Consider the following 144,179-nt stretch of genomic DNA (forward strand, 5'->3'; position numbering starts at 1 on the left):
GGTGAAGCTAACTTAACTCAAGCCCAGCCTTCTCCTGTTTGCCTTATTGAATTCCAGGAGGCAGGCGGGCACAAGCCTGTCCACCTCTAAAGGCCCCTCCCCAAACCATAGGGGAGGATCCACTAGACCCAGGACTCAACTGAATACTAGGGACAACTAAGGAACAACAGGTCAGGAGTGGAGGATCAGAAGTTCAAAAGCAGGGCTTCAGAGAGGGACACTGAGCAGAGCACCCCAGACAGCACCCACTTCTCAAAGCTATGTAGGGAGTCAGCGGACACCGCCCAGAGGAACTCCGCCCGGATGCATGAGACAAGGAAGGAATGGAATAGGCCCCACAATCACAGAGCACCTCCCCTCCAGGATCCTCCTCCCAGTATTGTAGATGGCAACTTTGGCCAGCGCCAGGAGGAGGTTGACGAAGAAGTCTCACAACTTCATGGAGCCACAGACAGGGTGTGTATATATGAAGAGGTGTGGGGAAAAGTGCAACTAGAACCTCAACAAGAGGTTCTGGAGGAGCTGAAAAATGGGCTTCAACCTGGTGCATTCCAGATAGACATGCGCTACAGTCTCCCTCACGCCACAAAATGGACAGGTATCAGTGACGGGTGAACCACGCTGGGTACACACCTGTGCTCATGACTCTGGGAATTTCTGACCAAGCAGTTTCTTCTTAATCAGGACCCAGGCTGAGAGGGTCACGCTAAGGGAAAAATATCATGGGATTTGAATAAAGAGTAATGATTAAAAATTAATTGCCTGAACTTGCTAATTCTCTGAGGTTTCCATTTTACTGGTTGTTAATGGTTGGACCTTTGCATTTAATTTCATAATTTTCCTCCCCTTCACCATTCATGCAAAGGTTAATGGATTATTCTGGTGCCTGTTGAAGCAGAGGTTTCAGATTTCTGTGCATCAGGGGATATTGTGTGTGTGTGAGAGATGGATTGGACCCCCCTTCTGGGATGCCACCTCATGTACTGGGATTTCACTGAGCTCCACCAGCCTGGGTTCCTGCTCTGTTTTGCTGAATTAGGCACTCCGGCCTCTTGCAGCACACACATACAGGTAGGGCCCTACCCAGCTGCAGCCACAGACTGAAGTCAGCTCTGTGTGAGAGGACTCCCCTAGCACTTACGTGCACACCCCTTGGGAGACAAACCCAAAATAATACTGTCTTGCACTACAGAAAAATCTGCACAGTGCAAACTCATAAAAATCTGCCCTCTTCCTCAATGTGAAGAGAGATGTGCATGGTTTCTTCCTCCTCCCCATTAGAAATTAAATAAACTGGGTTTAATAATAAACAAAATAAGTTTATTAACTACAAAAGGTAGATTTTGAATAGTTAAAGGGATAGAAAATAGAACAAAGCAGATTACCTTAGTAAATAAACAAAAGCTGCAAACTGAGTTTAACACACTAGATACGTAGGATACAAATTAACAAACTCTCACCTGGAGTGATAAAAAGCTGGTAGATTCTTAAGGCACAAGTTGCCTTGGCTTTTCAGGTTTTATACACAGGCTTAAGATCTTAGCTTGGGACCATCACTTCCCACAGTTCAGTCTTTGTTCCTTGGGTGTTTTTAGGTGTGTTGTTGTAGGGAGAGTGAGGACCCCTCATGTTCTCATTGTCCCTCTTGTATATCTCCCCAAAACTTGCTGGAAAGCTTTGTTGCTGTGATCTGGGTCAAACAGTTCCCATTGTGCAGAGCTATCTGTGAGAGGTTTCTACTGAACACGGTTCCAGGGATGATCATTATGCTAGTGTACATTTCTTCAATAAGTCCCCAACATTGTTTGGCCTCATCCAACATAGCACATTTGAAATACAGAGACATGGTCAATATTCCACGCTTCAGATACAAAAATGATAAATGCATACAAATTGGATAAAACACATTCAGTAAATCATAACATTTCCAATGATACCTTACATGTGCCATCTTGCACAAAGTACATTTCAGTTATGTCATATCCATATCATAACCATATTTCCATGCAGAATATGGGGTGTAACACAGGGTGATCAGACAGCAAGTGTGATAAATCGGAATGAGGGGGAGGGGCTAGTAGGAGCCTATATAAGAAAAAGCCCCAATATCAAATTGGGACATCTGGTCACCCTAGTGTAACATCACAGTGTGTTCTGTTAATAATTAGCACTGCTGTAGCGCTTTTCGTCTGCAACTTGATTATAAACAATGATTATTTATTGGACATTTACGCCAAAGAAACTCGTGAGCATATTGGAATAAACTGAGAAACAAGAGAGACTTTCTGCAGTCAGATGTAGGCAGGGACCTTTTGACAGCCATACTGTGTTTTATAACATACTGTGAAGAGCAGTCCGACCTAACATCCTTTTACCTTCCATTTCGTATCTTGTCTGGATGGCAAAACTGACCACATCTAGAATCAGTCCCATCTAATCACACATCAGGCTTTTCCTGAAGTCAATTCTGAGTTTTTTTAAGACAGTCACAATTTGTCCCCTCTCTGCAGGAAGTATCTCATGCTTTTTAAAAAAAAAAAAAATAAATAAAGAGTATTCTGTTAAAGTCAGGCCCCTCACTCAGCCAATGCTAGTGAGATGACTGACACTTTAGTTGACATCAGGAATAAATGAGGGAACCTCAAAAGCTAAAAGCATGAGCTCCTACAGCTTAGGCTAGGTCCGGAGATTAGGCCCTGTATTTGGGAACTATAAGAGACAGCCGCTGAGTGGATGCACGTAACATACTGAAGAGTTGCATACATTAACATATGGCTGAGAGTCATTAGACAGCCTTCACCAGTTTAGGATTAAATTAATTAATTTTGTGAAATTGATCCTTTTTCCGCCTTTTAAAAGAAAAACTATTGCCTATTACATAGCAATAAGTCTGGTTAACTAAGATTTGTGGGACTATACTTAAATAAAATGTCTCCTTCTTCAATTGAAAAACTGGTGGTAAATTTCTCTCTCCTAAGCTGCCTCTCTCTCTCTCTCTGTTATTTTAATTTATGATGTGATACTTTTCATCTGCTTGGACTAAATATGCATTCTTTTTTCCCCCCTTTTGGTTGATAGATAAAAGAGTCATACTTTAGGAAAAATTGACAGTGATAGTGTGTTTGATAGTTTCGGGCTTTATATTTTTTAGAATGAAAAAGAAGTTCGTAAGAGTGAAACACTTGCTGGACCCCAATATATAGGCTAGGAAACACTGTTGTGATGGGTTTCCCCCACGGTGCCACTTGGAACTGGGGTATCACTGAGCCCACCTGAAGCACCAGCCTGGGTTCCCTTTACACTGTACTGCTATGCAACCTGTCAAGCCCTTCATCAGGCTTCAGACTGCACTTAACCAGCAGACATACAGGTAGAGACACACCCAACTGCAACCATACACACATGCTGAGATCAGCTCTGCATGGGAAGGCTCAGCTAAGGCACCTCTCAGTTAAGAAGGCATGCACCCCAGTCTGGAGTGTAAACCCAAAATTATACCATCTTGCACTGCACAGGGAACTGTACAATGTACACTCATGAAATTTGCCCCCTCCCTTAATGCGGAGGAAGATATGCAACAGCTTTCTGCCCCTAGTTATAATTCCCACACATCCTGGTTTTAGACAAAACAAAACAAGTTTATTAACTACAAAATATAGATCTTAAGGGTTATAAGTGACAGCAAAAATATCAAAACAGATTACCTTAGTAAATAAACAAAACCACAAGCTGAGTTTAACATACTAAGTAGGTATGCTATGAATTAGCAAATTCCCACCCTGAGTAATAAACAGACTGGCAGATTCTTAAGGCACAAGCTGCCTTGGCTTTCCCAGGTTTTCATAGACAGGTTAAAAATCCCTTGAGCCTGTGACCATCACTTCCCACAGTTCAGTCCTTGCCCCTCCAGTGTTTCCAGGTGTGTTGTTGTAGAGAGAGTGTGGTACCATCATTTTCTCCCTTCTATATCTTCTTCCCACTTGCTGGAAAGCTCCTTTGCCGTGACCTGGGTCAAACAGTTCCCATTGTGTAGTGCTGTCTCTGAGAGGTTTCTATTGTACACAGTTCCTGTGGTAACCCTTGTGCTTGTGTGCATTTCCTCAATGAGCCATTAACATTGTTTGGCTTTTTATTGTTGTTCCTGAAAGGCTCCTTGTGGGTGTTTTCAATCTCACAACGTTTCAGTAACACATACATAGCCTAACTTCACATACGATGACAGCACATACAATCCAACAAGATATTAATATCTAGCAGATCAAGACTTCTAGAATGATCCCTCCCTTTGTACCCCATTGTACAAAACATATCCTAATTATATAATAGTGGTGAATATTGGGGTGACAGGGTGTCACAACTGTGATGCTGAATATGCTTCTATTTATTGCAATGAAAATAAAAAATCTTCCATGAGGAGAGAGAACTCTGTGAAAAATGATCAAATATTCATGGTACATTCTGTTTTATTCATATACATTTGAATACTAAGAGCAGCAAAAAGAAAAGGCTCATCATAAACCTGAAGAGAAATATGATATTCCATTTCACACACTCCTTGTCTCTGCTGCCATAAGACCTTTCCCCAATCATTTTCTAATTATTTTTATGGTACACAGAGTATGTATGCATGTGGGCCTGGGACTCCCAATGAATATCACTAACATGCAACTATCCAGTGATCTGGAAAACAACAGCACCTTGAGTCCCTATCCGAGATCAACACCCCATTTTTCTAAGTGCTGTACAGACAAATGCAGAAGGGAACATTCTGATCATCTAGTCTGACCTCCTGAATAAATATGTGGATAATGGAGTGGAGAGTATTCTTATTAAATTTACAGAAGACACCAAGCTGAGAGTGGTTACTAACAGTTTGGAGGACAGGATTACAGTTGAAAACATCCTTGACATATTGGAGAATTGGTCTGAAATTAATATGATGAAATTCAATAAAGGTAAGTGTAAAGTACTACATTTAGGAAGGGAAAATCAGATGCACAACTACAAAATGGGGAATAACTGGATTGGTGATAGTACTGCCTGAAAGGAGCTGGTGGATGTAGTGGATCACAAATTGAATGAGTCAACAATAAGGTACAGTTACAAAAACTCATTCTGGAGTGTACTAACAGGAATGTCATATGTGAGACATGAGATACAGGGCACTGGTGAGGCCTATGGTGGAGTACTGTGTCCAGTTCTGGATGCCACACTTTGGAGAGTGCAGAAGAGAGCAACAAAAAAGATTAAAAGGTTTAGAAAACCAGATTTGAGGAAAGGCTACAGTAACAGACTAAACATGCAGGAGAAAAGAAGAGGTGGGGACCTGATAAGACTTCCAATATGTTAAGGGCTGTTATGGAGTGTACTGTGATCAACTGATCTCTGGGTCCACTGAAGGTAGGACAAGAAGTAGTGGGCTTAATTTGCAGTAAGGGAGATTTAGGTTACATGTTAGAAGAAACATTCTAATTGTAAGAGTAAATAAGCTCCGGAATAGGCTTCCAGGGGAGGTTGTGGAATCCCCACCACTGAATGTTTTTAACAACAGGTTGGACAAATACCTGTTGGGATGGCCTAGGTTTACTTGGTCTTGCCTCAACTCAGGGAGCTGGACTTGATATCTCAAGGTCCCTTGCAGCCCTATATTTTTATGATAATACAAGCCATAGACCCTCACAAGCCTGTATTGTCTGCTTGAGCTATATTATATCTTTTAGAAAGATATCCCTAAAGACTTCCAGTAATGGAGAATATATCATGTCCCTAGGTAATCTGATCCAAAGTTTAATTACCCTCACAGTGTAAAATCTGTGATTTATTGCTAGACTGAATTTGTCTAGCTTCCTTCCAACCATTAGATCTTGTAATATATATATATTTTTTTGCTAGATCAAAGAGCTCTCTGCCATTAAATTCTCATCCTCATATAGGTACTTGTAGACTGTGATCAAGTCACCTCTTAATCTTCTCTTGAATAAGCTACATTGATTGAGCTTCTTAAGTCTTTCACTATGAGGTATTTTTTTCCAGACTTCTAATCATGCACGTAATTCTGCTCTGAACCCTTCCAATTTTTCAGCATCCTCTTTGAAATGTGGACACCAGATAAGAAAACTTTATTCCCATAGTAGTGGCTCTGATTCTGTGTAATAAGGTACTTGATATTCCCTTGCTTATACATCCCAGCATCATGCTCACCCTCTTAGCTATATCATCACACTGGAAGCTCATGTTCAGTCGACTCTCTACCCTTATCCTTTAAGTCCTTTCTAGTGTCACTGTACTCCAGGACACAGTCCCCCGTCTTGTACATTCATTGTTCTTATATGTATGATCCTGGCCTTTCCAAGCAATCCATATTAGTGCATGCACTTGGCTGTATTCAGTACTAGGTTACTGCTTCAAGCTAAACTAAAAACAACAACATTCAATGAATCATTGACAAAAAATTGAAATATTTTTGAAATGTCATTTTTCACCGTTTTTGCATATCACTCCAATAGCAGCAGACTGGATGATTTCTAGTCTGATTCACTTTCAGGTTCTCTTGCACTAGAACTATGGCAAATGCCACAGGGAAATATTTAAAAAGTAAGTTATGATATTTTGCTCACAATTTATTTTAAACTAAATTCTAGGTTTGGGGCCTGGAGAGTGTCTAACAATATAAAAACCCTCTTTCCTCTAAAACCAGCCAATTATTGTACTGAAGTTATTGTTCCACCACTTGCAGCCAATAAATTGTTTAATGTATTCCTACATTGCTACATAACTAGCTGGTACATATTGACAATGCAAATTGTAGTAAGTTTATTGGGCCAAATTCACCACGGACAGAATCAGGGACAACATAATCAAAGTCAACGGATTTAAATCATATTCCATAAGCTGGGAATTTAACTCGTTCTTATTAGTTGAGCCAGCACAAGCCAATATAATAATTACATATGTTTTGTCTAAGATTGGTTTAAATTCCTCAATTCTTCAATATAGCTCGGATATAAATGATGAAAAACACTGGAGGAAAAAAATGGACCAAAGAAAAATTGGACAGTCATTTTAAATTTAAAATCTCTATTACAACGAAACTAAACAGATTGAACAGAGGTTATAGATTGAATATATATGTTTGTTACTACTTCTTTTAAGACTATTTATATTTTATTAATGAGGGGGTTTTATGCCACCTAAAGATTGCCTTTCCTCCAAAAAAAGATGGTTGGTTTTTTTTAAAGATTACACCACATCTGAATTCCAAAGACTAATACAATGATAAGAAGGAAATCTAGGTAAAGCGCTACCATTTTTTAATAAGAAAAATATACATATGGCGTGCAGTCGTGTGACAATGAGCTGCTTGCAGACATGGAAACCATATGTAATTAACATCACCACTAGGTGGCCCACCATTCAAATTGCTCCTCCAGCAGTGACACACTATCTTCTGCATTACCAAGAGATGATGTCGTTGTACACACACTGATCCATCACAAGTTATCGCCTACAGTTGGCCTTCTTTTACCTTTGACTGGCTTCTGGATATGGTGGCCTAAGTTGACATGGCAGGCAAAAAGTAAAAAAGGCACATGCAAAGTTGCATCAGATCAGAAGTTAATACAAGTCATTCCTGTACAGGAGGATCACCTGATCAACACCATGATGAATCACTATATCTCTGAGATCCTTTGTTATTATTAGGTATCTAGTCATTTATAAAGCTCCAGATTATATTGTACTATATTGGGGTTTTTTTGTGTGGTGCCAGAATATACAAACATGTTCTTCTGTATTGTAATGTTCTTGCATATGAGATACACTGAGGTTTACAAAAGAAGAAAAATAATTAAACCAGAACACCTTGTGCATTTCTCTAGGAACACTGTCAATTAGAGTGAGTAAATGCTCAAAAGAAAGCGAGAAACCTGTATATTCATAGGACTCCATTAAATGCTAAGAGAGATTCTGGGTTACTTACAATCATATCCAATAATATGGTGTATCATCTGAACTTCCTTGGAGCGCAATGCAATAGCAGAAGCACTCTAATTGGTACCTAGAGGAATAACTTCTAATGTCACATTCTGTGCATACACCAAAATATTAAAGGTCATCATTCTACCCCTATTTTTTGTGCAAAGGTCCCGTTGTTAACAATGGGCGTTCCCAGTATAGTATGAAGGCAACATATGCCTCTAAGGAAAGGTGAGAAACAAGAAAGGAAAAGTGGTTTTACATCAATGTGAAGATCACGGGTGACAGTTATCCTGGCTGACAAAAATGCTATTCCATTTAGCCTGCTAAACAACCAGTGGGGCCTCTTGACGATCAAAATACAAAAGGAGCGCTTAAAGATGATAAAGTCATTGCAGAGAAACAAAATGGATTCTTTGCTTCAGTCTTCACAGTTGAGGATGTTAGGGAGATTCCCAAACCTGAGCTGGCTTTTGTAGGTGACAAATCTGAGGAACTGTCACAGATTGAAGTGTCACTAGGAGGAGGTTTTGGAACTAATTGACAAACTCAACAATAACAAATCACCGGGACCAGATGGCATTCACCCAAGAGTTCTGAAAGAACTTAAATGTGAAGTTGCAGAACTATTAACTAAGGTTTGTTACCTGTCCTTTAAATCGGCTTCGGTACCCAGTGACTGGGAGTTAGCTAATGTAAAGCCAATATTTAAAAAGGGCTCTAGAGGTGATCCCGACAATTACAGACCAGTAAGTCTAACGTCGGTACTGGGCAAATTAGTCGAAACAATAGTTAAGAATAAAATTGTCAGACACATAGGAAAACAAACTGTTGAGCAATAGTCAACATAGTTTCTGTAAAGAGAAATCGTGTCTTACTAATCTATTAGAGTTCTTTGAAGGGGTCAAAAACACGTGGACAAGGGGGATCCAGTGAACATAGTGTACTTAGATTTCCAGAAAACCTTTGACAAGGTCCCTCACCAAAGGCTCTTACGTAAATTAAGATGTCATGGGATAAAAGGGAAGGTCCTTTTATGGATTGAGAACTGGTTAAAGGACAGGGAACAAAGGGTAGGAATTAATGGTAAATTCTCAGAATGGAGAGGGGTAACTAGTGGTGTTCCCCAGGGGTCAGTCCTAGGACCAATCCTATTCAATTAATTCATAAATGATCTGGAGAAAGGGGTAAACAGTGAAGTGGCAAAGTTTGCAGATGATACTAAACTACTCAAGATAGTTAAGACCAAAGCAGCTTGTGAAGAACTTCAAAAAGATCTCACAAAACTAAGTGATTGGGCAACAAAATGGCAAGTGAAATTTAATGTGGATAAATGTAAAGTAATGCACATTGGAAAAAATAACCCCAACTATGCATGGGGGCAATATGATGGGGGCTAATTTACCTACAATGAGTCAAGAAAAAGATCTGGGAGTCATCACGGATAGTTCTCTGAAGATGTCCACGTAGTGCGCAGAGGCAGTCAAAAAAGCAAACAGAATGTTAGAAATCATTAAAAAGGAGATAGAGAATAAGACAGAGAATATCTTATTGCCCTTATTTAAATCTATGGTATGCCCACATCTCGAATACTGTGTACGGATGTGGTCTCCTCACCTCAAAAAAGATATTCTAGCACTAGAAAAGGTTCAGAAAAGGGCAACTAAAATGATTAGGGGTTTGGAGAGGGTCCCATACGAGGAAAGATTAAAGAGGCTATGACTCTTCAGCTTGGAAAAGAGGAGACTAAGGGGGGATATGATAGAGGTATATAAAATCACGAGTGATGTGGAGAAAGTGGATAAAGAAAAGTTATTTGCTTATTCCCCTAATACAAGAACTAGGGGTCACCAAATGAAATTAATAGGTAACAGGTTTAAAACAAATAAAAGGAAGTTATTCACACAGCGCACAGTCAACTTGTGGAACTCCTTACCTGAGGAGGTTGTGAAGGTTGGGATTATAACAATGTTTAAAAGGGAACTGGATAAATTCATGGTGGTTAAGTCCATAAATGGCTATTAGCCAGGAAGGGTAAAGAATGGTGTCCCTAGCCTCTGTTCATCAGAGGATGGAGATGGATGGCAGGAGAGAGATCACTTGATCATTGCCTGTTAGGTTCACTCCCTCTGGGGCACCTGGCATTGGCCACTGTTGGTAGACAGATACTGGGCTAGATGGACCTTTGGTCTGACCCGGTATGGCCGTTCTTATGTTCTTACCAATCAGCTACTATATGGGGATATCAACAAATACATGTAATTTTAAAAGCAGTTAGCACAGTTCAATCCTTCATTGCTACTTCAGAAAGGTGAGACTATAAAACACAGGCACACAACAAATGATGTGACAAATCATTGAAAACTATGACTTGCAGGGACTAGATAGTTCCCAGACCTTCAGGGCTGTCTGCTTGGAACCAAGTGCAGCTTGGAGTTTGGGGAAGAGGAGAGCTACGAAGGTAACTGTAAGGTTTCATGATGCTTTGTCCACTGGAAAAAATTGCAAATATATTGTTCTTGTGGATAATTCAAAAAACTGCTCAGAATTTTAGTCTGGGCAGGGGACTAAGCTAAAAATATAAATACGTGCTTGGATTAGCATTCAGTCAAAACAGTATAAATAGTTTCTTATTCACTCCATTCTTCTGATGCAAATGGTTGACATTTAATAACTGGAAATAGAATTGGGGAGGGGGCAGGAAAATGTTTCAATTGAGGGGCAGGTTAGAAACTTTTGGGGAAAAACAAGAAGATTAAAGAGCTGATCTGGCTGTCTGATTTAGAGGTTACTATAATATCTGTCATTGTACTAGCTATTTCCAACCAATTATCAGTTCCCACCAGGAAGACAGTTGATCCAGTTCTAGAAGTCATAGGTAAGTATTGTTACATAAGCTAGTGACTCAAGTAAGTCAGTAGTGCACTCTTTTATAACGTCTGTAGTACCAGGGAATCTTCTGGAACACTACAAAACACTCTGAGAGAATAGTGAAAACTATTAATCTAGGTCTGAGTCATTGCTGGAGAAATGAGTGAGGTTTCTTTTGAAAGTAATTTCTAATATTTTTATATGAATTCCCCAAACAGACTGATGTGGGATTTAAACTGATATTAGTGCAACAGAAGAGCCAAAAGCTCAATATTTATCAGAAGAAATTAGATTTTTGAAGACTAACTCCAGTTATTGTCAGATTCTTTTCAGAGAAAGATACCAGGGGCCAGATTCTGATCTCACATGTGTGACAAGAACATGTCATTCAGTTGAACTCAGTGGAGTGAAAGTGATAAGGTCAGCATCAGGCTCAAGAACCTCACATTTTGCAGCTGTGGCGTGGATATAAATAGAGACAGTGGATAAAGTTACACCCAGAAAGCCCAGGATTGGGGCTCAGCTGGCTCCCCAACAAATCCTCTTTGTCCTGTACAACAATGCACAAGAGGGAGTCTAAACAGGAAATCTCCTTGACATGTTCTCTCACTCTATTCTACCACAACACGCCCTCTGGTAGGCACAGCATGTGGTAGACTAATCAGGCAGAGGGAGTGACCCACAAAAGGAGCTGCTTACGTGCCCGTCCCCAAGATCTGACAAATGTACGTTGCTACCCCTCTCTGCCCCGTCTGTCTAGTGAGCTTCAAAGAACATAAGAGTGGCCATACTGGGTCAGACCAAAGGTCCATCTAGCCCAGTATCCTGTCTTCTGACACTGGACAGTGCCAGGTGCCCCAGAGGGAATGAACAGAGCAGGTAATCAAGTGACCCATCCCCTGTCACTCATTCCCAGCTTCTGGCAAACAGAGGCTAGGAACACCATCCTTGCCCATCCTGGCTAATAGCCATTGATGGACCTATACTCCATGAATTTATCTAGCTCTTTTTTGAACCCTGTTATGGTCTTAGCCTTCATAACATCCTCTGGCAAGGAGTTCCACAGGCTAACTGTGCGTTGTGTGAAGAAATACTTCCTTTTATTTGTTTTAAATCTGATGCTGATAAATTTCATTTGGTGACCCCTAGTTCTTATGTTATGAGACGTAGTAAACAACACTTCCTTATCTACTTTCTGTACACCAGTCATGATTTTACAGAGATCAATCATATCTCCCCTTAGCCATCTCTTTTTCAAGCTGAAAAGTCCAAATCTTATTAATCTCTCCACATATGGAAGCTATTCCATACCCCTAATCATTTTTTTTGCCCTTTTCTGAAGCTTCTCCAATTCCAATATATCTTTTTTAAGATGGGGCAACCACATCTGCACACAATATTCAAGATGTGGGTGTACCATGGATTTATATAGAGGCATTCTCTCTCTCTCAATGATTCCCAACATTCTGTTCACTTATTTTTTGACTGTTGCTGAAGATTGAGCAATGTTTTCAGAGAATTATCCATGATGATTCCAAGATCTCTCTCTCTCTCTCTCTTTCTTGAGTGGTAACAGCTAATTTAGACCCATCATTTTATATGTATAGTTGGGATTATGTTTTCCAGTGTGCATTACTTTACATTTATCAACACTGAATTTCATCTGCCATTTTGTTGCCCAGTCACTCAGTTTTGAGAGATCCCTTGGTAGCTATTCACAATCTGCCTCGCTCTTAACTATTTTTAGTAATTTTGTATCATCTGCAAAGTTTGCCACCTCACTGTTTACCTCTTTTTCAAGATCATTTATGAATATGTTGAATAAGACTGGTTTAGGTGCTTATAGAATCATCATCACTGTAGCATTTGAATGCCCCACAATTACTAATGGATTTTTATCTTCACTGCAACCCTGTGAGACAGGCAAGTAGCTCCATTTTACAGTTGGAGAATTGAGACACTGGATAGATTGCAAGACTTGACCAAGGTCACACAAGTAGTTTGTGACTGAGCTGGAGATGTAACCCAGGTCTCCTGAATCCCAGTTCAGTATCCTAGCCATTAAGCCAGCCTTACCATCACATGCAGATCTCTTTCACAGTATGTGTGTAAAGAAATGGAATGGCGGTGGGGGAAGTTAGGTACAGGACTTGGATTGTACCATGAGCTTGATTGCTCTGGGATAAGATCAATATGCTTTGTTGTGCAGCTGCTCCAAACTCTTCTCCCAACCTGCTGCCATGCAGTGGCTCCTCAACTGCTACCAAATTTCTGCCCCAGTCTATACTACAGAATAACTTCAGTATAACTACATGGCTCAGGGGTGTGAGTGTGTCATAGCATTCCCTCTCAGATCTGAACCTTAGAGTTCAGAAAATGAGATACTAGCACCTGAATCCTCTAAGCTTAATTACCAGCTTAGATCTGATAGCACTGCCACCACCCAAAATATAGTGTTTTGGGGCACTCTGACCTCCCCAACCTTCCCTGGGGACCCCAAGAACCCAGATCCCTTGGTTTCTTAAAACAAGGAGAAATAAACCATTTTCCCACCTTTCCCCCTCCCAGAATTTCCCTCCTTGGGCTATCCTGAGAGATACTGATCCAACCTCTTAAATCACCATACAGAGAAGCATCTCCCTTCCCTTCCACAAAGAGGCAAACAGATTCAAGGAAAACAGAGAGAGATTCTATCTCTCCCCTTCCCGTCTCCCCCCCACCTGTCCTGGTGAGTTATTCCAATCCCCTGGAATAAAACAAGGGAAACAAGAAAAAAAATCAATCAGGTTCTCTAAAAAGAAATCTTTTAATAAAAGAAAGGAAAAAGTAAAGAATTATCTCTGTAACTTCAAGATGTAAATATTACAGGGTCCTATAGCTAACAGACACCAGAAAGAGACTTCCCTCCAGTACCAATACAAATCAAAATATTCCCAGCAACTACACATATAAAAGTTAACCAGCCAGATCCACAATTGCAAATAGAGTAAAACAATCAAAAAGCCTAAACCGCCTGTTTTTACTTACTATTTGAAAATAAACTTAGAAAGCCTGTAGTAATGTCTGGTCTCTCTCAGACCCTCCGAGAGAAGAACACACAATGGACAAAAAACACACACAAAAGCTTCCCTCCACCCAAATTTAAAAGTATCTTGTCTTCTGATTGGTCTTCTGGTCAGGTGTCCAGTTCCCTGCTTGTAACCCTTTACAGGTAGAAGAGACATTAACCCTTAACAATCTGTTTATGACAGAGTGATGTAGTTATACCAAACTAAATGCTGGTGTAGACAATACTCTGTTGGGAGGAGAACTTCTCCTGCTGACTTAGCTACTGCCTCTCTCAGAGGTGGATCAATAAATCCAACAGGAGATGCTCTCTCCTGTCGGCTTAGAGCATCTTCATTAAAGCATTACAATAGCACAGCTAGCATTGGTGCAGCTGCACCAATGCTGCATTTTAAATGTAGACAAGCCCTCTGCAACAGTTAGATTATAAGGCAGCAGGATGTTAATGTAGATGGAGCCCCAGGTCCCTGCTCTGGTAGGTTTTCAGTGATTTTGCTCCTATCGGCATCATACAGCAGAAGGGAGCACACGTCCCGCAGTTGGGGAGTTCAGCCAAACACTCAAGCGGCCATGGATATAGAAAGTGACTGAACTGATCCTATCCATAGCTCCAAATCGCAGAAACATTCCCATCTGGAAAATCTACCAGCCTCAAACTGTGTTCCTGCCTGATAAACTTTACCTAGAATAAATATCACTGATTCGAGACCAGCCTCACAAACACCAATTTGCAATATAAACACACAAAGAGAGCAAAAATCACAGATTATCTACACTGCAATCTGCCCCTCACCCTGCACTCAGAAAGCTTTCAAGAGCCCTGTGTTTGACAGGAGTCAGCTGGGAGAACATTATGAAATAATGAAGCAAATCCAAGTCATCCTCCTTCAAGGCCATTCAGGGCTCTTTTTTTTTTTTTAAACTTAACCAGGTGTCCACACTCATTTGCTCAGTCCCACACCTTCATGTTCTTAAAAGCCATTCTATTACCCTTTCTTCCCCACAGCCAAACTCATTGACAGAGACTCTAAAGCCTCGCGCTCCATCTGTTTCTACTCTCACAAAGCGTCCCATAAACTTTTATCCCAGTCCTGTCTCCATCAGCAGCACAGCTGGTCGAGTGCACAAAGCTGCCCGTTAAGTTAAAAATAACATTTTAAGGATAGTTCTATCATCTGTGCAGCATCTATCCAACAAAGATGCATGTTACTGTCCTGCCTCTCTTGTGCTAGTGGGGTGGGAGGGGAGAGAACTATCTGTACACTCCACAGAGCAGGGCTGCCCTGAGGATTCAGGGGGCTTGGGGCAAAGCAATTTTGGGGGCCCCTTCCATAAAAAAAGTTGCAATACTATAGAATACTATATTCTCGTGGGGGCCCCTGCAGGGCCCAGGGCCTAGGGCAAATTGCCTCACTTGCCCTCCCCTCTGGGCAGCCCTGCAACAGAGTCCCAGGGTGGGCACAGACAGGTCAGGTTTCAAAAAAGAGACACATCTGAGACGGGGGAAACCAAGTGCCAGTTCTTGCTAGGGCTTTAGGCCTCAGCCCAGCACTGACAAATTCATTGCTGGAAACTCTGCATGTTAATATGGTTAAGATGGATATTGCACTTATAACAATGGGTTTAGACTTCATGAAATGTTTGGAAGTTGCTGCATGTATTAATCTCACATAATATTTTTATCACATGCTATTAAGTAATATTTATGTTTTTGCTTTATGACTGTAAAAAATGTTTTCGCTAGAACTGTGAATCAATCAGGATGGATCTTCTCCCAACCATCAAGAAGGCCTAACAAAACTGGGCCACTGAGGGATATTACAATACAAAGACTTTAATTGCCCCTTCACACCCATGAAGAGGCTGTGGAAAAGGGCTTGTCCCATCCAGTTGAATTATGGAAGAAAAAATAAAAATAGCTGTCAAGAAAATTTTTCATCTCTTTCTTTTGCTGTTTAGACTCCAATGGCCAGAGCTCTGAAACAGAAGCAGAGATCCCCAGGGTCAACCTGGGTTAGCCCTAAAAAACATTCAGTGCTGACAGACTACCACAGCTGTGTCACCTTTTGGAACTGTAGACTGTAACTTATTTGTGTATATATGTTTGCCTGCTTTAACCTGTAAATAACTCTCATTTATTTTTTCCTAGTTAATAAATCTGTAGTTAGTTTATTGTAGGACTGGCTACAAGCATGGTCTTTGGTGAAAGATCCCAGGTACAAATTGACTTGAGGTAAGCAACTGGTCTCTTGGGACTGGGAACAATCAGAATATTTTGTGATCTTTGGTGCATAGCAGTCAACTCTCACTAGGTTCGACTTGCTTAGGTGGCAAGAATACACTGGAATGCCCAAAGGGACTGTCTGTGATTCTATGGTAAGACTGTGATAGTGCTTTAGGAGTTCACATTTGTCACTGAGTTCGTGAAATCTAATAATAAAACACACCGCCACTTCGGGGTGTCTGCCCTGCTTCTTAATAGTCTGCCCTGAAGTCAGCATTCTCAATTGTGAACCACTCCAGACAGCGTGACAACTCCCACAGACTGTACACGTAGACAAGCACTGTAATAATCCCCACCTTCATTATCATTATGGTTAAAAACCCAAAGTAGAACAGGTTAAAGGCAAAAAGCTAACTTGGTATTAGCAATGATCAAGAAAAGTATTTTATTTTCTATACCAACAACTTTTAAAAATGAAACATTTTCAGTTTGGTCAGCAACAGCTGTGTTTTCCAAAACAACCCAAAACTGGTAAATTTTTGGTTTTCAACAAAACCTTGAAACCATTCAAACTGCTATATTCAGCCCTGGCAATACATCCTGCTGGCAGTACAGCCAGTGGCACCACTAGACACTCCCTCTGCAGGTATAAATCAGCCTTCTGTCCGGTGTCCTCTCAGGGGATTCCTAGAGATAACCACAGCTGTCTGCAGTGGTGGATGTGGAAGGCTAGTTTCACGCCTGGTGCAATTTTGCATAGCTCAGTTGAAGTCAATAGATCTACACCAGCCAGGAGTCTGACCTTCAGTCTGTAATGGACATCCCCTTCAGCAGCATTGGTGGGCCTGCACTCTCTAGGGAATGGTAACTGACTGTGGCTATGCACATTATTTTTATTCTATTACATAAAATCTTCTTTAAAAATACAAAACAGTTATAGTGAAGCAATTCCCCATCCTATGTGTGGTGGGCTGGATCACTGAACCCCCCTTGGGAGCTGCCAACTGATGTGCCAAGACTACTTCTGCCCCTGCTTTCCTACCCCTTCAGCTTAGGACTTCAGTGCCCTGCCTGGTTTGAGCCAGACTCACTAGCCTGCACCAAACCCAGACCCAGGTCTGAATCGCGTCCCCTAACAGCTGTAGGCTTATCCGAAAGCAGCTCACAGAAGTGTTCCTGCCTTTAACACTCAGATACCAAACTCCTAGTGGGGTCTAAACCCAAATAAATCCATTTTACCCTGTATAAAGCTTATGCAGGGTAAACTCAAATTGTTCATCCTCTATAACACTGATAGAGAGATATGCACAGTTGTTTGCTCCCCCAGTAGTAATACATACTCTGAGTTAATAAGTAAAAAGTGCTTTTATTAAATACAGAAAGTAGGATTTAAGTGGTTCCAAGTAGTAACAGACAGAACAAAGTAATTCACCAAGCAAAATAAAACAAAACATGCAAAGCTATGTCTAATCAAACAGAACACAGATAATCTCACCCTCAGAGATGCTTCAGTAAGTTGTTTCTGCAGACTGGACACCTTCCAGGCCTGGGCACAATTCTTTCCCCTGGTACAGCTCTTGTTCCAGCTCAGGTGGTAGCTAGGGGATTCTTCGTGATGGCTCTCCTCTCTGCTTTGTTCTGTTCCACCCCTTTATATATCTTTTGCATAAGGCAGGAATCTTTTCTCCCCCTCTGGGTTCCCACCCCCTCCTTCTCAATGGAAAGACACCAGGTTAAAGATGGATTCCAGTTCAGGAGACATGATCACATGTCACTGTAAGACTTCAAGCTTTCATTCCTCCCATCCTGACTCACAGGAAGGCTTGCCTGCAAACAGAGCCATCCACAGCCAATTGTCCTGGCTGACGGGAGCCATCAAGATTCCAGACCACCATTAATGGCCCACACTTTGCATAGTTACAATAGGCCCTCAGAGTTATATTTCATATTTTCTAGTTTCAGATACAAGAGTGGTACATTTATACAAATAGGATGACCACACTCAGTAGATTATAAAATTTGTAATGATATCTTACAAGAGACCTTTTGCATGAAGCATATTCCAGTTACATTTATAAAATCATATATTGTGCAATGTCACACCATGCACAAGACTCCTACATCCCAGGCCAACTTCAAAAATTAGAGGTTTTCATGAAATCCTGGCCCCACTGAAATCAATGGCAAAACTCCTATTGACTTCAGTGGGAGAGGGGGACGGGGTGGCGCTCAGGATTTAACCCCTTATCTCTATATTCTGATCACTGCTAACCTTCTTGGCCAGCTTGTTACCAGATTTGCCCCTTACTTTGGGGCATGCTCATTTATTAACATTACTCTTCTGGGAGAGGGGTGTCTGTAATTCTTTCAAAGTACTGCTTGTGTCACTTGTGTTCTCATACGGTCTTTCATGAGTCAGGCTGGGTACTGTGCCCTGGTTCCCCAAGAACACAGAGCTGATAGGTAACAAGCTCACAAGAAAGGAAACATTAAGGTGATATAACATGAAGCTCAGCTTGATCCTTCATGCTGACTGCTAGAGTTTCAAATAACATACTTCCAGCCAAATGTTTGTGATCAATCCACCCAGCAGCACAGAAAATAAATATATGTCTTTGGTTAAACTGCAACAACAAATTCAAGGAAATCACACACAGCTCACTGATGTTTCTTGAGCAAGGAGAGAGTCTAAATTAACTGTGTGTGCCAGTCAGTCAGTTCTACTTCGTACCCTTGTTCTTACATGGACAGTGTTGTTTTACAAGCCATTCCTTCCTATATCCTCAATGCCCATCTAATTTCCTGAAGACTGAGGAAACCATGTTTCCTTGGTAAGCAAGCTATGTGGGTCTCTCAGTCACAGCAAGCCATCATTTGTGTCACTCTTGGAGGCTCTGAGTTGTGTCTGCAGAGATGGGATGTGAGCATTCTAGAGTTACTGCTCCCAGCCAAAAGTATTAGCAATGTAATTCAGCATTTTACAGTGTAAGAAAATGTGGTTCAAATCACAGGATGATTGAATCTGAATTTCCTTTGCTTGAGAATTTCTAAGCTGAATAATAATACAGAGACAATATCAACTGACAATTGGCCTCAAGGTGAAATAGCAAACAAAGGCCATACAGGCGGACAATGAAAGTAATGCACATTTTTTCTAGTTATGTGCAACATTGTATATGGTTTCTGTTGGCACAATCCCCCCACTGCAGGGTTGAACGCTGCTCTCCTTCAGTAGAACCCCCCAAGAGTGGATAGCAGTGGCAACATTGTCTTCACCACTCATGCAGTTTGTGTCATCATGTGCTAGCAGAAGCGAATGTAATTCACTGTCTTTAAGAAGACAGACTAAAAAAATGCAGCAGTGGATCTGCAAAGAGAACAGTGTTTGAAGTGCCATAAGGAAAGATGGTTTTGTGGTAACAACACTGGATTATGATTCAGGACAGCTGAATTCTATTCCTAACTCTGCCATAGACTTCCTGTGTGACCTTGGGCAAGTCACTTCTATTTTTTAAGCATAAGTTTCCCAGTATGTAAAAGGGGAAATTTCCCTACCTCAGAGTGAGATTTGCAAGGATAAGTTCATTGATGTTTGTGAGGTGCTCCGCTACTACCTTGATGAACGCCATAGAAAAGTCTATAAACACAATATCTGAAGGGCGCATTGCATGCTCAGCAGACCTCTTTCACAAGTTCATAACTTTGATAATTTCTAACCAATTTTTCTAAGTGCAGTAAGGTGGATACATCGTCTGTTCTAAATTTCATATTTCAAATCACAGCCGTGGTTTAAGCTATTTGTAGGAATTAAAAATGCAGCATATTTTTAGAAAGGGAAGAGTATATTTTTATCCATGCTCTCAGTAAATTAAAAGCAGTTGGATCCAGCTTGCTTAAACTTTCACCAGAAAAAATCATTATTGAGACTGAGACAAAGCATGGGCATCTCAAAATAGAAAGCAAATGTTTTGAGAAGTTCTGATGTATTGTGAGAAAACCATGTATTCTAACTGAAAGAACACAGCAACCCTCACGATAGCATTTGCTATGTATGAGCAAAATAGGTAAGGGAGAGAAAATAATTTTGTGTAAGAATGTAAGTGAGGGACCATATATTTCCATACCAGTTAATACCTTAACTAGACTTGAAGTATGTTAGATAATATAACGGTGTGTTTTGTGGAGCTTCTGATGTCATTTCTACAGTTAGTTAGGATTGACTAATACTTAAAAATATTTTTTTCTAGCCATTTAAAAATTATTAGTAAATTCTAAAATACAAAATTGCTTAGATATTTGTTAGCATCCTTGCATTTACATTTGCTTGTACCAACTTAATTTATATAAGGAAGCAATAACAACAACAAAAACCCAAGGAGAGCTAAATAGGGCATCTAAAAAAATCAAGCTTCTGTCATGGAGATAGATACTGTTATACCATTTAATTATTAGGCACCAACTTCATGTAAAAGCCACTGATGTACCTGAATCAGGGTTGTAGAATGACAAGGGCCTGATCCCAAAAAGAGCTCCACCTAGATTGCTCCAATACAGAGGTCTAAGGGGGTTCCATGTGGGCAAAGAATCTGCCTGCCTGGACTCCTCGCAGGATCAGGGCCTAACTTAGCCATTTATGTGGCACGTAGCAGAAGCATAACTGACATACAGCCTGCATAACACATTTTGAGGTTGTTGTTTTGCCAGGGAAAGTGAGTTGGCCAACTGACGTACACAGTTACTATAATTAGGTTTCAGTGCTCAAGTTCAAGTACCTACAGATGTGACAGTGGTTTTTGTGTATAATGCCAAGACTGAGTGATGACGTAAAAATACAGATGGGAAAATATAAAGATATAAAAAGGAAAACAAACCATTAAGTCCTATGAATGAGCTCATTGCATTATTAGTTCACTTGCAATATCACTAAAAGCCAGCAGGCTGTGCATGTGTACTAGTTTTCTTAATTTAAAAAAACCCACTATTCCATAAAGCTATCATAAAGCTGCCTTTTCCCAAAGGCAATAAAAAGGAAGTTTTAGCCCAAAACATGGTCAACTGCTTTTCCTTTGTTTTACTCAGATGTAAGAAGGGAACATAGGCTGAGGATCTTGCCCAATAACCATAAATTATTGTGATATATACAGAATGATATACACATACACACATGCTTTATGTATATGTAACACACAGTCTCCCATATATTTAAATCTTTTACTTACAGATAAGGTACATGCACAGATCAAAGAGTTCCCTTCATTTACATTCTTACCAAAAGAAGTTGATGAGCAGTTACCCTTCATGCCACCAAAGGACAGCGGAACCTAAAAACTTGATGAGAAAGGAGGAAATGGAAAAGACTTAAGTTTGCTTCATAACAGTGTCTGATAACAGGCATCTGGAGGAAGCCTATTTCCTATGCTGCTGCATGTGTTGCCTTTCTAAAATGAAGTGAAATTTCCCTTGTGCAACTCCCATCCCCTTTATTATTTTATTTTAGTAAAAAGAGCTGCCTGGCTGTGCTACATATATGAAAATATAAACACATCACATGTCTTTCAAGGGCGTTCATTTGGCATGAAGGAACAGGTACAGCAGCCAGTTAAAGGGACTGTTTCAGCCAGGCCGTCCAAAAGGTACGTTCTCTACCAGAGTGCAAGGCATTTTTCAAAATAGCCATTCACAGAAGCTTCCTGATTCTAAAATAAACAGGCTTTGAAATAATAATCCCCAGGTAAATTTGCCTGTCTTAAGAACAGGCTGTTTTTTATGTTACTACAAAGCAGCCATGTTAGGTTTATTTGTTTGTTTTTTGAAAACCAATTTGGAAAAAAAAAAGTCTGAGTTAAGAATTCTGTTTTGCGTGTTTAACGCAGAAGTACCAGTGTAGGAGGCTAGTTCCTCTGGGCTACATGTATGTCATGTCCCCTAAAGTTAGGAGTTACATGCATGCACCAAGATGCAAAAAAAATAGTACTGAGCACACTTATAGCACTTTAAATTTTAAAACATTGAATATTAGCCTAACTAACTGGACTGGGGCTCAGAAGATCTGGGCTCTGTTCCTGACTCTGCCACTGGTCTACTGGGTTACCTTGGACAAGTCACTTCATTACTCTGTGCCTCAGTTTCCCTGTATGTAAAAAGAGGATAATGATACTGCCCTTCTTGGTAAAGTGCTCTCAGGTCTATTATTATTATGCATGTGTGTAACTTTATTCATCTGAATCATTCTGTTGACTTCTCATGGGTAAAGTTACTCACCTGTGTAAGTGTCTGCAAGACTGGGTATTAATCAATCTTCACATAACCATATGAAGTAGATAAATGTTTATATCTTCATTTTAGAGAAGGGGGAAAGTTAGCCAGGAAGGATAACTTGTGAGAGCAGCTACAGTAACCTGTTCAAGGCCACACAATATCTGGGACAGAGTGAGCATAAGCACTCAGATGGTTCCTAAGTTCTTGACCAATAGACTAATGCAAAGCTCCTGTCTTAGAGAAAATTTACCCCTGTGCAGATGGCCCACAAAGAGGAGTTGACTTAACTCCTCAAAATAGGTTCTAAGTGGGATATTAGTGGCACGTCAACTTGGTAGCATCCCTCAGCAGAAGGGGAATTTCACTCTAATAGTAGCCCTTTCTGTTTAAAGGTTGGGCCAATGTAAAAAAGAAAGCAAGAAGAGTAAACTGCGGAACTTGCTGAGAGTTGAAGGAAATCATGACTGACATTTTAAAGTGTATGTTCTTTCTACATGTCCCACATAAAACAGGAAATACCACTTTGGCCCTACCACTAGAAGAAAACCACTCCATTTCCTGTTATTAGAGTTTAGTTTTTCTCATAAATGACACAGGCAGCCATTGCAATCCATCACAGTTGAGCCACACAAAAAAACTTCCCATACAGTGCAGGGAGACTCCTCCTTTGGAAGTGCCTTACATTTAGAGATGGATTTTATCAAAAAAAAGAAGTTGGTATATCAAATACACAGTATTATACACACACCCATGCCCATATATGTAGACATGATACCCATGCGATAAACTGCATTTATCTTCCACATTGATTTACCTGCACTCTGCCCATTAACTTCTCCAGCATTAATTGCAAAACTCTGAGTAGATTTAAATTAGCTCCATTACCCCACACACAAACACTTCAATATACTGCCAGAAAAATGTTTCCTCCCCTCCCCCCCAAATGGTAGAATTTCTCCCCAAAAAATGACATTTGTCTGAGGCACATGGCTGTTGCCATTCAGTCCTGGACCAGTGACAGCTCTTCAGTCTACTCTCTGATGAAATAATTACAGCTAGAAATGGAGCTGTGGGATTTTCTCCCATCTTAGTGGATTACAGCATTCACATCTAGTCCTAGTAGCTCATGAGCTCTGGAACATTGAAAGAGACAAATCCTTGATTTACAGAAAAGCCATTCAAAATGGATTTTAGAAATGGCTAAAATGGTTAAGTTCTACTTTGCCAATCACTCTAAGACCTGGACAGCTGGACTTCCTGTACTGATGTAAAGATGGACCTTACAGACAAAGGAATAATAATTAAGCTTTTTATTTTCTCTCCCTCACACATACACACACTTAATTCTAAAACATCTCTAACTAAGTTCCCCTGAACAATATGTGCACAACACACATGGTCAAGGTAATATAATGGCACCTTTTTAGGACCCGACGCATAATTCCCTGTATACTTCACACTTTAGAGTAATGCTACCATTCCCAATTCATGCCCCAAACCTTTTATACAAACACAACTGACTGCAAACACCACTGCGCAGAGAACATGGTGCTCAGTGCTCTCTTGTTTGACGCGATTAACAGTTACATACACGACTTGTGTACGTCTGTTCACATAGGATTCATCCCCTCCAGTATTTCCTCTCATTCTGACTGAGAGATTTGAGCTTTTTGAGCCGTTTTTGCTGCAATTATTTCAGCATCAGACCGTAGAGTTATTTATCAGCTAAGAAGATTGGAATGTTATCCCTTAATGAAAAAGGTGTCCTTTTATTCTGATTCTATCTTCACTTCATATTCTCCATGCTTTCCATTTCCTTCATATCTGGGAGACCTCAAAACCTTTTGAAGAGGCAGGAGATGAGTTCTGATTGCTGCACTTATAGGTACAGTAAATTTACTATCTCAGGCACAGGAGTTTTTTGCCTGTGATATTAGCTACATTAAAGTTACCCTGTGCTGAGAATTCTCTGTTCTATTTTAAGGAAGAGTGATGTGACCCACCCTCTGCTAGTTGTGGAAAAGTCAATAGTTCAAAAATCTATTCGCCAGTTAACAGGGCAGTATTCCAAAACAATTTCAGGTTACATGACCCTGTTAACACCAATTGTACTGCATTTGTCAATCCAAGGACATTGTTGCATTGCTATATATTATACAGACACACACATACACACTTGTGCATGCATGCATTCACTCAGAGTAAGAATATGAATCACTGGTCCAAACTGTGCTCTCATTTGCATAGTGTAAATGTATTTCAACCAATACAGTTACTCCACATTTGCCAGGGTCTGAGGGCTCATTACTCTGCTGCTGCTGATCACTCTGGCCCTGATTCAGAAAAGCACTTGAGCATGTGGGAAGTGGAGGTGTTTAAAGTTAAGCAAATGGGAAATCAGCAGCTTGCAAGACCAAGCCCTAAATGACTGAAATTTGGCCTTCATTTATTGATTGATTGTTTAGCACCAACAACAGGTTTAAATTTGACATGGACCCCAGAGATTAATCCCCAAGTTGGTACCTCTGAACATGAGGATACCACAAATGGGCTAAGTAATTATTTGATCTAATGCCAAACACATGGGCAGAGATCCCTCTTTATTTCCACATCTTTTCATTTTCACATCTAATCATGCAGTTTTCATTTGAGGAATTACATCCAGGCATCAGACACTTGGATTTTTCCACCTTCTAGAGGTTTTGCTGGAAATGATGCAAGATAACGAAAACCATTCCATTTGCGGTTATTAGGGTTATTTTTCTCATAAATGACACATGCTGCCATTGCAATCAGTCACTCTTGAGCCACACAAAATCTTCCCATACAGTGCAGGGAGACTCCTCCTGTGGAAATCCCTTACATTTCAAGAGATGGATTTTATCAAAAAATAAGTTGGTATATCAAATATACAGTATTATATACATACCCATGCCCATATATGTAGACATGATACCCATGCAATAAACTATATTTATCTTCCACATCTGAATGATTTACCTGCACTCTGCTCATACCTTCTCTAATCAGGATTAATTGCAAAACTCTGAGTAGATTTAAATCAGCTCCATTACCACACACAAACACACTTCAATAATCTGCCACAAAAAATGTTTCCTTTCCCCCAAAATGGTCAGATTCCCTCCCCCTACAAAATGACATTTGTCTGCGGCAAAGACTGTTGTCATTCAGTCCTGGAGCAAAGACAACATTTCAGTCCACTCTGGTAAAATCATGGCAGCTAGTTTAAAAAAAAACAAAACATGTTACTGGTAAAAAAATATATATATATACACAGATAAGTCATCAGTGAGATGCTAATTGGTAGATAAAATAACTGTCTCTTTCTTCATTGGAGTCTATACTGCTAAAAAGCCAACAAATTTAATTCTCACTCTCAGATGTATGCTAATCATTTATATTTACATTGTTTGTTTTACTCCTGAAAACACGTACACATGGGTTCTCCATAGGTAAAATCCACTCCTATGCAGAGGGCCAATACAAGGCCTAGCCTCGACTTATGTCCCACTTAACATTATTTTAAGGGCTTGCATGGAACTGATGTGGTGGATGGGCCTTGTATCTAACCCTATGTTGATATTATCCAGCTGATTTAATTTCAAGTTCATCTCATGCACTTTGGGAGGTAATTTTGGCTGTCAAGCTAAACAAAATGTACTGACAATAAAATGTTATGTCCTCAGTAGAGTTTAAGGCTAGGCGGGATCACTATGAATAATTATATGACCAAAGCATGTATCAGAGGGTTGGGGTGGAATGAATTTATTCCACTACTGAGCAAACACTGTGACAAAACCGAATTGAAAAATTTAGGCAAATACACTCTCTCTCTCTATATATATATATATAGATATGTACACATATATAAAATGTGCAACAAATTTCTGCATTATCTTTATATTTTTCCAAGGCTTTGGCCAAGCTCCTAGAGTGAAGTCCAGCAGTTTGGTATCACTTTCCCAGTGGAAAGCAGCCCTAAACTCAGCCCCTAAAGACACTCGCTTGGATAGATATATCCTTGAGTAGTGCAGAGCTACTGTATGGCTCCCACACCCCCTACTCTGACTGTCAGCGTAGAGGGTGTGGCTAGGGGCAAGTTGTATTATTTGGAGCTTCCATAAACCTGGCTGCCATATGGACTCTTGGGGTCACTGGCAGCTGATGAAGGTGAAAGGCTCTTGAGACTGTGGCCTGGTACAGACCAGCCCCAGAATCAGGAAGTCCGAAGGGCACTGCACCAAGCACTCTATGCCTACAGGTGAAGATCTGTCCCTTCAAAGTTTAGTTATATGGTTTACTTCAAGGCTTCTTTAAAAAAATGTTCTTATTGTCTAAAATCTTGACAACTGACTTTTTTTAAGAAACAAAAGGAAATATTCCAAGTGTGAGTGAAAATATTGGTTTAGCCTAATTTTTTGTTTACAAAATAACATATGATTAGCTTTAAGGCAAGAAGTCTTATGAGGATAATAAATAGCACTAAAAAATCTGAATTTTGTTGTTCACTAGGAACAACTGAAAAAAATATGCTTGAAGTCTAAAAACATAATGAGGATTTCCTTAATTTCGTAAGTCAATATTTTCTTGATTTATCCTAAACAGAATGTTCTTTAAGTTCCTAAAGTATTTTACAGCTTTGGCTGCATAATGTCAGTGTGCAACTGGCAAAAAAAATAATAAACCTTCAGTATTGTTGCTTAAAACAAGAGAATCTACACACACACACACACACACACACACACACACACACACACACACACCCCAAGCCTTCAACATGTTACAGTTAAGGTTGCTAAGTGCAATTCAAGAGAATGATCTGGATGGGAAAAGCTGGTGTCAGATCTATTTATGTCACTTAGCCTGTTGTTTTCATTGTTTAGGACGTTTAGTTAAAAGATTTTGTGGTTTTGTTTTTAACAGCTGTGCCCAGGGATGGTTTCAGTTTCTTTCTCTGATTCCTATACTAGTTCTTACCATCCAGTTCCAGTTCCCAGCCAGTCCTTGTTCTCTAGCTCTCCATAGTCCAATACTAATGCTGATTCAACAACCAGTCCCACTCCCTAGTTCCAGTCTGGCGGCAGTGCTGGTACCCCAAATCCAACCCTGCGTCTGAGACACAGCACCCAACCACCTCCTGCTTTTGCCTTCTGTGTCTCTCTATCCCTCAGTTCACTCTTCTCCTCCCGCTAATATCTGCAGAAGGGAAAACCTGCTTCACGGGAACTTATACAGTCCACCTAGGCAGGGGTCCCTTCAACCAAACTTTAGTAGACTTATCAGCTGCCAAAAGTGCCCGTACATCAGAGCTCAGATCCTCACTTCTTCCTGGCTTCCTCCTGCATTCAATCCCCACATCCAACCCATCTCTAATGATCCAACATCTCTGGGATGTTCTCGGATATAGCTAAGTGTTTAGATCTTAAACAGTAATTGCTTAATAATGAAATATTTCCAAGCAATTAAAACTAATTGCTAGGCAAGTGGAGGAGAGCCAGTCTGTTCCAGTGAAGATGGTTAATATTTGTTTTCATAATCAAAATTCTAGTAACCCACACTGCACATTCAGGTAGGTCAATATCTGCATATATCTGATTTTTGGTATTTATAGTGTATTCTGTTTAAGGCTAGATGAGTCCAAAAACTTCTGAGAACAGTTTTACACACTGGCTAACTGGAGTGCATGTCCTTCACACCAGAGTATTTGGGTGTATATCTTAAAATGCTAGTTCCTGTGATGGGGATCCATTTAATAAGGAGGATTATTTCTTAAAATTCAGTGGCTTTACAAAGTCATATATACTGAAATGTGCAAATCAAACTATATTGCACATGGCCCAATGGGGAGTTCAAATGCATATCTTGTGCTGAGAAACCTAAGGCTGAAAATTATGCCACTTTGCAGGAAAACAATGTAAGTGTTATTTTTTTATTAACTAGTATGTTAATCAAAACTATGCCACCTGCGGTTATGAAGTTTTATAGTAAAATATTTTCCTACCTTAGAATATACAGTGAAATTTTCAAACAAATCTCACATCGAGATCAAAAAGTAGAAGCAAGATAGTTAAAATAAAGCTTACAAATGCATCCAAAACTTTTATCAATAGATAAACAATCTCATTTATAACATGTGGTCCTTTTACAGTAGGAAATGTACAGTACATAAATATATAAATAAAAATATATACAGTACATGGTCACACATTCACATAAGCCATAAAGTGACACATATTAAAAATATATAAGCAACTATGTTTTATATGTTTGCCTCTGCCCAGCTCCACCACTGCCTGCTGAGTGTCATCAGGCAGGTCACTGCCATCTCGTGCCTCAGTTTCCCCATCTGTAAAATGGGGATAATATACTGACCTCATTTGTAAAGCATTTTGTGTTCTACTGATTAAAAGTGCTATATAAGGTCTATTATTATGACTATGAATTCAAGATAAACTTGTACTTTAGATATTCACCACTGTCAAAAATATGTAAGCAGAAAATTGTCCTTTACTGAGTCCTACATTCCATAAAAAAAGTTGAAACTTGATGAGATAGAGGCCGGGTCTACACTATGCATTTAAACCAAATTTAGCAGTGTTAAACTGATTTAACCCTGCACCCGTCCACACAACGAAGCCCTTTATAGCGATATAAAGGGCTCTTTAAACCGATTTCTGTACTCTTCCCTGACGAGGGGAGTAGCGCTGAAATGGGTATTGCCATGTCGGATTAGGGTTAGTATGGCAGCAAATCGACGGTATTGGCCTCCGGGCGGTATCCCACAGTGCACCATTGTGACTGCTCTGGAAAGCAATCTGAACTCAGATGCACTGGCCAGGTAGAGAGAAAAAGCCCCGTGAACTTTTGAATTTAATTTCCTGTTTGCCCAGCATGGAGCTCTGATCAGCATGGGTGGCGATTCAGTCCCAAATCCAAAAAAAAGCTCCAGCATGGACCATACGGGAGATACTGTATCTGATCACTGTATGGGGAGACAAATCTGTTCTATCAGAGCTCCATTTGAAAAAATCTCCAGGCTATGATACAGAGTCCACAGCACAGTGCTGTGTGACAAGCATAATGGAAAGCCAAAGAATCAAATGGATGCTCATGGAGGGAGTGAGGGAGGGGGTACAGAGGACTCCCACTATCCCACAGTCCCCTCAGTCTCTGAAAAGCATTTGCATTCTTGGCTGAGCTCCCAATGCCTGAAGAGTCAAAAACATTTTCCTGGGTGTTTCAGGGTATATGTTGTCAATTTACACCCTTCCCCCCACCGTGAAAGAAAAGGGAAAAAACATTTCTTGCCTTTTATCAATGTCACCTTATGTCTACTGCATGCTGCTGGTAGACAGGGTGCTGCAGCGCTGAACATTAGCATTCCCTTCCCAGTGGCAGATGGTACAATATGACCGCTATCCATCATAATCATCATCCTGTGAGTGCTCCTGGCTGGTCTCGGTGAGGTCAGCCAGTGGCACCTGGGTAAAAATAGGAATGACTCCTGGTCATTCCCGGCATATGGTACAGAACGGCTGGTAACCGTCCTCATCATAGCAACTGGAGGCTGAGCTCTATGAGTGCCCCCCCTTTCATGTCTAAAGAAAAGATTCTGTACTGCCTGGACTATCATAGCAGCTGGAGGCTGCCTCCTCCTCATTTTATCTCACTAAAAAGTCAGTGTTTCTTATTCCTGCATTCTTTATTACTTCATCACACAAATGGGGGGGACACTGCCACGGTAGCAAATGGGGGAGGAGGGAAGCAACAGGTGGGGTTGTTGCAGGGGCACCCCCTAGAATGTCATGCAGCTCATCATTTCTGCGGGATCTCTGGGACTCTGACACAGAGCGGCTGTGCTCTCTGGTTCTCTAGTACACTTGCCCCATATTCTAGGCAGGACTGACTCTATTTTTAGACAAAACAAAGGAAATGACCCAGGAAGTCATTCTCATTTTTGTCCATGCGCCCCCGGCCGCCTCAGCGAGGCCAGTCAGGAGCACCCATTACAGCAGCAAACGGTACAAAACAACTGATAACCATCATCTCATCGCCAATTTACAATGGCAGATGGTGCAATAGGGATGGTAACCGTCTCTGCTACCTTGCAAAGGCAAATGAATGCTGCTGTGTAGCACTGCAATACCGTCTCTGTCAGCAGTATCCAGTAAACATACGGTGACGGTGACAAGGCAAAACGGGCTCCATGGCTGCCATGCTATGGCATCTGCCAGGGCAATCCAGGGAGAGAGGGCGCGAAATGATTGTCTGCCGTTGCTTTCATGGAGGAAGGAATGACTGACAACATTTACCCAGAATCACCCGCGACACTGTTTTTGCATTGGGATCTCAACCCAGAATTCCAATGGGCGGGGGAGACTGCGGGAACTATGGGATAGCTACAGGATAGCTACCCACAGTGCAACGCTCCAGAACTCGAAGCTAGCCTTGGTATATGGACACACACTGCCAAATTAATGTGCTTACTGTGGTCGTGTGCACTCGACTTTATACAATCTGTTTTACAAAACTCGTTTATGTAAAATCGGAATAATCCCGTAGTGTAGACATACCCAGAGTTTCCGCATTGCAGAACAAATTTATTTGTCATCAACACACATTAAGGGACCCTCTCCAGATGATGTAGGAAAACAGCACCTTGATCTTGTCCATACACAATTAGGAAATGTTTATGGTGTCCATTGACTGGGTGCCTTGAAAATTATTTAAAATTCAGACTTATGCATAATAATTATCTGAGTTGCCACCGTTTAAATGGTAATGCAGTCAAAACAAGTTAAGTACAGATAAAAGTTCTTATTTGTAGTTACCTTGAAGAGACAAGTGGTAGGAGAAAGGATTGTATCTTGTTAGCATTTTCATAGCTTTTAAGAAGTTCCTTTCATCAATAGGTTACATGAATAAAATGACCCTGAAGGTCTAGTATCTACAATATGTACATTCCTCTGTGACTTTCAGGTCTGTGTGTGCTTGGTTTACTTCTGATGAAATATCAGCCATTCTTGGATGTCAATCCATTTCCTCTCTGCTTCAGAAAATGTTTGCCTCAGACATGTACCCAGAGAAGGCATATTTTTTTAATTTTTGAGTTCCATTTTATTGGCATGAAATGAGTTTGGAGAGAGGAAATAATGCTTTGGTGAATGGGTTGTTTTCCTTTTAAAAGGGAAGAGATAAGCACTTGGAAAAAACAAAACCTGAAACTGTAGTAGCTTAAAGCATCTGTAGGTAAAGAGGGACAGGGAGGAATCCTGTCATGTACTGCAGGTTCCACTGTCCTCAGATAGCGTTTTCAATTGAAGAAAGGTGGTGGATTCATCTATGGCTCCTTGCTATTCCCTTCTGGCACAGCCAGGGCATCCTGCTGCTGATAGATCTCCTGGATCAACATTGTATTTATATTCTTCCATTCTCTATACTTCCTTGCTGTCAGCTCAGGATCCTCCAGCAATTGGTTAATCATGGCCAGGTCATGCTCTTTACACTAGTAGGAAATCAAGAAGGTTACTAAATATATATATTTTCATACAAATTGTATACCGTATTTCCCTTAATAAAAACTGTATAAACATAAAGATGGCAAATTGCTCATCTTGGCAATGTGATTCCCTTTTTGAGTATGGGAATTTTAAAACATAGCCTATGGCAAAAGATTCTTCCAATTGAAGTTATGGTTCTGTTTATACCTGGGTATTTAAAATATCCCAGATTTTTCACAAAAGCTCAAGAGAAGAGTTACATGAAGAACTGATCACTTTTCACATCATTTTACAAAAATGCTAAAATTTAAAAAAAGTGGTAGCAGCAGCAGCAGCAGCATCAATTACTGCAATTCAAACACAGTTTTTGAACTTCCAGAAAAACACTCTCTTCCCACATTGTAAATACCCTACTTTAAGTCCTAGACATATTCAATTTAGATGTAATCCATACTCAGAGGGTAGCTAGCCATCCCACTCTAGTGGGTAGACCATACAGGGAGGTTTACAAGGCTGCTACCACTTTTAAGTTAATGCACCCAGTTCCTTTAGCTCAGTATGTAGAGGCTCACACTTTTAGGCCCAGAGATCTCAGCTTCAGCCCTCACAGAGGATGTGAGCAGAGACATCAGTATATGGAGAACAAACACCTCAAGGTATAGGGATGGTGCCCCAGCCTCTGTTTGCCAGAAGCTGGGAATGAGTGACAGGAGATGGATCACTTGATGATTACTTGCTCTGTTCATTCCCTCTGGGGCACCTGGCATTCGCCACTGTCAGAAGACAGGATACTGGGCTAGATGGACCTTTGGTCTGACCCAGTATGGCCGCTCTTATGTTTTCTATTGCAGAGCTCCATTTTCCTTTTCCAGGTCTACAGTATCTTACTATCCTTTTGTGTGTCCCAGGCATACAGGGCTCCTCCAAGTGGTGATACTGAATTTCAACTATGGACACGTAGACTTCAACAAAATGTTCTTAGCAATTCTAGAGCTAGGACAAAGGGATCTGAACTGAAATGGTTCTCCACCAATTATCATTTAACTATGCCAGCTCCGGGAAGAAGCCTCAGTTGAGACAAATTAACTGCATAAGTGGCCAATTCTCTCTGGCATATGCTCGAAGCAGGCCTCTGCACGAGATGGAATTTTAGCATTATAATAAGAAGGGATAAGCAAACACCCATTCTGGATAGAAAAAAATAATAAAAACAATGTATGTGAGGCAGCAGATCCCTCCATTGGCCTATGTGAAGCACCTCTCATCAGCCTCAGGCAAGGGTCATTACAGAAGAGAGGCAAAAGTAAAACAGAGAAGGTTTCCAGGTCAGAGCTAGGAGGATGAGACAGAGTAGGGGGAAATAAAAGCAGGTAAGTGGGCCCCAGGGGCGGCTCTAGGTATTTTGCTGCCCCAAGCATGGCAGGCAGGCTGCCCTCGGCCGCTTGCCTGTGGGAGGTCCCTGGTTCCACGGATTTGGTGGCACACCTGCGGGAGGTCCGCTGAAGCTGCGGGACCAGCGAACTCTCCACAGGCATGCCGCCAAAGGCAACCTGCCTGCCGCCCCAAGCACGCGCTTGGCATGCTGGTGCCTGGAGCCGCCCCTGGTGGGTCCAGAGCTTTCTTGACCCCAAGAATTATGCACAGAAGTGGTCCTGACTCATAGCCTCAACAGCTTTCCCGGAAGGCCTGACCTCTGTGATCTGTGCTTCTTGAACCAACTGGAGCGGGACAGCTTACTAAAAAGGGCAGATTACTCAGGTTCAACCCTATGTCTAGCTGGCAACCTTTATAAGAGGACAGCAAAAGGCACAGGGGATAGAGAAATAAAGACAGGTGCTGGTAACGTAGAAGAGGGGATATTTTTTCCCAATGGGGAAATTTTCTTATTTTGTGGATCTTTCTTCCATATCTCTGGAGAAAAGACTAACTTCCCCCATTCATTTAGCATGTGAAACACACTGCACACAGCTTCCCTCTCTTCCTAGCCATCTGAAATATGTTTTGCTAATGATATACTGTGGCAGCAGCAATGATTCACTGTTAGAGATGTGGAGTAGCAAGTCCAAACTAAGAATCCCAGTCAGCTTCGGTATGTTCATAAATCACTCTGCTTTAAGCACATAAAGGTTTAGTCAAAGCACAGCAAATATGGATCAGATGTAAGACTCCCCTGAGTTCTGTAATTCCAATAGATCATGCAGGGTTAATTATGTCCTGCTTCATAGAATATTAAAAAGAAATTACTTTAAAAGCATACTTTTCTACTGATGCACAGTTTGGCATTTTCCTTACTATGAGAATGTGCCTTTCACACTAGCTAATGTAAACACCATTGCTTAAAGAATTCTATTTGTCTCCGTGTGAAATTCTCTAATGCTATATTTATTTTGTCGACACTCCAACCTCCTGGTTTGAATATAGCAGAACTCATATTTTCTGCATTAAGAAAAGTAACCAAGAAAATGACCTTTCCATACTCAACTAGTGTTAGATCAAAACAAAAAAAAGTCTGAAGTTATAAAGAGTGCTATCCACTCTCAGGTCCATAATTTATTCATTTCTTTTCCCAGAGGGATGTGAATCCCTTTAGGAAATAACTCTAAAAACTCTAATAGCACTAAAGCTTTTATCCCCAACTCACCATTATCCCAATCTGAAGATTTAACACTAACATGTGAGCTACCAATCCACCTAGCACTAAGCGGTTCTGTTCTTTCCTTTACTGGTGATACACATTACACTGGAAAAGCCGTGTAACGTTTTTCTGTCTCTTGGTTTCCTCATCTGTAAAATGTGGATACTATTTATCTATCTTACAAGTGTGTGGGAGGGGCTTACTTCATTAATTATGAGATCCTCAGACAGCAGATGCTATAGAAGAATGGATTATTATCCGTCTCAGAACAGCAAATTTGGCATTAGTACCAGTGAGAAATCTCTTTATAAATTTCTCCAGAGTAGACATGACTTAAAGCTAAGTAAAAACATTTGAGATAAAATACTTGGTTCTAACTTCTAGTGACAAGCAAGAGGTTGAGGAAGGCAATTTTTTTAATGTTCCTTCAAATCTCTCTATTTACAATTTAATTTTATATTAATAAGTTTTTTTTCTCTCTCTCTCTTCCAGTAGCACCCAGAAACAGGACTAGAAATTCCATGAGACATAAATGAGGCTCCAAGTGTTTCCTATCCATCAGAGCATCGCAGAGTCTATTTCTCAGACCCTCCAGGGAATGGTCTGAGAAACCCTCTCATCCACTGCCCATGGCAAGATTCTAACATGAAAGCAGGATGCCTGTGTTATTAAAACTATTTTAGTTCCAGGAGGCCCTTAAAATAGCTTTAGCACATCCTGTGCATTCTGCAGTAATCCCTTAAGGAAAACTTTCTTGGCTAAGGATCATTTGTTTGTCCATTACCATCAGTGTACTTTTTCTGCTCTCCCTCCTTTGAGGCTGCCTCATTCAGTGCACTCACCAAACACCCACTGAGAGTGTGAATTTTACAACTGACTACAGTATGATCTCTTATAAATTCCTAACACCTTCTCCAATCAGACTGGAACTACAGCAAGAACTGAACTATTGTTTCCACTTTCAAATACAGCCACAAAACATAGAGGTAGGAGAAAATGAAACATTATTTCAAAGACTAAACTGAACAACATTCACTTTGAGATTTGAGTGAAGTTTAGGATTGTTTCTTTTTCAATTCAAACTGTTTTTCCTCTTTTTAGGCTGGAACTTTACCCCTCGTAACACCTCACCTTTAATGTGCTATTCAGCATTCGGATTTGGTGGAGTTTCTCATTCATGGAGGGGTTTTTGCTCCGTTTGGCGAAGGACTTTCTGAGCTCTTTTTTGGTTGAAGGTCGACGGTCCCCGATGGGAGACAAACTTGCTTGTTCTAATGACTTGTAAAGTCGCTCCATTTCATCTTCGGAGCATTTGGCCTGTTCTATAAAGAAAAGAATAATAATAAATAAGAATGTGACTGTGACAGCAAGTTACAGTGATTCTGGATTCAATTTAAAGGATTTTAACAAAGTTAAAGTAACTATATTTTCAAAATAAAAACAGATGACAATTTTTCAGTAACATACATATGACAAAAAAAAAAGTAAGTGCTGATATTGATACTTCCAGCTTCTATCTCAACAGTGACAAGTCTATTTCTTGAAGTGACGGGTTATTTTGTGTTCTGAATGTCTTTAGTATGTAACTCTGAACAAGTGCTAGCAACATTCACTTTGAGCAAAAAGAAACTTTGATAGAGTCTCATTCAGCTTTTCCCTTCACTCCAAACACTGTTCATCACCTTGAACACATGTTCCACTGGTCGGTCTCTGTTTCTAGAAAAAACAGAGCAAATTCTGTTTGGTACAGCAGCATATCTTGAACTAACGTTCTGTAGTTTTTAAACACTCAAGCAAAAATATTTTGATTGAGGGAATAAAAAACCAGGACATTTCAGGAGTCACAAAAGAAGTTTCTGAGATGCTGGGACTATGTATGAACAACTAGGACATATGGTTACATTACATATAGTTGCCAAATGTCATACACTGACTGTGGCACAGAATTCCTCATGGAACTTTCACAATGAATCCTTGTTTAAGACTGTTTCAATTATTCTTTTCAGTCTGACAGCTTCCTAGTTGCAGCACCATCTCCTCTAGATGGGGACCTTTGGGAGAAGGAGAGAACAGCTGGGAATTAAGCAGAAAGATAGGACAAAAGCAGCCCTGGATAAAAGGCAAATTTTTAAAGACACTATTTAATATGAAGGCTCAGCAATTAATATGTGCCAGGTTTAGATGACTGAAGGTTAGTAAAAAGCAAGACTGTCACTTAATCACAGTTAACTCATGCAATTAACTCAAAAAAATTAATCGCAATTAAAAAATTAATCATGACTAATCACAGTTTTAATCGCACAGTTAAACAATAGAATACCAATTGAAATTTACTAAATATTTTGGATGTTTTTCTACATTTTCAGATATATTCATTTCAGTTACAACAGAGAATACAAAGTGTACAGTGCTCACTTCATATTATTTTTATTACAAATATTTGCACTGTAAAAATGATGAAAGAAACAGTATTTTTCAATTCACCTCATACAAGTATTGTAGTGCAATCTTTTTACCGTGAAAGCACAATTTACAAATTTTGTTACATAACTGCACTCAAAGCAATGTAAAACTTTAATGCCTACAAGTCCACTCAGTCCTACTTCTTGTGCAGCCAATCGCTAAGAGAAACAAGTTTGTTTACATTTACGTGATATAATGCTGCCTGATTCTTATTTTCAATATCACCTGAAAATGAGAACATAGTTGGCATTGCAAGGTATTTACATGCCAGATATGCTAAACATTTGTATGCCCCTTCATGCTTTGGCCACCATTCCAGAGGACATGCTTCCATGTTGATGACGCTTGTTAAAAAAAGAATGCATTAATTAAATTTGTGTCTGAACTCCTCGGGGGAGAATGGTATGTCTCCTGCTCTATGTTTTACCCACATTCCGCAATATATTTCATGTTATAGCAGTCTTGGATGATGAACCAGCATGTTGTTCATTTTAAGAACACTTTCACTGCAATTTGACAAAACGCAAAGAAGGTACCAATGTGAGATTTCTAAAGATAGCTATAGAACTTGATCCAAATTAAAGAATCTGAAGTGCCTTCCAAAATCTGAGAGGGACGGGGTGTGGAGCATGTTTTCAGAAGTCTTAAAATAGCAACACTCTAATACAGAAACTACAGAACCCGAACCACCAAAAAAGAAAATCAGCCTTCTGTTGGTGACATCTGACTCAGATGATGAAAATGAACATGTGTTGGTCTGCACTGCTTTGGATATTTCTAGAGAAGAACCCATCATCAACATGGACTCATGTCCTCTGGAATGATGGTTGAAGCATGAAGGGACATATGAATCTTTAGCGCATTTGGCACGTAAATATCTTGCAGTGCCGGCTACATCAGTGTCAAGCGAATGCCTGTTCTCACTTTCAGGTGACATTGTAAACAAGACGTGGGCAGCTTTATCTCCTGCAAATGTAAACAAACTTGTTTGTCTGAGCGACTGGCTGAACAAGAAGTAGGACTAAGTGGACTTATAGGCTGTAAAGTTTTACATTGTTTTATTTTTGAATGCAGTTATTTTTTGTACATAACTCTACATTTGTAAGTTCAGCTTTCATTATAAAGAGATTACCATTAGTAATTACCATTACTTGTATTAAGTGAATTGAAAGATACTATTTCTTTTATTTTTATACTGCAAATATTTATAATAAAAAATAAATATTAAGTGAGCAAGGTACACTTTGTATTCTGTGTTATAATTGAAATCAATACATTTGAAATGTGGAAAACATTCAAAAATATTTATATAAATGGTATTCTATTATTGTTTAACAGTGTGATTAATCACAAAAAAAATTTAATCACGTGATTAATTTTTTTAATCGTGGGATTAATCTCGATTAATTTTTGCACTTGACAGCCCTAGTAAAAAGGCATTTTCCATATGGGAATCTTGACTGTAGAACTCATTTTGCTGCTGGTTTGACAAGGCCAGAGATTTTTGGTCATCGGCTCATACTACAAGCTATGCAGTTTAGGTTCATCTAGCCCACATAATCTCTCAGGAAAAAGGCCTGAGTTTATTGTTTCTTTCGATGATATTGGGTCCTTTAGCTGGCAATGGTATAACATTCAACTTTATTTCACTGCTTTTTTTTAAAAAAAAATGGCCACCTATGTGCCAACTGAATTTTGTTGATCAGAATATTTTATAAACTGAAGTAAATTAAAAAGTGAAATTAATCCTTTCCTTTCATCCTACCAAACTGTCTTTTCTTGTCTGAAGGAACAGGTCCCACCCATCTTCCCCCCACTCCCCACAACACACACACACACACACACACTCTCCTTTATACAAAAAAGCCTTCACATTATGACTGCCCTAACCTCTCCAAGGAAAGGATAATTAATACTGCCCAGAGCCATCTTCTTGGCTCTCCACAGTAAATATTTTAAGGAAAAGGTAAATGGAAGCCACCACTGTGTCACAAGCTTCTTTTATATGCCTATGTCGTACAGGTTCTCAAGTGACACTTGCCATTAGAGAGCAGCACTAAGGGAGATCAAAGAATCATAGAGTAGGCTAAGAGCCAAGATTTGATCCTAAGAATATCTTTGTAAGGTTTTCCTATAGCACCCATGACCATAATGTCTAAAGGCCTCATCCTGTATCCACTGAAAAGAATGGGAATCTTTCCATTGACTTCAGCGGGAAGTGGCTCGGGCACAAAATGTTGAAGTAGTATAAAAGATCTTTCCCATGGTCTAGAAAATGTTGCTCTCTTTCCCCCTCCCCACAATGCTTTTTAAAACCCTTTAACTATAGTGAGAAAACTTTAGTTTTATGATACTTTACACATATTTGTGTTTCCAGTGCTGAAGGTGTGTGTGGGTTATCAGGCATTTTGATATTACTCTGCAAATATAAACAGACTGACTGTACCTTGACTGAAACTAAATATAGCTTATGGCTTTGATACAATATTTGGGGGGGGGCAGGGAAGCAACTGCTGTATACTTAACAAGCTACAGGAAACAGAAAAAAAATGCACGTGCTAGGTATAATACATGGCAGTAATATTTCCTGAAAATTGCTGGTTCACACTGTTTACTTTGGAAGAAGCAGCTGCATTTGTTTCAAAAGTTGATTTCTGCTCATGACAGGATTGGCTTTGGGATTGTAAATGTGCTATTCAATTTCAGAGTGAAGGTAACAATTTCAGAGTGAAGGTGTATAAGCAACTCAGGAGACAAAAAAGAAATGGAGTTTTATTTTATTAGCTTCATGCCACAGCCCAAAACACACCAATTAGGGAGTAAGTTTCAAAAAAGAACTAGATAATTTCATGGAGGATACGTCCATCAATGGCTATTAGCCAGGACTGGTTGGGAAGCAACACCCTGCTCTGAGTGTCCCTAAACCTCTGACTGCTAGGAGCTGGGAATGGGCAACAGAGGATGGATCTGACCCAGTATGGCCTTTCTTATGTTCTTACACAAGACTTTCTTTTGGAGCTACTCAATAATGACCACAAATGCACTACAGGGGCCACTGAGGAGCATGAGAGATGCCATCCATGAACACACCTCTTCTGATTTCTGCATGCTGACATCTCATAGATCAAAATGACCATTCTTAACCAAATATAATAATAATAACAACAAAATAATAATAATAATTAATAATCATCCAGGTATTCTATGTGGCAACACAGAGCACTAATTCCTAGGTCGACCAGACAATTTTCAAACTCTTTTTAATCAATTCCCCTTTCCATCACCTCCACAAAACAATCCAATTGGAAAGATTCTCAACTTGCTACTAAAACACTCACATGGTCGAAGGCCAAAACCAGCTATTTATCTCAGAACCTATATGACAATGAGCTGATGAAAATTCACATTTATTAAATCACTGCATCAATTCGGAGTGGTTAAGGCCAGAAAGGACCATTAGATCATCTAGTCTAACCTCCTAAATCTCACAGGCTATTAAATGTCATTCATTTACCATTCCACGGAGCCCAATAAATTGTGTTCTCATCCTACCTGTCTATTTTCTCAATTTAAACCTTATTATACAAGAAGAGAGGATTTCCTTATGGCCAAAAACTCCACATAGCAGCTCCCAAGTAACTCCATACAGTAGCTCCCAAGTGACTAGGACTTCAAAGGACAGGCAGAATAGCGTGACCAGATTTCTCAATTTTATAGGGACAGTCCTGATATTCAGGGCTTTGTCTTATATAGGTGCCTTATATAGGTGCCCATCCCAATTTTTCATACTTGCTATCTGGTTACCCTAGACCCGAATTTTGAATTCCACTTCCAAAGCCTTTCAAAACTGCAGAATTAAAGATTTTTTCAAAAAAAGGTGGGTCAGAGTCAGTAGATTTTACATAGAATATTAAAATTGAAGCAGTTTCGTTCAGGTGAATAAAAGTAGCAACAGTGTAGAATCTAAATGGAATTTTAGAAAATGGTTTAAAACAGAGCTCTGTTGACCATGGTATGTGGAGCACTGGTGGATTGGTCACATGATGTTCTTTGTTTCCAGTTGCTCATCAACCAGGAGCTGTAACCAAGGAGAGGAGTTGCCACCGGAACAGTTAAAAATAACTAAGTAAATACTTCCCTAATATTTCTCTTTTGTAAACAAATCCTGTAGTTATCAATAGATAGTATGCCTGTCTATAGATCAGAAGATTTCAGATTTGACTCCTGCCTGGCTTGTGGTTCTGACCTCAGCAGCCTGCCTTTTAAGGTCCCCTTCCCCAGAAGAAAGCCCAATGCTTTGTGGTGATTAAGGTTTTACTCAATGCTTCATATTCAGTGCTATGCAATTGCAAATGTGAGAAGTGATCCAGGTGGCTATAAATAGCAAAGGAGTTGTCCACAAGACATTCACTTTTCGGATGTGGTCCATGCCTTTGAAATGCCTCATTTTAATGTGTCAATTAGGTGTTTCAACAAGTCCAATAAACAATTTGTGATAATAAAAAATACTTAGCACTTGGACAGTGCTTATCAACTTTGAAGTGTTTCACATGCATTTTATCACATCAGAAAACATGACACTAATTGTAGTTTTGTTTCCATAAAAATATTAGGGAAAAAATTAAGGTTGGACGGTTGTGATAAAGTAAGCACTTGACCTGGAACTGAACTTTTTCTGAGGTTCAGATCATAGGCACTAACTCCATGGATGCTCTGGGGCTGGAGCACCCACGAAAAAAAAATAGTGGGTGCTCAGCACCTACAAGCGGGCCCTGCTGATCAGCTGTTCAGTAGCGGGCAGGAGATGTTGGGGTGGGAGGCGGAGGAGCAGGGACAGGAAGAGGCGGAGTGAGGGTGGGGCATTGGGGGAAGGGATGGAGTGAGAGTCAAGCACCTCAGGGGAAATCTGAAAGTTGGTGACTCTGGTTCAAATAATGTGATGTAGTCACAACTTATTTTCTATCTTTCAGCTTAGTGCTTCTGGTCCATCCATGACTGGAAACAGAGTACTGATACAGAATATAACAAGAGCAACTCAGTATTTCTATTCTAAACAGAAGCAGGAAGCATAAGAAATCTCACAAGGAAGCCAATTCTCATGAACTTTGTGAACAGATGTTTTAAGACCCAGTGAATTCAATAGTTCATATAAAACTTGAGCAACCTTAGGATGTATTATTGTACCATTGCAATATGTTTACTTTGTGTCAGATAGCGAAAGGATATACAGAGAGTACACATCACTCAGTCTCCTATGTCTGAATGAAAAACCAATAGGTCGTCTATATTGGGACACCCAAAGGAGGTTTGTTCTGAAGGTGTACAGTAGAACCTCAGAATTATGAACACCTCAGGAATGGAGGTTGTTTGTAACGCTGAAATATTCATAGCTCTGAACAAATTATTATGGTTGTCCTTTCAAAAGTTTACAACTGAACATTGACTTAGTACAGCTTTGAAACTTTACTATGCAGAAGAAAAATACTGCTTTTAACCATCTTAATTTGAAAGAAACAAGCACAGAAACAGTTTCCTTACCTTGGCAAATCTTTTTTTTTTAAACTTTCCCTTTATTTTTTAAGTAGTTTACATTTAAGACAGTATTGTATTTGCCTTTTTTTTCCTTGTCTTTGCTGTTGCCTGATTGTGTACTTCTGATTCCAAATGAGGTGTGTGGTTGACCCATCAGTTTGTAACTCTGGTGTTCGTAACCTAGAGGTTCTACTGTAGCAGCAAGGTGCTGAAGAGTTTGGGTAGGTGAGCTTTCTCTAGAACCTCTCTGATCTTCATCCTTCCAACTGGCTCATCTAGCCAAATTCAGGTCAAGTTGTTATGCATCTCTAGCAACTTATTTCATAACTCATCACAAATTAGTATTTTCTCTACCCCTGCCCTTCAGAATATGTATATTCTGTCTAAACCATGCAAGTTAAGCCATATAAATGCAATTGCAGCACTTCTTTATCTCATCCAAATTTTTCAGTTCAGAAGTGAATGATACAAACATGCTCATTTTTCTCCCAGGAGCTGCAGAGGGACTGGGAATAAAGTGAAATAGTGAAGATTAATAGAGAAGAAATACAGCTGTTATGTACTTTTCCATTTGTCTGGCATCATTAGCTACAGGCTTCTAAATTGTAGGTTACTGATAATCATACCACACTGATTAGTTTTACAGCATCTTTCAAGCAAGGATCCCTCAGCAGTTTACAAACACTGGTATGTTAAGCCTCACAACACTTCTGAAGGCATTATGTCTGCTACATAGGTGAGTAAATTGAAGCTGAAAGAGATTGTGACTTGCCCATTGCTACAGAGGCAGGAAGTGGCAGAAAAGGGAACAGAACCGTGACACTCAACTACTTGTTCTCCATTCCCCTAAATACCAGATCACACATCTTGACAATAATGTCAGATAGACAAACCAAGTAATCTATCTGCTGCATCCTCATTCTCCTCTGCTGCGCACAGCTATTGCTTTTGGCCAGGGCCGGATTAACGCAAGGGCTTTAGGGGCTGCAGCCCAGGGCCTCAGGCTAAGGCAACAGGCCCGCCGACAGGGGAGGGGGACAATTGCCCCAAGGCCTGGGTGATTTAAAAGAGCCTGGGGCCCCAGCTGCCACCAGTTCCTGCCTGCCCTCGCTCCACGCCGCTCCTGGAAGGGGCTGGCATGTTCCTGCAGCCCCGGGACACGGGTGTCTGTCACAACCTAGTCCCAGATTTGGACCTTAGCGTCCAAAATATGGGGGTTAGCATGAAAACCTCCAAGCTTAGTTACCAGCTTGGACCTGGTACTGCTGCCACCACCCAAAAAATTAGAGTGTTTTGGGGCACTCTGGTCCCCCCAAAAACCTTCCCTGGGGACCCCAAGACCCAAATCCCTTGAGTCTCACAACAAAGGGAAATAATCCTTTTTCCCTTCCCCCCTCCAGGTGCTCCTGGAGAGCTACACAGAAGCAACCTCCGTGAATCTAAGCAGAGGGACTCCATCCTCCCCGTTCCCAGTCCTGGAAAACAGAATTACTTCCCTCTTCACCCAGAGGGAATGCAAAGGCAGGCTAGTAAATCTAACACACACAGATCTCCCTCTGACTTCTTCCTCCCACCAATTCCCTGGTGAGCTGCAGACCCAATTCCCTGGAGTTCCTCACTAAAGAAAAACTCCAACAGGTCTTAAAAGAAAGCTTTATATAAAAAAGAAAGAAAAGTACATACAAATGGTCTCTCTGTATTAAGGTGACAAATACAGGGTGAATTGCTTAACAGAAATATAAATAAACAGCCTTATTCAAAAAGAATACAAATCAAAGCACTCCAGCAACTATAAACATGTAAATACAAAAGAAAAACAATAACCCTTATTGTTTTTATGATCTCTGTACTCACAACTTGGAAACAGAAGATTAAAAAGCAGGAAACAGAAATCACTTCTCAAAGCTGAGAGAGAGGCAGGCAGACAGACAAAGAACTCAGACACAAACTTTCCTCCACCCAGAGTTGAAAAAATCCGGTTTCCTGATTGGTCCTCTGGTCAGGTGCTTCAGGTTACTTTTTTTTTTCAGGTGAAAGAGACATTAACCCTTAGCTATCTGTTTATGACAGTGTCTCTGCACACTGTCCCCACCCCAAGCACCAACTCCGCAGCTCCCATTGCCCAGGAACTGTGTCCAATGGGAGCTGTGGGGGTGGTGCCTGAGGGCAATGACATGCCGCAGAGACCTGCTGTACCCCCCCCCACAGGAGCCACTGCCTGAGGGGTGTGCTGGCTGCCTTTGGGAGCCATCCGAGGTAAGGGGTGACCCCTGGTGCCCTCCTGAACCCCCACCTCCTGCCCCAGCCTAGAACCCCCCCATCCCCAGAGCCTACACCCTCTCCTACACCCAAACTCCCTCCCAGCTCCTGCATCCCCTCGAACAGGGCCCCACAAAATCTAATAGCCTCAGGCCCACAGGAGAGTTAATCCAGCCCTGCTTGTGTCTATCACAATGCCCCAACTTGTGACTGTACCAAATATTTTGGTGTCAAGGTTCACAGAAGAGAAAAGAAATCGGAGGGAGATATGCCAAAAAAAAAAAAAAAAGAACTCTGCACCTCCATCTTATGGCTCCCTTTCTGTCTCTCATATCTCATCCCCTTTCCCAGGTATGTCTGTGGGATTCTACTGTCTGTTTTTTATGGTAATAGAAGACATGGAACCTGTGGTTAAGAGGGAACCAGAGAACTCAAAATCTTATTGCTCATTTTTTTAAAAAAGTCCTGTTTAAAGATGTTGATGATGTCCCTGGGAAGTTAATTACAGCTCCCTCAAAACCACAGACAAAAGAAACTGGGAAATAATTGACTTAGAAGCACAGGGTAAACATACTAGTCCCAGCAAAGAATCCTGTGGCACCTTATAGACTAACAGACGTTTTGGAGCATGAGCTCCAAACTAACGTCTGTTAGTCTATAAGGTGCCACAGGATTCTTTGCTGCTTTTACAGATCCAGACTAACACGGCTACCCCTCTGATACTAGTCCCAGTGAATGCAGAGCTGCAAAACTCAACTCTGTGAAAGGGAGAGACAGAAGAAACAGGAAAGACATGTCATTACAAACATTAAATACCAGGCCATTTACCCCACTTGTACTTTGGTTTCAGAACTGAATCAATTTCTAAAGAACTGAGACCTGACAAGGAGCTGCACAGTTAAAAGCTCATTTGCAAGGTTCTGAAAAATGTATAGGTAAATCTTCACTTTAAAATGTTGATCCTTTTCTACATCTATCAGAATTATCATAAAAATAAAGCTAAGGTTAGCCACGTCCACCTACAGGGCTACCTTCCACATGCAGCACCAGATTCTCTCCTGAAGCAGAAGTCCACCAAGAGAACTCTGTTGGTTAGCTACAGTCAGAATCTTACCCCTTTATACAGTCAGAGCAGGAAAACGGGGTCAAGGCATACTAGAGAATCTGGCCCATGGCATTATTAGCAGAGATAGGTTAAACCAAGGGAAGAGAATGTCAACTCTGAAAACCAGGAACTGTTCAACAGATCTCATTAACAAATTCCTTCCAACAGACCCACCCCTGCCAAAGTTCAAGGAGTTTGAAGAACAGGCACCAGTTTTGCACCATCTCTAATTATGAGCATGTGACAGATCATCAAATGTTACCGGCTAAAATGAAACAACAGAATAACCAGCATGAGAACCATTCGCCGGAAGAATTTCTTGCCTTAAGCTTTAGGCCATTAACCTTAGCTGGCCGTAAATCCTCAGGAAGAAGGATGTTATTGCTGTTGTAGAAGAAACCTATATAAATATAAATAAATGTTCCCATTCTCTTGTAGCAATGTTTCAATATCTTCTGCTTCCTTTCTTTCTTTGTTGTTGTTGTTATTTGTGGTGATGGTCATAATCAGGCAATTTGTTCCAACAGTTGCCAAAAGAAATAAAAATTATAGGGATTGGTTATTGAGTGTATCTTGCTGCCAGGGAGAAGGTAAGAGAAATCCCTGGATACAGAGCACGTAGTCAGATACTTGTTTATATTCTTAACTGACTGGTGTTTACTTCTCTGTTGCTTTATGCCAGACAGAGTTTTGATTCGTTTGTCTTACGTGCAGCAGGCAACAATCCTGCAATACTAATGTCTATAAAAAGCAGATGATGGAATCAACTTCCTATTTCAGGGTAAGAAACCTGTTACATCTCTCTATGGAAAATAGTCCCCTCCTTCTTCCCTCTTATCTAGGGTTTTGTACCACACTCATCTTTACAATATCTGAACCTTCCTCAAAATACAGAGCAGTGGATTTAATACTACTACTAATATTTAAAAGTGCTGTGCAAGTCTCAAAATGTTCAGCATTTCCATTTGAATAATAACTCAAGTGTGAACATTTAACTGAATCCTTTGCTTCTCTTAAGGACATAGCCATTTTAAAAAGTGAGAATGATTTGTTTCATTTCCGTTTTCCTGTGTCCATGTAACGTTACTTCTTAATCATGATATTTACTATGACCCAGTGTATGTTTTTGGGTCTACTGAATTCTATCTCCAAAGGTGTATCACATAGTAGGGACTCTGCTGGTGTAGCTGGGATTGTATTTCATAATTTACTGTTGCTTGTTCCTATTCTTATCAGCTCATTATTATGCAGTTGGTTTTCTTTGCAGCAGAACATTTTTTTTTAAACTGGTGTTGCTGTGTTTCTTTGTCTCTTGCCAGTATATCAGCAAAATTCCTTGTTTAGTTTTGAACATTCCCCCAGGTTTAAAGTAACTAACTGTTTAAATCTGTTTTTATCCCAGTTTTTTTCTTCACATATATAGTCATCCCTGGCGCACACAAGCCTAATAGCAAATAGCAAAACATCAGGCTAAACTCAGCTGAAGACAAAGAAACAGTGTTTATACAACTAACCTGATGTTAGGATTTGCAATTGGAAGGTCTCATTTTGGGTTATGGAACCCTTTACCGACCAGGCCCCTTCTTTCCTGCATTGCCTGTCCTACAAAGTCAGAGATACTCCCCATAGGTCAGGATTTTCCCTATGTAGATCCTTTTTCCTAGCTGTTGATAACCAAAAAAATCATCAGTTCTGGCAACCTTTCACCTAGATCCTACATGCCACCATGATAGAAATTCCACTCTGGTACTGCCCTTTGCCAAAGGGCCTCAAAGTAGATTGTGTGGCAGGTTATTTCTCTCCACTCAAGAGTGAAAAGGAAGGTGTGTGCATGGAGCTGGATGTTTCAAAGCCAGAATATTCATCAACTCTATAATTGTTCTGGTTACAATGGTTCAGGCCATTAGGCAATAGGAGTATTGAGCCTTCAAGGAGCAGCAATATAAGCTGGGACCTTGCCCCTTACATCCTATCTCAGAGGCAGAGGGGTATGTAAGAGCAGGCGTGCAGTACATGTACAGGGAAGAACCAATATTCGCTGCATTAACAAATCTTCAAGCCATGATATATTTGTTTTACTGATTAAAATCCTTTCATTCTGTTGTTGCTTGCTCTGAAGAGAGTATTTTTACACCTGGCTTGCCTGTACTCACAGGGTTCAGACACATCCTTATTAGCTATCTGGAGGTCCTGCTTGATAAACCTCAGAACCAGCATTATATTCTTTCCAATATGCTCATCTCAAGCTGAATCCCTGATTTTCTCAAATCTCATAGCTGAAACACCATGAAATTTATTTGCCACTGAGACTTCACTCTCCCCCCACCACAAATCTGCTACAATAAAAAGCTTTCACTCACCACCACTACCCTCCCCTGCACCACCACTCCCACTCCCAACCAAATAAAGGAGAGAAAGACGTTTACAGTATGTAACTGGATTACTCGGTAGTGGGTTATGATGCACACAAGCAAACACAGAGGTTATTCAGTTTCCATAGTGACTACTCTGTTGAAGTTATCTATTTCTGGAGTTCCATCACAGAACATCAATAGCTGGGGATCAGTTTACAAGCACTTTGCCTTTTTTGACAGCTGCCAGCTAGACAATGCAGGAGGAGGAAACATTACTTTTCTCCAAAATACATTCAGCCATTTTAAACCAGTGTACCAATGGGACCTTTATAACTTCACAAGACAATTATACCAAAAGGTTCACAGATTTTCTTCATTGTTTTTAGTGGTTGGTATTGTGCTATCTTAGTAAGATCTGCTTCTGAAAAATTGTATTCCTAGTTTATTACATATTTTTGTGCTTATCCATTATCATGCTAAATCTTAGAGACAAGGTGGTTGAGGTAATTTCTTTTATTGGACTAACTTTTGTGGGTAAAAAAGAGACAAGCTGATCCAATAAAAGATATTACCTCACTCACTTTGTCTCTTTAATATCCTGAGACCAACATGGCTACAATGTTACTGTATACACTAAACCTTAGTAATACAAGTAATTGTCAAAACAACTGATTATATCACAGTAGTTGTCAAACAGATGGTTAAGGGTTAACGTCTCTTTTACCTGTAAAGAGTTAAGAAGCTCAGTGAACCTGGCTGACACCTGACCAGAGGACCAATGGGGGGACAAGATACTTTCAAATCTTGGTGGAGGGAAGCCTTTATTTGTGTTGTTTGTTTTGTTCGTTGTTTGCTCTTGGGGCTAAGAGGGACCAGACGTACCGCCAGATGTTCCCAATCTTTCTAAATCAGTCTTTCATGTTTCAAAATTGTAAGTATAGCCAGGCAAGGCGGATTAGTCTTATGTTTGTTTTCTTAACTTGTAAATGTGTCTTTTGCTGGAAGGATTTTTACCTCTCTTTGAATCTCAGGCTGGGGGATGATGGGAGTCCCTCTAGGCCATATGAATCTGAGTACCCTGTAAGCATTTTCCATTCTGATTTTACAGAGAGAATTTTTACCTTTTCTTTCTTTAATTAAAAGCTTTCTTTTTAAGAACCTGATTGATTTTTCCTTGTTTTGGAATCCAAGAGATTGAGTCTAAACTCACCAGGGATTGGTGGGGGGGAAAGGAAGGGAATGGTTAGTTCCTCTTTGTTTTAAGATCTAAGGAGTTTGGATCTGTGTAGCTTCCCAAGACAACCCAGGGAGGGGAAAGTCTGGGGGGGGAAGACAGAGGGATGGTTTATTTCTCCTTGTTTTAAGACCCAAGGGGTTTGGGTCTTGGGTTCCCCAGGGAAGGTTTTGGGGGAACAGGAATTGTGCCAAACACTATATTTTTGGCTGGTGGCAGTGTACCAAATTTAAGCTAGTAATTAAGTTTAAAAGTGATCATGCAGGTCCCCACTTTTTGGACGCTAAAGTTCAAAGTGGGGAAAAAAACTTTTACTGTAGTGTATACTAAGCAAAAAAGGTACATCTACAAAAATTTGAATAGCAACCTCTGAGCAATTGCAGCGGTCCTCTCCCAGAGTCATGGAACCAAGCAATTACTGTACCCCATCACCTACTATTTAAGGAAGTTTACCTTGCCTGAGCAAAACTCAGATCTTGAACAAAGAGCTCTTGGCAGTTAACACTGCCTTTGAACAGTGGTGTCACTACTTGGAAGGGGTCCATGTATTTACTGAGCTCGAGAACCTCAAGTACACTGCAGGGCCAAGGCCATAAACCAATGACAACTCCAGTGGGCCCTGTTCTTTTCCCAGTTCAACTTTACCTTGGCCTAACTCCCTGGAACTAGAAACAGAAAGGCTGACACTTTGTCCCAAAAGGTATGGCTCTAACTCACAAGGCCGTAGTCCAGAACCAGCCCACATTCTCAAGTTCAATAATTTACTTCATGTGGCCCACTGTCAGGACCTGCTGATGCTCATCCACTCTGCCTCTGTCTCTGGAGGTCCACCAGACGAGTTGGCCATTACTGACCAAGAAACACATGACACCTAGGAGGGGATCATGTTTGTCAGGGACTACATCTATGTTCCCCCTCGACCTGCAAGAGTGGTGGTTCTTCAACTGTGCCAAGACTCCACCCAGGAAGGACACTTGTGGTGACATAAAACACAACAACAATTAACATCCAGTACTTCTAGTGGCCCCGTATGTGGATCTTTGTTGCTTACTGCCACAATAGGGATCTTTGTTGCATGGTCTGCATTATTACACAAGAACTCTGCAAGTTATTATATATAGAACTCTTGTTCTAGGATCTGGTTGATTCTTTCCATTTGGCCATTTGGCTGAGGATGGTAGACAGAGGACAGGTGCACACTGACCCCTAATAGACATAGGGCCCAGTGCTTCCCACTCCCACTCCCCTAGCTTGACTCCTCTGACCTCTGGACACTCCATCTCAACCCTGAGAGGCCATTTCCTTGGACTGTGTGGTAAAACTATCAGAAGTCAGTGGTCTCATGACCACTCTGACAATGGTGGATTGCTTTTCCAAAATAGCCCAAAGCAGGAAATGAAGTGGTTTACCCTTTGCAGGGGAAACCAGCCACCAGCCACAATGCAGTCTATCTTAATGGACTCCCAGATCACGTCACCTCTGACCAGTGGCTCCAGTTCACTTCCTGCTTCTTGCACTAGGCTCTATGTCTATTAGGGGTCAATGTGCACCTGTCCTCTGTCTACCATCCTCAGTCAAATGGCCAAATGGAAAGAATCAACCAGATCCTAGAACAATAACTATGATGCAACACCAACAATCACCAGGATGATTGGTCTACCCTATCACCATATGCAGAGTTCTTGTATAATAATGCAGACCATGCAACCATAGGCCACAGCCCCTTCTTTGTCAACTATGGGTACCACCCCTGACTTCACCCACAACTATCAACATCCTCACCCCCCTTCATTGGCGTTGGACATAGTACAACACATGTATCACATCCAAGAAGAGATGAAGGAGGACTACAAAAGGCACATGGACCAGCATAAGCAATAAGGCTCTACCTACTCTGTAGGACAAAAGCTATGAATTTCTATAAACAGACAAAAAGACTATCGGAAACTAGACCACTGGTTCCTTGGCCCATACCAGATTTGGTGACAAATCAATCTGGTCATCCTTTGAGCTCTAATTCCCTCAATCCCTTGAGTCCACCTTGTATTCAATGTCTCACTCATAAAACCCTACACTGAGAACACATTTCCTCATAGACTCCAGTCACTCCTACCAGTACAAGTACAAGATCAGGAGGAATATATTGTCCACAAAGTCCTTGATTCCAAAGTCAAGCAGTGTAAGATGTGGTACCTGATTGACTAGGAAGGTTACGGCCCAGAGGAACACACTTGAGAGCCAGCTGAGACAATTCATGCTCCTGCCCTGGTTTAGGTCTTCCATATGAGCCACTCTGAGAAACCTAGACCCATGTCTCCCAGAGAGCACCCCTGGGAGAGGGAATGATGTCATAATCCACTTGGCCCACAGGGTTCACAGGAGCAACCACACTCCAACCCTCCCCTTGGCAGCCTGCTGACAACTGCTTACCCAGGATTCATGAAGCCCAGCCCCTGCCTGAACAACTGAGAACCACCCTGCTCTGGGCTGTGTGCTTCCCACTCCCACTCCCCCAGCTTGACTTCCTGGCATTCCAACTCAGCTTGACTCCTGGCATCTGACTTGTGGTTCTGATCTCAGGTTTGTCTCCTTCATCTGATCTCCTGGTATCCTGACCTGGCCTGACTCTTGTCTCGTGACTGTGGACACTAGCTCTGACCACTAGCTCTGGCTGCCCACAACCCAGCCATGATAGAAGTTTATATACTCAATGCACTGTACAGACATTCTCTCATCAGTCACAGTCCACTGGCAAGTTATTCAGAGAAAAATTAAAAAGAAAAGAGGAAAATGCAGAATTCATGTTGTATAGTCCTGCAGAGAGATGCCTCTCCAATATGCTCACCTTTGGACACGGTCTTTGTTCCTATCAAATCTTCTGGCACAGTTAGGTGATCCCTGCTGCTGTCTGATGAAGTTGTGTTTTCACGTAATAAAGAGTTTTGAGATCTATTATTAGATTTGAGAAGCCAACTTTCTGCCATTTCACTACAGTCTGCCATTGCATGATCATCAGCATGAATCTGGACACAGAAGGATAAAGGCTGATCAACTTCTTCCGTGTTAACTATGTCAAGCCAAGATTGTCTCTCTGGAAGAGCCATTTTGGCTAGCAAGGAAGATGAGGAATCTTGTGACTTCATGGTGCTTTCCAGGGAGGAGAGAGAACAGGATGCTTCACTTGATAGCGGTGAGATCAATAAGGACTGCTGTTGGGCCTGTTTTCCGGAACAAATTGAGAGAGAAAAATCATTATCCAACCGCTCCTTTTCTTATTATAATGACCCATGAAACAAGATAGCTATTATATATTTATATAATTTTGCACAGTTTCCCACATTTTCAAAGTATGCAAAGAAGTGCATAGTCACAAATCAACAACTTCTCCCCATACACACTTTCACACACCCCAGAGTGCACGTTTTCTTTTGAAAATGTGGGCATATGGGTTTCAAATATCAGCTAAGGCCTTGTCTATACCAGATACCTGTTTCGCTTAAAGCCACCGGTTGCCAGTCATTAGGAGTGCAGCAATGTTGCAAACTCCAGTGTAGACATGCACATCCATTATTTGCACTAGTGAGACTTACCCCAGTTTCAAACAGGGGAAAACTCCACCAATGGAATGCTTATGCTTTGGATTTGGTCTTCTTGGTACCTCAAACTTCAATAGATTTTAGTTTGCCCAGCTTTAATGATCTGTGTTCTGGTGACTACAGGTGTCTGTCCTACATGTGTCTCAGGCCTTGTCTACACTAGGCAGTTGCATAAGTGCAGCTATACTCATAGGTGGCCATCAATGGTAAAAATAAAGTCAAAACCCCATTGTGTACAAGGTCTGATGTACTCCAGGCAAGGTCCTTCACAAGAAGCTATTTAAGAAAGTAAGAAGTCATGGGTGAAAGGCAAAATATTGTTATGACTCAAAAACTGCCTAAGACAGAAAACAAAGAGTATGAATAAATGGTCAATTTCCATCCTGGCAAAAGGTCAACAGTGGGATGCCTTCAGGTTCTGTATTAGGTATGGTGGTGTTTAATACATTTATTAATGAACTAAAAAAGGCAAGGGGGGGAAGAAACAGCAAGGTAGCAAAATATGCAGAGGACAAAGTTTTTTAGGTTAGCCATACCCAGAGAAGACAGAGGAATTTCAAAGGGACTTCACCACGATAGGTGAATAGGCAACATGATAGAGAATGAAAGGGAATGCTGATAAATGCAATGTAAATTAAGAGACCTTTATGGAAGCATATTATTCCACATCTGCCAACTGTGGGGTTCTTGCACCTTTCTCTGAAGCTTTTGGTACTGACCACTGTCAGAGACTCGATGGGTCACGGCACTGAGTCAGTATGGCAATTCCCATGTGGGATGGGGTGTTCACCCCACACCAGAAAGGATTGGGTTAAAAGCAGCTAATCAGGGCCCCGTAGGCTTACATAAAGGGAGATGCAGGGCCTGAGACATTCTGTTGCCGCAGGGAGCCCAAGGAGAGAGGACTGTATTCCTAGTGGGCTGCAGAAAGGTAGCACTTTGAGCAGAACAGTTGCTGTCAGCGACCAGGGGAGCAAGTGGGAGCTCCTGGCTGGCTGCTGGGACACGCTAGCTGTAGGCCCTGAAAAGAAGGTGAAGAAGGTGCTTGGACTGAGGGGGCAGTGGCTCAGGGAATTGAAGCAGTATTCCCAGAGCAGTTAAGCAGGAGGCTTCTATCTACAGGGTCCCTGGGCCAGGACCCAGAATAGTGGATGGGCCTGAATCCTCCCCACTCACCACTGGGGAAGTGGCTGAACTATAAAACTGGGAGATGCTTCCCCTCCCAGAAGGGGAAAAACAAGGATAGTGACATGGCTGAAGGGCTAAGTCATAAAAAGGATGCTGCGGTTCCTGAACTGGGGTGGGTCTACAAGTGGAGACAAAGACAGGAGAGGCACTACCACGAGAGGGTACACCGGATGAGGGAGCTAATCTATGCAATGGCAAGCAGAAGGAGCTGCTCTGGGGCGCAAACTATGTCACACTGTGTTCCTAAAATAGGAGAGAGATCTGTAATGATCAGAAGAGAGAACATCAAAACGGAGAGCACTGAAAAATGTTGAAATTGGGTTGCTAGGGAAACCTGGCTAGGCATGACAAACATAACACACAATCATACACTTAGGGCCAGTCTAATATACCTATTAACAATACACTAATGATCCATAGATTAACAACATACCTAAAAACCAAATACAACATTTTATAATGCACTGTACAAGCTTTTGCAATTCAATGGTGCTGTAACATGCACTATTTTCTTTTAAAGTTGGGGGGAGGAGAGGGGAATGAAGCACAGTTTCTTCCTGGGGGTGTAATTATTCATCTTTTACAGAAGACAAAGAGTTTTGATAAAAAAAAAAAAGTCCTGAGTAGAGCTATGTGAGTAACTGATTTTTCAGTCACTGGCTGGTCTGAAAAAATTGAAGGAAATATCAGTTTGTGTTTAAACCAAAACTGAAAATTTTCAGAATTCTCAGTGAATCAAAAAAGGTGAAAAAAAATTATTTCATGTCAAATAAAATGTTTTGTTTGGGTATTTTTAATAAAAGGAAATGAAGGGCTAGATTCACAAAACTGGAGCTGAGGGGGCAGAGGCGATGCATGGGTGGTTACGTGCCCCCTCATTTGCGCTTTGGCTTGTACTGAGCATGCTCAGTAACCCTGCTGAAACTGGCTGCCCTTCTTCTGTCTCCCCACTATTGGCAGGCACAGGTCGTCTCTGGGGGTGCCTTTATACCCAGTATCCTGGTAGCTAGGGAACTTCCCAGGCATGGGGGAGATCCAGGTTGAAATCTCCTCTCTGGAGCAGATGTTTGAAACTCAGACCTTCCCTCTCCCAGGTGAGTGACTTAACCACTAGGCTATTCTGGAGTGGGTCTCTCTCCAGCTCTACTGTTCCACTTTGTATAAAATATTCATTGGGCCAGAGAAAGAGAATGAGTCTATAACCTAGTGGTTCAGGTGCTCACATGGGAAGATTGATGCCCAGGCTCCAGTGCTGGCTGCAGAGTAGGGGCTTGAACCCGATTCTCCCATATCTCACATGAGGGCATAACTACAGAGCATGGAGAGGGAACTTACCACCACCACTAGTGCCAATTTTGTAAATGGTGAATAAATCTAGCCCCAACACCAAAATGTTCCATTCTGATAATGACAAGAGTTTATTTTGACATTTCCAAAATATTTTCATTTTTTGTTTTGACTGAAACTATTAATTGACTTTAACAAGAATTTGTGAATTTTTTGGCCAACCCATACCTGTGTATTTTAATAAAAAATGTCAATCCAAAAAATTTCATCCAGCTCTAATCCTGGGACTCTGCTTATAGCACAGACTCTTTGCACTCTGGTAACTATATTAAAAACGTTTTTTCAGAGCTCTTGAGCCTAACCCAGCTGCTTACAGAATTTAAATTATTTATGTTGTCATAAATTTCATCTGCTAGAGTCAGAAGTTCCTCATGGTATCCCAGGAAATATACCTGACAATAAGTGAATCAGGAGGGTTCCTCTTCCCTATAATTTAAATCAAGGAGAGACACTGGCCAAGTATCTGTTCCCCAAAGCAGTACAACTAAAACATAAAAATGAATGCCAATGTGATGTCAACGTTCTGATTTTAAATGCTCAAAAATTACAAAAGGAAAATGTTGGAATTTACATATGTAAAAGAAAGCCTTAACGATATGTGAGCTTGGCATCTTTGTGAAGGAATCTTTCTTTTCATTTTGTATTAAAGAGAAAAAGGATGACGGAGGTGGTAGAGGAAAAAACTCTTCTCTTTCTCTCTCTCTCCTTTTTTTAGAAGATATCCAGTATTTACCTAAGTTACCATAGTGGTTGTTTTGGAGCTACTGCAATCTTCCATATACAAGCAAATCTCCATTTTAGGGACATTTTTAAAGTGGATGTTTGACCAAGGAAATCCTAAGGATCCCACTGGAGATCACTGAGTCTTTAGGGCCTCTTTGAGAGAGAAATTACTGACATGAAACACCCTAACTGTCCTCCTGGGACCTCTGCAGTCTATTACCTCAAGGTAGCTGCTGTTTGGGAGCAATAAATCCACTCACCTGCCCAAGAAGCCATGGTTTTCAGCAGAGCCTAGGTAAACCTTGAAGTGTATAGTCTGGCTTGAGGAGACACACCTGCACTAGCTCTGACCAAGTATGTACCTATGGCCTTGGATGGACTCATACTCAGAGTAGCTAGCTCCTCCTGCTGTTAGCACTGCAAGGGCTACACTAATTTCTAGCATGCTGGCTCAATTGAATATGCACCTTCCAGCTCTTGTGTAGACTTACCCTCAGAAGCATAATTCTCATTTTCAAAAGTAACAGACACTTAGGGGCCTAAGTGTCATTGAAAGTCAGAAAGATTAAGGCCTGGTCTGCACTGGGGTGCCGGGGGGAGGTCAATCTAAGTTACAAAATTTCAGCTATGTGAATAACGATGTCTTCACTGCAGTAAGTCGACGGCTGACTCTGTCCTGTCTACTCTGTCTGCGTATCTCACCCTGGTGGAGTACAGGATTCGACGAGAGAGCACTTGGTGGTTGATTTATTGCATTTAGCCTAGACATGATAAATCGACCCCCGCTGGACCGATCGCTGCCTGTCGATCCAGTGGGGATAATGTAGACAAGCCATTAGGCTCCCAAGTGTAACACTTTTGATATTGGTTTGTGTTACTAAGATAAATGTTACTTCTAATAAAAATTAGAAAGTATGTAACTAGAGTATGGATTCCAACCTTGGGTGTGTCCCAAAGAGCAGACTTTCATACAATAGCATCCAAAGTCTGACAAACTTAAGGGATTTATAGCACAAAAATTCTATATTGAAGGCACACGTCAAAAGCATTACTTCACATACCTTCTCAAAACCAGCTGCTCCATTCCAAGCATTACCCCAGCATGAGGCATGCGGTTCATTTGTCCAGTGGCTCTGCTGCTCAACAGCTACCTTTGGTAATTTATGAAATTTTGGCCAAGGAGGACTTCGATATGACATTAAATCAGGTTTGCTGGTGTCTGAGTGTGCTCTATTAGCTGTGATTAGTAGTAGTCAGAAAGCTGTGGGTAGGACTGACTAGTTAGGGTGACCAGACAGCAAGTGTGAAAAATCGGGACAGAGAGTGAAGGGTAATAGGAGCCTATAGAAGAAAAAGACCCAAAAATTGGGACTGTCCCTATAAAACCAGGACATCTGGTCACCCTACAACCAGTGCCAATCAGTGCACTGCCTACTGACTAGCTAAAAAAAGACTGGGTTGCTTAGTGGATAATAGGCTTGTTTCCATCAGGAAGGTGATGTGAGTGTGGGGAGATGAAAGCTGAAGAGGGAAGAAAGTGGAAGAAAGGAAAGAAGAACTTGATGAGGGGAGAGATCAAGGAAACATGAGTCCCCACAACATCCATCTTGCCTGCACCCCTCCCACTCCCCCACCTTGCTAAAATCCTAAAGCCAGCCTGACTCCTGATGCAGTGGGTTTCACATCCAACAGAAGAACATATGGGAAGGAGACACCCAGTGATGGCCTTTGCAGTAACGGAGTGGCAAGCTGCTGGCATGCCAGAAAGAGACTATTAAAAAACAGTATGATTAAACCCACCTATGGAGAAATGCAGAGATATTCAACTAAAATCTCAAGATAACATGAGGGAAGGGCAGCTACAAAGTATTGTAACAATCCATTTGCTTTCATGCTGGCATGATTAAGACAATAATTCACTGCAGTATAAAATTCAAGATACTTTATTCATTACTAGCCTTTGACCCAGATTAAATCTTTGAGCAGAGTCTTTAAAGTTCTCATTGTCTGCTCTATTTATAGCCACCAGACCACATTTAACTTGCAGTTAGTGCAGGGAATAAAGAATCTTGAATTTTACATGCCAGTGAACAATACATGTTCCAGGAGTGCCAGGTGGGTTGTTTTACAGTGTTTAACATTTGACAACTGTTTTAGGAGAGGAAGTGCAGACTAATTTATCTGACTGAAACAAAAGGGGAAATAAGTGAGCGTGTGACACATAATCCTAACTTTATAAAAGCAAATTTAGCTCTGGTGCAGGGTGCCAAACAGACATCACTGCAGGCAGATTCTCTTTTTATCCACAGAACAGTACTCCCAACAGCAGTGTAAGCGTCATTGACTAACCTATGTGCCTCAACATATTCAGGAAATACCACCTCCGTAGGTGAGGAGGTATTTAGTATTTGACTTTTTGCTTAGGGGAAGGGAACATAAAAACAAAAATCAGTCAAATCAACACCTGCCATTAGTTGCAGTGTCAACATTTGGGCTCAGGCTCTAGCCTGAGCCCAAACATTGACACTGCAATTGAACAGCCCCTTAGCCTGAGACCTGCAAGCCGAAGTCAGCTGGCCTGGGCAAGACACAAATTTTTAATTGCAGTGTAGAGATACCCTTAAATAGTCTACAAAGATAGAGAGAAATGAGAGGGTGGGGCAATGTGCTGTATGGCAGGAGTTGATTTGACTGATTTTTGTTTTTATGTTCCCTTCCCCTCACTCAGAAGCTGTTCACTTTAACCTAGAACAGAAGCCAGGCAGGAGGGAACTGGAGAATACTCTAAACTGAAGCTCTACAGGAAACAGAAAGAAAGAGACAGCCAGCCTACTGATCCTAGCTTTAGTAATAGCACTTTTTTCCTTCTTCTAATCATTTACCTGGTCAATGTTAGAAGAAAGTGATTTTTATCATTGTCATCTCTCTCTCTCTCTCACACACACACACACACACACACACACACACACTTCCAACGGTTTTAGGACACTCCCTTCACACCATTCCCCCTCCTTCCATGCTAATGAGAAGCTTACACATGAGATAAGTAGATAATAATTGATATGTTGGGTAACTATCAGCTAGATTCTTTTAGTATCACAGAAGAAGAGACTCTTTGGGAGAGATTTAGATGAAGGCAGGATAGTATCTTTATAGACCAGCCCTGGAAGGATGTTTGATACACAGTGTGAAATCCACCACTTCCCTCAAAGATACATTCTGCCCTCCGACTTTCGTTCTAAAATGATAACTTTTGGTTTAGCTCATCACGCAGATTAATCATTTCATATATGTGTTCAATTTTCAGTGCACGTCATGGAGATGGCTGGCATATCAATGTGCACTGTCATTGAGAAGGGAGGGAGGAAAGCAGGGAGGGGAAGGGTGCAGCAAAATAAGCGCATCCATATTTCACAGGCAGATTAAATAAATGCTTACAGCCCATATTGTAAATTATTAGTCAGACATGCACCTACTGAAGAGGGTGTGATGACATTTGTGCCAGTGGTTTAGAAAGTGGAAACAAACTAATTACTGTAATACATACCAAATGAGGAGGAGGTGGCTGTTCTGTGTAGGGAGGGAGTGGAGTCTCTCCTGCTATTTCTGGATCTTCATGTTCACTCTCACTATAGCATTCTAGGAAAAAAGAGTAATATGAAAAAAAAATAAACACCTATTTATTCCTTCTAGCTGCTCAGCAGTTGAAGATCATTATATGATTATATTCAATTATATGATGGAGCTGCCTCCGACTGAAGGGAACTGCATTCAGTTACCCAAGAGGTCCCTTCTAGTCCTATGTATTTTGATCTGAAGGCCAAAACCTATTGTCTTAATGTCTCCTACAGCAGTGTCTCCTCATTGCTACTTTATGGCAACTTGCTTTGAAGCGTATTTTTATTCCAATTTTATCGTTATGGCAGGAGTGATCAGATGGCGCTGCCAGAGACAGTTTTACAGTTTGCATGTGAGCAGTTTTCAGTCTGAAGAAATGCTGTGTTAGTTTTGCAAGTTTGGGGAAGTTGTGGCAAGCAGTAGAAGTTTGTTCCCTTCCTTAGTCTCTCTATCTAGTGTCAATTCCTGGGGCAGAGTTTGTTATACCCTTGGGGGCAGCCGGTTTAGGAAGAAATCACTTGAGAGCAGACAGCAGACAGCTAACAAAACTACCATTTATTTACGGACACAGAGCTCGCCTAACCGGCCGAAGCTGGCTGGGCTATCCCCTAATAATCTAACTCAGTTGCCATAAGAACAAAAACCATGACAACCAAATACATAACATATTCCTCCCCCCCTAATAAGAACATCCCCTAAATAAAACACACACTAGACTAGAGAAGGAGGGTAGACTGCCTCCATTCCCGGCTAAACCCTGGGGATTATTTTGCCCCACAACCATGGGTTCGCCCTAGCTAAAGATCCAACCGATGAGGAGGCCTTCTGTCTTTAGGTGGATTATGGCGAACCTCTGGTGTTATTGCACCCGAAAGCATCATGGGCTCAGGGTCCACAGCACGAACAGGTGAGGAGGTGGTATCAGCTCGTGCTGGGCAAAGGGGTATCTCAGCCACCGACAGTAATGGAGGAGAACAGTCATGAACAGGTGATTCGGTGTCTCACCAGAAGAGGTGAAGTCAGACCACTCAACTGCAGATGTGTCCTGAGGACTGGCATGACCTGGCAACAGCTGATCTACATGTCACCGCCAGGTAAGATTCTCTGCAGTCCGGACTGTGTAGGAAACAGGTCCTGTTTGAGTGATGATCGTGGCAGGGACCCATTTAGCTCTGGGAGTATAATTCTGAACCAAAACTGGCTGTCCTGGGCTAAAGGTTCAGTCTTTTGCTCTGGGTGCCCGTCTGATGACTTGATATTGCTGCAGATGTTGCGCAATTTGTCAGGGTTCAGAAGGTTTCAGCAGATCAAAGCAAGTGCGCAGCTGTCGTCCCATCATTAGAAAGGCCGGGGATGCCTGGGTCGTAGCACAAGATGTGTTTCTGTAGGAAAGTAAGAAGGTATCCAGACGCTTTTGAATGGAGTGTTGTCCCCTTGTTGATTTCAAAGCGTGTTTCATTGCCTGCACAAATCTTTCAGCTAATCCATTGGTGGATGGATGGATATGGTGCTGACGTGATGCGGTGTATCCCATTTGCCTTCATAAAAATTTTGAAACTCCTGAGAGACGAACTGCGGTCCGTTGTCACTCACTAGTTGTTCTGTCAGACCCAAACAACTAGAGAGTCCCCGCAGTTTTTGGATAGTACTCTCTGCAGTAATGGACTGCATTAGAGAGACTTCTGGCTATTTAGAATGGGCATCTACTGCCACCAAGAACATGCTTCCTTCAAGGAGCCAGCCAAGTCAATGTGAATACGTTGCCATGGGTTTTCAGGCCAGTCCCATGGATGTAGGGGTGCCCACTGGGGTGCATTCCTCACACCCTGACATGACATACAAGTTTTTGCCTTCTCTTCAATAGCACTGTCCAATCCAGGCCACCAAAAATAGCTTCGTGCAATTTCCTTCAAGCGCACTATTCCACAGTGACCAGAATGTAGCTGTTCTAACATCTGTGATCTCAGTGGTGGTGGAATAATGACACATTTCCCCCACAACAAACAACCAGATTGGACCGATAACTCCATCCTCCTGGACGTGTAGGTAACAAGGTCGGGTGAGACCAGAGAGGTTTGTCGAGATTTTCCATGCATCACCAGGTCCATAACTTGGGACAATACTGGTCAACGTGAGTTGCCCTCTTTATCCGAGTAGCAGTGATGGGTGTATTCTCTACTGGTTCAAAGTAGATTTCCTTTTGGGCACTATCTTGATCTTTGACCGGCAAAGGCGACCTTGAGAGGCCATCTGGATTGCCGTGCAGAGTGGATTTCCAATATTTGATTTCATATGTGTGTGCTGAAAGTAACAATGCCCAACATTGCATATGACTAGCAGCTAATGGGGGAATGCCTGTGTAGGGTCCAAAAATTGACGTCAGAGGTCGATGGTCTGTGAGAAGAGTAAACTTTTGCCCAAACAGGTACTGATGAAACTTCTGAATTCCAAAAACAATTCTTAATGCCTCACGTTCGATTTGGGCGTAGTTAGTTTCTGCTTTGCTTAGAGTGCGTGAAGCAAAAGCAATAGGTCTCTCTTCTCCCGAAGGCATGTGTGACACAACTGCTCCCACTCCATAAGGGGAGGCATCGCAGGCCAATAGTAGGGGTAAGGATGGATCAAAGTGCGTTAGAACTTCAGAATTTAGCAATGCATCTTTAGCTTTGTTAAATGCAACATCACAGGCTTCCGTCCATTTCCAGGCCTTGTTCTGCCCAAGGAGCTCATGAAGTGGTTTTAGCAGTGTGGCTAACTGTGACATGAACTTTCCATAATAGTTCAGTAGTCCTAGAAACGAGCGCAGCTGGCTTACATTTCGAGGTGGGGGAGCCTCCACAATAGCTTTAACTTTTGCAGGGGCCTTATGAAGACCTGCAGAATCCATGATGTGTCCCAAATATTCAACAGAGGGCTTGAAGAATTCACACTTGTCTTTGCGAACTCGTAGGCCATACTCTTCCAGTCTTTGTAGGGTAGCCTCTAAATTCTTTAAGTGATCCTCTTCATTCCTTCCAGTGACCAGGATATCATCCAGATAGCACTGAACTCCTGACAAGCCACACAAGATCTGGTCCATAGCCCTCTGGAACAGGGTGGGAGCAGACAATATTCCAAAGGGTAGGCGACAGTATCGATAAAGCCCCTTATGAGTCGCAATAGTCAACAGCTCTTGGGACTTTTCATCGACGTGCATCTGTAAATATGCTTGACTCAGATCAGTCTTACTGAACTTCTGTCCTCCAGCCAGGCCTGCAAACAGGTCATCGATGCGGGGAAGCGGGTATTGCTCTGCACACAACACTGGGTTGACAGTGACTTTAAAATCACCGCAAATCCGGAGAGAGCCATCTTTCTTCACTATTGGAACGATAGGAGTGGCCCATGAGCTATGGGTAACCGGTATTAGGACTCCATTGGTGACCAGGCACTCCAGATCTGCTTCAACTTTTGGCCTGATGGCATATGGCACAGTTCGGGCTTTCAGATATTTTGGTGGACTGTCAGGTTTAATGTTCAATGTCACAGTGATTCCCTTCATACTTCCCAAATCATCTCCAAAAACAGCAGCATGTTTCCTTAGTATAGGGGGTTAGACTGGTTTCTTCTTTAGTCATCCGGTGCACTTCTGCCCAGTTCAGCTGAATCTTCCCAAGCCAAGACCTACCCATTAAGGCTGGGTAGTTACCTCTCACTACAAACAGTGGCAATTTAGCAGCCTGTCCATTGAGCTCCACCTTAACATCAATAGTGCCCAACATGGGCACAGCTTCTCCCGTATACGTCTTCAGAACAGTTTTTGTTGCCTTAAGCGGAAGATGAAGTAGCTTTTCTTTATACACAGTCTTGGAGACCAATGAGACGGCTGCACCGGTGTCCAGTTCCATGCATATAGGTTTGCCATCCAACAAAGGGGTTACCCAGTATTCATGTGAGCCCACCGCCAAAGACAAAACATGCAGTGGCACTTCCTCTTGCGAAGAAGTGTCTCCTTGATTATCCTGGGTCTGCTCTAGGGTATGCAGCATTCCTCTTTTTGTCAGCCAGACCACAGGCCTCTTTTTCTTTTGTTTACAGGCACACTCAATGTGCCCCTTTTTGCCTTAGTGTCGACACACCAGGTCCTTACACCAGCATTCTGATGCCTGGTGACCTGGCTTACCACAGCGGTAACATTCTTGACTCTGCACAGTTTTGTGGGTAGGTTCTTGTGACACTTTTTGCACCCTAGGGGATGCACTGATGTATTGCGCCTCCCTTGTAGCCAGTTCCATGGAGACAGTAATATCAACAGCCTTCTGTAATGTAAGCTGAGCCTCTGTCAGTAGGCGCTTCCGTATAGCTTCACTGTAGAGGCCACACACTAACCTGTCACGCAGGGCATCATTTAACGTCTCTTTAAATTCACAGTGTTCGGCTAGCTTTTAAAATTGCTACAAATTGTACAATTGTTTCATCTTCTTTTTGGTCTGTTCTGTGGAACCGATATCTTTCAGCAATTACCAGTGGTTTTGGGGAAAAATGGGACCCCAGGATTTCCACGATGTCACTGTAAGATTTAGTCTCAGGCTTAACAGGGTGTAGTAAGCTGCGTAGCACGGAGTAGGTTTTAGCCCCTACAACACTTAAGAATATTGGCACCTTCTTAGCTTCTGTAATGTCATTTGCAATAACAAAAAGCTCAAAACGCTCAGTATATACATGCCACTGCACTATATTCTCATCAAAGGTTCCAGTGGCCCGGTCAGAGTAGCCATCATTTTTAGTTTCACTTTCACAGTCGGTGCAAACAAGCAGGTTTTTTGTTTGTTTGTTCTTTACCTTGACTTCTACTTCCTTCTGTTACTGGAGCAGCACCGGAATCCCACCCTTGTTGCCACTTGTTATATCCTTGGGGGCAGCCGGTTTAGGAAGAAATCACTTGACAGCAGACAGCTAACAAAACTACCATTTATTTACAGACACAGAGCTCGCCTAACCGGCCGAAGCTGTCTGGGCTATCCCCTAGTTGTGAGTTCAATCCTTGAGGGGGGCCATTTGGGGATTGGTCCTGCTTTGAGCAGGGGATTGGACTAGATGATCTCCTGAGGTCCCTTCCAGTCCTAATTATCTATGCTTCTATTAAATAATCTAACTCAGTTGCCATAGGAACAAAAACCATGACAACCAAATACACAACAGAATTGCTCCCAGGGAAGGAGACACTGGTGTTTTGACCAAGATTCCTGGAAGAGGGTGATGGCCTGAATACTGTTTGTGACCATCTTCCTTCTAGGATTGATATACATAGGGTCAAATAAACAAGTTGCACTAAGAATACACTCAGACTCCACCTCACTATTTTTAACTCCAGCCTGAAAGGCCCCAACATCTGCTACTGCTCAGCAGAGGGACAACAGTATGAATCAAAAGGAAAATAGCAGGGGAGTTAGTGGAAGTATATACTGCTGCCGCTTGGGAGGGTTGTTTTTTTTCAACTAGATTAAACAAACAAAGCATTCACAAATATGGTATAGGTTCAAATCCAGTTATACTCCTTTACAGACCGAGAAATTGAGACACAGAGCTTAAAATGACAAAGAAGGTGACAAAGGAAATCAGTATGCTGTTGGTCCTAACTCCCAGGGCCCTGCTGTAGCCACTGGAAAACACTGCTTCCACTGGATTAAATCCCTCGGCAGCAGCCACCAGCACTGCAGATTCAAACTTGGAGCAAGTGTTTATATGAGAGACTTCATTCTGTTTAAATGCTTTCCTGTATCACATACCATGTGCGACAAAGTACGCACATACCCTGTGCCTGTACATCTGATCTGAACTGACCCATTGTGTGGTTAGCAAGAATCAGTTAAGCAAAGTGTAATGACGACAGCATCAGTGGGTGTTGGGAGACTGAGGTACTCACTGCCCCTGTGGTTTCAATTGGAACCATTATTTTTCACTTCCTCTTAGAATTTGTTGCACAATATTACTATGTGCTGTTAAACAGTAGTAGCAATACCACCTTACTATCTTTGACACAGCTTACAGGAAGTTTGTGAGGTTTCTGTGTTCATGAAGCAATTTGTGGTTCTTGGATTTCATGGCATCATACAAGTGTGAAGTGTTATTTATTAACATCACCATTTGGTAACAATCAATTACCATATCTTTCAGATATATTATTGGTTGTACTCTTTTTCCCCCTTCTTTTATATATGGAAAACTGTGTGCGTCACTTTTTTTTGTTTTAATAATTTATCTGTCAGCAAAAAGCATTGACGTGAAGATTTTAAGCAAAAGAAGGCTGTCACAAAGATGTTGACGAAATGACATTCAGGGGGATTTGCCAGGTTTTGTATAGTTTTGCACATGTTCTCATTTTATTATTGGCAGAACTAGAAGATTATTTTAGTTATTTTTTAACACAGCTACGGTTTTGTTTACTGCAAACTTTGCCCAGCTACATATTTTAAAATCATGTTTAGAATAACAGATTGAAATTTTATGCAAGTGGAAACATTTAAGAAATCAAAGGAACTATTGATTAATAAATAAAATATTCTTTCTGAGGCTTTTTTTTTTATTACACATATGACACCAGAAAAGTAAAATCTATATCTGGTTTCTGATATTGGAAACAGACTGAAGGAAGGACTAAATGCACAGAAACCATTCCCCTCACTCTCCTCTCAAAAAAGCAGGAATTCAAGAGTGGGAATCTAAGAGCTCCTTGAATAGTTGTGATGTGTGACACTCAGGAAAGAGTTATGGTGCTAGAAACCATAGCATGTTCGTAGGCTATGTCAGCATTTTCCCAAAATGTGGGGTGCCCACCTAGCTAATGGGAGGAAGATGGATAGGCCTTTAACAAAACACACATCAGGAGTATAGGGCAGGAGATGGGGACGGGTGCATTTTCCTGAAAATAGTGGTGCAGGGTGTTAGCTTTAAAACATTTGGACAATACTTGACAATGTTATGTTTGTTCTGATGATGAAGTGCTGGTAACTTGATCACCTGCTGCAGAGGTTAGCTGGGTAGAGTTTCTCAGGACAGGAGCTCTCTCGTCTGCTTACATAGTTCCCATTAAGTTCAGTTGACTTTCCTAATTTTAATTGCTTCTTATTTTCCTAACTCTTCTGTTGCTTCAGCTGTTTCTCCAAACACAACCAGCATACTGTACTTCCTGGAACTTATTTTTAAGCTCCTATTTGTATCCATAATACTGATAGGTTGCCAGTCAAATTATTGTCATCATCTTTCAATCAGCCCTTCTGCTGCTTGTTTAAACAGCTCAAGAAAAACTGGACCCCTTCCCTCATCTGGTAAGATGTTCAGACTGGGTTTCCTGCTAAGAGACCTAAGATTCAGTGTAGCAACATGCCCTCCACTTGCCCCAGACCACTCTGCTCTAACACCTGGGTGAGGGGCAGAAGAGGCACTAGGGAATGTATCCACAAATGGCAAGTTTCTGGAGAAAGTAAGTGGACCAGTGAATAGAAGTTTCTATTAAAGAGAAAGAAGGGGAAATACACTGTATCCCGGTCAAAACAAAGGAGACAGTGAAGCATCCTGATTCTCCAGGCACCTCAAGTTATCATCACCTGTGATTTCTATCAGCACAAACAGCTTGTAATACCACTCCATATGGCACTGAGCAAGCTCAGCAAAGTTAACACTAGCACTATATGAATGAGTTCTATGTATGAGCTATGTCCCCATTCACAGAGGTAGCAGAGGGCCTAAGGCAGGGGTGGTTAACCTTTTTTCTATCATGAGCTCATAGGCACCGACTCCGTGGGTGCTCCGGGGCTGGAGCACCCACGGGAAAAAATGGTGGGTGCAGAGCACCTACTGGCAGCCTCCCTACCAGAACCTCCCCCTCCCCCAGTGCCTACTGCCTGCTGCTGATCAGCTGTTTCACAGCATCAGGAGGCTCTGGGGCGAGAGGAGCAAGGGCAGAGTGCTCAGGGGAGGGGGCGGAACTGCGCAGGGAAGAGGCGGGTAAGAGGCAGGGCAGGGGCAGAGCGAGGGTGGGAAGAAGCAGGGCAGGGGTGGGGCCTTGGGGGAAGAAGTGAAGTGGGGACTGGGAGGAACCAGGGAGAGCACCCCCAACAAATGAGAAACTCGGCACCTATGCACGGGCCATTGACTCATGTAAAAAAATCAATCATGGGCCACACACAGCCCCCCAGGGAGGCGTGGAGCCTCAGGGTTTCCTGCCCGCAGCAGGGCAAGCTCACAGTTTCAGCCCCACAATGGGGTGCTGAGGCTCAGGGCTTCAGGCCCGAAGCACTGAGACTTGCCATGAGCAGGATGAAATTAAGCAGTGGGCCAGATCCAGCCCACAGGCCATAGGTTGCCCACCCCTGGCCTAAAGAGATGATTGTATCAGAGTTCTTTGGTGCTCATAAATACAAATAGTGTGAATCATTTAGGCTGTAAACTTCTTGGGTGCAGGGACCTGCCATTTTATCTCTCTAAAATAGCATCTACACATATAGTACTGTATTAATGAATAAATAATGGAAACTCTTTTATATCATAAATTCCACAGTTGTCAGACAATTAATTGTTGTGCCTTGGTTGATATGGAAATCAGATATTCAAGGGCACAACTGGGTTTTTGGTGTTAGTGAAACATGCAACAGCTGATGAGCCACAAACTGAAAGTTTAAAAAGAACAACATTGATACGAAATTCATTGTAGCAAAAATCTCACTGTGTAAAAAAAATGAAATTGTTCCATGCAAAAATTGAGATGTGAACATACCTTCTTCATTCTTTCCATTGGATGCCTGAGGAATTACAGCTAGCCCCAGTTTATTTAGCCACCTATGTTATAAACAGAAAGCAAGCACATTTTTAGGGATATTTGTATTCTACTCTGCAACACCTCTGACAGTCTTCAGATACAGTGATCTTCTTATCTTTTATTATTACCACCAGTTCTTCTCTTTCATCCTCAGTTTAAAGTTCCTGTGGGAATCAGAGCAGGTCTACCCTACAAAGTTAGGTTGGCTAACCTACATCACTCAGGGTTGTGAAAAATGTCATGCCCTCTGCAATGTAGTTAAGATGACATAAGAGCCAATGTAGACACTACTATGTTGATAGAAGAATTCTTCTACCATCCTACCCACTACCTTTTGGAGAGATGGGTTTACTACAGCAATGAAATAACCCCTTCTGTCACTGTAACAAGTATCTATACACCACTGCGCCACAGCAGTGCAGCTCAAGGTGAGCCCTCCTGTAATGCAGACTCTCCTTAAAAGGTGCTGAATACCCCTACTCCCATTGATTTCAAAGGGAGTTGAGGAGCATTCAAGCACCCCTCAACGAGACATGTACTCTTCACTTCACAGGCTAAGGAACAGTTTATAAGGCTATTTAGAAATCCCTCTATTTTTAAACTGCTTCCATACATGGGTATCTGAACCAGTGACTTAATTATTTAAGATACTGTAACAAATTATTTATTCCTCATAGTTATACAGTCTTGTGCTCTGATCAGATCATGGCATAATTTGTAAGAGTAGGTCCTTTAACTCAGGCATCCTGACCAAATTTAAAATTGTGTAAGTTATGTTCTGCCTTCCTAAATGTCCCCTTCAGTTCTATATAGCATTCTTCACTTCCTGTTCTAAACTGTTGCTGTATGCTATTAACAGCTGCTGCGTTTCCCTCCTTCCCTAGAGGGCTGTGTTTTTTTAGTGCATGAAGTGACACCTGGTTATAGTTTGTGTATCTTTTCAATTTATAAATCGTTTGGATCCTTTGAGCTGTAAGGTGCTATAGCATGCAAGATACTATGTGCTCATTTAACCTCTCTTCAGATTAGTCTGTAGGTCTAGTGAACCTCTGGAAACTAGTTACACAACAGTTAGATGACATAGTGTCTCATCTTGTTCACCATTGAGGCCACTGGGAAATTTGCCAATAACTTCAGTAGGAGTAGGATTGGGTCCTTAGTCCCACTTCCTCCTGATCACTATATGAAGTATAGATGTGCATAACAACTAAAGGTTACGGGTTGTCATTCCTGTAAAAGTGAAGAATGAATTTTAGCTGCAGTTTATTAAGGACCTTGACCTTACTCAATGAAGATTAATAGAAATGAAAGTAAAAAAGAAATCTTAGTATTTCAAACAGAACGGATAGGTCAAAAAAAAAATCCAGATTTAAAAGGTTGCCATCATGTAGGAGTGTAAAGTGCATGCTGGTAAATGCATGCAGTTATCTGCTATCCAACATTCGTTTGCTTTCTATGTTTGCATACTACTGCGAAGAGTTCATCTTCTAGCACATGTACTAAATAAATGAAGCAAACTTCTCCTTGAATAAACCCATTAGTGGTTTAATGGATGGATGCCTAAAAGAGTTACAAACAAAGGTCCTGCTCCTATAAACTATTATGTACATGAGTAGCTTTACACGCGTGAATAGTCCCAACGAGTTCAGTGGGACTACTCACAAGTGTAAACAGTTTCAGGACTGGGACCAAGAAGGGCAGATACCGCTCACTTTAGTGTTATGCATGTGTGACTTTTATATATAATACATTTCCATGGAAAACATTAGTATTAATAAAACACTGAGAAATAAAGTTCTCATAAATCAGCAAATCCACAAAGATTAATTATGATTTTATGCAGGGGGGTCTCAATTCTCAAGAAAGATTTTCTGCAAACTGCAGTTGTTGAGTAAATTTCATTATGGCTTAAAAAATCAAGGCCAATATTAAATTACTGTATGCCCTATTGTACTGTACCTTACTCTATAAGGTTGTATAAGAAATTTCAGTTTTTATTATATAATGTACATTAAAATTTGTCAGACAATTCATAATTGACAATACACGTCATATTTTAAAGGTCTTAATTCAAGGGTCGGAGTTAATCTTTGTGGATTTGCTGATTAATGAGAACTTTAGGAACATTGATTTATTTTTATGAAACATTGGCAGACTTATTGAAAATTGGCCTTATAATGGGATCCTAACTTAACCTTAACTATGGAGCAAGTATTGCCACTCCATAATATCTTAATTAAATTGGCATGTTTTAAACAGCCACCACTAGAGCAGGGTGTTTTATCTTACATTTACTTGGAAGATAACCACTGCATCAGCAAGAAAAAACAAAAACAGCACTCTTGAATCACAGCTACTACTTGATACCTGAAGAACCAACATGCAAACAAAGCAATGGTTCTAAGATGCTGGGCAAGGACAGAGATATTCAGTTGCTGTTACTTACCTATTCATTTCCTCCACATTCTCTGCTGCAAAATAAAATGTCTTGATCTGTGGGTGGTTGACCTTAATAGCACTTCAAGAAAAAAACAACAAAAACAACAAAAACACACACACACACACACACACACACACACACACACAGGAAAAGTTAATTTAGGCAGGAAAAAACAACGAAATTGTGTGAGCAAATTATCCAAAGCATAACACCTTTGTACACTCCATTCTATTAATGCAGACCAAGTTATCCATCGAGAAATGTATTTCTTTCCTCAAAATTCTGTGCCATTTTTGGAATTTTATAGGTCTGTCATTTTAGCAAAGATACAAAGAACATTGGGTTGAGATAGATAAGAGGCTTTCCAGTACTGAAAGGACATTTTCAGAAGAAAAAAAACTGCTAACATATTTCTAGTCTATTAGCGACATTTTATGGTCTCCTGATTTGTACACCCTTTTGGTAAAGAGAAGGGAGTAAAAAAGATATTTGTGAAAATAAATGTTGTAATGATATTAGCTGCCTTCTAACAAACGGACAATGATATATGCCTGGGAACAAGCGCTAAAGTATCACAAGAAAGATGTGCTTGCTAAAGAAAAGTTTCCAATTCTGGATACTCACATACCAAGAATCCATCTCAATTCACCTCTGTTCTGTTGCCCCAAAAAAGAAAATCAGCCTGTTTCAGAAAAGCAATAAAGTTGTCTTCTAGTGAAGGACTGGAGGGCCAATGGGACTGGAATCTGCCCACAGGACTGCACTGAAAGTTGATTACATTTGATCATTGTTTGGTGGCTTATATAAAATGAATTGAACGCAGCCCAAATACTGCAGGCAAGTATCCACATAAACACCCATCATCAACTGTGTCAATAAGTGGCAGCTACAATAAAGAACTATACAGCAATGGAGACTGAACTAGCTAGTTGAAATACTCTGGTAAGTTAAAACAGAAGAAATTTACACTTCGACAGCCAATTTTATCTCTGTTCTGTGGATAACTAGAGGATTTCATGAAGCCTAAGCAGATCATGGGGCACCTTTTCTCAAAATACCTATGATTTTTTCATTTAAGACATCTCACCATTTTTAAAAGGGCACAACTTTATATGTCCTTCTTTCTACATGTTGTTAGGTAGCTTTCTAATTATATGAACCAAACTCTAGAAAGGAGATTATTATTATCACATAAATTAAATTATAAAGCAAATTATGTTAATTTCTGCATTTTGAAAATAAGATCATAGCAGGTTCCCCCATATGTGATAATTAGTACAGGGAGAATACTTCGAAAGTTTCTGGTAACATTCATTCCAATTTTTAGATGAATTCATTAACTGTTTGCAGCCTTTTTGTGTTTTACTGCAAATATTCTACCAAACCAATTTCTGTCAGAAATTATCACTGAAACAACCAGTTGGAAATTAATTGGAGAATATCCACAGAAAGCAAACACTGAATTTGAAAATAAGAATTTTTGCAGAGGAATCCTCATTCTAAGAGTTTCACTAATCCAGTCAGGGAATGTAACCACGCCCTGTGACTTACAATTGAACATTTCATATGTGAGCCTCTAACCAGTCACCTAGGGCCCCCCATTTGCAAACACTATCTATCACACTTAGCATTGCAAATGGTCCATTGAAGCCAAAGACAACAGTCGACACTTGCTATGTGTTATGTGGCTCAGCAAACAAGGGGTCTGAGAAACCAACAGGGAATTCTGGAGCCACAGACTCTCTGGCCATGTCTACATCTAAAATTTTACAGCGCTGGTTGTTACAGCTGTATTAGTACAGCTGTATAGGGCCAGCGCTGCAGAGTGGCCACACTTACAGCAACCAGCGCTGCAAGTGGTGTTAGATGTGGCCACACTGCAGCGCTGTTGGGCGGCTTCAAGGGGGGTTCGGGGAGACCAGCTTCGCCGCGGTTTGCTCTCGCGTTCCCCGAACCCCCCTGCAAACCGCAGGGAAGGAGACCTGCTTGCTCGGGGTTCCGGGAACGCGAGAGCAAGCCGGGGAAGGAGACCAGCTTGATTACCAGAGGCTTCCTCCTTCTACGGAGGTCAAGAAAAGCGCTGGTAAGTGTCTACATTGGATTACCAGCGCTGGATCCTCTACACCCGAGACAAAACAGGAGTATGGCCAGCGCTGCAAACAGGGAGTTGCAGCGCTGGTGATGCCCTGCAGATGTGTACACCTTCAAAGTTGCAGCGCTATAACTCCCTCACCAGCGCTGCAACTTTCTGATGTAGACAAGCCCTCATACTCATTTTGCCTCTTTCCCTCAAGAATTCAAGTGACAGGCCTGCCTGCAAGCGTGCCTCAAGAAAAATGTGGGGACAGAGCATAGGGGAAGGCATTCTCTTAAAAGCCAGGATAAAACCATGTAGTGTTTTATAGATTAAAATCAAATCCTTGCATTGCATTTAAAAGCATCTGGAAGCCAGTGCAGTGTATGGAGCACGATGGTCAGGGCCGGCCCTAGATAAAATGATGCCCCAGGCAAGGAGCATCTTCGGCACCCCTACCCCCCTCCATTTGTTAAAATTTTGAATACCTTATTTTTTATTGCATTTGCAGTCCTTTTCATGACTTTGATGCATGGTTTATAGATTCATAGACTCTAGGACTGGAAAGGACCTCGAGAGGTCATCAAGTCCAGTCCCCTGCCCTCATGGCAGGACCAAATACTGTCTAGACTATCCCTGATAGACACTTATCTAACCTACTCTTAAATATCTTCAGAGATGGAGATTCCACTACCTCCCTAGGCAATTTATTCCAGTGTTTAACTACCCTGACAGTTAGGAACTTTTTCCTAATGTCCAACCTAAATCTCCCTTGCTGCAGTTTAAGCCCATTGCTTCTTGCTCTATCATTAGAGGCTAAGGTGAACAAGTTTTCTCCCTCCTCCTGATGACACCCTTTTAGATACCTGAAAACTGCTATCATGTCCCCTCTCAGTCTTCTCTTTTCCAAACTAAATAAACCCAGTACTTTCAGCCTTCCTTTGTAGGTCATGTTCTCAAGACCTTTAATCATTCTTGTTATTTTTCTCTGGACCCTCTCCAATTTCTCCACATCTTTCTTGAAATGCAGTGCCCAGAACTGGACACAATACTCCAGCTGAGGCCTAACCAGCGCAGAGTAGAGCGGAAGAATGACTTCTCGTGTCTTGTTTACAACACACCTGTTAATGCATCCCAGAATCACGTTTGCTTTTTTTGCAACAGTATCACACTGTTGACTCATACTTAGTTTGTGGTCCACTATGACCCCTAGATCTCTTTCTGCCACACTCCTTCCTAGACAGTCTCTTCCCATTCTGTATGTGTGAAACTGATTGTTCCTTCCTAAGTGGAGCACTTTGCATTTGTCTTTATTGAACTTCATCCGGTTTACCTCAGACCATTTCTCCAATTTGTTCAGATCATTTTGATGCATGACTTATCCCTGTCATATAAGGTGATAAATTTGCACTCTAGAATCTGTAAATCTGTATTTATTCATGCCATATGTAAGAAAATAAGAAAAAATTGTTTCCTTGAATCTTACAGAATCATTTTAAGAATAACTGAAACATACTAATATCAAAAAATTGAACTGTGCACCAACACTGGGTAGACCCGTATTAAATAGTGTTACAGTAGGTGACAGTCTTAGAATATTAACCCTAGTCCTGGGCTCTCATTTCACTTCACTTTGTTCTTATATCTCACTGACTGACTGTTGGTGCCCCTCCCCTTATATAGCATGGCTGACAACATTCTAGGAGGTTCAAGGAAAATGTAGTTCTCAGAAAATCTGGAAGGTTCCACGAGGTTCTGCAAGGAACATTCCAGCAAGTTAGTGAAAAGTGAACCCACATACAGAAAACCTGAAACATTTGACTTCAAACGTTCTATTGTTCCTTTTGTCGCTAACAACAAAAACAGCATCTTGAGCCTGGTGCCCCTCGAGCCTGGCACTCCAGGCAGTCACCTGGGTCACCTGCCCCTAACTCCAGCCCTGACTGTAGTAATATATCAGACAGTTTATGCTGCTAAGTAAGCAAGCTGTCAGGTCCTGAACAAGCAGAGACTTCTATGTGATCCTCAAGCATATCCCAAATAATTCACTGCAGTAATCTAATCTAAAGAATAATCCCTGTTAATACACATAATAATACAATATTCTTTATATCATTATTTACCCACCCAGTTAAGAAAAGGTAGCTAATCAAGAGTGTTCTCATTTGGATACCAGTAGGAAGAAAGCCCTTGGTATAAAGACATATTTGTTGTTCAATAGAGTATTATGACTCTGCATACCATAGATTTTATCTTTACAAGGGTGCACGAAATTCACTTTCCACAACTCCTAAAACTGCAGAAATCCCATGCCAGGGTTCTCCGGGGAAGGCTAACTGCTCAGTCCAGATAGGGCATCGATGCACAGGAGGTGTAGTGAGCAAAAGGCATATCAGGAAAATAAAATAAAACAAAATAAAGTAAAAATAATAAGAAAAATAATTTTCCAGGCAATGTCAAACGCACAAAACTAGATACTCTTTGCACAAAAGTTAAGTCCAGTCATGGTGAAAGTAAGAAACTGAGAAGCTCTTTAGATAGTCTATTCATGACATTTCTGATCTCCATCCCTTTTCATTGACCTCTGCCAAATTCAAATGCAGCTTTTGGCATGTAAAATCTTTATTCAGCCTAGCATGGGGCTGAGTGACAAACTTACTACTTTTTCTTGCATTCACTCGCTCGGTCCACAGTGAAGTCTGGCAGGTTGATGAATCCTTCAGCTTTCTCTGCCTGCAACAAAATACATCACTGGCATTAACCCAGGCTCCAGTGGGGAACACTGCTGACCAAGGTTATATTAATTCCCGACAAGCTTTTATTCCGTGCATATACATTTCTACTGCAAAGAGCCAGCTAGGACTGACTTTTATGTGACTGTGTGTAGAGGAATCAGAAACCCTGCATGGGTTGCCTATCTCATAGTGATGGCTGTGCCACTACTCCGCCTCCTGTGCAAGTGAGCAGGGTGTGGGCACAGCTTTTGCTCCATGCCCCCAAGAACCAAGCAGCACAGGTGAACTGGCACAGCAGGGGATGGAATCTGCACCTAATATAGGATTAGGGAAGATTACTCCCCTCTCTGGAGCAACCATGCATTGAGTCATAGTCAGGATTTGTCACACAAAGCCATACCCTGGTCCGTAGGGTCAGTTGTGGATACAAGCTCCAAAAGCAAAATTTAGCCTCAGATCTGAACAGCACTAAAATAGAGGAGGTGCTAGGGGAATGCAGCTCCCTTTGTAATGATCAATGATCACATGCAGATACTGCTGTACATGAACAAAGTCATCAGCCAAACCTCATATATGCAGCATGGGAAACTGAACTCAAACTTCAGCTCCAAAAAACAGAAGCCCCTTCTCATTTGAGGTGAAGACTAATGTCAAAATAGGTCAGTAGAAGTGAGGACCATATCCTCTTTTCAGGTATGGCCATTACAGACTCAGAGGAGGTAAACACTTGAGCTGGTTTGACATTCAGTACAACACTGCTTAGTACACCTTGTTAAAATAAAGGGCCAGCTTTCCCAGGCTTCCTTTATTCACCCACAACATTGTCAGTGCAATTTAGACATATAAATATCTGATTTGCAGGTATAATTAGTTAATTAAGCATTTACAGGTGGGATTTTCAGAAGTGCTTATCCTGGACCCGGTTAAATGCCAGATTTGAGTTAATAAAGTTGCAGCCTGCTGCTGAAATCCACCCCCATGTCTGTCTTCATTCACCTGTGCAACCTGCTCAATCACTGTAGACCTGAACCCTTCCCCTCTTATGAATGGCAGTGATGCAGCTAAATAAGAACATGCATCTGTATGTGTGGGGGAAATATGGATGTGTTCTTTCAAAAAATATTAGAAATATTAATGCCTGAACTACTCATTTCTTGCCCCCCCCAACCCTACCACATTATTATTCTGAAAACGTACACTGTGAAAAGCTGCTGAGCTATCTAAAGATATTTCAAAGAGCAGGGATAATTCAGATGGAGCAGAGGTGCAGAAGACTGACAGCATCTCAAACTACATTGTACGTGTGTGAATTTGAAGAGACTACAAAAAGGAGGATATTAGCCAAGGATAGTCTCACATTTTTATACGTCAAAGATTTAAACTAGAGCAACTGAAGACATTGATTGAGAAATTAAGTGCAGAGGAAGCAATGGGGTTAACCATAGGAGGTGAGGAAATTGCAGTTTTGTGGACTGGCTTCTGCAGTGAGAAATGTTGTTGGTTTGCTACTGTTTTTTGTCTTCTCTGGATTATAATTTTAATTATATGTCAAGGGTGCTGAGAGACTGGGTTAGGCTTTATTTTACGTTTCACATGTTGAAATGTAATTAAGTTAAATTAATAGCAAGCAGGAGATCAGAAGTTTTTTTTAAAAGGAAAAATAAAGCATGAGAGAATTTTACTAAAATTGCATCATATTTAAAGTAGGATAAACAACACCCTGAACTAATGCTTTCAATCTAGCAGCAGCAGCCATAGTAAATGAATGAATGGAGAAATAAGACAGTAAGAGAAAGAGGAATTCCAGAAAGTGCCTTCCAAGATTTGGCTACTGATGGTACTAAAGGAAGAGAACAAATTATGCTGGGTTAGAGTACCAAAAGCTTGGTTACCTCCTGAGCTAAGCACAGTAAACAGACTACATCTACATTTCTCTTCCCAGTACAAGCTTTCAAAAACAAATGCAAACACAGACAAGTGCTCCATGTGGTGCCTAGCATCGCATTGAAACAGCTGTTATTAAATGCACATTGGACTGGAAAGGTACACCCACAATGCTGGTTTCTCCACTCCATTCACCCCCAATCTAGCCATTCAATTTTAGCAATTGAGATTAAGATCTTTTAAAAAAGGAACATCCCTTATTCCCCCACCCCCAGCTCTACCCACACACCAACGAACTGAAATTTAAAGCAAGAGCCAATGAACTTTGCAACACCAGGTGGCTCTTTGGCAGCACATAATGTATACCTCCATTTATAGAAGAAGAAGAATGCACATTACCATAGTATATGTTTTTATATTTTCCTTGAGGGATCAACAAGATACTACTAGTTGGTAAAGTTTGCCATTACTGAAAATGAATGCAAAGCCAAGGCGTTCAGAGTCATCCTAATACACGTTTTACCATTTTTAAAGGCTGTTGAAAAATTGGAGAGGGTTCAGAGAAGAGCCAAAAAATGAATTGAAGGCTGGACAAAATGCCTGACAGTGAGAGATTTAAAGCTCAATCTGTTTATTTTATCCAAAGAAGATTTAGAGATGATTTGATTACAGCATATAAGTACCTTCACAGAGATGATATACCAGGTATTAGACTCTTTAATCTAGCAGAGAAAGGTATTAAAAAAACAGTGACTGGAAATTGAAGCCAGCTAAATACAAATTAGAAATAAGGCACTATTTTTATTTATTTATTTATTTTTAACAGTGAGGGAGATTAATCATTGTAATCAGCTACCAAAGGAAGTGGTATTTTATCACTTGAGATCTTCAAATCTAGATGGACAGCCAAACACTTGTTATGCTTCAAGTCAAATAAGTTACTGGGCTCAACATGAGGAGAACTGGGTGAAATTCTATGGCCTGTGGTATACAGAAGCTCAGACAAGATGATCTAATGGACCCCACACACACACCCTTAAAAATGTATGAATTTATGAATCCCTAGCCCTTTCCATTCATCTACAGAGGGTGCATCTCTATAAACAAGTGCAGGATATAGCTGTAAGTCTCATTTGGGGATTTTGCAGGTTACAGGTGACCTTTTCGTTCCACTGTGGGCTACTCAGTTTTAAAGGGAATCTCCCCTCAGTCATTTAGGAAGATGGATACTTTCAGCCTCAATACAACAGTGCACTTAAAAACAGGTGCTTCAACTAAGCATGTGATTCAGTCCAACTGAAGACACATGACTATTCACATTCCTAATGTTAAGTAAGTGCTTAAATTCTTTGCTGGAGTGGAACTACAGTGCTCAGCACTTTTCAAGATCAATGTGTAAGTGCATTTTAGGGTTCCATGTTCATTGTGATTTCATAATTTCCACACCATATTTGATTCATTTGCAAGCTGGACATGCTACTGTTGGGTGGGGGGGGGGGTGTTTGTTGTTGGTTTTTGCTTTGTTTTGTTTCTGTTTTAAACTGACAGCTCTATAAACTAGACCTGGTATCTTCACTGCAATCTCGAGACATGCAGCAGGTATAACTGAGAACACAGTTGTGATAGCTGTGTTGGCTCCACAATATTAGCATGCATAAAAACCAGTAAAATCTTATTGTTGTCACAGAAATCAACAAATAGGATTCTAAATAAGCACAGGGAGCAGATATGTAAAGTAAAAGTGACATTTTTGTAGTCAATTTTTGGAATGGAATGGAATTTTAAAAGCTACAAACTGAAGCTCTGAACAAAGGACTGAATGACCCATTCAAGCTGTGGATGTGTTCCAGAGGGACTTTCAAGCCAGCAAACACGCTAATACTGCTAGGAACTTGATATGTGGACTTTGAATTCTTTCTACGTTTGTGACTGTTTTACCATTTAACATCTCTCTTCTTGTTTTTTCTTTATAATAAACCTTTAGTTTTATTAGACACTAAAGGATTGGCTGGCAGCGTGGTATTTGGGGTAAGAACCAAGCCTATATTGACATGCTGTGGCAGACCCTTTGGGGTCAGAAGAACATTTTGTATATGTGAGCAGTTTTTTTAAAATAACTTCTCACTGCACTGGAGCTAGGTGCTGGCTGGGAGCCAGAGAACTGGAATGCAATGAAGGGGACTGTGTGATTTCTTTTTTGCTTCTTGATAACCAGTGTGGGGATCAGAAGCAGAGTGTGTGACTGGCTGCGGAGTTTAGCTAAGCGTTACCCACCAGTCTTGGAAGTATCTGCTGTCCCTTTTGCAGCCTGCTCTGACCTTGGCATTTCCAGCGAGCGCTACCCCAGGTCACAATTTAGTTTTAACTTTTAAGAGAACATAAGCAATCAGGGGAAAGGTGTGAAATTGATAGCACTGGAGATTAAAGATGTCACTTCATCCACAGAACAGCAGAACACTGACAGCACAAACTGGTTTCTGTGGCCTCATGAGTGTGCTTCACTTGTGGCTGGTGGGGACCATTTGCAGGCAGGAGTGAGAAGTCTAGCCTCCATGTCTACTCAATGCTCTGCTTCTCTGGTAAACCCTAAGATTGCCAGTTGTGCATAATTTTTGTAATGTTTATCCAGGCCTGCAAGAAACCTTGTAGTCCAACAAACAGAAGGCAATGACTTTTCGACAGTGCCAAGGAGTCTGATGAGCACAGTTTAAACACAATTAGTTAGACCAAGACTTAAGGATAAATATTAAATCCATCATCACCTGAACCCCCTTTTACTGTATTCATCAGAAGATTTTTTTAAGCTGATTCCTCATGAAAGTGTTTGTTCAAAGTCTTGATCACTATGTGCATTGCTACAGAAGGAAACTTGCAATTTTTGTCCATCCACTAAATGTCACACAAGTAATCCCAGAGATACACAACAAACAGCTGATTAGTCTCCCACTTTCCAATGAATCACAGGTGCACATGTGAGACAGACATGAGATGAAACAGGAGTCTTGCACCAGAATTATTAGTGTTCATTTTTTTCCTGCCATGCAGAAGTAACACCCTACTCACAAGGTTTCAGTATGAATGCTCCAGACTAGAACTAAAACTGCTTGGGGGAGGCAGAACCTGATGATGTCCTTTCTAAATATTCAGTTTAGAAGCATCCGTCTGTACAGAATAGCAACAAAAAGAGGGAACTACAGACTAGCAAACAGTGACTCTCAAAGATGTCCGGAGTTCAATCTGGATACGCATTCAGACATTTTGGAGCTTATCAGACTAACTTATTAAGATTGCCTCACTTACTCCCAAATCAGTTCTCATTCACACCTTTCAACCCTGTCACATCCTTCTCAGTTTCCTTCTCCCAAGGTGCTCCCTGACTACTTTAACTGCCTCTCCTCATCCTTTTTTTAATTAAGGTCACAAATCTGACACTCTTCCTGTTGAGATGGCCCAGCTGCTGTCTTCTGATACACTGCTAGTGAGACGTGAATGCATCTGTTCCCCATTCCCTCTTTTATGGAAGGCCCAAGATTTGAGCACAATAGCCAGAGCTACAAAGAGTTCCAGAGCTTCTGAAGATCTAGGATAGATTTAATCAAGAGCATGCGATCCACTGGGGATGGTGGAGAATACCCACCCTAAAACCTGAGAAAATATGAACATGGATTCTGATATTTCTCCAGCCTTACTAGAAAAAGGCCAACACCACACTGCTGTTGCTGTGCTACCATTGTCAGTATCTGGTTGACTGTAGCATCTGCAGAAAAAACCTCTTGCTTCTTAAAATAAAGAGTGGTCATGCAGAACCACAGATAGCCAAGGTCACTGACTTAATTCATTCATCTGACCTCAGCTTGATTCCTCCCCCACCACTCTTCACTAGTGTATCCCCACTCTTCACTAGTGTGTCAATGTCTAAGAGGATCTTTGTTTACAGGCCCTTTTTTATAGTAATCTGAGTTGAGTGTTTAAATGCTAAAGTGGAAAGTGACTCTGTTGCATCCTGGCATACAGCAGCTGATCTCCCCACATTGTTGAAACTACAGAATAGTCTAATGATCTTTAAAACATATAGGGCCCAATTCTTACATCAGTTGCGCAGGTGTAAGTCAAGATTAACTCCACTGACAGTAATATAATTGCATCAGTATAAAAATTGGTGTCATGCAGGTGAATTGGGTCCATAATATCTTTCAGCAAGTGAATAAGAAACCAGAAGAATCTTATTATATGCTGGTCCACAACACTGCACCTTTATTCTGCTTCAGGCACTAACATTTAGGAGCAGGAGTGATTAAGTGACCAAGGCATTAACAAGCATTTCTAAACATCAATGAAGAGGTGGAAAAATTCGCTAGGCTATAAAATACGATGGGCCAAATACAGCCCTAGGGTAACTCCACTGAAATTAATCAAACTGCACCTGGGATGGCTTTGACCTAATAAAGGTAAACGAGAAAGCCTTCCTCTTCCTTTGACATCTTTTCATTGGTGTGATGCTGCTGAGCACTGTCTAGAACTACGTTGGGCAGAGGCCTGTACTTTAAGTAGGCCAAGGTAACAATAGTCCAACTCAGCCTGTTACATAAAATTGTTTATAACATCAAGAAAAGGTGGAGACAAATGGACCAGTACAAACTGGATTGCTTACATTAAACAACGGTGATGAGGGATCTTTCAGGCTCCTGGCATAAAATTGCAGATTGTTATGACAATGAGCTGAAAGAGTCTCAAAATGGGAGGAAATGTTTATAGCTGAAATCACTGAGATGTGTTTTGAATGGTTAACTAAATAAGGTAGCCACCCCTTTTTGGACATGGTCTATCTAGGGGGTCACTCAGTGACAATCAGGGGTGTGGGACATGGACTGGAAGGAGACAACTTTATCACCAGGGCTTCCATCTGCATCATCTCCTCGGACCCCAGAATCTACCATTATACCATTGGGCCTTCATCATCCTGATCCTAAGACAGAAACCTGAACAGAGCAAGCCAGGGAAAGGAAACTGATGATATCACCACCTCCACCTGCTATGTGTGATTTGCATTTCACTCCTTCATGTCCATTTCCTTCCCAGTCTTATTTTTCCTCTCTCTTATCTCTCGCTTTCCTTTTACTTTCTATCCAAAAAGAGTCTGTTTAGCAGGCCAAGTATGACGTGTCTCAGAGTGACTGATAAAGCTCTACTATGCCCATGTCTTTCCAGTAACAAGGCTGAAAGTCAGATTCAACAGCAGAGTCAGGAGCTGCATTTTCTATCTTCGTTATTCTTCTCTCTTCATGTGTCTGTTTTCTTTTTATCTTAAAGAAAGAAGGACTGGACTTCAACGACCACTGCAGCTACAAGAACGGCTCCAAACCACCTCAACGGTCTTATCTTTTCCTCTAAAAGAACAGTTAGTAACATCTAAAAAGAGCCCCGGAAAGGGGTTTCTCTCTATAAAAGAACTCTCCACAGCTAACGGGATGTTAAAATGAAAACCTTTCTTAATACTTTACATTTTAAATGTTTCAGCAGCTTTCTTTGATAAAAGGTTTTAATAAAATTTAACTGTAATTGTTACAATGTAACTAAGATAGTGATTACGTGACAAGAAATCCCAGACCACACTTAACTGTTTACTGTTGCAATTGTAAACAAAGGTTTCAGTAACACCTTACCCCTTGTTAGGCCCAAGACATCCCTTTTTCAGTAGAACAGCTATTTGCATTTAGAAAAGTTAATCATTCACTATTCAGCAATTAAACTTCATGGTTCCAATCTACTCTGCTGTCCTAGTCACCTAATCCCCTGACCCCTCCAAATTCTGGGCTCCCTCAGTGCAGGTGTTGATAAAAAAAATACAGTAGGAGCTTTTGTGCCAGATCCATGAGTGAAACAGGTGTAAGTGGGAGGGGGAAACGCTCCAACTTGTATCCTTCTGGTCAGCAAATGCAAGATGCTAGCCCTGCCTAATCAAGTAGAGTCACAACAAAGTCTAAAACAGGTGTATTCACTCTCCAGTACACGCAGTGCCTTTGCATGCAAGCCATAATCTTTCATTAAACATTCAGGTAAAGCATCTTAGCTAAACAGGACTGGCTCTGGGTGATTGGCTGCAGTACAGATTGCCTGACCATGCCAGTAGAAAGGCAATTATGCAGTATTTAATCTCTGCTTCCATGACACTTATTTATTTCTAATTATTTTTTATTTCAGTTGACCATAGAAATCCAGGGACTGCTCATTGTCTCCATCATAGGCTGCTTCCGATTCACATTGTAATAGAAGAGGGAGTGTCTGGGGAAAGCAGAGGATTATCATAAACAGAAAGGCTCTTTTAGGGAAAGTTTGTCCTCTGAACTGAAATCTGGCTCTTGAGTTGAAGTGTAGTGTACTCCTCCCTTGAAACACTCCAAATCTGGCCCTTTATCATTGGTACCCCAGAGCAGCAGGTTACAAATTAACAGGACACAGAACAGTTTAGTTGCAGACACTGGATGTGACAACAGAAAGGCAAGAGATAACACCATAATGAGCTGGCCAAGCTGTAATTCTTACACCAGCTTTCCTATCAGACAACAATATCAAAAGGAGAGTAAAAGACAAGTCAAGCAAGGTTCAAGCTGGAGGTGGGGGAAATAAGCAAGTCCCCTTATTAAAATGAAGCAATTAGTTCAGCTGAGAACATGAGAAAACTGCTGCCCCTTCCTTGCCAATAAGTGCCTGTAAGCTTCTTAAATTGACAAGTTCCTTCCAGCATTTAAATAACAGTGGAGCCTGAAAAGAACACCCAGGTTTAAAGGAACAGACTGTATTTCACAAGTGCTTGCAGAACCAAAAAATGTGGCAGCAAGTTTCTAGCATTTGCTCATTTTGCAAGAAATCTTAAGGCTGAACAAAAACTAAATAAGCTGATCATTTATACATCTCCAGATCTGCCCCAACCCTTTCCTTCCCAGTGCCTGTAGTCCCTGCTTAGTCACTCACACACAGTTAGGAGTTTATTGTACTCACCAATTGGCTGCTGTACCAGTATAACGATGATCCCTTCAGCACGAACCAGAACTTTTTCCATTTGTTGCCAATGAAAGGTCCTTTTTCCTTTTTCTTGTAGAGCCACCCCTGGTAATCAACTAGTCCCAGGTCCTTGCACGATATCCTCCGTCGACTCATAACAACAATCCCTGTGCCATTAAAATAAATGGTGCTGCTTGTTTAAATGTACAGTACTAAATAAATTAAATATAACAGTCCATCCTACATTTGCTATATTAAGAGTCATCCAAGTGTCTCTTAAAATGCACACAGAAGTCAGATGGTCAGTCAGTTTTATGATGTCTGTTAGACACATTCATTTAAAAGGCATTCTAAATGTACAAAGATAAAATGACAAGAGGTTCTCAGAAAATAAATTACTGATTACTCTAAAGATAATTGCACACAAATAAGACATGAATTATTATAAAATAAAACATACTAGATAAAAATGTGTCTCATCCTTCTTACAACTGCATTAGAAAAGAATAGATCTATTTAAGTCACAGCTAGAGAGGACTAGCTTTCAACTAAATGAAAAGCTGCATGTCTCTCTCTGCTTCTCTCACTCTAGAATCTCCAGCTCTGTGTCTATTGACATACCACAAGGGCTTAGTCCAAGTGAACAGCATGCTGTCATTTTTTCAGAATCGATGCAAAAAATAAGCAGAGTTTAAACAACAGTCCTTCACCAGCGGTATGAAAACCTCAACCTCTCCCGAACAAGACACACATTTAAAAAAAAAAAAAAAAAAAAAGGAACAGAAGTGGAGGGAAAAGATCTGTTACCTTGACTTTTCTGTTTGGTCTTCTGACGCAAGGGAACCTGCAAGAAATGCAGGAAGGAAAGAAAGGAAATTTCAGATTGTGTTACAACATTTGTAAAGAAAGACTGAGGGCGACTGGAGGAGGTGGTGTTTATACGGGGATGGAATCTAAAAACCCACTTGCAGCTAAAGAGAAGCTACTAGCTGAAGCATAAAATGTGTTAATTAAAACTGATGTATGAGCAGTTGAACAAGAACAAATGTAGCACTATTATATATAGGAATCTATCCACTAGTGCTTCCTGTTTCACACCCACAGGCAGCCTCTCTCTGATTGCTTTTTAGCTGAATTGTATAATGTTCTCTGAAGTAGAAAAAGAAAAGTTAAGCCTGCAACATTTTAAGCCTCATTGCCTTAATCAGGGATAATTACTGACATGTAAGGGTGAAAAATACATCAGGTATTTTGTTGTTATCACTGAGCTCTCAGCACATTGTGGGCATTACTGTAAACAAATAATAAAAACAAAAATATCACTGCTTTTCCCCCTTCTTTTCTTTCTAGTACACATATATCCCTCTACGTGAGTAAGATGTTGACAAAATATGTTACAGATAGGAGGCTAGTGTCTCAACATTAAAAAAATATTGTCCACATTTGGCTGATTTTCCTAATTATAATGTATAAATATGCTTAGTTGATTATGTTATCTCATATATTTATGTATTTTAATTATATGCATTCATTTGCATATTTTACATATAGTATATTTTATCCAACATTATAATATAGAAAATACATTTGCCTTACTGAACAATAGAGAAATGAAACTAAGGGTTATCAGCTTGAGTTAAAACTTACAGGGGAGCCTGAGGTTGAACTTGAGCTGCCAACTCAAATTAAAATCCAAGTTGTGTGTTTTCACTGCTATTTTAGCCTGGGTTAGTTCACATGGGTTAGCTAAACCAAGTTAAGAATATGCCATTTTGTGCAGCGTAGACGTAACCTAAACTTTATGAAGAGGAGTCCGGAGAATAGAGAATTAGGAATCAAAAGTCCTGGGTTCTGTTCTTAGCTCTTCCCTGACCTGTTGTGTTACCACAGACAAGGCAACTCACTGCTTTTTGTCTCAGTTTTCCCATCTATAAAATGGAGTCAATAATAGTTATTCTTTTCAAACATTCAGACCTCTTAGTGAAAAATGATGCCTACAAGCTTAGTATTTTGATATTTGTTTATGCACACAACCCAGCTATGCAGAGGTGATATTCATCTGATGAATTGCAGAACTATGTAACAAAGGACTATAATGTATCTTTGACCACTTAACTTGCCAAGATATTCATTTTTTAAGTTATATTATCTTTAGGGACAGAAAAGCTATTTTATGCCCTTTGGGGAGGTTTTCATGGCTCCACAGTTGAACTCATGGTAACTAAGACGCTTGGCTTTAAAGTGGCAGTGACACACCAAAAAATATCAAAATCATGTTTTTTAAAACCTCAAACATTTTCTCAATATTTTTCTCTGTAACATAGGTAACACATACATAAATGTGTACCAGAAAGTTTTTATCGATGCTTATTTGGGATGACCTACCTAACTCACTTGTGGATGGCTTGGCCAGGAGTGAATGAAACCAGACTCAAGTTAATCATCACATATTGCATATTATTTTTATTTATACTGTGGTCTATTGGGTGTTTTTCGCAGGACAATGCTCCATGGCAATAGATCAAGGAAAACAATGAGCAACTAGACCAGTTAAATGGGAGCCACTAATGTTCCCCCACTCCCATATGGGCTGACCCTGAAGTCTTCTTTCTAAAGGAAGTTGTACCTGACTCAGGCCTTAGCCCATAGGAAGATAGTAAGAGCTGCCAGGACTAACTTCCTTGGACCTAATACCTCCTACCTAGCAATTAGGATGGGATGAAGAAAGAGAAAGATGAAACAATACCTGTTATGCAGAAGCCAGGTAGTAGGAATGACGCTATGATGCTGTAAAGATGACGCATCGTCTAAATCCAGATTAATGAAATGTCATGATGGTAAGATTGCAACACAGTGACAGGATGTGGCTCTCTGTAACTATTTGATAAAGAAGCAGCTCTTTGGCTAATGCACAACCTTTATTACTGAGCTGAAGCAAAATAGCTTAGACCATAGACAGGTCTGAAGGAAAACAACAGAATCCCCATTGCATGAATCATTTATAATTGAACGGAACAAATCACTGGTAAATATAATGGTGGCAGCAATGCCCAGATCTGGGCATGGACTGCAGTCACCATGAATTAATACACACTTCTGGTACCAATTTCCATGGTTCTAGTAGCAGAAAGCCATGAACTTTTCTGTTAGATAAAAAACAAAGCCTGTGATTAGTGTGCTCTGTTTTCACTTTATTCTTTATTACTTGTTAATAAAATCATACAAAAATAAGAACAGGAGCTCTTTTATCTCCTGTAAGAAATATTCCATTTATTCCTAACAGGTCATGGGCACAGTCAAGGGGCCCTGTAGTCCAGGACACTGCAGCAGTGGAATTTGTCATGGAATCTCCCCACTCTCACAGAATTGTGCTCCAGAATTTCAGCTCCAATACCCATCCTGGTCCCAAAGCTAATAAATTTAATACGTGGGGAAAGCAGCTGTACTCACTAAATTCATCTTCATATTTAATGTTATTGAAACCCCCATTTTTTTAAATTTAATTTAATCTACCACTAAACTTGCAGTCTGCAGTGTGACAGAATCCAGAGACTTGCAATATTTAGGTCCAGCTTGTCACAAAACACACAGGCTGTTGGGTTGTACTAGCAAATGGTTCTCCAAAAATCAGATTGAAGTTTCTCATCTTCAAGATATCCCGATATGGTCATTATGTGTAGGGAATCTTTCAATTCAGGATACTAAGGTGGGTAGCACAAGGAATCATCAATAAAGAGCCATTTGGGTTTTTCTGGTTTGCAAGTTTCACTTCAGACCAAGAGACAAATCCCTTTAACAAGGAGTTTTTCAAGACAATGAGAAGTAGCTAAAAATCAATATAAAAAACAGACCCATCAATAATCAATAAAACTAATGGTCCAAACCAGTGGTATAGCAGCCTTGTCAAGAGAGACTGTATGGATTACAAAAAGTGCACTCGCTGGAACAATACAAGACTCCAGTGTGCCAGATTGTTGTGATTTCATCATGAGTGCCATGATATTTGGTATGTTTCTTAAAGTCCCAGCTCCTGGAGTCACCCAATTTATGTGGGAGTCACCCAATTTATGTGAGAATCTCAGTTTTCTTTATCCTTCCAAGAGGAAAGATGAAAACATGAATCCCCTAATGGCCCCAAAATAGTAAGGCAAATAAACCAACTCTAATTTTTAAAAATCTCATTATTTTTAAGCCACTCATGATTTTGTGCAGCCTGACTTCTGATTTTTGCTTGCAGTTGACAATAGTGGAATTTTTTTCATTATAGTTTTACACCTCAGGAATGTGATGGACAGTGATGGGACTGTGGCCTACTGGAACCTCTGCACCTAAATATAGACTGCAAACCTATGGTTTACTATCCAAAGCTCCTCCTGCAGAGTGCAAATACATATATGCACTAGATGTAGCTTGATGAAACTGCAATGCTCAAACTAGGTCACATTCACTTTTCTCACTGGCTGACCCAATCAATAGGCAGAAACTTAGAGAGATGTGTTTTGGGGGATATATCTGTGTCAACTGAAAAATTCCATTTTGGTTTTGTGATCACGTTGTATTTTCAACCTCCATCTAGAAGGTAGCCTTTGGTGTGACTTCAAGCGTTCATTTGGTAGCAGAAACTTGAAATCTGGAGGACAGATTATGAGTATGCTCCATAGTGTAGCATAGCTCCATAGTGTAGACTCAGTCTAGCACCAATGGAAGGGGTTTTTCTGTTGCTGTAGGAACACCACTTCCCTGGACAATGTTAGCTACTTCACCAGAAACACTCTTCCATTGATATAGATGAGTCTACACTGGAGGTTCTCTTGGAAAAGCTGCAATGCTAACGGATGTGGATTTATCATATCCCTGAGCACCGACCTAAATTTTAAGTGTAGACCAGGCCTTAAGGCAGCCTGTAAATCTCTTGTGTTTTAATGGCAGCGTGTTAGAGATTGAGGCCAGAAGCCACCACCAGATCATCTAGTCTGACCTCCTGTATAGCACAGGCCATCCACACTATCCAGCAACCGCACACCAACCCGACAACTGAAATGAGGTCAAAGTATTACAGTCCACAGGAGACTAGACTATTGTGCTGCAAGTAGAGAATAGGAGAACCCAAGGTGCACCAGTGCCTGAGGGACCCACAATGGTAGAGAAATGATTAAGTGAGAAATACCCAGATCATCCTGGCAAGTGACCTGCACACAGACACTGTAGAGGAAAGCAAATAATCCCCCAGCTCACTGCCTATCTGATCTGGGGAAAATTCCTTCCCAAGCCCACATATAGCAGTGAGTGAGAGTATGAGAATGAATATATAACATATTCCTTTGCTAAGCCTGTGTTCCGTGCTTTACTGGCATGTTATACCCGAAGGGTATAAGTAGAAAACCAGAGCTCCCACCCCAGGTGATCTCTGGAGAAAATGTGTCTAAGCAACTGCAGGTTTGGGAGGGCTGATGCACTGGTTCTGGGGTCTAGGTTACCAGATGGTGGGATAACACTGCCCAAGAAGGGTCAGACATGGGATCTGCACCTTAGAGAGTGCCAGAGAGACTCAGAATCAGGAATAGTGATCAGAGTCACTATCAAGACCCAATGGGCTTAAAAGCACATGAGACTCAGCTGTTGGATCCAATCAAAACAGACTGGTGCTCCTCCAGAAAGCAGGACTTGACCAGATTGTAACAATCTCATTGGCTTGCCCAATCAATAATCAAGGACTTATTTAAAGAGTGAACGTGACCTCAGCTTTTTGGACAGCAAAAGTACACACACAAGTAGGGCACTTCCCTCAGCCCATCCTATGACTAATAGCTCTAGCTAAAATTGGAGATATACTTACAAGAGCATTCCCATCAGCAGCCATGTAAGATTCTAAAACCGAATGGGGAAAGCTGCAACAAAGAAAAAAGACGTTTATTTAAGATCTAAGCCACACTTTTACAGCATAAATCTCAGTGAAAGGGGAAAACAGTTTTCAAAAATGTTCTAAATTGCCTAAGTTTACAAAAATTATGTTCTTCAAACATAAGGGTGCGGTATATGATCTAACTTTACTAGCAGAGAAGTAAAATAATGATCTGGACCTGAGGTCTAGCTTCATCAAGTCTCTTTTCAAGATGCGCAATATAAAAGCTCAAGGTTAAAATTTGTTTTAGGCAATGGGTAAGCTGGTCTAAAACTAATTTTCCTTGTAGAAATTTTTGATTAAAATGAAGAATTGATTAAAAAAACAAAAAAAGGCTAAACTTTTCATCAGAAATGTAGAGTTTTCAGACTAAAGGCTTTAGCCAAAAATGGGGTAGCGTGTTAAAGGAATTTAGTTTGATCCTTATGTCCCCATTTTCCTCTATGGGGTAGGATCTCCAGTTGGACTACATCTCCCATAAGCCATCCTGGTGTCCACTTTTGGTGGGGAGAAGCAGTGCAATATTAAGTCCTTGGCCAGGCTGTGTTATAGGAGATATAGTCCAGCAGGGGATCTCTTCCAAAGAGAGAATCTCTCTCTAGGTTTTAGGCCACCAGTCTAGATAATATCAACTGCAGACACAGTATGATTTTGGAGAGCAATATTCTTTTGGGCCCTGGAATATTTGTGTCAGGGAAAATATCAAAGCAACTTACCAGACAGAAGAAAGCCACAATAACTTTAATAGGACCAGCTAACTAACTAGAAAACCAATCCCTCAAAAATGATGGACAGCAAAGAGTCTTTCAGTAAACTGGAGAGTTTAGAGAACATAGCATTTTGTTTAAATGAGCAGCAGCCAGAACCTAAGGAAATATAGTCACTCTTCAGAGAACTCTATAATTAATATTTTTTCCTGTGCTGTCTAAAACTGTGAATTTAAAAAATATGCCATTCTTAATATGTAACATATGTTTTATTTTGAAAATAAAAACAGAAAACAGAAACACACATATATACAGAGTCTGGCCCCCAACAGTTTCAAACCAAACTAAAAAGATGAAAGTAGCTAAATATGAAGAAATATATTAATAAGGAGAGATGCTATAGAAAAGATTGTCAAGGCTTAGAAGTCATATCCAAGTATAAACAGGGAGAGAGGAAACATCTTAGTTATACAAGCAAATTAAAGCAGAAGCATCAAATGCTGAACCAGAAAACAAGAGAATAACTGAACAAACAATTGACAATGATGATTACTGTGATGTGACAGGTCTTCCCATAATTTTTCATTAATTTTTTTTGTAATTCTGAGAATTTACACAGATTTAGATCACTCTGAGCCTATGAATGAAAGATAGATTTAGGTAACTGTCAAGGAAAAGGTTTCTGTATGGCTAATAGGGGCCATTTATGCTAAGGTGACTGAAATTGGTTTCAGAAAAATCTTTGCTATGACTTTGATTGAAGGTAAAAATTTTAGAAGCATTGAAGTAACTTGAGAGCCAAAGTCCCATTTCCAAAAACGACTGCATATAGGCATCAAAGTCCCATAGACTTTTTAGTTAACTTGAGTCAAGTCCAGCAATTGAATAGCCTACTGTTACAACCTCACTTTCAGCAGGTCAATGGTCTTATGATAGAGGCCCATGACAGGCAAATGATCAGTTTCTAAGGTAAAGTATCTTCCCACTAAGTAGACTTTAAAGCATACGATAGCAAAAAACATCACCAAGAACTCTCTGTCAGTCAGGGAATGACTTCCAGTGGGGTGAGAGTACCATATGCAAATAGAACCAGATGTTCCTCCTGGAGCAAAATGTCACCCTACTCCTGATTGCATTCATCAGTTTGAATCACTACAGGTTTCCTTGGATCAAAAAAAGCACAGGATTGGATCTGACAGAGGACTTGATGCAGGGTTTCAGAACGCCTGATTTGCCTCTTTAGTCCAGACCAGCCTGGCCATGGCCCTGAGTTAAATCTCACAGCAGCTTTGCAAGGATACTAAAATGGGGCAAAGCACGACCACCTATGTATTGAGTTGGCCAAGAAACAAATGTAAACCCTTATGATCAGTGGGTACCACTAGTAAAGCAAAAGCTTGTACCCCTTCACGTGCCAGTTTCAAGCCACTGGCTGACAGAGAATGCCCTAGAAAGTCTACAGCATCTTTTTCATAACTTAACTTAGCTGCATTCAACTTTATGACAGCTTGTTGGAACTGGGTTAGCACCTAGTCCAGAATACCATTATGCTCAGGAAGGGTCTTAGCAATGACAAGAATGTCATCCAAATAGCAACATGCCCCCGGATATTATCAAGGAGCTAAGAGACCACTCTCCAAAATACCTCAGGAGCTGAAACTAAACCCAAAAAGCAGATGTTGATAGCAGTACGTCCCAAATGACATGTTGAAAGTCAATAACAACTGTGAACTTTCAGCCACAGATATTTGCCAATAACCCATCAGTAATCCAACACAGAGAAAACCCAGTATCCACTTACCCAGCATGTCATCTCTTTGAAGTTTGGCCATTAAAGCTGTCCATGCTCCATCTATTTATTAAGTGCACTAAAATCTGTGCACAGTCAAATGTCACCATTCTTCTTGTATACAATCACTGTGGGTGAGCTCCTTTCCATATCCCGAATAATACCATTATCTTTCATGCACTGCAATTCTGCTTGTATTTTGTCCACAAGTGCAGGGGTACACAACATGCAGGCGGTGCAAAGGGCTTGGCATTCCAATCCAACTGCATAAAATACTATGGACAGAATACTGTCACTGTTAAATAAATCATGGTGAGGTATCTGAACAATACATTGGGTATGCCCTTCTAATCTAGCTGACACAAATGCACCTGAAGTGTCCTGTGCAAATTCACAGATCATATGACAATAATGGGACTATCTGCACACCAGGGCCTTTAACAACATAAAACTTTGAAGTCAAAGCTATGCGTTTGTAGAGCACAGAGCATCCATCTTCACCCAGTGTCTGCAAAGCATACCAATTCCAAGCTTTTATATCCACTGTAGTCAGAGAAATGTCCAGATTATGAACTAACTCGAAGGGTAGTATGTTAAACTTCAGTACCAGTATCCACAATGCACTTCATGCCACATGAGAAGATCAGATTAAAAGGTGACATCAGGGACCCTGGTAAAGGTAGTCTCATGCAGCTTCATATTCACAGTATGCACTTCAGGCCTACCCTTGTCATAGTGTACCACGGCACACTAACTTAAAGTGTACTTCCTTTCCACAAGCCCAACACTTAGCAGTTCTAGCTGAGCTTGCAGCAAAATTGACTATGTAAACACAACAGTAACAGTGAGAGCAGGCCCTTTTTCCTGATGTGGTCATGGAGCTGGTTTAGGTAGCATTGTATGACTCCGGGAAACTGAAGTAGAAGGAGGAGCTGATAATTTAAGAGTAGACACAAAGGTAGTAGCAGCCTGACACATAGAACCTCTTTCAGCCTGGACCACGTCAAGTGCCTCATTCTTAGCAACTACAGCATCAAGAGTCAGCGTTCTAGAATCGTCCACCAGTAACCATTCGCCCAGGCAGTTATTAGCTACACTGGTCACAAAAATGTCCCTAACCACAACTATCATAACATCCCTAAATTCACAGTCCTGTGCCAACCACTGCAAACAACATGCAAACTCATGTATGGTTTTGTTGGGTCTAAACTTTTGGTGAACTTTGGAGCCAAAACACACCCAGACTGGCCGTCTCTGCATAATCCTTTCTGAACCCTTTATCGAACAAAGCACTGACCTGCAAACTACTCATGACACCCCCTTTATTAAGTAGCCATTAGCCTTTATCTCTATGCATTTACTTGTTAAACTTGCTTTTCCTGTAAAATCTTGATTGATTATGCATGAGCATTATCTTTTATTAATCACTTTGTTTACTTCTGTGTATAAATATTGATGCTCACCCCTAATAAAGGGGCCACACTTATTCTAAAGCTTTTGGGTTAGTGTGAGCCCGTTGATCAACGCATTGGTGTCTGGTCTCTGACAGAATTGTGTGCCCAAATACCAACTCCGCACAAACTTGGGTGTTGGAGAGGTGAGTGAGGACTTGCTTTATTACCTAACAATTTGGGGGCTCGTCCGGGATTCCTTCTGGTGCGGTACCTCTGTCCAGTGGTCAGACCACTCATATATGAATTGGCAAGGCGCCACAGGAGATTTCTCCCAGCCAATTCAATATTGAGGGGTCGTGTATTGGACAGCAGGGTAAACGCCAGTTGGAGGGCTCCTGTCAGACACCATGGGTCAAGGGACTAGCGTGCCTCTTGAGAGTCCGTTGGGGATTGTAAATAAGTTATGGAACGAAGGGAAACTCCCAGTACAGACAGGAATGTCTAGGAAGAAGTTGTACACACTATGTGTAAGGAATTGGACTGGGTATACCGAGGTATTGGCCGACCCGGAGATGAGGTGGCCTTCGTATGGCTCTTTCGAACAGGCTGCCTTAAGAGGAGTAAAGAGCCACATCGAAAAAGACCATCCGGGACAGTTATGTTACTGGTTTTGTTGGGACACAGCAGCAGAGCTGTGGAAATCTTTAAAAATTATGGCAGTCAGGTACTCTCCCGAGAGTGAACCCCCTCCAGGTTATTTCGATGAAGGGTGTAGACCACGGCATGTTTTGACTCGTCAGCTGGTCCCCTCTGCACCTGCCCCTATTCCTCCGCAGGGGGACTCTCTCCTTGTAGCAGAGGGGAATCTGCAGGATACCAGATTGGAATTTGTGCAGAAGGATGAGGAGGAAATGGAGGGGCAAACCTCGGGAGGAGTAGTTACTAGGCTTATGTCCAAGCAGGTACGGCAGGGTGCATGCCCCCCCCCTGAGGAAAGTATAGTTAGAGAGATGCCTTTACAGGTGCACGATCAACCTTATATGGGCAATGATGGACGATTGCAACATGCTAGTATTGTGGAATATAAAGGATGGCTAGAATGGGATTTGAAAGAGTGGGGACAGTTGTCAGGGTCTTTTGGGGAAAATCCCCGAAAGATCATAGAACTTCTAGAAAGATTGTTTTTAAGTTATAATCCTACTTATACGGATGTGGATCAGTTGTTAAGTAGAGTTTTGACCGGAGAGGAACGTAGTAGATTGTGGATGGCAGAAAGGACATGGGGAGATAGCAATGCAGTTAATCTTACTTGGATGGATAGGCGGGATCTGGCCGCTGGCTGGAATCCCCTAGACTGGACTCAGCTAAGGCTGACTCAGCTGCGAACAGATCGAGAGCGATTGTTAGAGAGACTCAAGGAAATGGCTCGCCGCTCGCCTAATCAGGCTAAGTTCATGCAGATTCGGCAGGAATCTGATGAGCCGCCCAGAAAGTTCTGGTCGAGGCTATTGGAGGGGGCCCGAATGTTCACTCAGATGGATCCTGAGAGAGAAGCAGACCACCCTACTCTTATTTCATTTTTTGTGAATCAGTCGGTGCCCCCTGTAAGGGATTACTTCTTAAAGTTTCGCCCTGGTTGGGGAGGTGAGTCAGTCACTTCAGTGTTGGACGTAGCTGATTTTGCCTGGGAGAAAGAAAGGGAAAGTAGTAAAAAGAAAGAGAAAAAGGAAGAATATAAGCTGATGGCTTTAGCTTTTCACGGTGGTGTTCGAGGCAAAGGCCGTGGCCGTGGCAGGGGATTCCAGGGTGCCCGAGGAAGAGGGTCCTGGCGACCCCAGCCATCAGGAAATTGTTTTCAGTGCGGACAGCCTGGTCACTTTAAACGTGAATGCCCCTGGGGACGCCCAGAGGGTCTGGTTGCATCCGCAGATGCTTACACAAGTGAGGAATACACCCCTGCACCACCAGCTCAGCCAATTCCCCAGGCCTGGATCAACTACGGAAAACAGCAGCAGCTGCAGCAAACTCAGCCTCCTCAATGACGGTACCCCGGGGGCGAAGGCAAACAATGTGATGGTCTTATTTCCTTAATGTCTTTAGCCGGCTCCTTTCTCACTTTCTCCCCTCCCAGCAAAGAGCCTCGTTTAACCCTTTCAGTCCAGGGACTGCCTGTCTCTTTCCTCATTGATACTGGGGCTACTTTCTCTCTTTTAAATCATGCCCCCTCTCCCTGGCTATCCTCTGAGGTTAAAACTGCAACTGGGGTGGAGGGCAACCCACAGTCTCTGGAACTCACTTTGCCTTTGAATGTTGTTTGTGCTGATAAATGTTTTCCTCACCGTTTTCTTTTTTCCCTAGCTTGTCCGATCCCTTTGATGGGCCGGGATTTACTCTGTAAGCTTAAGGCTACTTTAACCTGCACTCCTGAAGGGGTAGGATTATTGATGACAGTGTTAGGAGATTCGGCCCCTACTCAGGGTAATTGGGAAACACCCCTCTCTCTCTCCCCTGACCTCACTGACTTGCCTTCAACCCTCTGGGGAATTTCTGACACTGATGTTGGCCTGCTCCTTTCGGCAGAGCCCGTAAGGATTCAGGTAAAGCCTTCCTTAACCCCCCCGTCAGTCCCTCAATACCCCCTGTCGCTGGAAGCCCGGGAGGGCATCCGCCCCATTATCGAGGGATTCATTGCACAAAAGCTAGTCCGCCCTCAGCGCACTCCCTGTAACACCCCTATACTGCCTGTCAAAAAGCCTCCTAAAAAGGACGGAGACCCTGTTCGTTGGCGCTTTGTACAGGATCTACGAGTTGTTAATCAGTATGTGGTCCCTCTTCATGCAGTAGTCCCTGACCCAGCTACTATCATCAGCCAAATCCCCTGGGATGCTGAGTGGTTCACTGTTATTGACTTAAAATCAGTTTTTTTCAGCATTCCTGTGCACCCAGACTCTCAGTATCTCTTTGGTTTCACCTGGGAGGGACAAAGTTATGTCTGGCAACGACTTCCTCAAGGCTACAGAGACAGCCCCACGATTTTCAGCCAGTGCCTCCGCCACGACTTGGAAGGTTTCACCAGTCCGCAGGGATCCACATTGGTCCTATACGTAGATGACATCCTATTAGGTAATCGCGAAGAAGCTGCCCTCCGCATCGATGGTAAGGCACTTTTATTATACCTACGCACCAGAGGCCACAAGGTAGACCCTAAAAAGAATCAGTGGGTCTCACAGAAGGTCCGATATCTAGGCTTCCTGTTAACCCCAGAGGGAAGACAGATGGACCCAGCCCGCATAAAGACTATTCAAAACTGCCCTCTACCGAACACCAAGAAACAACTTCAAGGTTTCTTAGGATTAATTGGCTTCTGTCGCCCCTGGTTGCCGTCCTGCGGGGAGTTAAGCAAACCGCTCCACCGACTCACTGCTAACCCTGCTCCTGACCCTTTGCAGTGGTCCCCGGACACTATTCAAGCCTTTCAGTTACTCAAGGACAGTGTGGCCTCCTCCATGTCTCTCCGCCCCCTCAATTACAGCAAACCCTTTCACCTTTTTGTCCACGAGAGGGGCGGAATTGCTAGTGGTGTCCTTACCCAGCTGAGCAGGCCCCACCATTTCCCGCTTGCTTTTTACTCTCAGCAAATCGACCCTGTCGCTCAGGGAACCCCATCCTGCACCCGGACTCTGACAGCAGCTGCCCTGCTGATCACAAAGGCAAAGAGCCTAACCCTGGGTCATTTTACCACGGTTTGGACCTCTCATGCCTTGTCAGCCCTTCTGCGTAGGGGCACAACCCAAGTCTTTTCGGCCCATCGTCAGCAACAGTTAGAGGCCGAACTCTTAGAAGACACTAACCTAATTTTTGAAAGGTGTGGACCCCTTAATCCAGCTACCTTGCTTCCTGACCTGCCAGTCCTCCAGGATCAGCACGACTGTGTGGAAGTAGTTTCCAGCATCTTACAGATAAGGGACAACCTGTTTGACGTGCCACTGGACAATCCCGATTGCATCCTCTTCTCGGACGGAAGCTCCTTCTATGTTGATGGCAAGCGTTTCACTGGTTATGCTGTCACCTCTGAATGGGACATTCAAGAGGCCACCTCACTGCCAGGCAACTGGGGAGCCCAAGCCGCTGAACTCTATGCCCTGGCCCGAGCTTGCCAGTTGGCCGCTGGTAAGACCATTACCATTTTTACTGATAGCAAATATGCTTTTGGAGTTGTGCATTGTCATATCCACCTCTGGAAGTTTCGAGGTTTCCAGACAGCTGCCGGTAAACCCATTCAGCACCTCCCCCTCATCCACAAGCTTTTGGACGCCCTCCAAAAACCCTCTGTCCTGGCTGTAGTTCACTGCCGGGCCCATACTAAAGATAGCAGCCCCGTTACCCGTGGGAATGCCCTGGCTGACGCCTCCGCCAAGAAGGCTGCCACCTTACCTTTAGCCATGCCCACATTGGCTATTGCAACCTCCTCCTTTACTCCACCGCACCCCGTACCAGTACCCGCTGCTGAACTAAAATCATGGGAAAGCCTCGGGGCCACTCTGGTCAAAGGGACCTGGCTTATGCCAGATGGCCGAGCCTGCCTCCCTCGCTCCACATACCCCGTGGCAGTTCGCTGGCACCATGATAAAGGGGGTCACTACGGCACGCACGCCCTCGTGGACACTATCGCTCGCTTTTGGTATGCTCCAGGCATTCAACCCTATTGCCTATCAATAGTAAAAGCATGCAGCACATGTCAGCGTAATGGACCTGCTCCGCCTCTTAACAAAATTAAGGGTGGAAGACCTCCGCCTGCTGCTCCATTTCAACATCTTCAAATTGACTTTGCAGATATGCCAAAGGCTTTTGGGAAAAAGCACCTCCTTGTTTTGGTTTGCCCTCTGACTTCCTGGGTCGAAGCTTTTCCTACTGCTAATTGTACTGCTGCCACAGTGGCGAAGATTCTCCTTAGAGATATTGTACCCCGTTTTGGCATCCCTCTTGTGCTCGACTCAGATCGCGGACCTCACTTTACTGGTCATGTCCTTGGCCGTTTAGAACAAGGACTGGGCATTTCACACTCCTTTCATACACCCTACCACCCCCAGTCTAGCGGGAAAGTTAAGCGTATGAATAGGGAACTTAAGTTTACATTGGCTAAATACTGTCAGGAAACAGGATTAAAGTGGCCTCAGGTACTTCCCTTGGTCCTGTTTCACCTTCGTACTCGCCCAACCCGCGCATTGGGATTATCCCCCTTTGAACTGCTCTATGGACACCCCCCTTTCAAAGGCGGGGCGCTACCACGTGCTGATGTTTCACTATTGGGAGGGGATCATATGACCGCGTGTCAGTTTCTCTCCCTACAGGCTCGCCTCCGTACCCTTTGGAAAGCCTCGCAGTTTTCCCAGACCGTGCCGCTGGAGGAACAAATCCACCCGTTCCAACCAGGGGACTTCGTCTGGGCCAAAAAGTTCGTTCGTGACGACACCCTCCAGCCAAGGTTTACTGGACCCCACCAGGTTCTTTTGACAACCCAGACTGCAGTGTTCCTGGAAGGACGCAAATCTTGGATCCACCACTCCCACGTCAAGCCAGCCGTAGTGGACCACAGTGACGGACCAGCAGCTCTTGTCACCACTGAGGACACTGCCTTCGACCAGTGGACCAGCTTACCTCTCTCAGACATTAGACTTAAATTAACTCGGAAAAAATGAGAGGACCCTTTATTCTGACAACTGTATGTTTTTTATGCTTTTTTAGTTTATTTTCTGCTTATGAAGATAATGCTTTTATTAGATATTCCCACGAGGTTAAAACTCGTATTTTAGGAAATAAAAGTGATTGCTGGGTATGTACTCAATTTCCAGTAAATGCAGCACAGGGACTCCCCTTCACACCCATTCCCCTAACCACTGCTAATATGACTTGGATGCCACCGACTAGAATAAAAGATCCAGTCCAACCCAATCTTACATGGGACAAAACAGAAGTGCCAATTAACAAATATCTCAGGGTAACCAATCAAACAGGATCACTGTGTTTTGTTAAAGAAAAAGGGTCAACTTTTGTGGGAACAAGTAAATGCAACATATATTTTAATGGCACTGCCTTTAGTAAAAATCTTGGCTTCAAGCCTTGCGCATCCCACTTATCCCATATGTGGATCCCTCACCCCGATCCAACCTTTTCAACTTTTTCATGGAGGGGCAGGTTTTCAGAGTCAGTTTTTAAAAAGCCCTGCTCAGATCTCAAGGGTGTCCAACTAATTGTTAAAGGATACACAATTGCCTTCTACAACTGCTCAAGCAGTACTACACTGCCCTTTGAGGACAACACTACCAAATTGTGCCTCTGCAGTTCACACAACGACCCCTCTGCGTTACCAGGGGAACAGTGGTACAACGGATGGTGGGTTACCTCCTACTTTGAGAAATGGAATACCCAAAACGCATTATATGGAACATACTGGGTGTGCGGGCCCAAGGCTTATTATTTTCTCTCCGCTGATTGGGCAGGGTCATGTTATTTGGCATGGCTAGCACCGCCTTCTCGGATCTCCCTCACTCCCCCTCATTTTCCCCACGTTCGTAACATTCGTGAAACTGACAGAGATATTAATCTCCGTGATGGTTTGTCCTGGCAGCGGTGGGCTGGTCACACTAGCTTGAAGGGTGCTATCATCCGTCTACAGGGACTATTAGAATCTTTGACCAATGAAACTGCAACCCTATTTAAAAATCAGGCCGGGAAAATGTCCCAGCTGCGCCAGTTAGCTTTGCAAAACAGAATGGCTTTAAATATAATGTTAGCAGCCCAGGGAGGAACTTGCGCCCTCATAAATGAAGAATGCTGTGTTTTTGTAAATGACACCTACTCTGACACTTTTCAACGTACCAAACACCTAAGGGAAATGGCTAAAAACTACTCCTCTGGCCAGCCACCTTATAATTGGTGGGGAGCCTTATGAAATTGGCTGCCCGGATTTGGGTAAGTTAAAAACCTCTTGGTGGGTGTTGTTGGGGCCATAGTAGTCCTTATAATACTGTGTTGCTGTATTCAGTGTGTCCCCTCCCTCATAAACTCATGTAAGTCAGTTTATTCTTTTCCCACTTCAGCTAAAAGCCTTATTCTCTTCGAATTGGCCCAGGCTGAAATTGCCAAGCGGCCCTTGAGATCTTGAAATAGGGTGTAGCTTTTTAATTAATAGTTATCTCAAAGCTACAAATGGAGGAATGTTGGGTCTAAACTTTTGGTGAACTTTGGAGCCAAAACACACCCAGACTGGCCGTCTCTGCATAATCCTTTCTGAACCCTTTATCGAACAAAGCACTGACCTGCAAACTACTCATGACACCCCCTTTATTAAGTAGCCATTAGCCTTTATCTCTATGCATTTACTTGTTAAACTTGCTTTTCCTGTAAAATCTTGATTGATTATGCATGAGCATTATCTTTTATTAATCACTTTGTTTACTTCTGTGTATAAATATTGATGCTCACCCCTAATAAAGGGGCCACACTTATTCTAAAGCTTTTGGGTTAGTGTGAGCCCGTTGATCAACGCATTGGTGTCTGGTCTCTAACAGAATTGTGTGCCCAAATACCAACTCCGCACGAACTTGGGTGTTGGAGAGGTGAGTGAGGACTTGCTTTATTACCTAACAGTTTCAATGGGCGGCTGACAAGCTTCAAAAAATTTCTTCCTCAAAACAGAATAGAATCTCCAGTGCAAAAATGCTCATTGAAGCACTTCCCAACCACACTAAAGGAGGACTTGGGCTCTGGCAGTCCATCCTAAATATCAATGTTATCATGGCCTAAGCAGTCCTGCAGCAAGGGAAACCTAGCAGCAAAAGAGAGTTGCATGATCTGCACATATAGAATAGAATAGAATAGAATAGAATAGAATAGAATATCAGGGTTGGAAGGGATCTCAGGAGGTCATCTAGTCCAACCCCCTGCTCAAAGCAGGACCAATCCCCAAACAGATATCCCACCATTAACACTTTACTGTTCTTTCCTCATACTAATCTCTCAGCTGCCAATCTTCAAATAAAGTAGCACCAGTCACAGGGCCGGTGCAACCACTAGGTGAACTAGGCAGCTGCCTAGGGCACCAAGTGGTTGGGGACGCCAAAAAGCATGCTTAGGGGAGGTGATGGAGCAGAGGTGAGCTGGGGCGCAGGGGGTCACGGGGAGGGCTGCCTGCAGGAAGTAACGGGGGGCATGCACTCTAATTCTCCTCCCCTCCCAGGGTTGCCACGCCAAACAGCTGATTGGCGCGGCAAGCCTGGGAGGCAGGAGAAGTGGAGCAGCACCGGCATGCTCAGGGGAGAAGGTGGAGCGGACGTGAGCTGGGGTGGGGACCTGCCAGGGGAGCAGGGGAACCGCAGGGCTGGGAGTTGCCAAAGGGGTGGCTCCCTGGCTCTTCCCCATGGCCCCTGCCCCTGCTCTGCCCCAACTTGGCCTCTTCCCACCCCTGCTCCACCGTGCCCCCACTCCTCTGAAAACTGCAGCCAGGCCTGATCGACCCCGCACTCACCACATGGTAAGTGGAGTGACCCGGCCCCAGCCTACTCCCCTTCCCTGGCTCCCAGCAGCACTGCCAGTGAGTGCTGGGAGGCGGTTCCCCTCTCCCTCCTCCCCCCAAGCCTGGGAGCCAGGAGAGCAGAGCAGGCTGGGGCCCCAGGCCTCCATGGGGGGCAGCAGGGAGGGGGCTGGCCCCAGGCCTACGTGGGGGATGGGGGGCTGGCCACTTCCTGTGGGAAGTGGAGTGACCCGGCCCCAGCCTGTTCTGCTCCCCTGGCTCCCAGGCTTGGGGATGAGGGGGAACTGCTTCCCTGCACTCGCCAGTGGCGCAGCTGGGAGCCAGGGGAGCAGAGCAGGCTGGGGCCAGGTCACTCCACTTCCCACAGGAAGTGGCCTGTCCCCCTCCCCCCTGGTCTCCCATGGAGGTCTCAGGTCAACCCCTTCCCACAGAGGCCTGGGGCAGGGCCCCACACAGCCCCCTTGTGGAGGCCTGGGGCCAGCCCACACGGGGGGGCTGTGTAGGGCACCAAAATAGCTAGGGACAGCCCTGGATCCCCGGGCTGGGGCGGGGGGTGCACAAGGTGGAAGTTTCACCTAGGGCACGAAATATCCTTGCACCGGCCCTGACCAGTCAACAGCAGAAATGATATGCAGGCAGCCTGGGTTGCACAATAGGAGCACTTGTTACCATGTCATGACACTCAAATGTACCCCAGAAAACCCAGAAAAAAAGAAGGAGCAGCAAAACATGCTGGTAAGTTGTCAATCAAAATATGTAATAACAATGAACCAGTCAAGTCAGCAACAGTCTGAACAAAACATAACAGTCTAAAATAGGATTGCCAACCCTCCAGGATTGTGCTGCAGTCTCCAGGAATTAAAGATTAATCTTAATTAAAAATAATATCATGTGATGAAACCTCCAGGAATTCATCTAGCCAAAGTTGGCAACCCTAGTCTAAAATGCCGATATGCAGGAGCAGACCAAGAGTAGCTGCACACTACCAATTTGTCACAGTCAGATTTCTTCGAAGATGAATGTTTTCATTTTCAGAAATCATTGATATTGAAAAACTATTGAAATTTCTGCACATTGGGGAGTCAGGGGGAAGCAAGCAGAGTTCAGACCAGCACAAATTATTAGTACTTTTTACTTCTGTTCTTACAAGATCTACGTTAACCAAGTGGCACGTGAGTAATAGAGGATGCAATTAGCATGGAAACACAGCAAGTTACTTATAAGAAATATCTTGCAATCATTTCCACCTGGCTACTGCCTCCATTCAGAAAAATAGAGATATCACTGTCAAAGATCAAAAAACCACGGAGAGGAAACAAACAGGTACCCACAATCCTCATGTCAAAGGGGAGCCCTAATCTGCTAATCACATTTTTCTTGCAGAATTTAAAAGGTACACAGTGTCTGAGTTTGTATCTCCCAGGTTGTAAAATACAGCGCATGTGCTGATTTCTAGTGCTTTTGGCATATCCCTCAGATGACATCCAGAAAGAGGGAATATGCCTTGCAGCTTGTGAACAAACACTTTAGATATGTAACATGATTCTGTTTGTATTGTGGTAGCATCCAAAATCAGCATGGCTCCATTCCTGCTTAGAAAAGTGTACGATATAAAACAGACTGACCTATGGAATTTCATTTTTCACTCAGGCTAGAATCAGGGCTATGAAACAACCTGGAAGTAGGTAAATGATTTGGAGTTCTCTCACTTTTGTTTTCTATTCTTACATTTCTCACTCACTTTAGCCCTGCTAGTATTTTTGTTGTCTGAAAGATTATGCTCCAGTAGATAATGAATTCACAGACGACATTAAACTAGCCACAGCTTTATTTAAAAGACTTTGCCATAGATTTCACTTAATCATCATTAACAATTTCATCACAACAAACCATAATGATGCTTGAGGCATGTCTGCAGTTGACTTGCATCAAGGTCATAGTCTTACATAACAGTCCTTGAGTCATCTCTTATTCTCTGGGGAAGGTCTTTACAGCCACATGAGCTTGAACCCCATGTATCTGAAAACAGATGACTCATCTGGATCCAGGAAGCAAGACCTTTTGTGTCATCCTTTTGGCAACTGGAGACATTCTTGGTTAGTGTGGACGTCCTTATTCGCAAATTACTATCTCACTTGTATCTCAAGGAAATGGAGGATCATCTGTAGATTTTCTCTGGTGTACCTGTATCCAGGAAGATCAGCAACTAGACTGACCAGTTGTTCCACCAAGCCAGCTTCAGACCCAGATGGTGAACACTTTTTGAATTCCCTATGTTGACACAGCTGCATTCTGGCCTATGTCGGCTGCAATTAAATAACATTTCAAAATGTAAATGCGTTACAGCAGCTGCAAAACTACAGATTACCAGTTTGTTTTTTAAAGGACAAGAACTCTGCACCAAAGCATCATCGATAATTAATGTTTTTCCAAAGAGTACCTGCACCCTGGACTAGAATGATATATTTAGGGGTTGATGTCATCCCCTCTGGAGAAATGGTCCTTTGAATGGTTATGAAATCAAGGAAGCAAGAAATGCATTTTACAGATTTATACACAGCTTGGTTAGAGGATTTCATACCTCCAGCATCCTTGTTTTCAAACAGGTTGCAGAGGATTCAATCCCCTCACATGGATGTCCCCCAAAAAGAAGATTTCTGACTCCTCTTGAGAAAGGCCCAAGAAAAACTGGGGCAAGGTTCACTGATGCTACCATAAATGGAAAAGGATCAGTAGATATAATCCTGACTGAATTGCAGCCAGTTACTGAGCTGTCAATTCAGCAGGGAGATGTGCAGACAGGCTGCATGTGCATGCACTTCAGAGGAAGTCTGAAGGAAGCAGTTCCACGAGTAGCTGGCTCCCAGAAGAGAAGGGGAGAATGAAAAAGTTGATTCAAGGGAATAAGGATGCTGGTGCTAAGGCCATTCCTGAAGCACTCAGGACAAAAACAAATTGTTATGGTGACTGACTGTACTGGGGGTATATTTCTACCCTTTATCTGCACTTTCCGGTGTAACCGACTGGTTAGTGTGCGGTGTAGGATCTCTTTTGTGCTGATCCATAGAAGGTATGAGTTGTTACAGCCCCTAACTATAGCACTTTGGCTCCAGCTCTAGCAGCTCATGCTATTAGGTCTGGAGATCCCTGGATCCCCGGCATATCAGCCATGTGAGCAGCCCTCACACTTGCAGGCTTATAACATGCTGCAAGTTCAGATGTATGAGCTGATTGGCAGCCTGGCTCTGAAATTTACTCTGCTGCTATCCTCAAGATAATCCCAAATGGGTTGCCAGAAAAGCAGAGGCCTGCTGGAAGATAGGACTGTAATCTTGAAGGTGCTAAAGCCCTCTTAGGCCTGGTCTACACTAGGCATTTAGGTCGAATTTAGCACCGTTAAATCAAATTAACCCTGCACCCATCCACACAATGAAGCCATTTAATTCGACATAAAGGGCTCTTAAAATTGATTTCTGTACTCTGCCACGACAAGGGGATTAGCCCTGAACTTGACATAGCTGGTTCATATTAGGGTTAGTGTGGGCGCAATTCGACGGTATTGGCCTCTGGGAGCTATCCCACAGGGCACCATTGTGACTGCTCTGGACAGCAATCTGAACTCAGATGCACTGGCCAGGTAGACAGGAAAAGCCCCGAGAACTTTTGAATTTAATTTCCTGTTTTCCTAGAGTGGAGAGCTGATGAGCACAGGAGAGCACGTAGAGCTCATCAGCACAGGTAACCATGCAGTCCGAGAATCGAAAAAGAGCACCAGCATGGACTGTACAGGAGATACTGGATCTGATCGCTTTATGGGGAGATGATTCCGTGCTAGTAGAACTACATTCCAAAAGAAGAAATGCCAAAACACTTGAAAAACTCCCCAAGTGCATGATGGAGAAAGGCCACAATAGGGACCCATTACAGTGCCACGTGAAAGTTAAAGAGCTCAGACAAGTGTACCAGAAAGCCAAAGAAGCAAACAGATGCTCCGGGGGAGAGCCGCAGATATGCCGCTTCTACGCTGAGCTGCATGCAATTCTAAGGGGGGCTGCCACCACTATCCCACCCTGACTATGGATTCAAAGGAGGGGGTACTCTCAGCCATGCCTGAGGATTTTGTGGACAGGAAAGATGAGGAGGAGCAGCAGCTTGCGGAGAGCACACAGCACACCGTTCTCCTCAACATCCAGGATCTTTTTCTCAACCTGACTGAAATTGCCTCCCAACCCTCCCAAGGCGGTATCCATCTGGTGAATGTACCTTTGTAAATATAAAACAGAGTTTAGAAGCAAGCATTTTTTAATGATTAATTTGCCCTGAGGACTTGGGATGCATTCGCGGCCAGTACAGCTACTGGAAAAGTCTGTTAACATGTCTGGGGATAGAGCGGAAATCCTCCAGGGACATCTCCATGAAGCTCTCCTGGAAGTACTCCAAAAGCCTTTGCAGAAGGTTTCTGGGGAAGGCAGCCTTATTCTGTCCTCCATGGTAAGACACTTTACCATGCCATGCTAGTAGCAAGTAATCTGGTACCATTGCATGGCAAAGCAACATTCAAGCAACATTTGTTCTTTATCTCGCTGTGTTATCCTCAGGAGAGTGATATCATTCATGGTAACCTGGTTGAGATACGGGAATTTAATGAAGGGGACATTCAGAGGTGCCCTTTCCTACTGGGCTGTTTGCCTGTGGCTGAAAAGAAATCCTCCCCCAGTTAGCCAAGCGGTGCAGGGGATGGGCATTGGTGCTGAGCTGTTTGCGTTTGGCTATCAGGGATCTTCTCTGATACCAGCCACATGGTGGGAGGAGGGGTAAAGTGATCACCCCAGAGAATTGGATGCCATTCCTCTGATGGAGGGAGGAGCAACTAACATGGCTTATAGGGAATTAAAATCCACAAAGGCAGAGGCTTTGCATCAAGGAGAAACACAAAAAACTGTCACACAGAATGGCCCCCTCAGGCTGTTGATTTCACAGAGGGAGGGGGGAGCAAATGAATACAAAACAAATCTGGCCTATTTCTTGTTTTGATCCACTCCATCTATCTTTTACATCTTAGGTTGGCAGCAGACAGTGCAGTATGACTGCTAGCCCTCGTCATCTCCTGGATGCTCAGCAGAAAATGGGACATAACCTGGCTGAGTCACTCCCATCTCTGTATGATGATGATGACTTTCAGTCCTAATGTACCATCTGCCAAAAGGCAATGAGCTGCTGCTGGGTAGCAATGCAGTCCCATGTATGCCAGCACCCAGGAGACTTACGGTGACAGTGAGCTGAGCGGGCTCTTCGCTTGCCGTGGTATGGTGTCTGCACAGGTAACCTAGGAAAAAAAGGCGTGAAATGGTTGCCTGCCATTGCTGTCACAGAGGGATGGAGGGAGATGGGGGGCCTGACAACATTTACCCAGAAGCACCTGCGACAATGTTTTTTGCCCCATCAGGCACTGGGATCTCAACCCAGAATTCCAGTGGGTGGGGGAAGACTGCGGGAACTATGGGATAGCTACACACAGTGCAACACTCCAGAAGTCAACACTAGCTTCGGTACTATGGATGCACACTACTGAATTAATGTGCTTAGTGTGGCCGCATGCACTTGACTTCATACAATCTGTTGCCAAAAATCGAAATCTGTAAAATCAGAGTAATCCCGTAGTGTAAACTGAACTTACTGAACCTCTTGTAGTGTTCTCAAACAGTCATACAGCAAAGCTAAGCCACTAGTCGCTGAAATGAGTGAGAACAGCTGCTGAACATGCACTGCTGGTGGGTGGAGGTGCTGGGGGAAAGTGTTAGTGCTATGGGAATCCTTCCCAAAATGATTCCATTCCAAAAAATGCAAAATTCCCTTGGTAGTCCAGAAGATGAAAGAAAGGATGAAGCAGCAAAAAGGCCTTGCCTGGAATCCTTCCTGAGATGTTGAGGTCCAGGGAAGACTGACAACAAGGCAATGTAGGTGTCTTATGCTGTAGTTTTTTCTTCCCTCTATGGAAAAGTAAAAATAAACTTCTTCCCCTCACAAACAAATCCCCTGCAAAAAACACGCACAAGGAACGGACAAGAAACATCTACTCTCCCATGTGGAAGCCAATTGCAGAGAGCCCTGTCCACTCAGCAAGCATGTCAGCAGGGGACATTTCAAGTATCACCTTCCAAAAAGAGAAAAAGAGGAACTCTGCCTCCATTCCCCATTACCCAGAGCAGTCGCTCCAACACAAGGTAAATAAACACCGCTGGTACTCCAACTCCTGCTGCTGTCATTGGTAATCACTTAGTTCTTGGGACGCTGAGTGGAAAGGGGTCTTGGAGGGAATCCCAACAATATAGAGCTCCATATTTATTCTTAGTAGGCACATTCATCTGTCTAAATATAGCGAGTGCACTTAAAAAATTTCTCCCAGTTGTAGAAATAAAAGATATAGTTCTGGAACATTGAAAATAGGAAGTACACATTTTTAAGAGACCCCTCCTAAAATAAAATATTGGTTTCCAAAACATTCCCTGAGGTTTTAGCTGCACAACTCACATTAGTCAAGTAAAGGAATCCTGGGAATAAACCACTGACAAACATTTAGAAAATGTAGGGGATAAGGTTCATTGTAGAGCCGGTTAGAAAAATTCTGACAAAACATATTTTTGGTTAGAATTTGTCAAAAATCAAAATCTTTTGTAAAGACGGGTTGGTTTTGATATAGTTCAAATGTAACCCTACCTGTCAGGCGGGTTTCCAGGACAAACCTGCCAGGTTTGTTGTCAGCTCACCTGCCCAGCTCCTCAGTAGCCCACTTGAAGAGGAGCCAAAAACCTGGAAATCCCAGCTCCCAGACTCACGGCCCCCTGGTGTCCCAGGGTCCCTTGCAGCGGGGCAGTGCACCTACTACGCTGAAAAGAAGCTGAGAGCCTGGAAGCCCTGGTTCCCAAGCTCCAAGGCTCCCAGCTCAGCTAGCATTCCAGGCTCCCAGCTCTTCTTCAGCCTACCAGGCAGAATTTCATTTTGAAATTATCAATGTTATGATTTTTCTAATATAAACTTTTAATTTCTGTTTTTTGTAGAATTTCAATTGGGGTTTTTTTGTTCCAAATTGGAAGGAAAATGCGTTTTAAAATCCTGAAATAGAATTTACAGATTCTCATCCCAGACCTGGTTCATTGCTATGTTTTCCGCACGAAGGTCTTAATAAGGAATTTACCCTGCAACTGTGTATATATGCACAGAGCCATCTAGTGGCCAGAAATCATTTAATTCATGACAGTGAACTCATTAATACTTCAGAAACTAACCATCCCGCTCATGCCTAGAATGCCCTCTGATTTCACTAAAACATTTCACATTCCAAACTGAACATAGAACCACCTAATATCTGAATCTAATATAACTGACTGGAAGGCAATTTTGGCATGAGTAATCAGTCCTTTTCAGAAGTGATACTAAACTTGCCACGACTGTCAGTGTAACAAGGTAATAGTAGAGCTGCTGTAGGATTGTTCAGTCATTAATACTCAGCCTTTACCTTTGATGCACACATTTAAAAGCAAAAGAAACAGAATGTCACTACAATTGTGCTCTCTCTGGTTTGTGAGTGGATCTTCTCCTTGATCTGTAAATCCATTGCATATGTATAAAGATCTGGCACTGAGAATCAAAGAGAAATGTCAGAGAAAGAGCACAGATTATAAAACAAAGCAAAACAAAATCCAGGATGCTGGTCAGAAGAGGGAAAGCTGTGGAGAAATAGCTTGGGCATTACTGTCCTCTTCCATCAAACGCCTCCATCCTATATTCATGAAAGTGAATTTCTTAGAGGGCTAAAAGGATGTGAGGCTGTCATGAGAGGATGTAGTGGTGATGGACAATGACACCATTCTAGAATGAAATCCATTCAGGTAAGGACCATTTTGTGCACATCGTGTGTATAGAATGGTGACAGGCACTTCCACAGCAACAGGGTCACGGGGAACCAGAGTGCCAGCTTCGGAGTTTTTGTTGTAACAGTTTAATTGGCAATGGCTCCAGAACTTAATATCCAATCCCAAACACCAATGTGGTGCAGAGCCAGATGCACCAAGTCATGCTGCTTCAGATGTTTATGAATCAGAGCAGGATGTGCTCCACTGAAGGGAAAAAAATATATTTAAAGATATTAAACTCAAAAAGCAACTGTACTGTAGAGACAGTTTGCACTGAAAAATATTTTTGCTACTTATTGGACAATCTCCCCACTTACTGTATTATTGATTTTAGCAACACTTTCATTTCCTTTTAATCCCTATATACCATCAACCAGGGAGAAGTGGCAGAAGTTAACTGTCTTCTTTACCACCTTCAAAGCTTCTCAAAAAGTGTGACAATTTCAGTTTGAAAGTAGGAATTGTCTGCATGGAAACTGCCTCCTTTGGGTCATTAAAGAGACAAGCAGTGAGATAAAATCTTTTATTGAATCAACTTCTGTTGGTGAAAGAGACATGCTTTTGAGCTACACAGAGCTTTTCCTCAGGTTCTGGGAAAGGTAACAAGAGTGTCTCAGCTAAATACAAGGTAGGAGAGATTGTTAAGCACAAGGAGTTAACCCACGTGTTGCAAGAGACCATTCAGGTTGAAGTGGGCAGTTAGCACCTCTGCAGTCATAGGACAGAGAGTTCGTGAGTTATAGATTGTTGTAATGAGCCATAAATCCAGTGTCTTTACTGAGTCCATTATTTTTAGTGTCTAGCAAAATTATGAATTTAAGCTCTCAAGGTCATCTTTTCAAAGTGTAGTGCAGGTTTCCATTGAGAACAAAGACTGAGAGGTCAGTTGTGGAGTGATTATTCTTTGAGAAGTATTCACCCCACAGGTGATATGGTATAGTTATCTTATTTTTCTGTGAGAGTTCATTCGGGAGTGTAGGGATCGTCTCATTTCACCTACATAGTTGTTACTGAAGTGCTTAGTACACTGGATGAGGTATACCATATGTTGTGATGGGCATGTGTAGGACCCATGGATCATGAAAGAGATGTTGAGGGGAGGGGTTATTGATTATCGTAGCAATGAAGATATGGATGCAGGTTTTGCATCTGTTGTTCTGATGGGGCTGATGCTGCTTTGAGTTGTTGTGTCTTGATTTGTGAGGAGGTTGCCTTTGATTATGAGTTTTGTGAGGTTCAGGGGTTGTTTGAAGGCCAGAAGAGTGAGGTTTGGGAAAGACTTCTTTCAGGATGTGGTCCGCATCAAGTATGGGTTGTAATTGGTTAAATGATGTTCTAAAAGGGGTCCAGTGTGGGGTGGTGGGTGACAATTAGGGGTGTGCAGTCAGCGGTTTTGTTTCTCCCTCCCTCCCACCGTACTGAAGTAGGTTCTCTTGGGATATTTGGGTGGCCCATTCCATGAGATGATCTGTTTCTCTGGTGAAGTGTCCTTGTTTGGTGAAAGTAGTTTTAAGTGCATCAAGGTGTCATGATGACCACAAAGAAACTTAGAAGCAAGACAGTCACTCGGAAGAGGCACCTCTTTGTAGGGATGGAAATATCTCCAAAGGAGATGCTTTGCTGTGCTAAACTTGAGCTCTTACTACTGTTCTGCAAAGCTTGAGCTAACCAACCCGTTCCTCTGTCTCTGAGTTAAAGTCCAAGAATTTATGAAAGGCAGCAAATAGCCAGATTCAGATTTTAAATATACAAGAGTAAATCCAGAATAAATTCTTTTAAATCCATGGCTTTATTTGAATTATATCAGTGGGTATAAGGCAGCAGATTCAGGCCCGAAATTACCAGATGTTTGTTCACTTGTACCCTTCACAGATCTCAGACATGCCCTGTGCCTTTTTTAGTTAGGTTAGTGATGTTGGAGAGGAGACAGGAGAGGGGAAAACCTGTGTCTATAGATCACACGAAGGGCCTATGTAGAAATATCTGGAAAAATTCCTATACCTATTGACAGGCTGGAAAATGGATCACATGTGTACCAGATGTTTAAAAAAACACCACCACCAGAGAGGCCTAGGAGCAAGAATAAAACATTAGCTAAGCTCACTGCTAATGGCAAAGGTAGTTGGAGATATTTTACTGTTGTAATCAGCCAGACTGAACATACTGGATCTATTGTAGCTATAGTTTCATGTTTAAACCTAAAATGCACAGAAATGGATCCCCAATAGAAGATTGTTAATTACCACTCATAGGGGGGTAGCTCTGCCTCAGACAATTGCTTTTTGAACTTTGCACTGTTGAATAGTTGATGAACACACTCAACATAGATTAGGAATTGCCACCATTGCACCTGAAATTAGGTGATTGCAATGAAGTTGGTTCAAAATAATGATCAAAACTCGTCTCTTACCAAAAATGGCCCTTTTTGTAAATGATTTTTTTTTAAACAAAATGAAAATACTAGTGGAAAATTTTTCATCATTTTTCCCATTTAAAAAATGGAAAATTTCTGTGAAAAGCCTGGAAATAGATCAATTTTTTAATTAAAAATGCTTACTATTTTGTGACTAGGTCTGTATTACATCTTTTGCTCTCATGGGCTTTAGAGTGTGGAACTCATTCCCCTCTAAAATCTATCCTGTTACATCTCTCTCCACATGAAACACAACTTGAGGGTTTCTTTTTTAAAAGAGTGAAAAAAGTAATTTTTGAATGACTAAAGTTGACCCTCTATCACCTTCCCTCTCTCCCACACCCCTTTTTTCTCTAAATTGGACCCAATTTGTATGTGTGTGTTTGTATTTTAAGGAGATATTTTATCTGAATTTACACTGTTGTACAGAACCTCAAATACTTCAATAATTTTGATGAGATTATTACTTTTACAGTTCTGGTGGGAAAAGAAAGCATACTTTAAAAATTTTTGAGTGATAAATGCATAGACTACTTTGTTGAGTACAAAAAGTACAAAATAAAAACATTGTAAAACTGTTTAGGGGTTTTGTGTAGTTTAAATCTAACTATATAGCTTGCATATACTGTATTTCAATGACACGTGGGGGGATATGGATCAGCGATCACATCACACCCTGTCAGTACCCAGTCCAAGCCAGGGAAGCTAATGATCCAACCAGCGGATCAAATGCGTTGATCAACCCTAGTCACATGCCACCTGAGGTGTGTTGTGCATACGCTAAGAAGAATGACACATGGTGAATAGAATTAGGAATGAAGACTGAAGAGATTCATTTAGACACATCACTTCTTGAACATGGCACATATTTGTTATCAAAAAGCAGTAAATGCCTGGAAGGTAGCTAACCCACACTCAATACATCCAACAGTCATGTACATGGATTTCAACGCAGTAATTTAATCAACTAGAGATTTTTTAAAAAAAGATTAATATCAGTATTTTAAATACCAGTGATTTAAGTTGCCTTGATTGAAACCAATCCACCTGGCAGGACAGTACTTTTGGACTGAACTCTTGTCTAACATATGGAATGGCACTTTTGTCCCTCCCATCTAATATTAATGGCCCATCCAAGTACATGCTGCTATGCATCCTGTTTTTGTTGGCCGCTACATGACTTTTCTCACCTTCTGACCAGATATTCTAATCTAGCGCATATGTTTCAAAAGTGTTATCATGCATAAGGTGATAAACAAATAGCAATGTCTTACAGAAGTACTGTAATGGTAAGTTACTTGGCCAAGTCACACAGGCTGTGTCTACACTGCAGTGAAAAAAAATACAGCTGACTTATGCCAGCACACTTGGGCACATGGGCTGTGGGGCTGTTTCATTGCAGTGTAAATTTCCAGGCTCAGGCTGGATCCCAGCCTCTAGGACTGTGCAAGCTGGGATGGTGCCAGCCCAAGTCCAGAAGTCTACACTGAAGTGAAACAATCCTGAAGCCTGAGCCCCACAAGTACGAGTCAGCTGGCCCATACCAGCTACTGGTGTCTAGTTGCTATGTAGACTTAAGGACTTTAGGGAGGGACGGATAGCTCAGTGGTTTGAGCATTGGTCAGCTAAACCCAGGGTTATGAGTTCAATCCTTGAGAGGGCCCACTTAGGGATCTGAGACAAAATCAGTACTTGCCCTGCTAGTAAAGGTAGGGGGCTGGCCTCAATGACCTTTCAGGGTCCCTTCCAGTTCTATGAGATAGGTATCTCTTGCTTTTTTTTTTTTTTTTAAACTGCAGCACAGAAAAACTATCTGCAAAATGGGCTTAACAGCACTTCCTTACCTCACAGGGATGTTGTGAAGATAAATACATTACAAGTTGTGAAGGGCTTTGCGACCTACTTATGAAAAGCACTATATAGGCACTAGGTATTACTACTATTATTTAATGTTTTGGATGTAGTTCATCTAAGACCAGTCTTCGGCTGGCACTAGTACCCTACCATAACTGAATTAGTGCCTTGGGACCAGTGATGATGCCTGAGTCTGACTGAAGACAGTTAAAAGATTACAGAAAGCTGTAAGTGCACTTGCAGAAAACCAGGTTCCTATTCAATAAGGGCAAAAAGCCAGTCTTCCTGAGGTAGGGTTGCTATAATGCATGTCTTCAAACCAGCTTTTAAATAGTGAAGACATATTTAGGAAAATGAAAAGGCACATGACAAAAATCACAACTGAGGGACAAATTCTGCCCTTGTGTATCAAATCTCACAAATCTAAATCATATCCGTTGAAGTAAGAGCTGGCCAAACCAAAAAAAATCAATTCTTCACCCAGCTCTAGTCAGAGCAGAATGTGTGTAGATGAGTGCACTACACGAGGTCTTGTTTACACAGGGAAAAGTCCCAGAATAGCTCATGAAGAATTGCTCTTGCCCAATAGCTATCCACATTAGCTCCCTATGTGAATACTCTTATTCTACACTAAGTGCTTACCAACACTGGGACAGGCAGGGAACTGAAGGTGACTCAGCTGAAGGTGTGATGTGAATGTGCCTGAGTTAAAGCCTGTTACCACCAGCTCTCTCTCTCGGGAGTAAAGTGATCTTAAACTGCTGTAACTTAATCCAACAGCAAACAGAGGCTACACCTATACTACCGGAGCCTATGCCAGCACAGCCCCATACGGTAATCACAACCCATACCAACACAAGGAGTTTTTCTAACAGTGTAGAAACACATCCCTAAACAACATTAGCTACATCAACAGACAAACTCTATTGGCATAGCTCCGTCTACACTTGGGGGGAGGAGGAGGGGAAGATGCTGGAATAGCTATGCTGGCTGGAGTGTGTGTGTTTTTTTCACAGCCCTAACTGACATAGCTATGGTGACATAACTTCTAATTGTGGACCAAGCCTAAGAGTGCCTTTGTGAGCTTTAGCTTACCCCACTTCCAAAGTGAACTGATCTAAGGGCATGGCTACACTTGCGAGTTAGAGCGCATTTAAAGCAGCTCTGGGCACCCTAACTGACTCCCCATCCACACTGACAAAGCACTTGGGGTGCTCTGATTCCGTGGCTAGAGCGCTCCTGGTAATCCACCTCCACAAGAGGCATAACACTTGCTGTGCCTCGGCTGAAATGCCCCAGTGTCAGTGTGAATGAGGTGTTGCATTGCTGCGCTCTGCTCAGCCTCTGGAAACGTCCCATAATCCCCTTAAGTCAAGTGGCCACTCTTGTCATTGTTTTGGAATCACTGCAGGAATGCCAATATGCCCTTTCAAAGCTCCGTTTCTGACAGCCGGCTGCTTATCTGCTCCGGAACAAAGCAATTATTACCGTGGAATGCTGTGTGCGAGAGAGGTGGGGGGGGGTCTGCTGATGTCTGAATTTACAAGACAGCATGCTGACATGCTCTCAGCCCCCACAAAACCCACTCTTTCTCACGTACACACAACACTCTCCCTGTCACACTCCACCCCACTCCCCTCATTTGAAAAGCATGTTGCAGCCACGTGCATGCTGGGATAGCTACCACAATGCACTGCTCTCTGTGGTTGTTGCAAAAGCTGCTAATGCGGCCATGCCAGTGCGCTTGAATCTGACTGTGTGGACACACTGCAGTGTTTTCCCTATTGTGGTCTCTGAAGGCTGATTTAACTCACAGCATTCTACATGCACGCGTAGCCATGCCTTAAACAACACAGAGGCACTCTTGGGGCACATCTACAGGGTGACACTCAGAAAAGTTAAAGTGAATCTAGTAAACGTGTGAAATCAATCATGAGTTAAAGCACATTTAAAACCCTCTGGCTCCACAAACACCCACGTGGATGCTTTCACTCAGGAGAAAAGTGCGGTCTTAGGCTTGGGCTACACTTAAAAGTTATATCAGCATAGCTATAGCAACCAAGGGTTGAAAAAAAAAACCGAACAGATGCCAACCAACATAACTATGCTGACAACAATCCTAATGTAGATGCAGCTGTGTTGACAGAAAAGCACTTCCATGGATGTAGCTACTGTCATTCAGAGAGGTGGTGTTCCAACATTAACAGAAAAACTACACAAGGGGTCTATGATGGTACACGCTCTAATGTAGATGGAGCTTTAGTGCAGAATAAGAGTGCTCACATGAGTTTATGCAGAATAGCTTTGCACTTTAAATTCACACCTTAGCCATTTCTCATTAACTTTCCCACGACTTGCCTGTGTAGACAAACCCCAAACTGTAACTGATCTATTGAAACCTTATTCCAAAATAGGTGCAACAGCAACAAAGTGGGGAAGTCTATATAAGGAACACCAACAGGTTTACTGCCCGATAGATGTTTTTAAGAAGTAATTCAAAAATATTCCTGATACTGTTTGCAAATGTCTGTGTTTGTACTACATGTTGTCAGTAAGAACTTGAATGGTTCTCTCTCTTTGAGGCTGTGTGACAGCTATTAACAATGTTTACATTTCGAGTTTTGCATTTCATAGCTCTGAGGTTTAACTCTGTTTAACACTTCTCTGAAAAAGTTGTGAAAAGACAGAACTCTGGCCTGTGCTGCCTCAGAGAGGTAAGCTGAGGCGCAAAAAATGGGGACTGTAAAAAAAAGTGAGTGTATTTCCTGCTAGCAAGTCAAACACTGGCAGGTACTACAACCCCGTAGTCCAGGGGTGGCCAGCCTGTGGCTCTGGAGCCGCATGCAGCCCTTCTGAAGTTAAGATGCAGCTCCTTGTATAGGCACCGACTCAGGGGCTGGAGCTACAGGCGCCAACTTTCCCTCAATGTGCCAGGGAGTGCTCACTGCTCAAGCCCTGGCTCTGCCGCAGGCCCTGCCCTCAGTCCACTCGTTCCCTGAGCCTGCCATTTCCTCACTCCTCCCTCCCCCTCCATCCCCAAGCCTCTGGCACAGCATGAAACAGCTGATCAGGAGGTGCTGACAGGCTCTGGGTCCAGTTCTGTTCAATAGCTTCATCAGTGATTTAGATAATGAAATATAGAGTACACTTATAAAGTTTGCAGATGATATCAAGCTGGGAGGGTTGCAAGTGCTTTGGAGGATAGGATTAAAATTCAAAATAATCTGGACAAACTGAAGAAATGGTCTGAAGAAAATAGGATGAAATTCAATAAAGACAAATGAAAAGTAATCCTCTGAGGAAGGAACAATCAGTTGCACACATACAAAATGGGAAATGACTGCCTAGCAAGGAGCACAGCAGAAAGGGATCTGGGGGTCATAGTGGATCACAAACTAAATGAGAGTCAACAGTGTAACGCTGTTGCAAAAAAAGCGAACATCATTTTGGGACATATTAGCAGGAGTGTTGTAAACAAGACTCAAGAAGTAATTCTTCCGCTCTACTCTGCAGTGATTAGGCCTCAACTGGAGTATTGTGTCCAGTTCTGGATGCCACATTTCAAGAAAGATCTGGACAAACTGGAGAAAGTCCAAAGAAGAAGAATAGAAATGATTAAAGTCTAGAAAACATGATCTATGAGGAAGGTTGAAAAAACTGGGTTTGTTTAGTCTGGAGAAGAGAAGACAGAGAGGACATAACCGTTTTCAAGTACATAAAAAGCTTTTACAAGGAAGAGGGAGAAAAATTGTTCTTAACCTCTGAGGATAGCCAAGAAGCAATGGGCTTAAATTGCAGCAAGGGAGGTTTAGGTTGGACATTAGAAAAAACTTCCTAACTGTCAGAGTGGTTAAGCACTGGAATAAATTGCTTAGGGAGGTTGTGGAATCTCTATCATAGAGGATTTTTAAGAGCAGGTTGGACAAACACCTGTCAGGGATGATCTAAATAATACTTAGTCATGCCTTGAGTGCAGGGGACTGGACTAGATGAGGTCCCTTCCAGTTCTATGATTCTAACAAAGAGAGAAACTTTCGAGCTATACAGAGCTCTTCTTCAGGTCTGGGAAAGGTAAATAACCAATATTACCTCATCCACCGTGTCTCTCTAATATCCTGGGATCAACAAAACTCCAACACTGAAAATAACAAATACTTGATAACTGTATTCAGATTTGTTAGCTGAAATAAAAGAATATATTAGCAAGGTGTACATTAGGATTTAAATTCAACCAAGCACAGAGAGAGAGACTATCATATTGCCCAAAGGGCACCTTATGGGAGTCAGAGATGCTTGGAGAGGCTACTTGTCTGAACCTTAAATAGGTCTGAGTTCAGTTTAGGGGAATTGGTATTAGGTTTGGATCCAGTGTTTTGTAATCTGGAATAATTTATTCACAGAGAAACCTGGGATTTGAACAATACGAGAGTGACTGTTAAAGCCTTAGCTGAGTGATTAAGCTCACATAATACGTGCCTGTCATTTTGCATACCACCACCACCGCAGCACACATTTTTATGAGCAAAAACGATGAAAGATTCACATATTCTTTCCTTCTTAAAAAAATAGAAAACCATTTACTTAGTGCTATTGCTACAGCAGATTAAATCCCATTGTTTATATAGCACCATAAATCCACATAACATGTTGAGAGACTCTCACATTTTTCTGAGAAACTGAAATTAGTTTTGCAGTTTGTTTACTTCACTATCAAATATTTCAGTGAAGTAACCAAAACGAGGCTCTCACACTGACCTCTGATGCAGCTTACAGATAATCAGTAGGATCTTTTACAAAGTAGAACTACATTCATTTAAAAAAAATTTCAGAATAATCTATTTCCTTTGTTTAACCAAAGGAAAAAAGGAAGTAGCACATCTCTTTTAAGCAGACCTTTGTAGAACAGAGCAGTTTTGTGCCTATGTGAACAGCTGCCTTTATTTTATAAGTCTATTACTGATCATTTGAAAGGAAGTGAAAATTCAATACCATAATAGTCATTCAACAAAGACAAGAAAACATCCAATTTAGGAGGAAAGGATTAAAAGTTACATACCCACCAGCTAGGAATTCCTGTGACCAGCCACACACTTGCCCTGCCAACTCCTATACATCTCAAAATGGAGAGGAAATTCTTACTCAAATTAGTTGCAATGCTCAAGTTGCCCAAGAGGAAACTGGTGTGTTTTTGAAAAGTCATGACTATGCAAACTAAGTGGTAAATCAGTTGACATAGCAACTGCTGAATGCCATACCAACCAGGACCATGCTAGCTGGGCCTGCAAAATTGGGATGGATATTTCATGAACAAGTTCTCTCATGGTATTCCTGCACATCTAGTCCTGTAAGCCAAAAGGTGTAGAATGACATGGGGGTGTGGGGACAGAAATTAAATGAAAAACTTTCCAACCTTCTTGGTTTACATTTTGGGATTTGGGGCTTTCAGTGCTAGTGGTTCCATATTACTGTGGTTACCTGCTTCTTGGGTTTGTTTTACAGCACAGCACATTTATTGTTTTGACTATTGGTATCATTGACACTATTGATGTCATTTGTAGACCATTCAAAAGACAAATTACATTTGGGTTTGCTTTGATCTGGCCAGAAAGACCGTATTACAGATTATCACACTTATTGGCAATTAAGCAGTAGCCCAGGATTTAATGACCACAGAAAATGAATGGCTCATTTCAAACCATAATGGGAGTCATTCTAAAGCCTTAACCACACTGGGGAGATTGTACCACTTTAAATATATTGGCATGGTTAAAGCATGTCCATGTGGACACTGTTATATTGGCATAAAGGTGCTATATACGAGGATAATTAATCCTGTATGGGAAGGGGAATAACTACAGCAGTGTAAGGTACCTTTACACCATTACAATTCATCTGTACTAGGGTTTGTACTGGTATAACTGAACTGGTAAAAAGTCACACTCCTAACCAACATAGATATATGGTATAATTTCCAAGTGCAAACTAGGCCTATGCCAGACCTATGTTCAGACATAGGTCTGGCATAGGCCAAGGTTGAGACAGGTTAATAAGGCAAAAGTTTGCACTGCTGCTGCTGCTGTCAGATTTTCTTTAAATAGAGGACTTCTGCTATTAGAAAATATCTCCAACAGCCAGAGATAGGCCAGTAGACAGGGAGGGCTCTGAGTTACTACAAAGAGTTTTTTCCCAGGTGTCTGGCTGGTGGGTCTTGCTCACATGCTCAGGGTCTAACTGATCAGCACATTTGGTGTCAGGAAGGAATTTTCCCCCAGGTCAGATTGGCAGAAACATTAGGGTTTTTCCACCTTCCTCTGCAGTGTGGGCATCTTCACTTGCTGGTTTGACCTAGAGCAAATGGTATAACTTGAAAACTTGAAATCAAGATCTGTGGATGCCAAAATCTCTGGCTGAGCTAATGTGTCTATTATAGGGAGTGAGTGAGGAGGTTCTGTGGCCTGCGATGCGCAGGAGGTCAGACTAAGTGATCATGAATGTCCGTTCTGGCCTTGAAGTCTACACGTCTGTATGTAAATTCAGCACCAAGGTTACTTTATTAAACAGAGTAAAAATATGCTTTATTATTAAATATTTAGTTGTTCTTGTGCCACATCTCCATGATGGATGAAGTCATCTGTGTTTGAAAGTTTGTACTGTTTGTGAAGCACCACTGGAATTTTATGAATGGGAATGTGCTAGTTAAGCATTATTGGGTACTAATTTTTTAATCAGAAGCAGTTGTATTTATTAGTCTATTTGTTATATTTTTATCCTATATTGACAAAGGTTCCAATCCCACTATGACTAGTCAGTCTGAGTCCCCTACCTGACTCAAGGGAGAAATAAAACTTAAAACAGGTGTGGACATTAATATCAGAAATTTTCCATTTTCTGAAGTCCCTAGCTATCTAAGGTACTAGTGACTTTCCAGAGAGCAAAGTCCATTTACATCTTCTTTCCACTGTATAATTTGAGGGTATATATGAAGACATGGGTCAGTGTGTGCACATTTGGCTCTGCATTACCATTTTAAATATTTGAAGGGTATTCAGCAGAATAATCTGTACCAACTGAGCCATGAAGGTATCCACTCAAAAAAAGAACCTAAGTGTCATATTAGACAGCTCAATGAAGGCCCTCTGCACAATGTGCAGCTGCAATTACAAGTCCAAATAGGATGTTAGGATGCCCAAGAAATGGCATGGGGAATAATACAAGTAATACTACAGTGCCCTTAGAGAAATTGAAGGTGTGACCTCCTGTGGAATACTGTGAGCAGTACTGTGCACCCTGTTTCTAACAGGATACTGCAGAACTAGAGAGAGTTCAGGAGAAGAGTCACAAGAATGATCCAGGGCCTGGAAAAAAAAACTCTCATATGAAAAGAGATTGAAAAGATTGGAATTTTTTCATTTTACAAAGGCGATGAATAAGAGGGGACGTGATAAAATAGCAACTGGTCTAGGGAAGGTAGACTAGGAAATTCTGTTTTCTCTGTCTTGTAACACAAGAACACAGACTGTTCAATTAAATTAAAAGGTGGCAAATTCAAAACTGAAAAAAGAAATACTTTTTTCACACAGTGTAGCCTGTGGAACTCACTGCCACAGAAGTCATTGAGGCCAAACACATAACATGGAATCATAGATTATTAGGGTTGGAAGGGACCTCAAGAGATCATCTAGTCTAACCCCCTGTTCAAAGCAGAACCAATCCCCAAATCGCCCCCTCAAGAACTGAACTCATAATCCTGGGTTTAGCAGGCCAATGATCAAACCACTGAGCTATCCCTCCCTCCATGTTTTAAAGAGACTGGGTGTCTAGAGGGATATCAAGAATATCCAGACCTATGAAGTGGAAGAAATATTAAACCTTATGCTTCAGGGTTTAAATCAAACTAACTATAAGAGACCAGGTTGAGACCTGACCTGAGGCAGATTATCTCATATTGGCCTTCTGCAAGGTTTTGACACCTTCCTCCAGGGGTGCTGGAACAATGTTTATAGTGTGAGTGCTGATAATGGAAACCATGTATTTGGGTTGCTATTACTACTTCAAGCGGGCGTGAGGGATCGGCAGTGCCCTCCAGTACCCCTAGTTCCAGCACTACTGTCTTCCTGTGAAGCATCTCGTGCTGGCCACAGTCAGAGACAGCATATTGGACTAAATGGACCTTGGGTCTGCTCTAGTCAGGCAATTCCTATGTTCCTAAAGGAGGGACATATTATTATTATGAGGGACATAATAAAGAAAATGGACCCCTAAGGTCTTGCGATCAGGCAGCAGTCCAAGTATTTTATAGATAGTTCCTTGGAGATTTGCATTGCAGTTTGTGTAAGTAAAGATAATGTGAAGGGATTCCTTGCAAACACAGAAGCTGGAATGGAAGATTGGACCCATGGGGTTTACTAGGTGCATGAAGGCAACAGCCACTGTGTGCTACATCTAGAGCTCTAGAAGCTGGCATGGAAGCAGAATTATTATACCTGTGAAGCATAACACATGGTGGATCACTGTGTATGGGACAATCAGGGAGAAAGTAGTTCTGAGTAGAAATATTACATCTCACATGTCTAACAGGCAATAACTCAAATATAGGAAGTTAGCTATAGGCATAGTTTTCCAGATTCAAATGGTCATGCAAAATAAAACACCATTTCTGGGTCAGGGGATAGATTCTGTGCACTGAACATGTGTGGTTTTGATTCTGCTGAAAGATGCAAACCCCAAAAGAATCAAAACCATTTTCCCTCAGCAAAAAATAAATCCTACTAACATTACCACATTACACATATCTCAAGGAAAAAAACCTGACCCCCATCCCGTGCGCGCGCGTGCGCGCACACACACACACACACACACACACACACACTATTTAAATGCTTTGTCAGGAAAGCTCAATAAATATGTTTTTAGCACAAAAATCTGGTAATTGCTGTATCTCTCATCAGAAAGGAAAATCATTTCTTCCCATCCAGTCCTGATTGTCTATCCAATTTAATAACTGGTGGTGATGCATAAAGAAACAAGAAAGTCACTGAAGGAAAATTGCTCAGCACACTTCCCAAATTCTGCACTTGGTTTGATATCTGCTGACTACTACATATTACAAATGAGAAGATGCAACTGTTTTCAACCAATATGATTCAGATTTGCCACACCCACTTGCTGCAGGGAAACAGTCACATCACATATCTAAGATTTATATTTAAAAACCATACACCACCCTCACTTCTTCCTACCCCCCATCACACACACACCCCCACCCACCCACCCACCATTCAGATAACTCTAAAGGGTTTTACTTTTACTCATCAAAGCCAGGAAATTCTGAGTCATATACAAAGTCGTTTGTTTGTTTGGGTTTGTTTCTACTTACATGCGTGAAGTGGTTTTGCAGCTCATAAAAATCAACCAGCGTTTGAAAACTCTAGCAACACTTCAATACAAAGAGGATGGTGGGACTTAAAAACACATTTGTAGCCTGAGTTTTACTTTTCCTTACTTTCTGGGTTCAAGTCAAGCACCCAGGAGTATTATTTCAAAGCAATTGGGAGGGATTTGCCTGTGCAACTCCCATCAGTGCCAGTTCTTGTCTTTGAAAATATAATCTCAATAGATTTTGAGGGATTCATTTTCTTTTGGTTAGAACAGGGAATCAGAACTCCTAGGTTCTAGTCTCAACTCTGCCCCTGACTCACCATGTGATTTAGGGCAAACAACTGACCATCTTTGCACCTTAGTTTCTCCATTTGTAAAATGGGTGTAAATAATAATTACCTACTTCAGAAGAATGTTGGATGGTTTCATTAATATATACTTGTGATGAAGTGTTGGACGCTGCTTAGATTACATGTTTCATAATCTGCTTAGATTAAATGTTTCATAACAAAATGAGCTCAAACTAGCTATGGGAATAAAGGGAAACAAGAAGACTTTTTATCAATACATTAGAAGCAAGAGGAAGACCAAGGACAGGGTAGGCCCACTGCTCAGTGAGGATGGAGAAACAATAACAGGAAACTTGGAAATGGCAGAGATGCTTAATGACTTTTGTTTCGGTCTTCACTGAGAAGTCTGAAGGAATGTCTAACATAGTGAATGCTTATGGGAAGGGGGTAGGTTTAGAAGATAAAATAAAAAAAGAGCAAGTTAAAAATCACTTAGAAAAGTTAGATGCCTGTAAGTCACCAGGGCCTGATGAAATGCATCCTAGAATACTCAAAGAGTTAATAGAGGAGGTATCTGAACCTCTAGCTATTATCTTTGGGAAATCATGGGAGACTGGAGAGATTCCAGAAGACTGGAAAAGGGCAAATATAGTGCCCATCTATAAAAAGGGAAATAAAAACAACCCAGGAAACTACAGACCAGTTAGTTTAACTTCTGTGCCAGGGAAGATAATGGAGCAAGTAATTAAAGAAATCATCTGCAAACACTTGGAAGGTGGTAAGGTGATAGGGAATAGCCAGCATAGATTTGTAAAGAACAAATCGTGTCAAACCAATCTGATAGCTTTCTTTGATAGGATAACAAGCCTTGTGGATAAGGGAGAAGCGGTGGATGTGGTATACCTAGACTTTAGTAAGGCATTTGATACGGTCTCACATGATACCCTTATCGATAAACAAGGCAAATACAATTTAGATGGGGCTACTATAAGATGGGTGCATAACTGGCTGGATAACTGTACTCAGAGAGTAGTTATTAATGGCTCCCAATCCTGCTGGAAAGGTATAACAAGTGGGGTTCCGCAGGGGTCTGTTTTGGGACCGGCTCTGTTCAATATTTTCATCAACGACTTAGATGTTGGCATAGAAAGTACGCTTATTAAGTTTGCAGACAATACCAAACTGGGAGGGATTGCAACTGCTTTGGAGGACAGGGTCAACATTCAAAATGATCTGGACAAATTGGAGAAATGGTCTGAGGTAAACCGGATGAAGTTCAATAAAGACAAATGCAAAGTGCTCCACTTAGGAAGGAACAATCAGTTTCACACATACAGAATGGGAAGAGACTGTCTAGCAAGGAGTATGGCAGAAAGAGATCTAGAGGTCATAGTGGACCACAAGCTAAATATGAGTCAACAGTGTGATACTGTTGCAAAAAAAGCAAACGTGATTCTGGGATGCATTAACAGGTATGTTGTAAACAAGACACGAGAAGTCATTCCTCTGCTCTACTCTGTGCTGGTTAGGCCTCAGCTGGAGTATTGTGTCCAGTTCTGGGCACCGCATTTCAAGAAAGATGTGGAGAAATTGGAGAGAGTCCAGAGAAGAGCAACAAGAATGATTAAAAGTCTTGAGAACATGACCTATGAAGGAAGGCTGAAAGAATTGGGTTTGTTTAGCTTGGAAAAGAGAAGACAGAGGGGACATGATAGCAGTTTTCAGGTATCTAAAAGGGTGTCATCAGGAGGAGGAGAAAACTTGTTCACCTTAGCCTCTAATGATAGAGCAAGAAGCAATGGGCTTAAACTGCAGCAAGAGAGATTTAGGTTGGACATTAGGAAAAAGTTCCTAACTGTCAGGGTAGTTAAACACTGGAATAAATTGCCTAGGAGGTTGTGGAATCTCCATCTCTGGAGATATTTAAGAGTAGGTTAGATAAATGTCTATCAGGGATGGTCTAGACAGTATTTGGTCCTGCCATGAGGGCAGGGGACTGGACTCAATGACCTCTCGAGGTCCCTTCCAGTCCTAGAGTCTATGAATCTATATGAGGGCAATATATTGCAGTGGTTAAAAAGACAACAACAGAACGAGAGGGAGGAGAAAGAGAATCTCACCAGAGTAAACAGAGGTTTGATTAAATGACTTGCAAACAAGCAGTAGTGGGTGAATCTAGCTGAGAATAAAATACCAGGTCAACAGCAGCACTAGCCAGGGCAAGGCGTTTAAAATTTTGTGAACAGAATCCTAAATCTCAATGCATCTTTTCAATTTTTTCATTTCATAAACGTACATCGCTGCTTTTTCCCCTCCCACCACCTTTAACTTAGTAGACTCCAGCAGCTCCAGTCACATGTTAACACAAATACAGTCTATTGTATATACACAATTGCCAGCATTCTTTTCTAATGTACAGTAGGCTCAACAGAACGATAGCAGCACATCAGGTTCAGCTGAAGACCTGCTCTAAAGGAGTTAAAGAAACTGTAAAGGTAAGGACGGCTGTGTATGTGGGGGCAGGTGGGCAGGAGTGCAAACTTATAGAATGTAAGACTGGAAGGGACCTCAAGAGGTCATCCAGTCCCCTGCACTCATGGCAGGACTAAGTATATCTTCTAGACCATCCCTGACAGGTGTTTGCCCAACTTGCTCTTAAAAATCCACAATGGAGATTCCACAACCTCCCCAGGCAATTTATTCATCATACCAGTAGGGCCTGATTCAGCAAGCCTTTTGCACATAGAAAAACAATGAAAATCATTCTGCACACAAACCGCTTGCCGGATTAGCCCGACTACAATACAGATATATCAACTGCTTATGCTCCTTTTTGACATGACAGGTTGTAACAGGCCCTTGTAGGACTAGCCAAAGTAACACAGTATGGACATAATGGCTAGACAGATGGTGAACTGAGACCTTTTATTATGAAAAATGGATGCATTGTAGCATATACCTCTTCCTCCCAAAGTACAGGAAAAAAATGTAAGTGTTTAATTTTCAAAAACTAGAAATGAAAAAAAAATCTATTTCCTAGTGAACATTTGCATTTAGAAACTTTCTTGCCAAATGAATTGAAAAAAAAAGCTTCCAACAAAAAATTTCAAATGAAAACTTTTTGGTAAGAATTTTTAAAAAACAAATATTCACATATAATTTTCTCAACCAGCTCTTTTTGTCATAAAATGAGACAGTGAATTTTCTGGGGTAGGGAGCAGTTTTTGTTTTTTTGTTGAGCACCTAGCACAATGGGATACCAGCCCAATGGTAACACAAAGAACAAGAACCACTATACTGATATGGATATGCAATTAAACCATTATCAATTATTACTCTATATAGGCCTGACCTGGAGTCTATTGACTTCAGTGGTCTTTGGTTCAGGCCCTATACACAGCAGTCACCTCTCAATGTTAATATGATGTGAATGTTTTAACATGTAAGGCCTCATCTCCATTATGGACAATATTAAATTTTCAAAAAGTCTATTTTTATATTAGTAACAAAGCAGAGATGTAACATTGTGTAAGTTTTATGTTTGCATCCCAAGCTCTAAAATGGTGGCTTTATATTTATATAGATAGATAGATAGATAGATAGATAGATAGATAGATAGATAGATAGATAGATAGATAGATAGATAGATAGATAGATAGATAGATAGATAGATATAGATATAGATATAATGCAAGACGTATGGGGAAGAAACACAAAGAATTTGAAATGCTAGTAAATAAGCACAATTATGACACAGTTGGTATCACAGAGACTTGGTGGGATAATATGCATGACTGGAACATTGGTCTGGAAAGATACAACTTGCTCAGGAAGGACAGGCAGGGAAAAAAGGAAGGAGGTATTGCCTTTTATATTAAAAAAGGTATACACTTGAACTGAAGGTTGAGATGGAAATAGGAGACAGATGGGGTAAAAAACAACGGTGATATGTTAGAGGGTCTACCAGAGACCATCTACTGGGAAGAAGAGGTGGATGAAGCTTTTTAAACAACTAACGAAATCATTCAAAGAACAGGACTTGGTGGTGATGGGGGACTTCAACTACTCAGGCATCTGTTGGAAAAATAACACAGTAGGGCACAGATTATTCAACAAGTACTTGGAATGTATTGGAGACTATTTTTTTATTTCAGAAGATGGAGAAAGCTAGTAGGAGAGAGGCTGTTCTAGTTTTGATTTTGACTAATAGGGACGAACTGGCTGAGAATTTGTAAATGGAAGGCAGCTTCGGTGAAAGTGATCATGAAATGGTTAAGTTCATGATTCTAAGGAATGGTAGTAGGGAGAACAGAAAAATAAAGACAATAGATTTCAAGAAGACAGACTTTAGCAAACTCAGGGAATTATTAGGCAAGATCCCATGGAAAGGAAGTCTAAGGGGAAAAACAATTGAGGACGGCAGTTTTTCAGAGACATTATTAAGGGCACAAGAGCAAAACTGTCCCACTGCGTAGGAAAGATAGGAAGTATGGCAAGAGACTACCCTGGCTTAGCCAGGAGATCTTCAATGATCTAAAAACTCAAAAAAGAGTCCTGCAAAAAGCGGAAACTAAGTCAAATTACACTGGTTGAATATAAACAAATAGCACAAGTATATAGAGACAAAATTAGAAAGGTCAAGGCACAAAACAAGATCAAACTAGCTAGAGACATAAAGAGGAACAAGAAAACATTCTACAAATACATTAGAAGCAAGAGGAAGACCAAGGATAGGGTAGGCCCATTACTCAGTCAGAAAATGTGGAAATGGCAGAGGTGCTTATTGACTTCTTCATTTTGATTTTCACCAAGAAGGCTGGTGGTGATTGGACGTCTAACATAGTGAATGACAGTGAAAATGAGGTAGGAGCAGAGGCTAATAGAGAAAGTATAAGTTAAAAGCAGCAAAGAGCTCTGTGGCACCTTATAGACTAACAGACGTTTTGGAGCATGAGCTTTCGTGGGTGAATACCCACTTTGTCAGATGCATGTAGTGGAAATTTCCAGGGGCAGGTATATATATGCAGGCAAGCTAAAGATAATGAGGTAGTTCAATCAGGGAGGATGAGGCCCTGTTCTAGCAGTTGAGGTGTGAAAACCAAGGTAGGAGAAACTGGTTCTGTAATTGGCAAGCCATTCACAGTCTTTGTTTAATCCTGAGCTGATGGTGTCAAATTTGCAGATGAACTGAAGCTCAGCAGTTTCTCTTTAAAGTCTGGTCCTGAAGTTTTTTTGCTGCAGGATGGCCACCTTAAGGTCTGCTATAGTGTGGCCAGGGAGGTTGAAGTGCTCTCCTACAGGTTTTTGTATATTGCCATTCCTAATATCTGATTTGTGCCCGTTTATCCTTTTCCGTCGCGACTGTCCAGTTTGGCCGATGTACATAGAGGGGCATTGCTGGCATACGATGGCATATATTACATTGGTGGACGTGCAGGTGAATGAACCAGTGATGGTGTGGCTGATCTGGTTAGGTCCTGTGATGGTGTCACTGGTGTAGATATGTGGGCAGAGTTGGCATCGAGGTTTGTTGCATGGATTGGTTCCTGAGCTAGAGTTACTATGATGTGGTGTGCAGTTACTGGTGAGAATATGTTTCAGGTTGGCAGGTTGCCTGTGGGCGAGGACTGGCCTGCCACCCAAGGCCTGTGAAAGTGTGGGATCATTGTCCAGGATGGGTTGTAGGTCCCTGATGATGCGTTGGAGAGGTTTTAGCTGGGGACTGTATGTGATGGCCAGTGGAGTCCTGTTGGTTTCTTTCTTGGGTTTGTCTTGCAGTAGGAGGTTTCTGGGTACACGTCTGGCTCTGTTGATCTGTTTGCTTATTTCCTCATGCGGGTATTGTAGTTTTGAGAATGCTTGGTAGAGATTTTGTAGGTGTTGGTCTCTGTCTGAAGGGTTAGAGCAGATGCGGTTGTACCTCAGTGCTTGGCTGTAGACAATGGATCGTGTGATGTGCCCGGGATGGAAGCTGGAGGCATGAAGGTAGGGATAGCGGTCAGTAGGTTTTCGGTATAGGGTGGTGGTAATGTGACCATCACTTATTTGCACTGTGGTGTCTAGGAAGTGGACCTCCCGTGTAGATTGGTCCAGGCTGAGGTTGATGGTGGGGTGGAAGCTGTTGAAATCGTGGTGGAATTTTTCCAGAGACTCCTTCCCATGGGTCCAGATGATAAAGATGTCATCAATGTAGCGTAGGTAGAGAAGAGGCATGAGTGGACGAGAGCTGAGGAAGCGTTGTTCCAGGTCGGCCATAAAAATATTGGCATATTGTGGGGCCATGCGGGTGCCCATAGCAGTGCCACTGATCTGGAGATATATATTGTCATCAAATTTGAAATAGTTATGTGTGAGGATAAAGGCACAGAGCTCAGCAGCCAGTTGTGCTGTGGCATCATCAGGGATAGTGTTCCTGACAGCTTGTATTCCATCTGTGTGGGATGTTTGTGTAGAGAGCCTTTACATCCATGGTGGCTAGGATGGTGTTTTCTGGGAGGTCACCAATGCATTGTAGTTTCCTCAGGAAGTCAGTGGTGTCACGGAGATAGCTGGGAGTGCTGGTGGCATAGGGTCTGAGTAGAGAGTCCATATATCCAGACAGTCCTTCAGTGAGAGTGCCAATGCCCGAGATGATGGGGCGTCCAGGATTGCCGGGTTTGTGGATCTTGGGTAGTAGATAGAATAACCCTGGTCGGGGCTCTAGGGGTATGTTGATTTCCTGGATAATGATCCCACACTTTCACAGGCCTTGGGTAGCAGGCCAATCCTTGCCCACAGACAACCTGCCAACCTGAAACATATTCTCACCAGTAACTGCACACCACACCATAATAACTCTAGCTCAGGAACCAATCCATGCAACAAACCTCGATGCCAATTCTGCCCACATATCTACACCAGCGACACCATCACAGGACCTAACCAGATCAGCCACACCATCACTGGTTCATTCACCTGCACATCCACCAATGTAATATACGCCATCATATGCCAGCAATGCCCCTCCGCTATGTACATCGGCCAAACTGGACAGTCTCTACGGAAAAGGATAAATGGACACAAATCAGACGTTAGGAATGGCAATATACAAAAACCTGTAGGAGAGCACTTCAACCTCCCTGGCCACACTATAGCAGACCTTAAGGTGGCCATTCTGCAGCAAAAAAACTTCAGGACCAGACTTCAAAGAGAAACTGCTGAGCTTCAGTTCATCTGCAAATTTGACACCATCAGCTCAGGATTGAACAAAGACTGTGAATGGCTTGCCAATTACAGAACCAGTTTCTCCTCTCTTGGTTTTCACACCTCAACTGCTAGAACAGGGCCTCATCCCCCCTGATTGAACTGACCTCGTTATCTCTAGCTTGCTCGCTAGCACACATATATATACCTGCCCCTGGATATTTCCATTACATGCATCTGAGGAAGTGGGTATTCACCCACGAAAGCTCATGCTCCAAAACGTCTGTTAGTCTATAAGGTGCCACAGGATTCTTTGCTGCTTTTACAGATCCAGACTAACACGGCTACCCTCTGATACTTAAACAAGTTAGATGTCTTCAAGTCACCAGGGCCTATGAAATGCATACTAGAATACTCAAGGAGCTGACTCGGGACATATTTGAGCCATTAGCGATTATCTTTGAAAAAGCATTTAAGATGGGTGAGATTCCAGAAGACTGGAAAAGGGCAAATATAGTGCTCATCTATAAAAAGGGAAATAAGGACAACCTGGGGAATTACAGACCAGTCACTTAACTTCTGTACCCAGAAAGAGTAAATAATTAAGCAGTCAATTTGCAAACATTTAGAAAATAATAAGGTGAGAAGTAATAGCACGGTTTTGTCAAGAACAAATTGCATGCAACCAGCCTGATAGCTTTCTTTGACAGGGTAACAAGCCTTGTGTATGGAGGGAAGCAGTAGGCGTGGTATATCTTGTCTTTATTAAAGCTTTGGTACTGTCTCACATGACCTTCTCATAAACAAACTAGGGAAATGCAACCTATATAGAGCTACTATAAAATGGGGGATAGCTCAGTGGTTTGAGCACTGGCCTGCTAAACCCAGGGTTGTGAGTTCAATCTTTGAGGGGGCCACCCAGGGATCTGGGGCAAAAATCAATAGTTGGCCCTGCTAGTGAAGGCAGGGGGCTGGACTCAATGACCTTTCAGCGTCCCTTCCAGCTCTGTGAGATATAGGCATATCTCCATATATTTATTTAATGGGTGCAAAACTGGTTGGAAAACCATTCCAAGAGAGTAGTAATCAGTGGTTCACAGTCATGCTGAAAGGGCATAATGAGTGGGGTCCCACAGGGATCAGTTCTGGGTCCAGTTATGTTCAATATTTTCATCAATGATTTAGGTCAGGGGTTCTCAAACTTTATTGCACAGCAACCCCCTTCTGACAACAAAAATTACTATACAACCCCAGGAGGGGGGACTAAAGCCTGAATCCACCCAAGGCCCACTGCTGGGACGTTCCAACCCAGGCTGAAGCCCCAAGCAGTAGGGTTCGGGCTTCTGCTGCGGCCCTCGGCCCCAGCAAGCCCAAGCCAGCCCTAGCGACCCCATTAAAATGGGACGGCAACCCACTTTGTGGTCCCAACCCACAGTTTGAAACCCACTGATTTAGATAAAGGCATAGAGACCACACTTACAAAGTGTGCAGATGATGCCAAGCTAGGAGGGGTTGCAAGTGCTTTGGAGGATGGGATTAAAATTCAAAATGATCTGGACAAACTGGAGAAATGGTCTGAAGAAAATAGGATGAAATTCAATAAGAATAAATGAAAAGTACTCCACTGAGGAGGGAACAATCAGTTGCACACATACAAAATGGAAAATGACTGCCTAGGAAGGAGTACAGCAGAAATGGATCTGTGGGGCATAGTGGATCACAAGCTAAATATGAGTCAACAGTGTAACACTGATGTTAGCGTTTTTTTTGCAACATTCTGCTACATATTAGCAGGAATGTTGTAAGCAAGAAACGAGAAGTAATCCTTCTGCTCTACTCCTCCTTAGGACTCAGCTGGAGTATTGTGTCCAGTTCTGGGCGCCACATTTCAGGAAAGATGTAGACAAATTTGAAAAAGTCCAAAGAAGAGCAACAGAAATTATTAAAAGTCTAGAAAACATGACTTATGAGGGAAGGTTGAAAAAATGGGGTTTCTTTAGTCAGGAAATGAGAAGACTGAGGGGAGACATGATAACAGTTTTCAAGTATATAAAAAGGTTGTTACAAGGAGGAGAGAGAAGAATTGTTCTTCTTACCCGCTGAGGATTAGAAGCAATGGGCTTAAATTGCAGCAAGGGAGGTTTAGGTTGGACATTAGGAAAAACTTCCTAACTCAGGATGGTTAAGCACTAGAATAAATTGCCTAAGGAGATTGTGGAATCTCTATCATTGGAGATTTTTAAGAGGAAGTGAGACACCTGTCAGGGATGGTCTAGAAAATATTTAGTCCTGCCTTGAGTGCAGGGAACTGGACTAGGTGACTTCCCAAGGTCCCTTTCAGTCCTATGATTCTATAATATAGAAAGTGAGAGCGACTGCCAAAGCCAAATTAACACCTAAGTTGCAACCCTTTGTGAAAATGTACAGATCAAAATGAATGAACACCCAAAACAAAAGCTATATAATGGAAATGATGATAAATTCTTGGTTAGAGCAGGCTTAGCAGGTGGCACCCTCCAAAACTATTCACTTTTCATTTCTTGTCAGCACTTTCTGCTGAGACTGCAAATAGAAATGTATTTCAGTTCCTCTTTTTATACTTTACTCCTCCACTTTATTGCTCTCTTGAGCATTGCAAATACTGTTCTAGCATACAAAGAATGACAAGTTCCTTCTCTTTGGGTTTTTTTCTGTGCTTCCTCCACCCCTAGCTTATTTGCATTCTCCATTATTAAGGATCAGTTCACGAGGCAGAGGAAGGGACTCATCACTCAGACACATCAAGAAATACCCTGCTAATGTTAGACTCGTGGTCTAGTGGTTAGAATTGAGCCTTATTTATTTTTAATGTGCCCCTTACTATAGTATTTATGCACCAAGAATCAAGACACCTGAGTTCTCTCTATTTTGCCATTGATTCACTTGTTTAGAGTAGCACTTTTCTCACCATTGATTTATCACTGGTGAAATCTCCACTAGCAGTAGCAACAGCACGAATGACAGAACTGAGAAGGAGCAAACTTTTTCCACTAGTGTGCTGCCTACCACTTGTGTGTTAAAACTGGAGATCTCAAAGCAACATTGAAGTATGGTTCAGTATTGTATTATTCCCACTTTGCATATGACAGGGTTTCTCAAACAGGCATCACCGCTTGTGTAGGGAAAGCTCCTGGTGAGCCAAGCCGCTGTGTATACCTGCCCCATCCACAAGTCCAGCCAATTGCAGCTGCCACTGGTCATGGATCACTGCTCCAGGCCAATGGGAGCTGGCAGCGATCTGCGGCCAGTGGGAGCCGCGATCAGCTGGACCTGCGGACAGGGCAGGTAAACACACTGGCCTGGACCACCAGGGGCTTTCCCTACACAAGTGGCCACCCCTGTTTGAGAAACCCTGTATTAGTGTTAGATGACATCCTGCTTAAAAATAAAAACCAGTGCCATTTCTACACTGCCACTTTCACCATTGCTACCAGTAATGAAGATGCAGTCATACTAGACTAATGGCAGAAGCATTGGAAATTCCTAATATAGCTGTTCTCACTCCATGAACTTGGGCAAGACACATGACATCTTGGTGCTCAGTTTCCCCATATGTAAAATGTGAATAATCCTTAACCATCTTTTATTTTAAAAAAAATAATTTCAGATTCCCATGACTATTATACAGCCATAGTGGCATGCAGAATGGACTTTTGTCTTGAATGGTCCCTTGCAATCTTCATCCTTTGGCAAGAGTCCATATGAGGAGGAGTTAGGCTTCTTAAATCCTTCAAAATTGCATCTTCCAAGCTCACTGGCTTTATGCACTACTTCCTTCAACTTCAGTTCTATGAATCTTCTATAAAAGCATACCTTCTTCTGCATGTCGGACATGACCCCATCATAGCAGTTATCTTGTTCTCAGCTGATGCAAGACTCCAACTTGCCGGGATCGTCCAAATATCTCCTCATTTGTGACAAAAAAAAATATTAAACCAGCGGACATTAAGAACACACCATAAGTTTTCACATTCAGTATTGTTTTCAGTTTCCTCTCTGCTTTTAATGACCACGTCTCTGCTCCATATGACAGTTGTCATCTCTGCTGTGTTGAACACTCATATCCTAGCTGTCACACAGACATCCCATCAAAACAGACACCTTGGAGGACACTGAAATGCCATTGACGCAAGGCCAATCCAATGTGCAACTTCTTTGACTGTAAAACCTTCTGCTGTCAAGCAAATACCTAGAAAGATTAAAAACTATACACCCATTCAATGTCATTGCCATCTACATTCAGCATTGGCAGGCCATTCATTTCTGTTTTATAGGAGACACGTATAGCTTTAGTTTAATTACCGTTGACCTTAAGTCCCATAGATTCTGCAGTTTTCCCACAGCAACTCCAGCATTAGCTGTAGTCTCTTCAAAAAAGACAATATCATTTGCATACTCAAGATCATCTCATCAATATGACATAAGAGCAAAGTGAGCTATTGTGTTTTTTAACTCATGAACACCTTACATTCAAAAGGAGAAATCTGCTTTCCTTTTAGATCCTGGTTTAATTTCAAACAACATGTATGTTTCATTCTTACTGATGTGAAGGAATACAAATTAAACCCATGAACGGCTATGTAGGAAAATTGCACTCATTTTTCTCAGCCCACCAGTCAAAAAAAAAAACCTGTGAATTATATTATTTTTATAAAAAGGTCTTTGAAGTTGGCACTGCTGATCCAATTGGTGGAGGGGGCCATCTTGATGAAAGTGAGGTCATTTGAGAGGCTGACAGCACACGAGAGGAATTGACATGAAAACAAGTTTTCAATAATCAGAATACATTTCACAAAGACAGAATCTACAGTTTATAAATGGTGACCATTGCTGCTTATATTGTGAACTTTCCTATTGCTTGTCTATGTAAAAGGGATGCACATTTTCTTTTCACTGCTTAAGCCTTCTGCAATGTAGGAATGATGAGAACCCCTAAAAGTACAAAGCCTTTAGAAACTCTGCTTTCAGTATACCTACAAAACACTGAAACTTGGTGACTCATTGAGGACTGTTTATCTTGTAAGATCCTCTATTAAGAGTTGCAATGATTCCAACTGCTCAAAGCAAGCAGATGCAAAGTCCGTCCTCACCCACTCACCTTACAAGGTGCTCCCTCCAGGTGACTTGCCTACCCTCAAATCAAGTAGGGGTCAAACCCATGCACCCAGTCAACACTCCTAAGAAGTTGTTTCTTCAGTGCAACCAAGTGCTGAGCCCCCACCTACCGGTGACATAGTGTTCTGGGTGTGGTACTATTTTCAGCATTCAACTACTGTTTTCCATGATTAAAATAGTTCCTTGTTTAACTACCCAAAATGGTGAAGCAATTAAGAGACTGAAACAGAGTGTAAAAGGAAATAGATTTTGAGGGTGGTGGAGAAAAGGCCAGAGACAATTAAGGCTCTAACTGGGCTGGCTTTGTATTGCTCATTCCTGCTTTACTGCATTTGCTTCCATGATGTCTTGCTTCTCCGCTGCACGCTGCATGCATTCCACCCAGAGCCGGTGCAATCATTTAGGTGGACTAGGCGGTTGCCTAGGGCGCCAAGATTTGGGGGTGCCAAAATGTGGCACCCCCCAATTTTTTTTTAAATGGTTGAGCAGCCACTGCTGCTGGGACAGAGAGGGAGTCTGAGCTGCCGGCGGCAGCGGCCACCGGCAGCCCAGGGCCCCCCCGGGTCAGGGCGCCACCGCGGCAGCCCAGAGGTTCAGGCTGCCCGTGGCGCGCTGACCCAGGGGAATCCCTGGGCTGCAGGCAGAGGCTCAGAATCCCTCTCCCTCCCAGAGCAGGGGTTCCAGCCTGTGCCATTTTTCTCGTTGCTGGCGGGGGCGCCGGCGGCTGGGCAGAGCTGCGCAGCTCTGCTTAGGGCACGTGGCAGGAGCCCTGCGAGGGCAGCGCAACACCAGGGCTTCTGGAGAAAAGCGGGGGCTGCCCCCTGGCTCAGCCTCCACGTCAGCCCCAGCGAGGGGCATGGAGAAGAAAAGAGCCTCAGCGGTGGTCTGGTGGAGTGGAGGAAGAAAGAGGACCCCGTGTCATAAACAGAGAGTTAAGGGTTAATGTCTCTTTTACCTGTAATGGGTTAACAAACAGGGAACCAAACACCTGACCAGGGGACCAATCAGGAGACAAGATACTTTCAAATCTCCGTGGAGGGAAGCCTTTGTTTGTTTGTTTGTTTGTGTTTTTGGGTTTGGCTTTGTTCTCTCTGGGCTCTGACAGTGACCACACGTACCTACAGGATCTCTAATCCTCTATTCCAATTTTGTAAGTATAAAGGTAGAAAGGCAGTATAGTCTTTTTATTTGTTTTTTCTTTATTTGCAAATGTGTATTTGGCTGAAAGTAATTTAAATTGTATTTCTGCTGGAGGAGGCTGTTTGTCCGATTTCTAGAAGCTGACAGACCCTGTAATATTCCATCTTGAATTTACAGTGATTTTCTTTATTCTGTTTTTTTCTTTTATTACAAGTTTTGCTTTTAAGACCTGTCTGATTTTTCCCCCTGTTGAGGCTCAAGGGAATTGAGTCTGTACTTAACAGGGCAGGAGAAGGGAGGGGGAGAGAAAGGGGGGGAACCCACCTGATTTCTCTGTGTTGTGATTCAAGGAGTTTGAATCATGGTGATCTCCTAGTGTACCCAGGGCGGGAAAGATCTGGGAGGAAGAAAGGAGAAGGGGGAATCCCTTTGTTTAGATTCACAGAGCTTGAATCTGTGTATCTCTCCAGGAGCCCAGGGAGGGAACACCTGGAGGGGAGGAGAAGGGGAAGAAAATGGTTTATTCCCCTTTGTTATGAGACTCAAGGAATTTGGGTCTTGGGGGTCCCCAGGGAAGGTTTTGGGGGAGACCAGAGTTTATCAGGCACTCTAAGACCTGATTGGTGGCAGCACTACAGGATCCAAGCTGGTAATTAAGCTTAGGGGAATTCATGCTAGTACCCATATTTTGGACGCTAAGGTTCAGAATTGGGAATTATACTATGACACCCCAATGCTCATGCGTTGGGCAAGGTAAGCAAGTGCTTCCCCACAGCTTGGCCTCAGGTGTCTGTGCTCCTGCCCCCTTGGTCCTTGGCTGGTCCCTGCTGCTGCTCCCCTTGTGCCTGGATGGCTGGAGAGAACAGCAACCTGCAGATCTGAGCTGCCCCAGTGCCCCCAGGCACCCCCCTGACCCCATCCCCCCCACAGCCCTGACCCCCAGCTCCGAGCCCAGTCCCTCTGAGCTGGAAACCCCCTCGACCCCATCCCCCCCACAGCCCTGACCCCCAGCTCCGAGCCGGAAACCCCCTCGACCCCATCCTCCCCACAGCCCTGACCCCCAGCTGACAGATAGTGTCCCTAACAGTTATTGCTCTTCGCATCCTCTTGACTCTCCCAGTTTCTGTGCCCAGTGGTGAGCGAAGCTTCTCGAAGCTCAAGTTGATAAAAACATACATGCGAACATCAATGTTGCAACAAAGACTTGTTGGGCTATCTACCTGGTCACTAGAACATGACATTGCTCACAGCATTGACTTGGAGGAACTTGTTTCTAAATTTGCTAAACTTAAAGTGCGGAAACATAAATTCTAAATTATAACATGTTACTCTGTGACCATGTATTGTGTATAATGTATGTGATTTTGGCGGGGGGGAGGGGCCATGCAAGATGGAAGTTTTGCCTAGGGTGCAAAATATCCTTGCACCGGCCCTGGTTCCACCCCCCGGCTCAACATCTCCATCCCTTCCTGAAGGGTCTGTAAATACTGGACATTTAGCCAGAGAGGTAACAACATATTTTGGGAGCTCAGCACAGCTCTGCATAGTTTCTAGCTCCAGTCACTCCTCTCCCTGCTTTCTAAACCCAACCCTCTTAGGAGAGCTTTTTTTTTAAAAAAAAATTTCACCATTTCAAGGGCACTTCCTGTCCTGAATGCTGCCTGCTAAGGTCTTTTCTAGCCCCAATTCCTATCCATTTGGGATTAAACAATGTAGGTTCAGCTCCAGAATTTCACAGTCAAAAACTAACCAGGCAATATGACTGTCAATAACCTAGTCCCAGATTTGGACCTTAGCGTCCAAAATATGGGGGTTAGCATGAAAACCTCCAAGCTTAGTTACCAGCTTGGACCTGGTACTGCTACCACCACCCAAAAAATTAGAGTGTTTTGGGGCACTCTGGTCCCCCCAAAACCTTCCCTGGGGACCCCAAGACCCAAATCCCTTGAGTCTCACAACAAAGGGAAATAATCCTTTTTCTCTTCCCCCTCCAGTTACTCTTGGAGAGCTACACAGAAGCAACCTCCGTGAATCTAAGCAGAGGGACTCCACCCTCCCCGTTCCCAGTCCTGGAAAACAGAATTACTTCCCTCTTCACCCAGAGGGAATGCAAAGGCAGGCTAGTAAATCTAACACACACAGATCTCCCTCTGACTTCTTCCTCCCACCAATTCCCTGGTGAGCTGCAGACCCAATTCCCTGGAGTTCCCCAGTAAAAAAAACTCCAACAGGTCTTAAAAAGAAAGCTTTATATAAAAAAGAAAGAAAAATACATACAAAAGGTCTCTCTGTATTAAGGTGACAAATACAGGGTCAATTACTTAAAAGAAATATGAATAAACAGCCTTATTCAAAAAGAATACAATTTAAAGCACTCCAGCCACTACAGACATGTAAATACAAAAGAAAAAACCCACTTTGTACTCACAACTTGGAAACAGAAGATTAGAAAGCAGGAAATAGAAAAATCCTTCTCTAGCTGAGAGAGATTCAGGCAGAAGACCCAAGAACAAAAGACACACACACAACAAACCCTCCACCCAGATTTGAAAAAGTCTTGTTTCCTGATTGGTCCTCTGGTCAGGTGGTTCAGATGACTTCTTTCCAGGTGAAAGAGACGTGAACCCTTAGCTATCTGTTTATGACAATGACAGAAATTCTCTCTTGCCCCAGTAGACCGACCCCAGGAGACCTCCTCTCCTTACCAGGTGTTTCACACTAAACCATGCCCACCTCAGTCCCTAGCCTTCAATTAGAGTTGCCTCCCAGTTCAGACTGTTCCTGCAATCTTGCTCCTGAAGCAGTACTCATCTGAGCCGACATGACCCAGAGTGTGGAGAAACAGCACAAGGTCCTTTGCACCCTTTGGCCCCACAGCAGGACCGGGCAACGAGACCATGAGGAGAGCAGTCATGCAGAAATGCCCACGTACCTCCTGGGTCTTTGAACCAGCCTTAAATAAACTAGAACAGAAAGTTGACATGCGAGTCCACATTTGTGCAGATCCAGTGGCTTCCAGCTCCATGCAACTGGTATGTGAGGCCAGATTTTCATAAGTGCTCAGCACCCAATATTCACCCAATGCACTTATGAAAATCTGGCTGCAGCACCTATCTCCCTTATACAACAGAACAGCGGCTTCAAGGGGATAGCATTGCAGTGCTGTACCTTTGATTGGGAAAGTCGCTTTGACTTCATTCAACTACGGCGCTGTCCTCAATGCATGGATTACACTTTTAATGCTATCCTCTACATGCAGAAGGCAGTTTGGATTTGTAAAATAATGCAGACCTAAAACTCATACTTTTTTTTAAGAGGATAGAGTTGTGGTACATTGCTTCCATGTTTTTCTGAGTTAGTTCACACACTCCTAATGGAAAGGAAGTAAGTGTTGAATAAGTAGATCTATATCTGTTCAAGTCTAGTGAAGGTGAGATATGTGGGACTGACTGTAGCATGTACCCTTTCCTCCCACCTTCCCAAAATCTGTTTCTCAGGGCTACCTCATGTCCAGAACAAACGATTTGCCTATAACATTTTCCCCACTCAATAAAATGCTGAGCCAAGTTCATCCTAGGTGAGTCTCTTTATAAGGCTTCCCAAGCCAGAAGGTCTTGTCAATCCTCAGAAAGAGCATCTCAGGGTAAGTAAGAGTCCACATCACCTTGAACAGAAATTCTATTACACTGCATGTAACTTAAAGATCTTGAACTGCACTAAGATTCACAACAAAAGCTGATGTTTCACTAACAGTCCTGGCCTCTCCTTGAGAGCAACTGGATTTTGTCTGTCATGGTTTTGCCCCGGAACTTCCACAAGGTGGCAGCACCTCAGAACACTACTCGGTTAATGTTTACATTGCGGCATTCATAGGAGCTTTAAAGGTCACTAGCAATGTTGTGCTGGGAAGTGGCTGCACACACCAAACACACAGACAAATAGAAACTGTTACATGCCAGTGCTGCTATGCAAGATGGCTTGATTAACAGACATTATACTGTCTGTATGCATTGCATGCACACTCTAAGCAGCTATTGCATAGTATTATATTTAAATCATCAGGTCTCCTACCCCAAATCTTTGGGCTGTCTGCCATAAGCACTGAAATGGAGTAACTCCCAAGATTTTTCTAGATCCTGATCCCATGATGACAAATGTAAAGCATTCTGCAACCCTATCTCCTGCAGCCATAACGTCTAACTATTAACTACTTGCTGGACTGTGAAGGATTTCTAACAAGCACAGAGTAAGTTCTGTTTTATTCAGTGTGTTAGGACTGGAGAAAGCAGTGTTTTAAAAAGAAAGTATTTTTGTGATGTGACAGGCTCCAGTGACCCACTTGAACAACCAGAAAGACCATGGGGATCCACTCTTCTCCAAGGAGGCACAAGCTACAGAGAATTTAAATTTCAATCATGTGCTCCTTTGTTCAGATCTCAGTTCAAAATGCCAGAGAGTCAGGGCAACAAGTGAGGCTATTAGTCCCTACAGGAGGCTACAAAATAATTTTTAAACATGATGATCCCATTCACTGCAGCTGGCCAAACCGTGGTTAAAGCTGGTTAAGTTCGAACAGTGTTGAGCTGTGTTATATTTTAGAGGTTATGATCAGCACTATGCAAGATTTTCCAGAGAGTGCTAGTTACAACCGGCTCTAAATTCCCTGAACAATACTCAGATTAAGCGCTTAAGGGCCTTACATAGTCGTTCCCTACAACACATATGGGAACACAACTTTCTGTGAACCCAGCGAAACAACCCTGGAAGAAGAAATGAACGGCAAAGAGATACTTTGAAAGAAAGGGCACAAGAAGGTTATTAAGATCCTAGCAAAATTATATACAGTTCTTACTTCAATGTCATTTGAACAATTATAACCAAATACAAAGCTCCAATTTCTGTAGACAATCTAGGAACTTAAGTAGAACTCACCCTCTATGTGTAACAGACAGCAAACTACAAATCTCAAGCCTCTCTTACACATAACTTTCCAGTAATTTGTGAATATCATCTCTCTCTCTCTCTCTCTCTCTCTCTCTCTCTCTCTCTCACACACACACACACACACACACACACACACGAACGATTTGGCGGTTTTTGTGTGTCCATCTCCAAAATGGGAAAAAATACAGACACTCCGTATTATTAAGAAAAATAAAGCTGAAAACTAGCAAAAAACAAATGACAAAAGGGTACAAGGCTGTCTGAGATCCATCTACAACTACGATTTGTTAATGACAAACATCTTACACTGACATCTCTCCAGTAGAACTTCAAAAGATTTAGACATTGATCATTGTTGTCACTGCCAAAAAAAAATTAAAAAAGGGAGATGGGGAGGGGAATGCAAACACAAGCTATGGAATTGCCCTGACAGCAGAACAGTGGCTGGAAAATCAAAATCATTCTAGATAGATGTAGGGTCGGATTTCACTCTCTCTCAGTGATGTGATATATAGATTCATAGCCTCACATATTCTCAAACTAGACTTCTGACCATGCACTGAAACCTCTGCAGGCATGGGGTCTGTCCAGCCAGAGGGCATTATTGGATCACAGAATCATAGAAGATTAGAGTTGGAGGAGACCTCAGGAGGTCATCTAGTTCAACCCTCTGCTCAAAGCAGGAC

At 42.0% G+C, this 144,179-nt stretch overlaps 1 protein-coding gene across 5 annotated transcripts; it reads right to left on the reverse strand.

The window, feature by feature from the left end:
• Positions 1-18,371: 18,371 nt before the first annotated feature.
• On the reverse strand, positions 18,372-120,501 carry IPCEF1 (interaction protein for cytohesin exchange factors 1). Of its 5 annotated transcripts, XR_003999640.1 has the most exons (13): positions 120,462-120,501; positions 90,737-90,788; positions 85,708-85,744; positions 84,898-85,067; positions 75,939-76,012; positions 71,212-71,283; positions 68,724-68,785; positions 59,898-59,989; positions 52,342-52,714; positions 35,681-35,871; positions 31,246-31,919; positions 21,405-21,463; positions 18,372-19,502 (listed from the first exon to the last, which is right to left on the reverse strand). XR_003999640.1 is itself a non-coding variant. In XM_030556617.1 (11 exons), exons 2-11 carry the CDS (start codon positions 90,758-90,760, stop codon positions 31,755-31,757), a joined length of 1,260 nt encoding a protein of 419 aa, XP_030412477.1. In that variant the 5' UTR covers positions 90,761-90,788; positions 120,462-120,501; the 3' UTR covers positions 30,947-31,754. The 5 variants fall into 5 exon arrangements, 3 of the variants coding, with proteins under 3 accessions (XP_030412477.1, XP_030412478.1, XP_030412479.1); XR_003999639.1 differs by lacking the exon at positions 18,372-19,502 and having other exon boundaries at positions 20,513-21,463; XM_030556617.1 differs by lacking the exons at positions 18,372-19,502; positions 21,405-21,463 and having other exon boundaries at positions 30,947-31,919.
• Between the last annotated feature and the right edge of the window lie 23,678 nt (positions 120,502-144,179).

Source organism: Gopherus evgoodei, chromosome 3 (assembly GCF_007399415.2).
Source record: "Gopherus evgoodei ecotype Sinaloan lineage chromosome 3, rGopEvg1_v1.p, whole genome shotgun sequence".
Classification (NCBI taxonomy): domain Eukaryota; kingdom Metazoa; phylum Chordata; order Testudines; family Testudinidae; genus Gopherus; species Gopherus evgoodei.

Coding starts and splice junctions, on each gene's coding strand:
- IPCEF1 (XM_030556617.1), bottom strand. CDS start 90,760: ATGGCTGCTGATGGGAATGCTCTT. Junction 85,068..85,707: donor GACCAAACAGAAAAGTCAAG/GTAACAGATCTT, acceptor TTAATGGCACAG/GGATTGTTGTTATGAGTCGA. Junction 31,920..35,680: donor TGCTGAATAGCACATTAAAG/GTGAGGTGTTAC, acceptor ATTTCCTACTAG/TGTAAAGAGCATGACCTGGC.